General features: G+C 43.2%; 1 protein-coding gene across 1 annotated transcript; it reads left to right on the top strand.

Moving 5' to 3' along the window:
* The first annotated feature begins 35,468 nt into the window (after positions 1–35,468).
* On the top strand, positions 35,469–116,125 carry LOC124796028 (carboxypeptidase B-like). Its single transcript, XM_047260112.1, has 9 exons — positions 35,469–35,545; positions 65,460–65,669; positions 80,085–80,181; positions 86,306–86,611; positions 96,928–97,018; positions 106,567–106,712; positions 111,370–111,426; positions 111,550–111,634; positions 115,938–116,125. The coding sequence occupies exons 1-9, from the start codon at positions 35,469–35,471 to the stop codon at positions 116,123–116,125; spliced, it is 1,257 nt and encodes a 418-aa protein (XP_047116068.1).
* The last annotated feature ends 28,054 nt before the right edge of the window (positions 116,126–144,179 follow it).

Genomic DNA, 144,179 nt, shown 5'->3' with positions numbered 1-144,179 from the left:
GTATATTCCTATTGTATACAGTAGACTCAGCAATATTTGGCTTTTAATGCGGAAACTACGTATCCCAGCCCCTAGACAACGAAACCAGCCAAAACTTTTAATATTTCTACTTTCAGTCTGAGGGTACGTAGTTGAGGGCCAGCACATCCTTTCGTCATTTTATTTTGAAAGCCCGCAAAATCAACATTATGCCTTCGCACCTGTTCGAACTTTTCTGTCGACGTCTGGTACTTAATTCATTACACATGGAAATATTTCTATATGTCTTTCTTGATTTCACAGCGTCCGATATGCACTTGCCAAAACGGAAAATGATTTTTCCAGCGTAAATCCGTTCCACATTAAGGCATTAAAATATCTTCAAAGTTTCGCTGTCAGACGATAATTACATCCTACACTTCACCTCTGTGTGTAGTTGTACTTAAATTATAACCACCTTCTTTGAGTAGGCCTCCGCTTAGTGAGTCTCAAGACAGTTTATCTACCTCAGGTTTCATACATAAACTATTTGACACTAATGAATGTTGACTTGTTTTCGTAAAATCTATGTTAGCCAAGACCTCATATAGGAAATTTGATAATGGTTTCGACCCTTACCGATAATCTTCGAATCAAAGTATACACTGCAGTGTCTAAGATAAGAGGATACTTCGTCAATTGACTTTTAACAACGCAAGGGGATGTCAACTTCGAACTCTTATTTGTAACGTGAGTAAATCGTAACTATAGACAAGCAGTGTTGTTGTGCTTTTAAAGCGACGTATACTCTAGCCATACTTTCTGGTGAGAGTGACAGTAAATGTTTCCATGACGTGGTCGTACTCAAACTCGTTTACTCAGTGAAATAACAGATCTGGCCTCTACACTACAACATTTCATACTATTTAACTAATTGACAATATAATATAATTCCAATTAATTGTTCAGTTACTTAGCGACTCCGCAAAACAGCGATTCATAGCAATTCTTTGTTGTTTAACACTATCCTACAACTGGTTGCTGGTTACTTATGTTTTTATATTCAACTAAATTATCATTACGCGTGCTACTATACAACAGACACAGTGGAATTTATCTGCTGAAGGACCTGAAGAAAATAAGGCACAGGTACACAGTGAACTTAAGCTTTTTGAGATAAAATTAACACAACGTTCTCTGACAGTTGATGGTTTGTAACCAGTAATTAAACAAAAGGAAATCTTTTTGAAAATTAGCACTGAACAGTGATTTGGCAGAAGGGCCACACAGTCATAATAAACACAAAGAGTTCACAATTCACCAATAAAAGCGTTGGCAATCAGTGACTGTGCCATGATCGAAGTCTTGAAGGAACTTACCAAAGTCTTGGTCCAGAATCTAATTCGGTGAAGCCGTTAATGAAACGAAATGAAATATTACAAGTCTGAAGATCGGTCACTGCGTAAAGGTCACGTCTTATTCAAGGTGCGTGCGCTCTGGAAGATCCGTGGAGCGAATATTGAGGCTGACTGCGATGATGGCGTAGCGATGGCTCCGTAGTGATCAATAGCATCTGGCACCTGTCGCAGGAGGCCCATCCAGAGTAAATTGGAACTTCAGCGCCTCTGTGCCGGCCTAAATTCAGCCTTGGGCACCAGAATACAGGTGGTCCTGTTTGCAGGCACATGGTCTGATTAAGAAAAAGGTCTGTGGGGCCAAAGACCTCTGACGGCGCCAGGGTTGGCATCTGGCGGCCGTGCTAAATGTGGCTGACTTGCATCACCTGGAAGGAAGGCGGTTACCCTTGAGGGGGGCTGTAATGTGGGTTGCTGGCACAGTACGTATAGACCCAATACACTGCAGAATGCTTTACTGATCATTCATTTTTCCTACACTTGTTAACATATGAACATGCATTTACTCGTCACGGTCAGTATTACGTATGTTCCACCTCAAGATATTAAGTCCTTTACTGTCGGATAAGTTGAAGTCCACTGACACCTATCCTCCTCTCATTGGAATTTTACTTCTTACAGTTAACCTCTTACCACTGTTAATATCCCTCAAGCTACTCTAAACGTTTTCAATTCATTCCTATACATGTTTGTAACAATGTTCAGTAATTTAAGTGTATAAGTATTCATTGCACCTAGAGGGTGTTCGTGTCTGCTGTCTTCCACTTGGACAGAGCAGTGAGTAACATGAAGTGTAAAATATCCTGCTCCAGACATAGACGCAATGTCTTCCTTTATGCAAACAAGCTCATTTCCTGGCTCATGTTATGTAACGTATCTGTAGGATCCTGGATGACCCAGCGAACAGTACACTATTTGATTAAAAGTAGCCTGACGCATATTAATATACATTAACATCGAGTATGCCCACCTTTCACTTTTATGACAGTTTTAATTCTGCTGCGGACATTTTCAGTTAGGTGTCTGAATGTCTGTGGAGGAATGGCAGCCCATTCATACTCAAGAACTGTAAATAGAGGATGCAGTGACGTTGGATGCTGGCATCTGGAGTGAAGTCGATGATCTAGCTTATGCTAAAAGCGTTCCATTAGATTCAAGTCGAGAGTAGGAGCGCCAGTCCATTTCCAGAATGTTATTGTCCACAAACTGTTGCCTCATGGAGGGTGCTTTACGACAGGGTGCATTGTCATGCTGATATAGCCATCATCTTCTGACTGCTCGTCTACTGCACACACTATACAAAATTGTAAAATTGTCCATATCCTTCCGCGTTTAGCGTTTTCTTAAGGAGACCACACCCTAACCACGAAAAACATCACCATACCATAACACTACATCGACTGTACTCCAATGTTGGCATTACAAATCCTACAGACAGGTAAAACTCTCCAGGCATTCGCCAAATCCAAAACTCTCCATAGGATTTGCACAAAGTATAGCGTGATTCATCATTCGCAATCATTCACTTCCAGTCTTCTACTGTCCAGTGGCATCGCTCTTGACACAATCTCAAGCGTCGCTTAGCACTGACTACAGACTGGCTCATGAGGGCCCGCTCAGCCATTGTACCCCATGACTTACAGCTCACTATGCACAGTCATTGTGGTAACTGGATTGCTGGTAGCACGCGAGATCTCACGAGTGATTTCTTCTACTGATTTTATGCGATTTTTACAACCCCTCTCTGCAATGTTTGACAGTTTCTATCCGTCAATACATGAGGTCTGAATGGTCTCGATTTAGGTGTTGTTGTTCCTTCGCGCTTCCACTTCTAAATGACATCACCAACATACCACAAGAAGTCGACCAGGGCAGCTTTAGAAAGGTTGAAATGTCGCTGACGGATCTGTTACTGTGGCGACGCCCGGTGACTAGTCTGTGTTTGAAGGCACTGACATCTCCTGAACGACCCATTCTGCTATTACTACTTCTCTACCGACAACACAGTACTCTCCGCCTCATTTTACCCTATAGGGTCCACCACTAATGGCATAAATTCAGTATTACTTAGGGTGTTCGGATACTTTTGATCAGATGTTGTATATCTGTCGTCTCGGGTGTTAGACGCATGGGGCTGTTGAGACCCTGTATTCCACGAAAAGTCAAACTGAAATTTGGCAATGTGTGCTGAATGCCGAAGTAACCCGATAGACAACTGAGACAGCCAGCAAATGATGATATTCGTAGACCGCTTAACGCCTTACACTGCATAAAATTCTGGGAAGAAGCCTAACTTATAATGAGTCCCGTAGATCGTCTGTGCTGATTCCTTAGCAATGTGAAATTTCAGAGTGATGAAATCTGATTATAAAGTGCCAGCGCCAGATTTCCAGGCAAAACATGGAAATATTCATCTGGAGTGCTTTTAGTATTCCGTACTTCTGTTAGTAAAAACAGAAACCTTATAGGATCACTTCGTTGTCCATTCGTCTGTATGGTGTGTATCTGTCACGGCGACTGTTAAGACCCCTTTTTATCAGGGCCTTGTAGACGTATCAAGTTGAAATTTGCATCACATACTAAGGTCTACGGTCCCTTGGCGGTGCAAGAACTTCAAGCTTCTAAGTCAGTGCAATCAATGGCCTTTATGGCAATTTATGTCACATATTTTGATACTCGCAAACTCACTCATCAAAACCTACATGATACTTCCTGCTGATCTAGAACTATGAAATTTGGCAAGAAGCGAGGTTTCACAGTACAGGCAATGGTAAAATACCCGAAAATTGTTAATTTGTAATTAGATCACGTGAAAAATAGTTTTTGTTGTCTACTAAGGCCCCGTTTCTCAGGGACGGTTCGATGTATCAAACTGAAATTTATGCCACATACTAAGGTCTATAGTCCATTTGCAAGGGACATCATAGCAGAACCTATCCTTCCCATTCTGCACTGTTTGTTGAAACATGGGAATGTCGTAGCGACTCTTTTAATCTTATAGTTCTGATGAGGTGTACGGAGTAGATGGTCCGACAGCAGCTAATGCAGATCCAATCTTTGGATCTACTGCATATATTCTATCTAAGGGATGCTTTGACAGATGAATCACGTAAACGTATTGTTTAAATAACTGGGGCGTTGCAAACGGCCATTATGTGCGTGTGGCACGACGGGTTGGTCTCTCGCTATCATTTAAACTGTCAGTCCACCTGCCTGGTTAGGTTTTAGGCTTCTGCCCTTCCCTCTGCGATGGTAGATACTGGTTTAGCTGACAAAAGTAGCGTTGACGAGAATTCGACTCAATACCTACCACGCAAAGGCCACATAACTCCAATCAATGGGCAGAAGCTGAAAGTTAGTTCAAATATCGAGCGTTCGGGATTTTTTCATGAATCGTTTGAAAAAAGCCTAAAATATCCCTTAACTTCATGGGGGCATGAACCATGGACCTTGCCGTTGGTGGGGAGGCTTGCGTGCCTCAACGATACATATAGCCGTACCGTAGGTGCAACCACAACGGAGGGGTATCTGTTGAGAGGCCAGACAAACGTGTGGTTCCTGAAGAGGGGCAGCAGCCTTTTCAGTAGTTGCAGGGGCAACAGTCTGGATGATTGACTGATCTGGCCCTGTAACACTAACCAAAATGGCCTTGCTGTTTTGGTACTGCGAACGGCTGAACGCAAGGGGAAACTACAACCGTAATTTTTCCCGATGGCATGCAGCTTTACTGCATGATTAAATGATGATGGCGTCCTCTTGGGTAAAATATTCTGGAGGTAAAATAGTCGTCCATTCGGATCTCCGGGCGGGGACTACTCAAGAGAACATCGTTATCAGGAGAAAGAAAACTGGTATTCTACGGATCGGAGCGTGGAATGTCAGATCCCTTAATCGGGCAGGTAGGTTAGAAAATTTAAAAAGGGAAAATGAATAGGTTAAAGTTAGATGTAGTGGGAATTAGTGAAGTTCGGTGGCAGGAGGAACAAGACTTCTGGTCAGGTGAATACAGGGTTATAAATACAAAATCAAATAGGGGTAATGCAGGAGTAGGTTTAATAATGAATAAAAAAGTAGGCGTGCGGGTAAGCTACAACAAGCAGCATAGTGAACGCATTATTGTGGCCGAGATAGACACGAAGTCCACGCCTACTACAGTAGTACAAGTTTATATGCCAACTAGCTCTGCAGAAGATGAAGAAGTTGATGAAATGTATGATGAGATAAAAGAAATCATTCAGGTAGTAAAGGGAGATGAAAATTTAATAGTCATGGGTGACTGGAATTCGACAATAGGAAAAGGAAGAGAAGGAAACATAGCAGGTGCATATGGATTTGGGCTAAGAAACGAAAGAGGAAGCTGCCTGGTAGAATTTTGCACAGAGCATAACTTAATCATAGCTAACACTTGGTTCAAGAATCATGAAAGAAGGTTGTATACGTGGAAGAACCCTGCAGATACTAAAAGGTATTTAGGAACCAGGTTTTAAATTGTAAGACATTTCCAAGGGCAGATGTGGACTCTGACCACAATCTGTTGGTTATGAACTATAGATTAAAACTGAAGAAACTGCAAAAAGTTGGGAATTTAAGGAGATGGGACCTGGATAAACTGAAAGAACCAAAGTTTGTACAGAGTTTCAGGGAGAGCATAAGGGAACAATTGACAGGACTGGCGGAAATAAATACAGTAGAAGAGCCACTTGCGTGAATATCAAGAGCTCAGATGGAAACCCAGTTCTAAGCAAAGAAGGGAAAGCAGAAACGTGGAAGGAGTACATAGAGGGTCTACACAGCGGCGATGTTCTTGAGGACAATATTATGGAAATGGAAGAGGAGGTAGATGAAGATGAAATGGGAGATATGATACTGCGTGAAGAGTTTGACAAAGCACTGAAAGACCTAAGTCGAAACAATGCCCCGGGAGTAGACAACATTCCATTAGAACTACTGACAGCCTTGGGAAAGCCAATCCTGACAAAACTCTACCATCTGGTGAGCAAGATGTATGAGACAGGCGAGATTCCCTCAGACGTCAAGAAGAATATAATAATTTCAATCCCAAAGAAAGCAGGCGTTGACAGATGTGAAAATTACCGAACTATCAGTTTAATAAGTCACAGCTGCAAAATACTAACACGAATCTTTACAGACGAATGGAAAAACTGGTAGAATCCGACCTCGGGGAAGATCAGTTTGGATTCCGTAGAAATGTTGGAACACGTGAGGCAATACTGAGCCTACGACTTATCTTAGAAGAAAGATTAAGGAAAGGCAAACCTACGTTTCTAGCATTTGTAGACTTAGAGAAAGCTTTTGACAATGTTAACTGGAATACTCTCTTTGAAATTCTGAGGGTGGCAGGGGTAAAATACAGGGAGCGAAAGGCTATTTACAATTTGTACAGAAACCAGATAGCAGTTATAAGAGTCGAGGGACATGAAAGAGAAGCAGTGGTTGGGAAGGGAGTGAGACAGGATTGTAGCCTCTACCCGATGCTATTCAATCTTTATATTGAGCAAGCAGTAAAGGAAGCGAAAGAAAAGTTCGGAGTAGGTATTGAAATCCATGGAGAAGAAATAAAAACTTTGAGGTTTGCCGATGACATTGTAATTCCGTCAGAGACAGCAAAGGACTTGGAAGAGCAGTTGAACGGAATGGACAGGGTCTTGAAAGGAGGGTATAAGATGAACATCAACAAAAGCAAAACGAGGATAATGGAATGTAGTCGAATTAAGTCGGGTGATGCTGCAGGAATTAGATTAGGAAATGAGACACTTAAAGTAGTAAAGGAGTTTTGCTATTTGGGGAGCAAAATAACTGATGATGGTCGCAGTAGAGAGGATATAAAATGTAGACTGGCAATGGTAAGGAAAGCGTTTCTGAAGAAGAGAAATTTGTTAACATCGAGTATAGATGTCGTTTCTTAAAGTGTTTGTATGGAGTGTAGCCATGTATGGAAGTGAAACATGGACGATAAATAGTTTAGTCAAGAAGAGAATAGAAGCTTTCGAAATGTGGTGCTACAGAAGAATGATGAAGATTAGATGAGTAGATCACATAACTAATGAGGAGTTATTGAATAGAATTGGGGAGAAGTGAAGTTTGTGGCACAACTTGACTAGAAGAAGGGATTGGTTGGTAGGACATGTTCTGAGGCATCAAGGGATCACCAATTTAGTTCTGGAGGTCAGCATGGAGGGTAAAAATCGTAGAGGGAGACCAAGAGATGAATACACTAAGCAGATTCAGAAGGATGTAGGCTGCAGTAGGTACTGGGAGATGAAGAGGATTGCACAGGAATAGAGTAGCATGGAGAGCTTCATAAAACCAGTCTCAGGACTGAAGACAACAACAACAACAGTTTATTGTCTTTAAAACACGAAAATGGCTATCAATTCCGTAGTTACGGTAATATTCCGACGTCATATGTACAATGTCACTGACTGTCCCTGTTACAAATTCACACCGACCCCATGTGTTGAACGTCCTAAACAGTCAGTGACCCACGACTACTTGCGAGTTAACACACTCAGTCGTTCAGTAGACTTCTTGTAAAGAAGTAGTCACCATAATGTCCTATGCCAGCGGAGATGATGTGCATCATGAAATGATGATACGCGGATATCTCCTAAAATAAACCACTCACAAAGCTAAACATTCACAAAATACTCAATACTACAGTATCGTTTCGTCAACGACAAGAGGACCGATCAAACGTGCGAATTTCTTCATTTTCGTACAAATTTGATCAGCGTGATTTAACATAGGTTTTTACCAGAGGGCCGCTCTCGAGCGACTCTTTCCACTCATAAATCTCAGACGCAAAGCCCTACTCAACAGCATGGGATATGCTGAATTCCTATTGTTTAGTATGTTAAGCAGCGAATCAGATCATCCTCGTGTTATTTCTAATGTCAGCCGGTTAGATTCCTACAAGTAATGTAGACCGGAAATCTCTAAATAAAATTTAATGAAAACAAAACACGATTCCTTTCCACAAAATTAATTACTAATAAATTTAATATTCAACGCCTCTTTTGGCTGCCTTCACAAAATCAAGCACACTCGGACACACGTCGCAATTTCCCTTATTGCATAACAACTTTCTCACGCATACATTTACACAGTTTTAGTAAAATATCACATTCTCACTATACGTATGTCCTCTATTCACTCCCTCAGTCTCTGCAAAACACTCACGCAATCAAAACACAATGAAATAATGATTTTTCACGGTACTTTTAATTAGGTCCGAAGTCTATGGTAATGAACCTAAAGAAAATTTCAAAAAAATTAGATTATATGAACCTATCCTCTTCGTAGTAGTTTACGTTGATACAGTGAATGAATACATTACAGTCCGATCTCAGTTTGACAATGCCAGCACGGTTATTATGTGTTTTACGTAAAAATTTCTATCTCCGAGAGTACTGAAGTTATTGATTTGAAATTTTAACAGTATAGTTGAGTTATCCATGGAATTTGGTATACGTAACACGTAAAGATCGATTAATATTTAGTAGTACTTCTTCAGATTCGTAGAAAGAAGGTGTAACGCACCGGTATAGCACGCAGCAACAGTCAAGTACACTACTCGCTCGGCCCAGTAGCCATCGTCAGCTGTGCTTGCGTGAAAAGTAAAATCTGCTCTCCTTCCGGCCCCATCAATGTAAGATGACAACTCGCAATAACTTGCTGTGTTGCAGGCGTGTACGTTTTGAAATTTTCGAGGTCTGGTTGACTGCTGTTTGCAGGACGCCAAAACGTCTAACCAAATTTGTTTTACAGAACAGTGCATAGAGACTGCTTTATACGATAACAGCTTTATACCATAACAACGGTAACGATTATTTTTCTCGTCTTCTTGGTGTTGGAGATTTCAACATAGATTTTAAAACCAAACTCAGAGTTGTATTATAGTTGGAGCCGTTACTCTGAAGCTTGATCAGAGGGCATGCTGGAACGTAGGGATACCATTTGCCCATGCGCCTCAGCAGGCCCTATAACCTAAACTTCATACGACCGAGCCGCACAGCTGAGCTACTGTAGCTTTTTTCGTACAGTCACACCGGACGCTTCGCTTTCATTAACCACTATGAGCCCGACAGAAGTAATGCAATAAGTTTCAGTGAGCCACCGCTGTTTCTGCTAAGGCATCTCGATTCCCGTGTCTCTCATTTTCTGTTTCTGACGTTTAGCTCTCAGTTATCTCTTGCTTTCTCTCTAGGGACTGGTTTTTACTTTAGTTGTGTTTGTTGAACTTCTTAATGCGTTCGTTATGTCTAATACCTAGCCTACGGCAGAAAAACAGCTCGTGAAATCACTTGTAATTGTGAATGGTTAAATGTACTTGTGTGACAGGGCTACCTACATTAATGTTCCTTATAGTTTACAATACAATTTCATGTTTAACTTCATTTACTATCGCTTCCTCCCGTCCCTTTTATTAATTATCAGCTGGGAAACCCTACTTTACCCTGGTATTCATTTTGCCAATTTTCTATTAGAAACGAAAACAATAAAAAATTAACTGTGTTTGTAGTGCAATATCGAAAAAAATTCATTTCCATGTATTCGTGAGAACACTTTTGAAAAAAATCACGAAATAAACTTACAAAGAAATATGCATAACGTACAAATCAATAAGTCCAGTAATCCGGACTGTTTCTGCACACTGGGTGCAGGTCCAACACGATTTAGTAAATGTCTCTATCGCCACGACGCCTCTTCATAGCACTACAGGCAGCCATTGTTTTCACCTACAGATGTTTGCGCTTCTCAGCTGAAAGTTATAAAAGCCCTTTCAGGTATCGGGGATTTCCTTAAACTGATTAGTAGCTAAAACTTCATGCGTGATGCAGTATTTTTTCACTAATCTCATATTTATGACGTCATATCTCTTGAAATATGCGTCCTACAATGATATATTTGTGTAGGATCGCCTCCCACTGTTTGATAACCACTGATCTATTTACGCTTACATTCTTCCCGCATCGGTTTGAAATCATTAGACAAAGCTTTTTGTGCCTCTTGAACTTCTGCGGTCTGCATCGTCCTTCAACTTTCGCATACAATTGCATGGGCCATCTTACGAGTACCTCTGAGGGGGGTGCGCCGGGAAGTTTCACTTGTTAGCTGAGTAGCGAGAGAGTTGCATGCACAGCTTTGTTGGCCATGGACCGTGTGCGCGATTTCCTGCCACAACCATAGGTAGCATCGGGCAAGCCACGTGGTGTGACGCGCCATGTAACGGATTGCGCAGCCGCTCCCGCCGGAGGTTCGAGTGCTCGCTCGGGCAAGTGTGCGTGCGTGCGTGTGTGTGTGTGTGTGTGTGTGTGTGTGTGTGTGTGTGTGTGTGTGTGCGTGTGTCTGAGTGTGTTGTTCTTAGCATAGGTCAGTTTAAGTAGTGTGTAAGTCTAGGGACCGGTGACCTCAGGAGTTTGGGACCTTACAAATTCACACTTTTTTGAACAGCTTCAGGCAGCAAGAGACTTGCGTACCCAACTCTGTTGGCAATGGTCCGTGTGCGTGGTTTTCGGCTAAAGGCGATGCTAACATCGAACGAGCATAGAATACAGAGACAGAGTAACGGAATGGTTCAAATGGCTCTGAGCACTTTGGGACTTAACATCTGAGGTCATCAGTCCCCTAGAACTTAGAACTACCTAACCTAACTGACCTAAGTACATTACACACATCCATGCCCGAGGCAGGATTCGAACCTGCGACCATAGCGGTCGCTCGGTTCCAGACTGAAGCGCCTAGAACCGCTCCGTCACAACGGCCGGCAGTAACGGAATGAATCAATAATAGTTGAGTAATGTTTTGTTCAGTTTGCATGTTCGCCGAATCTGGATGAAAGGATGTCAAGATACCATGATCTACGTAGTATCTAGTAACAGAATATAGAACTACGTATACATGATTATAAAACAGCTTTTGTCTAAGCCGTTTCTTTTCTCAGAAAAGGAGGAAATAACTGAAACTGGACGGCAAACACCAGAACTAGCAACATGGATCAAAATACCAATAAAACAACTAAACATTTTCAGTGTTTATTTACGCCAAATGTAACTGGTTAACCGGCAGCGGTAATGTATGTTGTCTGGAAATGATGGCAATACTAGTTGGGTCAAATGGCTCTGAGCACTACGGGACTGAACATCCGAGGCCATCAGTACCCTAGACTTCGAACTAGTTAAACCTAACTAAGGACACCACACACATCCATGCCCGAGGCAGGATTCGAACCTGCGACCAGACTGAAGCGCCTAGAACCGCTCGGCCACAGCGCTAGTTGGATCAAAACTTGATTCACGCGTCTGGGAAATTTAGTGAGGTCGATAACCGAGCATGGGCTGTTAGTCACCTACTACCGTTTGACCCTACAGCAGTTTTAGGGGAAAATAGAATAGAAATTGCGTTTGAGAACAGCTTAAAAATGAAATATTGCGACACAATCATAAGGTAGGGCTGAACAGAGATACCCTTAAAACGATTATTTTCTGGTAAAACAAGAGTAGGCCTTTCGATGACACTACGAAACAACAGATTCTATTAATCAAGGAAATTATGTCGTATTGTTGAAGTACATTGCAGGATATGGTAATCTTTTAGCTGAGTACATAGAAATCTTTATTGAGTTTAAAGTAATTTCTAATCGAATTCAGAATGATCCAACACAAGCCGTAGTTTCGACCGTTTTATCCTCTTTAAAGCGGGAAATTGCGGATGTTTCTTTTGTAGCTCTTATGGTTGACTAAACCTGAAACGTGATAAATAAAACACAATTTTGTATTGTCCTCCATTATGTACATGTAAGAGAGATAAAGGAGAGATTCCTGGCGTTCTGTGATATAACTTGTGACAAACATGCCCAGGCAATTGCAGAACTTATCCGGCACTTCTTGTCAGATTTAGGATGTAATGAAAAACGTATTACACAAACTTTTGACCGTGCTGCAACAATGGTGAGAAACCTTAATGGTGTTCAAGTATTAATCAAAGTCACGCATCCTGAAGCCACATTTTTGACTGTTATGCCCAGGTGTTAAAACTCGTTTTATCTCAAATTTCCAGCCAAATACCGGAGTGTAAACTGAACTTGTAGCTTTTTTCCAAGATTTGCTGGACATGTTAAATTTTTGGATAAATTTTTCAAAGTTGTCTTCACACGTCTGTTCGACACTACGGAATTACGTATTAAGATTAGTAAACACTGTGCGCAGGAACAGAACTAAATTTTGTGATGTGTTTAGCGTCATTGTAGAACATCCTAAAAAAACTGATAGAGATATTTTAGCATCCGTTTATGGCATTTGGGCACTTATTAGAAGATTCCAAACTTGTTTTTCTCGTGAACGCTTTCGACAAAATATTTTATTCACTGTTACGTTATACAACAGCCTGAAGAACCAAGCAATTACTATTTTGTACCGAGAACAAAAAAAAAAAAAATTCTAAGAAACTCTCTGCTCCACAGCCGTGTTACGTGACGACTCTGAACAAATTTTCCAAGATACCGTGTGTCAAACAGAATTTCCGAAGAGGAAAAGTATTTACCTTAAACGCTTCTACTGATAAGTTTTTGATAACATTGACAGCCAAATGGAATTACGATTTCAAGAACATTCTAAATTTAAATTTTTAAATTTATTGTTACATGAAAACTACGGACAATACTCCAACCATTTCCCACAAAGCAGCTTCTAAAGTCTCTTGCATACGTACGGCCATTTCTTCGACGCCATGCGAATGAGAAAATGAGCTGATTAGTGTATAGTGCTAATGAGTTTAGAAGTAAAATCATGAGCAAACTTGCAAAACTACTAAACAGTAATTCAAAGCTAAACAAAAGTTTTCAGCAGTTTAATACGTTGGGTTATTACTGTATGTGATTCGTTTGAGTACGTCTTCAGTAGAATGGTCGTTTTCAGCGGTGGAGAGGATCAAAAGTTACTGTCGAAATTCCACTGGAGAAGAGAGACACTCTCATCTTGGAATTATTTCAGTTGAAGCTCACCTGCTAGGAGAACTCAGAACGAACGAATATTTCTTTCAAGGAGATAGTTACCAAATTCGCTTTCCATGGTAGAAGAATGGAACTTCAATTTAGATGATTTTGTAGAAAATAAAAAATTTGTGATAAAATCTTATGGGACCAAACTACTTAATCTAACTTAAACTAACTTACGCTATGGGCAACACACACCCCGATGCCCGAGGAAGGACTCGAACCTCCGACGGGGGAAGCCGCGCGGACCGGGACAAGACGCATCATACCGCGCGGCTACCCCGCGCAGCCTATAATAATATGATTAATGATATTATTCTACCATTATAATATTCGGTGCTTTGGCTATCTGAATGGTCACTACATGCCGCTGTACTAGACCGACTGTACACAGCGAGGCGGTCCTTGGAGATACGGAAGTTCGTCACATCTCGCGGTTGTCGATCTGAAATACCCTAACCTGCTTCTTTCAGATGATGTCCCTTTCGCTGCAGTGGAAGTGCTGGTCGGGGGGTTGTCGGATCTGGGTGCGGATGTATAGCTGCAATGGTGAACTGTGGAAGGATTCCTCAACTACTGATTTTGGCATTAAAGAGCGTATAACGATTTAAAAAATAGATTCCATATAATTATTCACTTATCTTCTAGCGTCGTCTAATACACTGTGCTTTACTCTTAATTCGTTACATATTAATATTCTAATCTCTCTCTGTGTTGGATATAACACCGAAGACACCTGTATTACGCACATACGCGATCTCACAATAACGGACCGACAATATATAAAAACAGGGTGTTTCAGAAGCGATAGTCAATAATTCATACGTGGAAACTACAGGCCAAAGTTAGCTAAAAAGCTCCAACAAACATGGCTCCGCAAATGAAAAGTATCCGACGTATCGCATTAATTCGAGTTGGACATCATACACATCCATGCTCGAGGTAGGATTCGAGCCTGCGACCGTAGTGGTCGCGTGGTCCCAGACTGTTGCGCCTAGAACCGCTCAGCCACACCGGCCGGTCGGAGCTCGATAGGCTTAAATTTAGCCGGTTACGTAACCCCCTTAGAGAAACTGTGAGTTTCGCACATCATGTACGAGAAGGTCGACACAGATCCATAACAACGTCCGAGTACTTCAACAAGGAGGATTGCTACCAAGTGCATGTCCTGAGTCATAGCAGTGTGAGGCGGATTTTACATCGGCAGTTACTCTATCCATAGTATCTCCAGCGAGTGCAAGCTCTCAAGAAGGGAGTCTTCCCTCTTAGAGAAAATTTCTGTTTATAAGCAGTATTCTGTTTACGAATGGGGCTGGATTTATACGCGACGGTATTTTTAACTACCACAACGGTCATATTTGGGTCGATATCAATCAAAATGCAACACACGTATCACGACATCAGCAGTGTTATTCGTTGAAAGTTTGGGCAGGACTGCTCGAAGACCGCATAATTCGACCACACTTCCTGCCACACAGACTAACAGGACAGCAGTACATGAGGCTTCTGAGGATTGTACTTCCAGATGTACGTGATGAGGTCCTACTGAACCAACACTTGAACATGTGGTTCGTGCATGGCGGCGCTCCAGCACATTTTCATTCACGAGCGAGCCGGCTTCTGACTTGGACGTATGGTTAATAATGGACAGGTAGAGAGGGCCTGTGCCATGGCCTCCAAGGCCTCCGGATTTAAATCCCATGGATTTTACTATGTAGTGTCTTGCCAAAAGCCTGGACTACGTAATTAGGGTCAACTCTCTTGAGAAATTAAGCTTGCGGATTGAAGCAGCCTTCCAGTTTTTGTAGAATTCCCCAGGACTGCCTGACGGGATTCGCAACTCATTTCAGAGACGGCTTCTGTGGTGTCACCGCCAGACACCACACTTGCTAGGTGGTAGATTAAATCGGCCGCGGTCCATTTAGTACATGTCGGACCCGCGTGTCGCCACTGTGTGATCGCAGACCTAGCGCCACCACAAGGCAGGTCTCGTGATACGATAGAGCACTCGCCCCAGTTGTACGGACGACCTAGCTGGCGACTAGATGTACGAAGCCTTTCTCTCTCATTAGCCGAGAGACAGAATAGCCTTCAGCTAAGTTAATGGCTACAAACTAGCAAGGCGCCATTAGCCTTACAGTGATTGTAATTAAAGTCTCCTGTGTATAGTCAAGAGCGATGTACCACAATGATTGATTAAAGATAAGTATTAATCCAGCTACGTACTTTTCTTCATAGCATTAATTACGTAGCCTGTTCCAGTACTTCACGCCCGTCTGCGTTAGTCTAGCGTGCCTTTTTCAGCCATCTCGATCTACAAGGTGTTGGCCCAGCCGCCGACACATCACATGTCGACGAGTCTACAAAGGATCTTGTGTTTTACTTTGCCCTAATTTATTTGTGTCATGGCTTCGCCAGTTGTACTGTCCGAATTTTATCGCTTGCAGAATCAGCAGACGCAGGCGTTATTGGATGCCCTTGGACAGCTCGTCCAGGGTCAACGTGCCATTGAAACCGATGCGGCCGCCGCCGCTTCACCGGTACCGCAGCCACAACCTGCCGTTGCACCACCATTTCGAAGTTTTGATGAAAACCACGAGACTTGGCGGGAATGGTCCCGCCAGTTCGCCTTCCATCTCGCCGCCTACAGAATTCAAGGTAATGAGCGGCAGCCGTTTTTGCTTTCTTGTGTCGGTGTGTCCACCTACCGTGTGATAGTGAAATTGTTTCCCCGACGCGACGTAGCAACTCTGTCCTACGAGGAAATTTTGTCTGCTTTAGATGCCTATTTCAAAGAAACAGTTAATGTGGTTGCAAAACGGTATACGTTTTTTCGTACAAAACGTACGGCCGGTCAAACTAATAGGGAGTGGGTAGCAACATTGCAAGGACTTACTAGGGACTGTGCCTTTGACTGTGACTGTGGTCTTTCTTATTCAGATACAATGGTAAGTGATGCAATTGCACAGAACGTTTCTGATGTTCGCATACGGGAGCAAATATTGAAACTAGTTAATCCCTCCCTTCAACAAGTGATAGACATATTGGATAGACAAGACACACTTGACTGTGCTCAGGAATCTTTTTAAACTTCGCCAGCAGTGTGTAACATTAACCGGCCTGCCGGGCGAGCTGCGCGGCCCGGTCAACTGCCATCGCACAAACAAACGCAGCTGCCGCCGCGCTCTAAGCCACGTGTGCCGCGCCAGCCCACAAATGCAGTGAAATCATGCCCGCGGTGTGCTACTAGACATTCGCGTGAACATTGCCCGTCACGCCAAGCTATTTGCTTTTTCTGTAATAGGAAAGGACATGTTCAAAGTGTTTGCCAGAAAAAGCTCCGATCAGACAATCACAATCATTCCAGGCCCTTTGCTTCGCGCCGGAATAGACCCAAGGACACTCAGGCTCGTGGACCTTCGCCCATGGACATTCATGTCGTTAATTCCACTTCGTCCAGTGACACTTTCTCTAACAGTGACTGTGTTCGTCCCACAAAAACTGTGCGTCGACGTCGCCGGAAATCACGTCCATTAGCAAGTGATTCTGTACCAGTGTCTATTCAAATTGCACAAACCAGTCGCTCTGGTCGTCAGCAGGACAATAAACTTTTTGTGGACTTAGACTTTGAAGGCAAAGTGATACCATTCCAGCTCGATACCGGAGCTGCAGTTTCATTGCTCAATCACGACACGTACAAACAACTGGGCGCACCTCCGTTGCGTGCCGCAAATGTTAAGCTAAAAAGTTATTCCGGACAGACAATTCCTGTGTTAGGACAGTGCACTCTTTTTGCAACATTTAAAGGACAAACAAAACTTGTGTCATTTTACGTTCTTCGTTCTTCTACTGCAGTGAACTTGTTTGGTTTAGAGTTATTTCAGTTGTTTAACATGTCTATTGTCAATCAGGTGCTATCAGTGAATCAAACTGTGCCTACAGACAGTGTTTCTAGTGTATGTGAAGAATTTGCAGACATTATTGCACCGGGCTTAGGTTGCGCTAAAAACTGTGAAGCACATTTGGAACTGAAGGTCAACGCGCAACCGCAATTTTTCAGAGCGCGCAATGTTCCTCACGCATTGCGTCAGGAGGTCGCAAGAACATTGAACAATGTAGAATCACAAGGTGTGAGTGAATGTGCGCAATGCCTCTTCTCTTTCAGCTCCGCTTCATCGCGTACGCCGTGCAGGTGTTCCGTTTCTCTGGACGACGGAATGCGAACGCGCTGTTCGCCAGTTGAAATCAGCGTTGCTTTCTCATACTTGCCTCACGCCTTTCGATCCCCAGAAACCCCTTTTGTTGATGGTAGATGCATCGGATTTCGGGATCGGTGCTGTGCTTGCGCACAAAGTTGGCTCGCATGATCGCCCTATTGCCTTTGCGTCCAAATTGCTCTCGTCTGCGCAAAGAAATTACTCACAAATAGAGAAAGAAGCTTTGGCTCTCGTGTTTGGTGTTACTAAGTTCCATGATTTCTTGTATGGTCGTCACTTTACCCTCATCACAGACCACAAACCTTTGACGTCACTTTTTCATCCGAACAAGCCTGTACCTCCGCGTACAGCGCAGAAATTCATTCGCTGGTCTATTTTCCTCTCGCAGTACCGCTACGATATCTTGTATCGGTCCACTGCTAAGCACGGCAACGCTGATGCGTTGTCCCGTTTGCCGGTTGCTGAGGATAAAGCATTCGATTCTTCCGAACTTGCTTGCATGTTCATTGATTCGGAAACGGATGAAGTGGTCGAATCGTTTCCGATTGATTTTCGTCGTGTAGCTACAGCCACAGCTGCTGACCCTGTCCTTGCTCCTGTTTTGCGTTTTGTTGCTACGCAATGGCCTTTGTCAAAGTCTCGGATTGCGGATCCGTTGGTTCGCCGATTTTTTGCTCACAAGGAGAGACTTTTTGTTCGACGTGGTGTTTTGTTGTTGCGTTCTGATAATGATCAGTCCAGAGTCGTGGTCCCACGTTCGTTACAGTCCTCTGTTTTACGGCTTCTTCACCAAGGATATTGGGGTATAGTGCGAACGAAACAACTTGCTCGTCAGCACTGTACTTGGTTCGGAATCGATGCTGCGATTACGAATATGTGTTCTTCTTGCATGGCGTGTGCCGAACAACAATCCGCACCGCCGCGGAAAGTCTTTGCATGGCCAAAAGCCACTTCCCCTTGGCAACGCTTGCACATTGATTTTGCTGGTCCATTCTGGAATGCTCGATGGTTGGTTCTGCTCGACGCCTTCAGTAATTTTCCTTATGTTGTCTGGATGTCTTCCACGACGTCCTCCGCCACCATCCAAGCGTTGTCTGCTATCTTTTGCATTGAAGGTCTTCCGCAGACTATTGTTTCCGACAATGGCACACCATTCATGTCCGCAGAATTTCAGTCATTCTGCCAGGCCAATGGTATTCAACATCTGACGTCCGCGCCGTTTTCGCCTCAGTCAAACGGTGCCGCTGAACGATTGGTCCGGACTTTCAAGTCACAGATGTTGAAATTGAAAGAGTCGCATTCTCGGGAGGACGCATTGTTGCTCTTTTTGTCTTCGTATCGCTCTCAGCCCCGTGATGGTCGCTCGCCGGCTGAGTTGCTCCACGGTCGTCCTCATCGCACCTTGATGTCTTTGCTGCATCCGCCGCATCAGGTTCCTGTGCAGCGGCAGACTCCTGCTTTTGCTCCTGGCGACGTTGTATTTTATCTCACCTATCGAGGTTCACGGCGTTGGCTCGCAGGGCGCATTCTTCGCTGCCTCGGCCGCGCGATGTATTTGGTTTTGGGGGCCTCTGGTGAGGTGCGTCGGCATCTCAATCAGCTGCGCCTCTGTCGTCGCACGGGTTCTGCCGCTCCCCGTCTGCTTTCAGCGACGGTGCCGTCCGGTCAGCGCCCTGGGGACCCATCTACTGGCTCGCCTCATCCCCAGGTGTTACCGACGATGCCTTCCATTTTGCCCCATGGCGACGCGCCGCCGCAGCAGCCGCCGCCGCCGCCGCCGCCGGTTCTCCCGCCGGCGCCGCCCGCATTCGACGCATCGCTGCAGCCGCCAAGCGCCTCCCAGGGTCACGCGCCGCCGATCGCTTCCAGTGACCAGCTGTCCTCCGCCATGGAACTCCCGCCCGCTCCGGACCACATGACGTCATCGCGCGTCGGCTACCCCGACGCAATGTAGGTCGACCCTTCGGCCCCTCCTGTTTCTTTACGGGCGCATACACCGCATGTTGACGTGCACCCTGGACTAGGTTTTCAGGCGTTTCCTAGCTCCCCTCGGACCGAATGGCCGGGTGCGGGTGGCACAGCCTCGCCTGTTGTTAGGCTCCCCACCTCATCGCATACGTCAACATGGGGTCCTCCCCACGGCGGGCGGAAGCCTTATCTCACGACCGTTCGCCGATTTGCGGGGGAGGAATGTGGTGTCACCGCCAGACACCACACTTGCTAGGTGGTAGATTAAATCGGCCGCGGTCTATTTAGTACATGTCGTACCCGCGTGTCGCCACTGTGTGATCGCAGACCTAGCGCCACCACAAGGCAGGTCTCATGATACGATAGAGCACTCGCCCCAGTTGTACGGACGACCTAGCTAGCGACTAGATGTACGAAGCCTTTCTCTCTCATTAGCCGAGAGACAGAATAGCCTTCAGCTAAGTTAATGGCTACGAACTAGCAAGGCGCCATTAGCCTTACAGTGATTGTAATTAAAGTCTCCAATTGTATAGTCAAGAGCGATGTACCACAATGATTGATTAAAGATAAGTATTAATCCAGCTACGTACTTTTCTTCATAGCATTAATTACGTAGCCTGTTCCAGTACTTCACGCCCGTCTGCGTTAGTCTAGCGTGCCTTTTTCAGCCATCTCGATCTACAAGGTGTTGGCCCAGCCGCCGACACATCAGCTTCAATGTTACACTGAGACGCATGGACAACATTCGAAAACCTACTTTAACGTGTAGAGATGCCATGTGTTCCTAGACACTGATGAACCTCAACAGAAAATGTGTTGTATATCGTCAACGTTTGATTTTTTTGTGGACCCATGTTTATTGGAGCTTTTTAGCTATTTTTGATCTGTACTTTCCCTGTGCGATTTTTTGCCCATCACTTCTGAAAGACCCTGTGTAAAAACTAAGAATGACTGTAATTAACGAGAGCCACTTCCGATATGTTAATCATTGAGGACACTGATACCGATTCTGCTTTTAATGCAACAGTTAATGTAAAGAGCTGGAGGTACAACCTACATGTGTTTGCTCCTAATGGCCTCCACTCCGTTAATAACTTGCCAGCTCTGTTCTTCAAGTTGCGAAACAAGGTAGGGATCTGCTGTCTTGTCTTTTGGCCAAGCAGCCCCCCGGAAATTTTGTTTGACTATATACAGTATGTCAGAAAAGATCTGAAAATCTTGTAATGGTGTTATATGCAGGGTTGTCAGAAACAGTCTGAAAATCTTGTAATGGTGTTGAAGGTTAGGTTGCACTGAGAAATAATTGTTAATTAGCGTTGAAGTGAGCCAACTGGGTGTTGTGTGATGTCCTTAGGTTAGTTAGGTTTAAGTAGTTCTAAGTTCTAGGGGACTGATGACCATAGATGTTAAGTCCTATAGTGCTCAGAGCCATTTGAACCATTTTTGAAGTGAGTCAATCAGGCTGTTGCGCTCGTAAATTCGAATGGACCTACAGATACAATAGTGTCAGTTATTTTCATAGTACAGATGGTAGTGCATGAGCCTGCTCAGCCTTTAGCTCGATCCAATGTCCAATTTTTGTATGACTGTGTTGATCAGTTTTAGGAAACTAAACGAAGAACACGCTTGGTTGCGCCGACTCCGGTGGGCTGCTTGAATTTACATGCGTAATGGCCTGGTTGGCTAGCTTCAACGCTAATTAACTCGAAAACGGCGCAGTGTATGGAATTTTTTCTTAACAATTGTTTCTCAGCACAATCTACCCTGGACTACCTTTACAAGCATTTCAGACTATTTCTGACCAACCTATTTACTGCTGTCTGGCTCAGCTAATACTGTTGTCTCCGTGGCTGACGACAAGCGACGTCACCCAAGTGCCACGCTGGAAGTGCCACGTCATACAATACCGTCTTCCAGTAGGGTGGAACCATATTGCACAAGATTATGAAATATTAGGTACCCATTATTTGACATAGATGTTACATTTTTATTCGTAAGAAAATAAAATAGTAATTTAGCCATTATCAGTTGCAAAATTCCCAGCGTCGTTACCAGAGCGTTTCGATCATTGTTGCATGAACTGGCAGGTATACTTAAACCTTCCTCTCACGTGAATTCAGTATGTACTTGGACGAGGAACTGGTGACGTCACTACGTGGAATTCCACATTCTAGTATATTGCGGAGCGCGAAATGAAGAAACTGGCATGTCAAAGTTTTTCCTCGTGAGAGGAACATGGGCAACAAGTCGAGATTTGTTTTTACCTCACAAGCAGAACTGAGGAACTGCCATATTGTCTTAGGTTATACTAAGTATTTTGTTGGATTTCTGTGTCTTAGAGTACGCCGTATGAATATAAGGTGTTTCAAAGCATAAGCAAATTGAGGATCTCTTGAAGACCCGTCATTTCAGCTACGGCTTACTATAATGAAGAGACTTATAACTACATATCCGTAGGTGGAAGCTTCTTGTAGTTGATGTTTTTATGTAACTAGTATACTATAAAAGTATACTGCTCCAATGCTACGTTACAACGATGATCTTTAAAAAGTGTGCTACTTTGATACAATTCGTCATAGTTAAACAGCAAATAATAACAGTTGAAGATACAGTTTTTGCAGCGAATAACGTACAGCTGGCCAGTAACTATGCCTCGCAGACAGGCACGTGAACAGCATATGTGACAGAGAGGGCGTGTAGTTGGGTCCAATGAAGCTGTTTGGAGCAATCGTCGAATCGCTCGACATTTGAATGGGAGCGATGCTACTATTTGACGACGTTGACAGGAATGAATGAACCTTGGCCAAACAAAGCGGCCAAAGCGGCAAGAAGAAAGCGGTCGACATACAGAGAGAGAGACGACAGAACCTGAGGGCAGAGCAATCGTCAGAGAAGCACTCAGACCACCGGATACATCATTATCATCGCTCCAACGTACAGATGGTACTTCAGTGACCAGAAGGACCATTAGCAGACGTCTAACGGAAATGGGCCGAGCTCGAGGCGCCTCTTGCGCTGACTGCCATTGACCTCTGTACACCAACAAGCCCTGTGCAGTGGTGAAAGGCACATCCGTCCTGGGATTTCATTGCCTGGAGTATAATTGTCTCAATTATGGGTGTCACTTCGAAGTGAGCCCCAATGACCAGCAAAGACGTGTGTGGAGACATCCTGCCTAGCGGTGCGATACCAACCAGAGACTATCGCCCACCATACGGTCTGACAACCAAGAGTAATGGTCCTGGACGCCATTTGTCATCATAGCGAAACTCTTTTATTTGTCATCTGCAGCATAGATCTACATCGACGGTATTCTGCAACCCGAATGGGCTTACATTTCAGCAAGATGATGCCCGCCCACGCACGGTGAGAGTTTCTACAGCTTGTCTTCGTTCTTGTCAACCCCACCTTGACCGGCACTGTTACTGAACCTCTCCCACATCGGTAAAGTTTAGAGCATTTGGGCAGGGTCCTCCACCATCTCGGAATTTTGACGATCTAACGCGCCAATTGTGCAGAATTTTGCACGATATCCGTCAGGAAGACATCCAATAATTCTGACAATCTATGGCAAGCTGAATAACTGCTCGAATAAGAGCCAGAGGTGGAACAAACGCGTAATTGACTTGTTCACTTTGTGACGCTCTTTCTTTTGAATTAATCATACTTTTTTTCTGAAATTCCAATCATTTGTTTGTCCGTGCATGTACTTCACATCTGCCGATTTCCGTCCCATTATGATAATTACTTCGTTGTGCATGTCTTTTTTTTTGCTTACAGTGTATTTATCGACAAGATACAAATATGAGGGAGATCATAAAAACGAAGGATAGGAATATAATTTTACACAACGCTTCATAATATCAAAAACTTTCAGTGTGTAGCTTGGGTTTACTTCTCACATAGACTGGCAGTTACATTAAGAGTTCTGGGTAATAGGAACACATTCCAGTCATTGGCCTTTGCAACAAGAATTGCAGGAAATACATTATATATAATAAATAGCATCGGTTACTGTAGGTAATGCTTATGTTAAATTAATAGGAAAGACCGAGAATCTTTAAGAAAACAAAAATTGTGGGAGAAAAAGTTTTCGCATGCCCCTATTAGTCAATAGTGCAACTAGGGTTACTACAACGACTGCATCAGTAATTGACAATGTGGCCACAAATATGGACAGGGAAAAATGTGATGTAGCAGTAAAAGATCTCGGACTATCAGACCATCTCCGTCAAACAACAACAAACAGTAAAATCAGGCATCGAATCATTCCCTAAACCTCAAGCCTACAAACGACATCTATCAGAAATCAGAATAAAAATTTTTTCAAAAGAACTAGAAAAACAATGCTGGGATGAAGTGCATAAGGAAACCAATGTGAATATGAAATTCTCTAAATTCTCCACATTGTTTATATTGAACTTTGAAAAGGCATTTCCAAAAGTATGCATGTCTGTATCAACATCTCACAAAAACAGATGGATGACAGCAGGTATTAAGAAGTCCTCCCAAACACTTAAACACCTCAGTTCCATGAAAAAGATTCGCAATGATCCAGAATTATTAAATTTCTATCATAGATACAAAAAGATCTATAGGAAGGTGCTGATTGCTGCAAAAAAGTCATTTAATGACAAAATAATATATAATGCAGAGAATATAAGGAAAGCTGTCTGGAATGTCATAAAAAAGGGAAACTGGGGGAGGCAAACAACGCAGAATAACATACTGCTAAGGTAGGGGGATAAGGTAATAAATGATCCATAACACTTAGCAAACTATGTAACCGAGCATTTTTCAAGTATTGCTGGGAAGTTACAGCAAAAATTCCCCAAAAGAAATATAACACCTGTAAATAATGTTGCACTAAATACAATGATGTTACTTCCAACCACAGAGACTGATCAAAAACTAAAAAATAAAAAGTCAGTAGACTTAGATGAAGTACCAGTGTGTGTACTGAACCAAAGCATAGGGATTGCATAGGGCCCCTTAACAAGTATAATAAATGAATCCTTCATGTCAGGGACATTTCCAGAGTAGTTAAAACAGGCAAGAGTTGTACCTTTTCTTAAGAAAGGTAATGAAGACATAGAAAATTACTGCCCCATTTCCGTGCTGTCACCATTCTCAAAAATAATAGATGCAATTGTGAAAGGCAGATTTATGAATTACCTGATAAATACAATCTTTTAAGCGAATCTCAGTTTGGTTTCCGAAGTGGCAAAAATATGGAGCCAGGCATAGCAAAATTCACAAAAGTTGTACTTGATGCTCTTGATAAAGATGTGTGTGTAACAGGCATATTTTTGGATCTTTCTAAGTCGTTTGATACAGTCGACCACAAGATTCTATTAAATAAATTAGAAGCATTAGGAACAAGAGGGGTAACTAACGACTGGTTTCGATCATACTTGTAGGGTACAAAGAGTAAAGACAGCACGTACTTCAAATAGATCCAAACACTTAGTCAAACACCAGAATCAAAATACTTTAATATAGGGGTTCCACAAGGTAGCATATTAGGACAAATAGTGTATCAATGACTTTCCCAGTAGTGTTAATCACGGTGAAAAAATTCTCTTCGCTGATGACAGCTATTTATAGTCACTGTGAAAACAAGAGAACTTCTTGCCGAGAAAGCAAATGAAACTCCCAAGGAAGTTTACGGTTGGTCAATAAGCAATAAAGTGACATTGAACATGAAGAAAACTAATGCCATGAATTTCAGTTTGAAGAGGAAAAATGACAACGTTAAATTAAATGTAGATGGCACCTCTATAGACAGTGTAACAAATGCAAAATTTCTAGGAATGAATATTGATTCTCAGTTGAAGTGATGTGAACACGCAAGGATACTTTCAGACAGAATTTCATCAGGATGTTATGCCCTTAGAATGCTATCATCAGTATGTAACATGCAGTGTCTTTTAGTTACATATTATTCATATGTACACCCAGCTCTTAGCTATGGCATTCTTTTTTGGGGAAGAAATGCACAAAATATGAACACAGTTTTCAAACTCCAGAAATGAGCCATAAGAATAATAACCAAAAATACTTGTCGAGCTCATTGTAAAGATCTTTTCAAAACACTAGGGATTTTAACTGCTCGATGTGAATACGTTTACCAGTCAGTTGTACACATCAAAAATAACATTGGTAATTACTGCACAAACAGCTCTGTCCATGACCATGCAACAAGAGATAGACTCAACTTACATTTACCAACAAAAAATAAACATAAAACTCAAGACAGCATTTTCAACCAAGGAATAAAACTGTACAATAAATTACCAAAAGAGATGAAAGAAATTGCAAAAATATACTTATTTAAAAAGGCAGCTAAAAAGTACCTGTTACGCGATACATTTTATACATGGAAGGATTACTTAGATAAGACAGAGCAGGGATTTGATAAAAAAATGTTATACAAATAAATAATAATAATTATTATTATAAAACATCCAACATTCCACATAACACCTTCACTTCATGTTTTTTCCCTTCTTTTTTCCTTTCTAGAAATACTTACCCCCCAAGTTAAGGATAGCACAATACTAACACCTCTTCCTCTTTCTGAGCTCAACATCTCACTCATTATGGAGGGATGCTGACTCAGTCTTTCAGGATAGAAAATGGGATGTTGCGGTATAGAAAATGGCCCAGAGATCATCAGTGTGTGTGTGTGTGTGTGTGTGTGTGTGTGTGTGTGTTTGTTTGTATGCGCAGTGAGTGAAGTATTATGAAACAATGTATGTATAGTGTGTGCAGTGACTGATAGTGAGGCATGACTGAACAGTGTGGCATTACATTATTTAATGAGCTGTTTGTAAAAAAAGTATTATATACCAGGAGTAAATCTAATGATTGTCTCTAACTAGAAGTCTGTAAATATATGTGTATACGAATTAGCTTATTTTAAATTGATCTAAAGTTGTAAATACTTTGACATGTCCTATATCCTAGTGAAAAGAGATCTACAGATGGATAAAGCTACTACTACAACTACTGCTACTACTACTAGAAGGTGAATGCAAACTTATTACCTTGTGTTTCACAGCTCACGACGCTAGCAACTGAACTACAGCTTCAACATGACATCCAGAGTACTCGGAATGAAATTCGCAAATACTTCTTGCCCTGGTATCGACATGTCTCCTGCCCAGTGAAACTCGGCTGCAGCGTCACTCATTCATCCATCAGCCGCCAAAGTTTAAAATTTTGCATTTTCCGTCGATACCTGTATGAATATGGAATTGTGACCAATGTGCATAACTCCTTCGTGGTGCGTCGCTCTATTTTTATTTTTATTTTTTTCTTAGAGTGTATCTGTTAGAAACGAGCACCTTTGTTGAAATAATGTCGTCACACCATATTCTACAAGCACTACCGGCTTCCAACCAAGGTACTCTATGTATAAGAAATACCATACAGATGTTGACTAACCGAGTCATCACTACATTACTAAATTGTGTGACGTCGTAGTGAAATTCTGATGCTTGCAGACAAAGAAACTTTAAGTTTAGCACAGCACTATATATAAAAAAAAAAAAAAAAAAAAAGCTAGAGAGTCAGCTGACCAGTATTTCTAAATCTGATTCTTGCGAGTTGATAGATGTATCGTAAAATCTTAATCTACCCACACACCTAGGTGAATTGTGTGCATCGAACATCTCGGTGAGGTTAGCCTGTTGGGAACACACAGCAGAAATACCACATATAAACTTATACAAAGTCATTCCTACAAAAATAGGGCTACGACGTGTTAAAACGAGCTAGTTCTGACGTTAGTGGGAATAACGACATGATAGTGAAATTCTGATGCGTGCAACCAAAGATACTGTGTGTGTTTGTGTGTGTAGCACGATGCTATAAAAATATACAGCTAGAGAAGTGAAGAATATCTCAAACAAGCCTCTAAGGAGGCGGCAGGGTAGCCCACTCCCTCGAAATCTGACGTGTTGTGTATAGCAGCGAACACCACTCCCCGCCCGTTTCCCACCCGTATGCGGTCAACAGCCGGGGAAGTTGCGTTAGAACTGGGGTAATCCTCTCGTATCTGGTTGCTACATAAAAGCCATTGCTGCTGTATCATTTCGGGCCGAGGGATCTACTGCCCACGGTAATAATGGCAAACAAATCCCAACATGTCGCGGAAATATGAGAGACTGCTCCAAAGACAGGCCTAGACTACGAGGAAGTCTCCCCCTTCATTCACAGGGTAACGCAGGGCGAGCGAACCAAGTGAGACACCCTCAGGGTATGGAACACTTCGTGCGGCTGCGACCTCTACCAAATCCTACACGAAAAGCGTGATAATTAAACGAACGCACTTCGTGTTCTAATTTCTAATAACACTTCCAACTGCAAATAATTAACAGTCCAAGAACCATCAGTCGACGTTGGTCCCTTTCTTGCAGGATCTTTTTCGGGCAGGGACAATGTTGGAGATTTGATGTACCGGATTACTGATATTCACGATACACTCGTGAAATGGTCGTACGAAAGAATTCCCATTTCATCGCTACCTCGCAGATGCTGTGTCCCATCGCTCGTGCACCGACTGTAACACCACGTTCGAACTCACTTATATCTTGATAACCTGCCATTATAGCAGCAGTAACCGATCTAACAACTGCGCCAGACACTTGCTGTCCCATATAGGCGTTGGCGACGGCAGCACCGTCTTCTGTCTCTTTACGTGTCTCTGTATTTGAACACCCATGTCTTTCCAGTTTCTTTGGCGCTTCAGTGTATTTGCGGGGATAGAGTTCCGCCGACGGTTTATTTACTTAATTAACTGTTTGTAGTTCGGCCACCACCGTGTTGCACAGTTGCCTTTTTTTTGAGTACTACTTCTAATTTGTTGTACAATGCAAATCTCCTAATACATTGTGAATTTAATCTAAAAATGCTAACTATTTATATGTATTTCGCAAGAATCTTGGTTGGCTCATGATTGAATTGATATTAAATAAAAATATTTGTTTGAGAAAGATAAATGACGCGTCAAGTTGAGTCATCCTTCAAAGGGTTTTCCTTACATTAATCACGAATCTTGTTCTTCGTCTCAGTATCTGTTTGTGGCAAAACGACTTAGAACTTGGAATAGCAAAGAAATCTCCCATTACAAGAACGAAGCAAAGAAATGAGTAACATTGTAGTAAATAAAAATAAAGTATTCTAAAAACATTTCTTTCCCGATTTCCTGCGATACTTTGCCTCAGAAACGTCGCATCGTAAGCAGCAGCAGTGGTCGGACAACACTGCCGTACTCCATTCTCCTCGATAACGTATGTAAAATTGCGAAATTTCCGGTCACAGTGTCAGCTAATCGCGGTTCTCGAGCCACCTGCGGCTGTTTGGTATCTCACGTGTGGGTCTGCTACTAAATACCACGTACGCGTGTGCACGTACACCGCAACTGAAATTTCGTTGCCCATGCGCGAATGTCCAGAGTTGTAATTCAAATTTTACACCCATGTGGTTGGCGATTCCACCTCCCACTCCCCTCCAAGGTTCCCTCACCACAGGCACTTTCCTCTCTACTCGCTGCCGTTCCACACATTTAAGGGAACTAAGTTTCACTAGAGGTAAGATAGATGCCGCCTACAGAAAAATCAAAGAAATCTTTGGAGAAGAGAGAACCACCTGTATGAATATCAAGAGCTGAGATGTTAAACCAGTCCTAAGCAAAAAATGGAAAGCCAAAAGTTGAAAGGAGTATATAGAGGATTTATACAAGCGCGATGTACTTGAAGACAGTATTATGGAAATGGAAGAGGAGGTAGATGAAGACGAGACGGGAGATATGATACATTGCGAAGAGTTTGGCAGAGCACTGAAAGCAGAAACAAGGCGCCGGGAGTAGACAACATCCCGTTAGAACTACTGATAGCCTTGGGAGAGCCAGGCCTGACAAAACTCTACCATCTGGTGAGCAAGATGTATGAGACAGGCGAAATACTCTCAGACTTCAAGAAGAATATAATAACTCCAAACTCAAAGAAAGCAAGTGTTGAAAGGTGTGAAAATTACCGAACTATCAGTTTAATAGATCACTGCTGCGAAATACTAACACGAATTCTTTACAGCTGAATGAAAAAATTGATACAAGCCTACATTGGGGAAGATCAATTTAGATTCCGTAGAAATGTAGGAACACGCTAGGCAATACTCACCCTACGCCATACCTTAGAAGCTAGGTAAAGAAAAGGCAATGTTTCTAGCATTTGTAGACTTAGAGAAAGCTTTTGACAATGTTGACTGCTTTGCAGATAGGAGAAGTCAGTGATAAGAGTCGAGGGGCACGAAAGGGAACAATGCTTGAGAAGAGAATGAGAAAGGGTTGTAGCCTATCCCCAATGTTATTCAACCTGTACATTGACAAGCAATAAAGGAAACCAAAGAAAAATTTGGAGTATGAATTAAAATCCAGGAATAAGAAAGAAAAACTATGAGGTTTGCCAGTGATTCTGTAATTCTCTCAGAGACAGCAAAGAGCCTGGAAGAACAGTTGAACGGAATGGACGGTGCTTTGAAAAGAGGATATAAGATGAACGACAATAAAAGCAAAACAAAGATGATGGAATGTAATCGAATTAAATCATGTGATGCTGAGTGAGTTAGGTTAGGAAATGAGGCAGTTGAAGTAGTAGACGGGGTTTGCTACTTGTGCAGCAAAATAACTGATGATGGTCGAAGTAGAGAGGATATAAAATGTAGACTCCTATGGCAAGAAAGACGTTTCTGAAGAAGAGAAATTTGTTAACATCCACTACAGATTTAAGTATCAGGAAATCTTTTATGAAAGTATTCATATAGATCGTAGTCATGTATGGATGTGAAACATGGACGATAAACAGTTTACACAGGAAAAGAATAGAAGTTTTTGAAATTTGGTGCTACAGAAGAATGCTGAAGATTAGATGGGTAGATCACGTAAGTAATGAGGAGGTACTGATTGGAATTGGGGAGAAGAGGAATTTGTGGCACAACTTGACTAGAAGAGGGGATCGGTTGGTAGGACACGTTCTGAGGCATCAAGGGTTCACCAAATCAGTACTGGAGGGAAGAGTGGAGGGTAAGAATCGTAGAGGGAGACCAAGAGATAAATACGTTAAGCACATTCAGAAGGAGGTAGGTTGCAGTAGTTACTCGCGGATGAAGAGGCTTGCACGGAATGGAGTAGTGTGGAAAGCTGCATCAAACCAGTGGTTAGACTGAAGCCCACAACAACAACAAGTTTCGCTCTGCGTGTAAACGCTGTGGAGGCGCGCGCGATTCATGCACGACTGTGTAAGTTGAGTGAGCCAGTCGGCAGTTTATTGTGCAGTGGTGTGTTAGCCGTGTCCGAATATTGAGCGCGTAGGACAGAAGTACGTAGTCGAAGGATATCGCTAACGATATTTTTTCAAGCACCTGCAAATCCTACAGGTATTTTTGTCATCAGTTTAAAAATTGTAATTATTTTGTATCCGGTAGGTTTATTATTATACACTCAGGTGACAAAATTCATGGGACAGCGATATAGACATATACAGATGGTGGCAGTGTCGCGTACACAACGTACGAGTATAAAAGGGCAGTGTATTGGCTGAGCTGTCATTTATATACACTCCTGGAAATTGAAATAAGAACACCGTGAATTCATTGTCCCAGGAAGGGGAAACTTTATTGACACATTCCTGGGGTCAGATACATCACATGATCACACTGACAGAACCACAGGCACATAGACACAGGCAACAGAGCATGCACAATGTCGGCACTAGTACAGTGTATATCCACCCTTCGCAGCAATGCAGGCTGCTATTCTCCCATGGAGACGATCGTAGAGATGCTGGATGTAGTCCTGTGGAACGGCTTGCATGCCATTTCCACCTGGCGCCTCAGTTGGACCAGCGTTCGTGCTGGACGTGCAGACCGCGTGAGACGATGCTTCATCCAGTCCCAAACATGCTCAATGGGGGACAGATCCGGAGATCTTGCTGGCCAGGGTAGTTGACTTACACCTTCTAGAGCACTTTGGGTGGCACGGGATACATGCGGACGTGCATTGTCCTGTTGGAACAGCAAGTTCCCTTGCCGGTCTAGGAATGGTAGAACGATGGGTTCGATGACGGTTTGGATGCACCGTGCACTATTCAGTGTCCCCTCGACGATCACCAGTGGTGTACGGCCGGTGTAGGAGATCGCTCCCCACACCATGATGCCGGGTGTTGGCCCTGTGTGCCTCGGTTGTATGCAGTCCTGATTGTGGCACTCACCTGCACGGCGCCAAACACGCATACGACCATCATTGGCACCAAGGCAGAAGCGACTCTCATCGCTGAAGACGACACGTCTCCATTCGTCCCTCCATTCACGCCTGTCGCGACACCACTGGAGGCGGGCTGCACGATGTTGGGGCGTGAGCGGAAAAGAGCCTAACGGTGTGTGGGACCGTAGCCCAGCTTCATGGAGACGGTTGCGAATGGTCCTCGCCGATACCGCAGGAGCAACAGTGTCCCTAATTTGCTGGGAAGTGGCGGTGCGGTCCCCTACGGCACTGCGTAGGATCCTACGGTCTTGGCGTGCATCCGTGCGTCGCTACGGTCCGGTCCCAGGTCGACGGGCACGTGCACCTTCCGCCGACCACTGGCGACAACATCGATGTACTGTGGAGACCTCACGCCCCACGTGTTGAGCAATTCGGCGGTACGTCCACCCGGCCTCCCGCATGCCCACTATACGCCCTCGCTCAAAGTCCGTCAACTGCACATACGGTTCACGTCCACGCTGTCGCGGCATGCTACCACTGTTAAAGACTGCGATGGAGCTCCGTATGCCACGGCAAACTGGCTGACACTGACGGCGGCGGTGCACAAATGCTGCGCAGCTAGCGCCATTCGACGGCCAACACCGCTGTTCCTGGTGTGTCCGCTGTGCCGTGCGTGTGATCATTGCTTGTACAGCCCTCTCGCAGTGCCCGGAGCAAGTATGGTGGGTCTGACACACCGGTGTCAATGTGTTCTTTTTTCCATTTCCAGGAGTGTACAAACTATTCATGTGAAAAGATTTCCGACGTGTTTATAGCCGCACGACGTAATTAACAGACTCTGAATGCGGATTTGTAGTTTGAACTAGATGGGTGGGACATTCCATTTCGGAAATCGCTAGAGAATTCAGATCCCGAGGTTCGCAGTGTCAAGAGTGCGCCGTGAATACCGAATTTCAGGCGTTACCTCTCACTACTTAACGACCGAAAGCAGCGGTGTTTGCGTAGAGTTGTTAGTGCTGACAGACAAGCAACACTGCCTGATATAACTGCAGAAATCAATGCATCCGTTAGGACAGTGCGGCGGAATGTGGCGTTCGTGGGCTATGACATCAGACGACCGACGCGAGTGTCTTTGCTAAGAGCACGACATCGTCTGTAGGGCCTTCCCTGGACTCGTGACCATATCGGTTGGACCGTAGGCGACTGGAAAACTGTGGCCAGCTCGGATGAGTCCTGATTCCACTTGGTAAGAACTGATGGTAAAATTCGAATGTCGCGCAGACCACACCAAGCCATGGACCCAAGTTGTCAACAAGGCACTCTGGAAGCTGATAGTGGCTCCATAATGGTGTGGACAGTGTTTACATGGAATGGACTCGGTTCTCTGGTCCAGCTGAACCAGTCATTGACTAGAAATGGTTACATTCGGCTACTTGTAGACCACTTACAGCCATTCGTGTTTCCAAACAACCATGCAATTTTTATGGATGGCAATGCACCATGTCACCGGACCACAACTGTTAGCGATTGGTTTGAAGTACATTCTGGACATTTCGAGTGAATGATTTTGCTAACCAGATCGCCCGACGTGAAGACTATCGAACATTTATTGGGCGTAATCGAGAGGTCAGTTTGTGTATAAAATCATGCATCGGCAACACTTTCGCATTTATGGACAGCTATAGAGGCAGTATTGCTCAGTATTTCTGTAGGGTACTTCCAACGACTTTTTGAGCCATGCCACGTTGAATTGCTGCACTACGCCAGGAAAACAGAGGTCCGACACGACGTTAAGAAATATCCCATGACTATTGTCACCTCAGCGTAAAAATAAAAATAAAATTAGGCACCCTGTTTGACAGATCTACAAAGAAGAAGCACAGAAAAAGGTAGACAACACTCTGAATTTAAAGCTGAATCGATCGAGACTTTCGCGTTTGTTCAAAACTTAAATAGCCTTCCAATCCTTGTTATTATTTAGGAAAAATTGGCTCATAACGGGAAATCAAATTTGGAGAGGTACTTTCCAACTGAACACGCATCATTTAGTACTCAGTATCCTGTCGGTGATACAAGGAAGAATGTAGTTGAGGAAATTGAGAAGAGTCAAGAAAAATGTTCTGTATTGATTAGTGGATGAAATCCTCCAACAATGGTCTATTGCAAGTATGGTGCTTAGTCAAGAGATTTGTAACAGAGGAAAGCCATATATTAATATGGCGAATATACAGAAATATGTTTGAGGATTTTAAGAACAAAGCAGATATTTAAAAAAATTGAGAGTTACCATTGTCTGCTAAAACAGTGCAAGGTTGAACAGTTAAAATGTGTTCAAATACAACTGACCAGCAAATCGAAGATATTCATTTGGTTTCAACACTCTCAATAGCAGTTGAAGAATCTTGTGACGTGAATGATACACTGCAGGTTGCACTTCTTGTGCAGTTTATTTCATCAACAGGTTCTAAAGATGAACTATTAGGACCTATAGCCATTTAATGGTAAAACATGTCGAGAGGTTGCAGGAAATGTAGTAACTGTGTGCACTGAGAAACGTCATAGTCCAATCGATAAAACTGTCTCATTTTCAACAGCAGCGTGAAAACCACGAATGGCTTTGTTGTTATTTTGAAATAAAAAAATCATGACTTACTTATTTACCGTTGAATCATTCATCACGAAGCACTTTGTATGCAGACGGTTCTAGAAGAAGTTTTAAAAGTCGCAGAATTTATGATTATTAACTGCGATGAGCGCATAATCATCACCAATTAAAAGAACCTTTAGCTGAAATGGTGACTGAGCGCATTCATTTTTTGCTGCATAACAAGGTACGCAGGTAATCAAGAGGACACGTTTTGAAACGTTTGGTTTCTTGGAAAAGTACAGGGGACTGAAAATACAACTCTTTAGATGTCAGAAGAAGTTATTTCATTAAAAAACAAATTACCTCATTCGAAAGATAAACTTTGATTCACTTTGCGGTGTCACAAGTAACCTGACTGCCACAGTCTCGTATCCCAGGCGACGTAAATGGAAACAGCATGCCCCAGCAGTGCAACTTATTTAAGAACTATAGTTACAACAAACTGTCACATGTTTCACAACGTGATGGGTTATACAATATAATATCGAAGTGTGCACTTGCTATTATCAACATATCCCTTGGCACTAATATTGTGAGCACCTGTTTGCAGACTGGTGTTATAGAAGCGTGTTCCTTTGCTTCCTTCCGTGTACGTGTGGGAATTTTTTTCATTGCCGTTATTGAGACCCATAGCTTTTTTGGTACTTTAGCCTACGATGTTGTCTGAAATACTTGGAAATAAATATAAACATAGGAGTGTTGTAAGTAAACACAGAAATCCTTAAATAAGTTAGAAAGGTTTTAACTATACTGTTATTTAGGAGGAGAATTGGGTGGGGGGGGGAGGGGGCGGAGATATGATCGTGACCCTAATGACCCCAGTATTGGATACGTATTTACGACAGGTTTTTGAAGAGCGCATGAGTTGTTAAATGATAGTGGACAATGAGAGGTGGTGTTGCAATGGCCATCGGCGGCCCACGCAAGACCGTGATAAGGGCGCTTATATATACGAAGACTGCGCTCCACAGATGCAAACGTCACGATGCGCTCCTCAGGATTGGGCCTGCTGCTGTTGGCAACACTGTTGGCGCCTGCGCTGGCAGCCGTCTCCTACAGGGGGTGAGTGAATCTTACAGGTGTCCTTCATTTGACGTTCATAGAAATGCACTTATAACTTCACACATTTCAACAATGTAATAAATGTTTCATATCGCTGATGACTGTCAATCTAACTTTCACAGAATCCTCACTCTTCCAGTTTGCTTTACGTTTCTATGAAACTAGCGAACCCGGCAATGCTTCGTAACTGCTAAATATGTAGGGGAATTAGAAATACGCCCTAACTTCCGTCTGCTCCCTCTCTCTGTCCATAATATCCTTCCTCCTATCTCTCTTCCCTTTCTCTCTGTCTATCTTCTTTCCAACTTCTCCCTGATCTTCAGCATTGTTTATTGATAATTCAAACGGAACCTTAATTGGGAATTGAAGTCGCTTAAAATGAATCGGGGAAATTGTTGCTATCTTGGGTGCACGGTGCTGGATCTGGATATACATGGTGTCCATAAAAGACCCAGTTTCAAAACGCTGTAGAAACGGAACCAATGCTCAGAATGACGTCAAATTTGAACCGCATATTGTTGACACAGGAGGAAACGTCATAGAACAGTCAAAAACTAATGAAAATTTGACCATTATATGGCACTGTAAGCGTCAGAATATGCACACAAACAAACGCGTGGCACACGGCTGTTCCTCGGTTTGGGTCCAAGACACCCAATATGAACTTTTCCCACGAAGGATTGCACACTGCTGATAAAACTCTTTTATAAGAATGATGATTGTGGGCCAGTAGCCTTGCAGACGTTCGGGACACTCAAGGGTATGAAAAAAGGCATTGGTCCGATGTCTGCTAACTGTCTGCAGAAAATGACTGCAAAATACGAAAAGAGAGGCTTTTTCAAATGGTTCAAGTGGCTCCAAGCACTGTGGGACTTAACATGTGAGGTCATCAGCCCCTAGATTTACAACTACTTAAACCTAACTAACCTAAGGACATCACACACATCCATGCCCGAGGCAGAATTCGAACTTGCAACCGTAGCAGCAGCGCAGTTCCGGACTGTAGCGCCTAGAACCGATCGGCCACAGCTGAGGTTTTTCGATGTGAGTTTTGGCGGAGGGAGGAAAGTAGTCGATGCGACGTCCGTCGGAGGTGTGGTCACAGAATTGCGGTAGGAGTTGAGCGGTGGTGTGCAAACACGCAGTGCACGGGGAATCGCCTGAATGTTGCACACACCTGCGAGCAAGGTGCATAAAATCCCACGAAAAACCCTGCATTGCTAACCGTTCAAGAGATGCTCCATGCTGACCTGCTAGCAAGACACTGGAATTTCTTGTTTACATGTAAGTGGGCAATGAATGGCCATGGGGAATTCTGTGGGCAGACGCAGCCCATGTCCATCTCCAGGGACAAAATGGTTCAAATGGCTCTGAGCACAATGGGACTTAGCATCTGAGGTCATCAGTCCCCTGGAACTTATCCATGCCCGAGGCAGGATTCGAACCTGGATCGTAGCGGTCGCGCGGTTCCAGACTGAAGCGCCTAGAACCGCTCGGCCACTACGGCCGGCTCCAGGAACATGTCAATACACATAACTACGGAATACGGGCAACGGAAAATCCGCACCATTTCATTCTATAAGGATGTGTGATGCAGATTGACGGCATCGTTTATCGTGGGGCCATATTTTTTCGAGATGAGTCCTGTGGGTCCTGTTACCTGTGCCGCAACTGGTAAACGCTACGTAAGTCTTTTGTGCACCAAAGTCATTCCAACGCTTCAACAGTGTGGATGCATGGGTAGGATAATTTCTATGCAAGATGGCACTCCTCCGCTAACTGCACAGCCAGTACTGCAGAGACATTTAGGAAATGCTGCAAGAACAATCAGCCGTCATTTCCCTACAGCCTGGCCTTCCAGATCACCTGATCTTAATCATTGCGACTTCTCGCTGTGGGTTTATCTGAAAGATGTTGTGTTCAGCGCTCCAATTACGAGCGTAGCTGAACTGACACACGCACTGTGCAATGTATTCTGAATGCGACCCCCAAAACATTGCGATATGTTGTGAGAGAAGCTGATTCTCGAATTCAACTTGTGGCAGGAAAAGGTGGACAGCATATTGAACATGTCTAGCACTAGTGTCGCGACACTTAGACACCGCTTTTTGGCCCTAGGACAATTGAAAAGCGATGTCTATTTTTAATGCGGATTTTGGGCTCAGGATCATTAAAAACCGATTTTCCCCTCCAGATGTGGTACCACCTTGTCGCGGTGGATGGGCTTACCTAACTAACAGTGCCACAACTGCTGACTACTGAATTTCTACAGTTGTGCACACTGAACAGTACGGAAGGTGTAACGGGCACCTCAAACTATAGCAGTCGTATTGCGATTTATCTGTCATTTGTAGCTGACCTCATTTACGTGAAGACGCCACCTGCTACGCTATAAATTGGTAGAATTCTCGTCAGTTTTTTTTTCTTCCATGACGTTTCCCCCTGTGTCAATAATATGCTGTTCAAATTTCATTCTGAGGAGTGGTTCTCTTCCTACAGCGTTTTGAAACTGCAACTTGAACTGTGGCTTATGTCTATCTGAGCGTTTATTTGAGTATCGTGTAAAAATTTGAAGTAAACCGGTGAAGAAATTCTCTGGATTTTTGCTAGCAATGTTTTCCCCTTACACATATAATACACTAGCAGAGAAAGGCGTGCCTTATTAGTGTGTGTCCACGCCAATACCACGCAGCGTATGGCGTTGTGCTTAACGTATGAATTCTGCTTCATACAATGGTATAATTTTGTAGGTACATTCAGCGGCATATGTAATACTGTCTGCAAAACTGTGTTGGCAATGGAGTTAGTAGCAACAAAGTAAAAAGTTTAACCTTCATACACAATGCGGCAGTTTTAAATGCATCTCACTGTTCACGACCCCATATCTCCTGAACTATATGTAGTACAATGAGACAATAGTCTAGGTAAATTCAGGGGCGTATGTGGATACTGTCTGTGAAATATACTGGGAATAGCATTCGTAACAAAGAAGTAATAAACTATGGACTATGTGTCGTACAGTGATGTAATTTGGTACTTATATTCAGTGGTACATGTGCATACTGTCTCTAAAATGTGTAACGAATACAGTTAGCAGTAAAGAAGTAATAAAATAAGTGATAAATCATAACGTCATGCCACATCCGGTAATTTCACTGCATGTACAGCAGAAAAGCTGTAAGCGATAAACACTTTTCTTTTGATCATTTTGTGGGAGTAGTCAGCGAGAAAACATTTCTTAAATGTTTGAAATTGTTGCAAAATTTGTTGTAAGTCGCTAATTGCTCTCATGGATGAATGAAGTCTGGGAATTCATGCCTCACGGGCTTCACTTCTTTTTCACCCCCGTTCCCATCCAGTTGACCTCTCACAGTGATTGTTGACTGATAGTACGGTATATGTATACTACGTTTCGTTGAAATCGTTCAAGTTGATTAGAAGAAGATGTGGAACAAGCACACACACACACACACACACACACACACACACACACATACATTTTTATAATATGTATGGATTTAGATTTAAAAAATATGCACCCTATACCCATCCAAACATTTATTACAGCATCGTGAAAAATTTGAAGTAAATCAGTTAAGAACATTTCGAGAATTTTGATAACAATATTAAACAACTACTTATATTTGTACAGTAGTATAGATATTTATATTTACATACTACATATATTAAAAATATGAATTCTGTCATTTAGAGATTTTTACTAACAACATTTCCTCTTTATATATATTTTAAAAAAATATGAAGCTTATGTCAGTTCGAACGTTTATTAGAGGGTCGTGTAAAAATGTGAAGTAATCAGATTAAGAACTATCCGAGATTTTTGGTAATAAAGTTATAAAACAACTTGTCTTTATATAGTATTACAACTATGTTCACTGTTACCAGTGAGATAGTGATAGTGAGAATTCGTTACAAAAATACACACATTGTAATAAAACACAGTAAGAAATCAGTTAGAAGAAGTAGTTACTAACGAAAATTTAAGACATGGGTTGGATGGGTTATTACCCACCCTTTTTACCACTTACTTTGAAATCATTGTTCATAAATGTAAACGTAAATGTTTATAGTAATAAAACGAAATCAATGGCCTTCTGAGGAAAATGTCCAGTCAGATCAAAAATTGTTTTAGATAATTCCATTTAGAACAAGTCTGCCTCAAATCTCTTATTTAGCTTGTGTTGTAAGTTTTGCTTTCGACTCTAGTATTGAAAATAAAATACACAAATTTCAAACTACCCATGGCAGCATTTTCAGAACACTGGACCATAAATTACAAGAGGAGGCCATCACCAAAGTCTCTAAAATGATGGTGGTTGCTGTGTTATTCTAAGGAAGTGAAAACCGGGTTTCCACAAAAGCAAGAAATTAAACTCAAACAGTGGAGCTGAGGTTTACAGGAACGACAAGAAGAGACATGATCAGAACTGAAGATATTAGAACAGAATGAAATATTTTCAACATGAGTAAAAAAAATCGAAAGCATAGTGAAAAAGGGATAACGTCAGGTCACGGAGTTCATCTGAAGATACCAAACTACAAGCCAAACGGAAAAAGAGATATTGGAAGACTGCAGAAAAGATTGGAATGATTTTGGTTGTGAGTCCAGAACAGGAAATAGAATAATCCTTGAAAGGAAGGTGATGAAGGTGATGATCATGATGACGAAACTGTGGTACGGGCGTGACTCAGACAGCCCCCCTCCCCTTAATATTTAACAGGATGTAAGTTAGGTAACTGTAGTAGCACACATACTTCTCAATGAAAACAAAAATTGTTGTTGTTATTTATTACTTATTTGTTTCGCGAAGCAGTTTTCCATTTACAAGGCTGTCGCCAGACAGTAACGATTATATCGCTGCCAGATATTACTTATGAACGGTTTGTTGCAAAACTCACAGGCCGAAAGTCATCTTTGTTGCACGGAGTGAATTCTCTTTAAATTATAAGTTCAACTAAATTAAAATTTGTAACAAGGAAATTACCTACAAGTCAAAGGTAATACATAAATTGGGGCATAATATTAATATAACTACCGAAATGATGTGCACCTGGTAAATCAGAAGAATATCAAAGAATTTAGAATAGCTTGAAAATATCAATAAAGTAAATTCAAAACAATGTGGGTAACCAAGACGAATTAAGCAATGTGGGTAACCTAGCGAAATGAGAGGATGAGGTGAATTTCAAGATCGGGTAAGTCATGACCTGAGGTCGATCGTTTAATGTTAAGTAGTGGCTGTCAGATGCTTACGGATATTACGTCACCTTTCGTCCTTTTCCCACCTGTTATCTACGCGCCTGGTATCTGTGACGTTTTCCCAGCACGTGTGGAGATTTCTGCAACCTTCAGTTACATTCTTGTTTATGCGGTACAGCTACCGCCACCTTGTTCTTTGGGGACTATTGTCAGCTATTGTTTGGAAACCAAAATCCTATTCACAAAATGAATCAATTTTTAGAGGTTCACAGTGTATGCTGTCATTCATAAATTCGTAATTTTTTCGAGGAGCAGTGACGACAGAACTTATCGACACACACAACTGCTCTAGATAGTTCGCTTCTTTATGGCAAATCAAAAGGGGGCTTCATTGGAGCCTTTAAAAAAAATTAAAGTATTGTATGTTAGCTATTTGTTAAAAACGTACGTCCTTTCTTTAACGCCTCCCCTTCCTTCAAATAGGCCTATCGTTTTTTCTTTGTATTATTCCCGCTACGTAATGTGGCAATGGCGAGTACTGTTTAATATAGTGCACTAGCCTTGGCAATATTCTTGGCCCTGTGTTATTTGAAAGAGGTAGTATCTGATACGTAGTCACGACTGATGCAATAGTAACTGATGAAAAATGATCGTTTCCTAAGAACCATCGAGTGATAGTTGCTGAATCATACTACCATAAATCATTCGGATTTTTTCTATCACTTCTTTAATGACATACGCCGGGTCCAATGCGTCCTTGTATTCATTAAAATCATTAAACTGTCATCAACTCTTAATTCTACATGGAAAGGTGAACAGCTTATAATTTTTAACTTCTGATATGTCTAATTAGAGGTGGGCTGGCAATAATTTTTAAAGTGCATATGCCTGCCCAAGCGTTGTCTTTCCTTTAGAGCTATCATAGCGTAGTCGACTGTACAAAAATGAATGCTTTAACTATTCCACGCAGAAAAACATACAAACTCTTTCAATTATGTTTCTAAACTTCTTTTGTATCTTCTGATGATGTTGACTGAATGTTTTTGTTTGACCTTCTCACGATTTAAACCTTTGCCGCATTCGAAGAAACATTTAGACATTAAAACTGCATTGGTGGTAAGAACTACAACGGGTTTCCGACTACAAAAATGACCTTTGGATGCTGGACCACGTTTTTTTTTGTTTTTTTTTTTTTTTAAATCTAACTCAGCACACTGGTTGGTTCGGCGCTGATTCCTAGGAAAACCTGATAAATGTACTAATTCTGTAGTATTAGAAACCAATATACACCCTCAAACGGACAAAGTAACAGTACTTGCATTAGTTGTAACACTAATAGCCTTCAAATTAAGCGGCCAGCTCGGCACTGACATCCGACAGCACCCATGGTCCGCATTCCTGTTTGTAGATGGCTCTGGCATCGCTACATCTCTCTCAGACGGCGTAATACACATGCAACCTAATATTATAATCACAGTGAATGTACATTACAAGGTAAATATTGTTCTTTAGTCAACTCTTCATTAAAAAAAATTAATTGGCAGCTCGAAAATATGGTACCTACTGAAATCAGTAGACCAAAGTGGTATCTCAAATCTCCTTCTCACACCAAGTCAATAAAAAAGAGACAAAACATTTAAATATTAAGACATTTAAATATTAAAAGTGAAATCGATAGCTATTGCGCCGCCTCAACGTAATTCTCATCTCCTCATTCCCCTGAGGGCATTCTGCCCTTGGCAGTGGTGAAGCACAGATGTCTTGCTTGTCTCTTATCATTGGAGCTGTGCAGTGGGAGTTGTTCACTTCCCAACTGTTGTGAGACATTAGAAACAAGTTCTAAATGTCAAGCACTACTATAGCGTGGCCATGATCATAATCACGTCAGATTCCTGCGAGACAGTCTTGACATTGTGGGCATCCACATTTCAATTCCAGCCAGCGTCATTTACATCAAGATGATAAATGCTGAAGCTTACAGAACTGTGGTGAACAAATTTGCTAAGTCGCTTAAGTTCAAACACTCCAGTAGTCACATTGGATTATTACAGTGGGCCACATGAGCCTGGGCCTGTGTACCATTATAGTCTAAGAACTTCCCTCTGAGGAGCCGGCAAATCTCGTAATTGTGGCCTTTCGACAGTAAGGAAATGTGATCAGCCACGTGGCTCAGAAATGGCAGATGTTTGGGCCTTATGAGGTGTATGATGGTGCATGAAAAATAAAAATTGTACTGATAAAACACATACTGCTATACTGTAACGCTACGCCGTAGTGATGTACAATGGCCAACCATGTATATGTTTTGGTTGTGGACAGGAAGGGCATGTCAGGTCGTCGTGTATTCAGTGCCAACTGATGCTAAAGCCGATCGGAGAATTGCAGCCAGCGGAGGTGAAGGTGATCCTCCCCTCGTCTATGTAAAAGTAGCAGTGACATCCCTCATGGACGGAGAAACCACTTATCAACTGCAGGTGCTGACATTCTGTGAATCGAGGACACGACCGAGGTCACGCCGCCTCCTCAGGCGACGACAACTTTGCAACATCCTCAACCACCATAACTGGGTGAACCACAAGAAAAGATGGACGTCAACAACAGGGTCGTGACGAAACCGGCCTTCCTTACTGAGGGAGCAATGGCGTCTGATCAGCTTCCACACTCTTACACAGAAACTTACGTCCGCAAGCAACGATTGCATCATAAACACAACGAATGGTGGCATGCACGTTCTGGAAAGTGAGCAGAAAACAAATGTGGCGCTCTAACAGACGACATGGAGAAAGTTAGGTGTGATACCCAGTGTAACATTACTGTTACGGCGCCCAAGTAAGTGGCAGTGAGTCAATGGCGTTTTGATGAGGATATTCTATCTATGGTCGTCCATGACAACACCAGCTGAGATGGAAACAAGGTAAAAAAACTTTTCAGCTGGTAGCGAACAACCTCCTCACTCACACAAGGTGCAAAAAATTCTCCATGCCGCAAGAAATGTTTAATGTTTTGCAAGAGGTCTACATAGCCGGCTATCCCGATCTCTTAGGTTACACAACTAATGTCGCCCATGCTTCGCTCACTGGCAGCGGCATCACCATATTACTTAAAGAGATCAAAAATGGATCAAATGGCTCTGAGCACTATGCGACTTAACTGCTGAGGTCATCAGTCGCCTAGAACTTAGAACTAATTAAACCTAACTAACCTAAGGACATCACACACATCCATGCCCGAGGCAGGATTCGAACCTGCGACCGTAGAGGTCGCTCGGTTCCAGACTGTAGCGCCTAGAACCGCACGGCCACTCTGGCCGGCACTTAAAGAGAGCTTGGTAGAAGATGACGTGCGATATCTCCTCAATGCATGGGTCGTGGCTGCCGCAGTGAACTGAGTCCGAATTATCAATACCTACGCCCCTTCTGCTACAGAGCGACAGCAGCAAGAACGTTTCGGTTTTTTGCCAAAGACATCGCGCTGCTACGTCAGTGGTTTGGAGAGACTTGAGTTGCACACAAGTACCTTCAGACCAGCTCTCGCGCCATTCCCTGTACAGTGAATTTGACATCCACGATCTTCAAGTGGTGGGCATCTGGCGCCACATCCATGGCGACAGACACAGCTATACTCACTTCACCAGACACTCCTCCAGCTGAATCGAATGGATTTATGTCATGTGCTCATTACAGACAGCGATATGCGAAGCGGAGGTATGGCCAACAACTTTTTCGTATCACTTGGCCTTCATCTGTGCCATAACCCTCACAGTTCACTGAGGAAATGGTGAAGCGGAAGCCCACAGATGCTAAATATTGCCCACTTGATCTCCCCGATCTGTCGAAGAGCTGGAGAAGGTACATGGAATAAGCGTGTTCGCTGCCATGGTCTGTACCACTCGGCCTTAAGATGGTGGATTGGTTGCACGAAACTGGTCCTCAGAAGAACCTTCATGGCATGCAGTAGAGAAGCATCTGCATGGCACAGACACAGAATGGAATTTTATTTTACATCCTCAGGGAGTGTTTCGATCAGCTGCATTCATCGAATATACAGATGTCAACTGGCCAGAGCAAAGATCGTTTTTATCAAGCGCCTCCATTTAGGAGGAGCTGTATAACACACACGTGCACAAGACAGCCTGCCCTTGGAACAACTTTCAATGTATCACATATTAGGGTAGTGAAAGAGGCAGCGATGGTCTCTGGTCTACATTGCCGACACAAAGGAATGTAGATGTCTCACCAAATAACACGATATAGCCAAGCTTTTCATAAACATTGTGCTCGACTGTATTCAGTGCAGCATGCGGATCTGGCAGTCATTGTGGACGTATCAGGGTTGACCCACGGCCCCATACCACAGAAATTAGAAGTGGACTTGTCAGGGGACGTGACTGAAGACGAGGTATCCGATATCATTGGGAGAGGAGCGTCTAACAAGACCCCAGGACAGGATCGAGTCCATTTTGGCGTTTTATCAGGTTCTTCAATCAGTTTTTGGTATCGTGCCAGACAGAGATATGCCATGAACTGATGTTTCCAGATGTTCCACTTCCCATTAACTTCTTTGAAGGATTGATAGTGCCTCTTCATAAACCAAATGGTGGCTACCGAATCCATGATTACCGACCTTGACACCACTGAATAGTGGCATACAGTCTTCACCAGATTGATGGCTATGTATTTCATGGGTATGATACAGTATGTACTTTTGCAGTATCAAGCATATGCATAGTTCCGAGCCGATACAAGGACACGATAACCTGGCGAAGCTGTGGAATTTACCTGATGAGCTGCCATCCATCGACTTTAGTTAAGCAGTTGATCAAGTTGACCACTCATTGTCGACTGCAGTTCTCTGGAGCATGTGATACCAACACTGTTTCAAGGGTGCTTGTTAATAACTGTTTAAAGACGCCCATCCAGGTCCACTGATCGGTGCGCCGAGGCTGCCCATCATCTATGATATACTTGCTGGCCTTAGAACCTTTGTTACGTGGCCTACTCTAGAGATCAACTGGGATGATGCATGGCACCACCACCTTAAGATGCACTGCTTGTGCGGATGGCTTGATGCCTACAGGGCAGTGACAATATGAGAATCACCACGGAATGTATCAAGGTCTGTGGGGCAGCCATGTGTATTGGGACGGGATTGCCACCTGATGGAGTCAGCGACAGTTCAGCTACCAGATGAGATGATTGGGTTTTCGCTTCACGACTGATATATGCTGTATGACGACCCATAAATATAGGCACCTCCTTCAGCAAACTAGAGCAAGCATAGCAGATCACCACCTGCAGACTTTGAACATCTTCCATAGGACACAGTATGCCAATGGTTATCCAGCGCCGCACAACCTGCAAATCGCACAGGCACTTCCATTATTAACCCAGTGGCCCACAACATTATGGAGACTCAGCTCAATATTCTTCAACGATAGATCAGTTGTCCTGTTTGTTAATTTGCATTTACAGTTATGGAATCGCGATCCCACCAGCCTCACGAGCTTGCTGCTGGAGGCACTAACAAAAGCCTCATTGGAGTCCACAGTGTTGTTGCAAAACATCCCAGAACCATTTTTCTACCTTGAGCACTTCTGATTGGAACTCACACATGTGATGCTTTTCTGGCTCCACCCTTGGCGATGGCGAAGGAGCTCTCCCGTCTGACCCACTTGGTATGTGACAGTCAGTAGTAAACACGTCACACAGGTATGTATATCTAAAATATGCAGTGTGGAGTCCCTCCACTGCATGCAATGTAATGTGACTGACATGGCCGAACACCTCGTTAGCTGCAGAGAGGCTTCAGTGGCCTTGTACTTCATCAAGGAAGTATTGGCTTTTCTACTGCAGATAACTCCGACACTAATCACTGCCTGAACTCTTCTTCTCTTTCTTCCTCTCCTTCTCCTTCAGGGATGGCCCAAAAGATGTACTTGATGTTTGGAACTTCATGCAGGAACAGCATTGCACAATAGGAAGGAACACCAAATATAGACAATATTCTCATAACTCTGGAATGCATTACACAACCCACCACATAGCTGGATCATCAATGCCGATGGATGATGGGCATGTTGCAATGCAGATGACTTTAGAATGAACAAAGCTGACCGAACAAAAGATACAAGGAGATACACTAGGACCCTAGGTGCAACTAATAGTGGAGCGAATATTTAGTTTTCTTTCAATCGGGAGGGCGCAGGACCTTTTTCTTTTCTTCACGGCACGACATGACGTTGTATACATTGACTGCTCAAAAAAAAGTCCTCCTTCTGGATAGCGTTCTGTTTCTTCTTTTTCTTCCCGATCGCTCCTTAACCACCTTCTTCCTTTTATTGTGGAGGTGACAACGTGCCCAGGAGTTGCCAGACGACCCCTGCCCCCTCTGCCTGCTCTGACCCAACTCATAAAATAAGGGGATGCTTTGTATGACAACAAATGAGATTTTCTTTGAATCATTACTAAAAGTAAGAAAACTGTTGTACATGGAGAGGTATCAATATATCAATATAGGTTCAGAAGCACTGTGAAACGTAAAAACGTTCACTCTCGAAAAAAAAAAAAAAATGCTACCGAGATAACTACAGAGCGTTTCTCGTATACTTCGACATACATCTACACAGATATTTGTTTTTGTCGCAGTTCTGATTCCTCTGAACATAAAAAAAACTACACACAAGAAGGAATGGGTTTCAGTAAATATGGAACTATTTTCAGTGATCAGAAATTCGCTCAACCTTATTGTGAGTGTAATGAACCAATAGAATTTCTTATGGAATTGATGTGCCTTATGACATTCGATGGACGTCATGTCGTTATACACAAAAATGTAAATCGATAAATGCTACACATATTTAAGTTAATGAAAACACGCTAGATTGATTTACGATATAAGGTGTTTGGTTTCCTTTAGGCAGTCTTGAACCCAGTTTATATATCTGAAAAAGTTTAGTGTTTTTACATGTCAAGACCAAAATCAGTTTGGAAAATAAAGTCTATTGTACTGTTCATGGGAGCAGGCATGTTGGTACCAGTTCTAAGCACACAGAACATACTGAACTGTTAGAAACATCTCTCACAGCTGGAAAAAACGAAACGCTTAAATAGATAATTGAACGGTCTGTTGCCAGACTTGTCTGCTCCAACATGTAGTTAAATATGGAAAAAAAAATTTTTCACAAACTGTTTTGGCAAAGAATGTTACATTATTAAATACTTGAAGTTGCATATGTCCACCAAGCATTACTGGGAACCACAAGATACAATCAATTGATATCTATTTCTTTACTTTTACCAACAATAAATTCATTTTTTTAATAGTAAGTCAGTGTTGCAAATGGACAAGGGGGAACGGAATCGTTGAAGCGTCTGAAATGTTTTGAAACTTTGAAATTTCGTCAGTGTATACATTGTAGTCTGCGCTGCTCGATACTTTAACACCACCATGAAACTAACAATAATTTGATCAAGAGTAAGAACTAGAGACAGGAGCTCATCATCATCAATATATATAACCATTGTTAAATCGTTTCTTAGCAACACGAACTGTAAATTTACCTCCTCCTTACATCTACAGGGTGCTCACCTTCATGCTTTCTAATGTTTCAGTATTCCAACATGTATCAACAATTGACACAGAGGATTTTAGTTTCGAATTTTCAGGCAATCAGTAAAGCTGAAATCAAGAAATTGTAACATACTGCATACATCTTAGCGATGTGGAGATCAAAATAAATAATTTAAAATGCCATTCTTTTATCAGAATTGGAATTCACAATCAGCTTTCTTCATATGAGGGATAACTGACACTGAGATTCTTACCATCTCAAAACCAGTGACTTCCCATAAGTAGCTGCGGATGACAGGTGCAATTTACCGCTTATTACAAATTCGACACTTAATACTTGATGTTATGAGACGTGCGAACACTGCCCCTCCCCCGCGTGACCCCTCCCCTCCACATCCCAAGAATTTTTTTTTTATATGTGATAGCTTGCCCTACCATCAGCTTCGCTCCTTTTATTCCCTATTGGCTGAAAGAATTTTTCAGAATTGCTGCTTAAAGCTCTGTTTCGTAATAAGATAAAGTGCTTCACGAGTGCTGATAATAGGTCCTCATGACATGTTGCCGATCAACTTTCTTGATGGAATGCTGATCACATCTGAAATGCAATGCGATTTTGAGACAGAAATGAGATAATGCCCTTAAAACGACAATTACGTATCCAGTCTTCTGAATGAAGACTGCAATAACAACATTACTAAGGAACTAATATTAAAAGCCAAATTGATTCCCTCACATTGTTTGATTTTGGAGACGAAATAAATCACTCCAAATCTCATTTCTTTTGCTATGTGTGATTTGACTCACGACACGTTTTCAGTAAATGTATCACAATAATCACTTAGATAGTAAACAGGTGACACCAACACTAAGTCAGCAGAAATCTTCGTTGATGTAATGTTACTTGCGGTAAACATGCACCAAAGTAATCAAAAATAAACTGTTAACTGACAAATGCATCACTGAAGCTGTAGTGAAAACTTTGAAAGAGAAAATAATTACTAATATGTTAAATTTTGAAAATGAAGGACGTTTCAAACGGAAATAAATGTGTTATAATCAAAGCTATAACCAATATTTTCTAATTGAAATACATTTCTACGCGTGAGATTAACTTTTACAATCCAATGACAGAATAGTTTGTGCCGCTAGGTACACGTAACATTACCAGTTAACATTGATTGGAGGAATAAACGTATGTAAGTATGTCGTACGTAGGCTAGGCCCTATTAACGACAGGTCTCCGCCAGTTTATTATATTTACTATGAAGGAGCAAAGCTCCCCCTTTAGGTGTCAGAAGAAACAACGAAAAAAATGTGTGCCTGAGCGCTCCTGAAACAAAGAAAACTATTTCTTTTTATGAAACTGAATTTAGAAATGCTGGTAAGTCGCTTAAGAAACACAGATCCAGATACTATTGAATCCATTAATGTGCCCATGCCGCGTTTTCTAGAGTAGCCCATCATCAGATGACCATTTCAGATCATTAAAAGCGTAGACAAGCACATTGGATAATGTCCGAGAAATCATTTTAAATGGTCATCTGATGATAGGTTAAGCCCGAAATGCGTCATGAGCACATTAACGGATTTAGTACCATCTGGATATGTATTACTTATGTGATTAACCAGCACTATTAAAATCACTTTCGTAGTTACTATTATTACAGTCGCACACTTCTACAACGACTTGAGGTCAGATTTACAATATTTCTTTTTATTGTGAAATGCTTCACTATTTCACAAATTTTTTATGTTTCTGAGACTCTTGAGAGTGTTGACAGCACATGACTGGAGTGATCTACATGTAAATAGCAACGAAGGCGCCAACCTGTTGGTCTTGGCAGGTGCTTGATGAGGAATCGAGGTGTCGGAAAGTCATCGGAGTTCATTGAGTTGCTTCCACGTTTGTCGATGACACTCCACACAAAATAACGTACTGCGTTCTCCTTACCAAGAAATCCTGAGTCCAGTCACAAATTTCGTTTGATTCCACATATGATTGTATACACGTTAATGGGCGTTGGTCTGATATTGTGTCAAAGGCTTTCTGGAAGTCAAGAAGTACTACATCTACCTGATTTCCCTGATCCTTAGCTTTCAAATGTCAAGTGAGCAAAGAAAGAATTGGTTTTCGTGTGACAGATGTGTACAGGATCTATACACTTTGGCATGTGCGCGGTACTATGCCTCGATAAGGCTCATTACGTTTGAGCTCAGAATACGCTCTCAAACGGCGTAAAATACGGATGTCGGCAACACTAAAAGGTAGTTTTGGAATCACTTCTATTGCGCTTCTACTACAAAAGTCAAAACTTTGCTTTCGTCCAATTATTGGAAACAATTCTTTGTGGAAAGGGTCTACGATGTGTTGTGGTTTGGAGGGGGGGAATTCAGCTACAAATTCTGTCTTGCAGGGATTCCAACACGCTACACGGTCTCGCTTACTCCTAATTATTTAAGCTGTTTCTTAGCGGAACTGACACTATTATCTAAAGGATGAAATGAGGCAATAATCCTGCATCTTTCTTCATAAAGGTGCATTTGAAAACATGGTTCAGCATACCTGCGTATGCATGCTTCCTTCACTTTCGGTGGCTATTTCTTCTACGAGTTTCTTACTTTGGCGCCAAGGACAGGCAGAACAAATGATTAGAATTTTTTTGGATTTGCTGAGACGTTTTCGATAAGATTTTGCTCTGGCAGTCGTTGAAGGCTTCACGTATTCTCATTTCGACAAACGATTTTCATGTAGCATTTACATATATTTGTAGGTTTGTTTTACTTCCATCGTCCTCGTATATCCTTATACTACGATGGTCCCTCCTAATGTAAACTAGATGTCCAGGTGGTATATTTGTGTCAAATTTCCAGTGCTAATAAATCTTACAACACAGTGTGCACTAAAGGTATGAAAACCGGAACACCTTGCGCAAATCTTTAGAATAAATACAATCTTGGATGATATGTAGAAAAGTTTTAAGCAGTAAATGATTCACATCAATGGCCAGCACACACAGCGTCAGTCCATACAGTTCTGGGACTAATTTTATTCCTGGAGTATAAGCGACGTCAGCGCAGTAATTACGATGGCAGCTTGAACTAACAACCGTAAACAACAGATGCGCATTCGACCAGCAAGTCGTGTGCAGACAGTAGACAGCGTTAAGTAGCCGAAGTGCGTTCGTAGTACGTCAACGTTGTTCATTGTCACAAAATGGAATGGAGCAATCTTTAATTTATCTTATACTTTTGAGCATGGCTGTCTTTCAGCAACCATATGCAGGCTGTTACCGTAAGAGCGTGCAAAAATTTAACAGGACATTGTAATCTCCCCACAAAACATGAAAGATAATAATTAAATATAAATGGAGCCAAGTGTAACCTCCCCGCAGAATTTTGAAAAGACAATAATTAAATGTTAATGGGCATAGACCCAAAGTGTGAGTTCCCAGCAAAAATAAAAGAAAACTCAATGATAATGAAAACGTGCCAAAAGTTAGTTCCCCATAAATTACTGAATAATAATGACCCAAATGTTGTTGAGCTCCCACAAAACATCGTTAAATTGAAATAAAAGCAACTGTACCTTCGCTACAAAAATATTGAAAAAACAATGTCCCAATGTAAACTCGACACAAAAATTAAGAAATCAAGATTAATCATTAAACCCACAATAATAGTGCAGCATCGCTGACCTTATGCCCTGTGCAATAATTAATCTGATAAATTGATTCAGGGAGGAAAAGCATAGGAAATATTGTTTCAATTGGAATGATTCCTTTTTTTAAAAAAAAACGATTGCTTTGAAAACAAAATTATTATTGCGGCATTTCTTGAACAAATTAATTACAATTAACATACATTACATTATCAGATGTGCACAATGCTGCTTCATTACCTTATTTAACAATATACCTCGTCCCGAACCTTGACCAGAGACCCATGTCGACGCCTGCCGACTCCTCACACACAACTTCCGACTGAGTACAACTCGCAACTGCTCCTCGCGACTCCCTACATGCAACTGAACTCTCGCGCAGTCAAGCGCAGACTAGCAACGATAAATAACTCTCTGGTCAGAGATTATGTCATGCCTCGCCATCGCTGCCAATGAACACATACGTGTTTCATAACCGTCCACTGGGGGGGGGGGGGGGGGGGCAAAAATTTGGCAGCAATGGTGAGTCATTTGGACTTGCCATGAGCAACATATTTTGTTATGATTAATTAACTTTACAATTACAGCATATATACAGATATAGAACATGAAGTATATATGGTGCACATGCACTGAGTACACAACATATCAGACAATGACAAAAAATATATATACAATGAGTACAGAACATATCAGCAAATCAGAAAAATATATATACAAATCATATTGATAAATGACAAAAGTGTACACTTACTGACATTCAGCACAAAACATGTTTACACATAAGTGCACATGCACTGAAAAATTCTTCAAAGTCTTCACAACAAATGGACATAATTAGTCCAAATCTCATTAACAAATGACATAAATTCACATGTACTGTAGTTCAGAACATATCAGCAAATGAAAAAAAAAACGTATTAGTCATGAATACAAATCATATTAGCAAAAAAGTAATTTTCACTATGTTACAAGAATTAGGATAGGAAAGGTAAGGATTGCATCATGGTTGTAGCACTTTAGGTTGCATGCAGCTGCACTGAAAGTCCATATCTTTCTATTGTAGCACAACACCAAGTGGAACAATCTGAAGTTCTTTTCCCAGAAGTATTTATCAGCGTAGCCAAGACACTGAAATGTCGTAGAAATATTCTATGTTATCATTTTGGCAGTACATGAGGTACACCAAACAGTGGGACCATAATAACGTCTCCATCGCTCACAATGGTGGACAGCATGTCGTGTCAACAGCACGCTCTTACAAGGCACACCAACGTAGAATTAGTGCAAAAACCAAATATAGTGCTCCATGATCAAGCGGATATACAAGACAAATGGATATTGCAGTAATTCAGGGTAGTTAGGTCAGAAGGTGAAGGTCATTAAGTCACATACTAGTCTTCATTGGGAATTACATTAATAGTTGCTGGCATTCAGTGCCCTGTTATTGAACATTTCTGTACCATGTATGTAGTATTACAGAAAAACGTTCATAAATTGCTTTATAGAGAACATTGACACTCATTGTCTAATTATAAATCATCAGAAGACAAAATATTCATATGGTGTCTTACATAGAACATTGGCACTCATTTCCTAATTACAAGTCATCAGAAGTCATAATATTCATGTGGCTTTTACAGAGAGCAAAGGTACTCATTTCCTAATTACAAATCATCAGAAGTCATTACATTCATGTGGTGCTTTACAGAGAACATTGGTACTCATTTCCTAATTACAAATCATCAGAAGTCATTACATTCATGTGGTGCTTTACAGAGAATATTGGTACTCATTTCCTAATTACAAATCATCAGAAGTCATTATATTCATGTGGTGCTTTACAGAGAACACTGCTACTCATTACCTAATTACAAATCATCAGAAGTCATTTACACAGAACATTCGCATTCATTGCCTGATTACAAATCGTCATAAGCCATTTACAGAGAACATTGGCATTCATAGTCTAATTACAAAGTATTATTATGAGAAGTAATTTACACAGAACATTCGCATTCATTGCCTAATTACAAATCGTCAGAAGTCATTTACAGAGAACATTGGCATTCATAGCCTAATTACAAAGTATTATTATATTTTTTTTGCTAGCAATGCATTGCGTTGAGATCGATAACTAATTGCTGGGGGATAATAATATTTGCATTTGAATTATTGCTGTAAATGAAGATGTGTAACGTCATTCGTCATGAGTCAGTTGTAGCAAGGCTATGAAACGAGTAGAGTATATGTGATCACATTCATAAATGACATAGACTTAATGAACAACTGCTTATAGCACATTAATTTCATAAATAATTTCTCCTGCAAAAAATATACAAAAAAATGGATTATTAATCTGAAGGAAGAAACGCATTTTATGCTGAAAAGTAGTGAACTTCGAATTAACAGGCAATGAAATGTGTATAAAAATGTGTTCCATAGCTGTCCCTTCCAAAACCTTCATTCATCCTACTATGCAATAAAACACATACTGTCAAAATGAACTGCAACAAATACTTAAATAACTACATAGCATAAATACATAACTTCAACATTATCCTCATCTGTAAAGAAAAAACTTCATTATCCATATTATCATAACTCCATTATTATCATCACCTGTAAAGAAAAACTTCATTATCCATAGTAGCATATTCTTCATCATTATTCATCAGCATTCATTATCATCTGCAAATAATCACTTCATTACTCATTACACAACTATTCCTTATTTCTATCATATTTCATCACTAAAACTAAGATGTGCAGTTCTGTCTGACAGCCTGCATCAATCACCTTGTGTTCTGAAAGAAAAAATTAGTTAAGACTGCTATTCTACGATGTGTATAGTATATTCTTGTTAATGCTTGTTAATCCTGATCCATTTACTTTTCCTCATAAGGTTTTTGTACCTTCTTTCGTCTATTCCGTAGGTGAAATTCCCATTTCTGTTTAATTTATTTCCTTTACACGTTATTTCTTTCTGAAAATGGTGAACAAAGATTAATGTCATGCATTTAAATCATATACCCATTAGAATTAGTGAAGTTCGGTGGCAGGAGGAACAAGACTTCTGGTCAGGTGACTACAGGGTTATAAACACAAAATGCATTTAAATCATATACCCATTAGAATTAGTGAAGTTCGGTGGCAGGAGGAACAAGACTTCTGGTCAGGTGACTACAGGGTTATAAACACAAAATCAAATAGGGGTAATGCAGGAGTAGGTTTAATAATGAATAGGAAAACAGGAATGCGGGTAAGCTACTACAAACAGCATAGTGAACGCATTATTGTGGCCAAGATAGATACGAAGCCCACGCCTACTACAGTAGTACAAGTTTATATGCCAACTAGCTCTGCAGATGACGAAGAAATTGAAGAAATGTATGATGACATAAAAGAAATTATTCAGATTGTGAAGGGAGACGAAAATTTAATAGTCATGGGTGACTGGAATTCGAGTGTAGGAAAAGGGAGAGAAGGAAACATAGTAGGTGAATATGGATTGGGGGACAGAAATGAAAGAGGAAGCCGCCTGGTCGAATTTTGCACAGAGCACAACATAATCATAACTAATACTTGGTTTAAGAATCATGAAAGAAGGTTGTATACATGGAAGAACCCTGGAGATACTAAAAGGTATCAGATAGATTATATAATGGTAAGACAGAGATTTAGGAACCAGGTTTTAAATTGTAAGACATTTCCAGGGGCAGATGTGGACTCTGACCACAATCTATTGGTTATGACCTGTAGATTAAAACTGAAGAAACTGCAAAAAGGTGGGAATTTAAGGAGATGGGACCTGGATAAACTAAAAGAAAGAGGTTGTACAGAGATTCAGGGAGAGCATAAGGGAGCAATTGACAGGAATGGGGGAAATAAATACAGTAGAAGAAGAATAGGTAGCTTTGAGGGATGAAGTAGTGAAGGCAGCAGAGGATCAACTAGGTAAAAAGACGAGGGCTAGTAGAAATCCTTGGGTAACAGAAGAAATATTGAATTTAATTGATGAAAGGAGAAAATATAAAAATGCAGTAAGTGAAACAGGCAAAAAGGAATACAAACGTCTCAAAAATGAGATCGACAGGAAGTGCAAAATGGCTAAGCAGGGATGGCTAAAGGACAAATGTAAGGATGTAGAGGCCTATCTCACTAGGGGTAAGATAGATACCGCCTACAGGAAAATTAAAGAGACCTTTGGAGATAAGAGAACGACTTGTATGAATATCAAGAGCTCAGATGGAAACCCAGTTCTAAGCAAAGAAGGGAAAGCAGAAAGGTGGAAGGAGTATATAGAGGGTCTATACAAGGGCGATGTACTTGAGGACAAAATTATGGAAATGGAAGAGGATGTAGATGAAGATGAAATGGGAGATATGATACTGCGTGAAGAGTTTGACAGAGCACTGAAAGACCTGAGTCGAAACAAGGCCCCCGGAGTAGACAATATTCCATTGGAACTACTGACGGCCGTGGGAGAGCCAGTCCTGACAAAATTCTACCATCTGGTGAGCAAGATGTATGAAACAGGCGAAATACCCTCAGACTTCAAGAAGAATATAATAATTCCAATCCCAAAGAAAGCAGGTGTTGACAGATGTGAAAATTACCGAACTATCAGCTTAATAAGTCACAGCTGCAAAATACTAACACGAATTCTTTACAGACGAATGGAAAAACTAGTAGAAGCCAACCTCGGGGAAGATCAGTTTGGATTCCGTAGAAACACTGGAACACGTGAGGCAATACTGACCTTACGACTTATCTTAGAAGAAAGATTAAGGAAAGGCAAACCTACGTTTCTAGCATTTGTGGACTTAGAGAAAGATTTTGACAATGTTGACTGGAATACTCTCTTTCAAATTCTAAAGGTGGCAGGGGTAAAATACAGGGAGCGAAAGGCTATTTACAATTTGTACAGAAACCAGATGGCAGTTATAAGAGTCGAGGGACATGAAAGGGAAGCAGTGGTTGGGAAGGGAGTAAGACAGGGTTGTAGCCTCTCCCCGATGTTGTTCAATCTGTATATTGAGCAAGCAGTAAAGGAAACGAAAGAAAAATTCGGAGTAGGTATTAAAATTCATGGAGAAGAAATAAAACCTTTGAGGTTCGCTGATGACATTGTAATTCTGTTAGAGACAGCAAAGGACTTGGAAGAGCAGTTGAATGGAATGGACAGTGTCTTGAAAGGAGGATATAAGATGAACATCAACAAAAGCAAAACAAGGATAATGGAATGTAGTCCAATTAAGTCGGGTGATGCTGAGGGAATTAGATTAGGAAATGAGGCACTTAAAATAGTAAAGGAGTTTTGCTATTTGGGGAGCAAAATAACTGATGATGGTCGAAGTAGAGAGGATATAATATGTAGGCTGGCAATGGCAAGGAAAGCGTTTCTGAAGAAGAGAAATTTGTTAACATCCAGTATTGATTTAAGTGTCAGGAAGTCATTTCTGAAAGTATTCGTATGGAGTGTAGCCATGTATGGAAGTGAAACATGGACGATAAATAGTTTGGACAAGAAGAGAATAGAAGCTTTCGAAATGTGGTGCTACAGAAGAATGCTGAAGATTAGATGGGTAGATCACATAACTAATGAGGAAGTATTGAATAGGATTGGGGAGAAGAGAAGTTTGTGGCACAGACTGACCAGAAGAAGGGATCGGTTGGTAGGACATGTTCTGAGGCATCAAGGGATCACCAATTTAGTATTGGAGGGCAGCGTGGAGGGTAAAAATCGTATAGGGAGACCAAGAGATGAATACACTAAGCAGATTCAGAAGGATGTAGGTTGTAGTAGGTACTGGGAGATGAAAAAGCTTGCACAGGATAGAGTAGCATGGAGAGCTGCATCAAACCAGTCTCAGGACTGAAGACCACAACAACAACAACCCATTAGATAAAAACTGGTTTATAGTGATATAATTAAGCATACAGCATAACATAGTGTTCAGAGGCAAAAATGTACCCAGTGTATAAACAAAGATTAATGTCTTGCATTTACATGATATACTCACTAAATAATGACTGGTTTATAGTAACATAATTGAGCACACAGCATAATATGACAGAAAACGTAATATGTCAAAGACATAGATGGTGTTCAGAGGCAAAAAATGTACACAGAATATCACAATGCAGCAGCAAAAAAAAAAAAAAAAAAAAAAAATATATATATATATATATATATATATATAAAATAGTCACGATGTTGAGATATCATAGGGCAAAATGTCAAAGTCAACTGGTGTTTGCTATATCTTAACTATTTCATAGTGCATACAAACAAAACATGAAAACAATCGTACATACAAAAAAAAAATGGAAAATGTGCACGGTCTGATATGTAACGACAAGAAGAGCGACCTGCTAACCTCACCTTGCCGGGCACTTGCCAAGAAAAAATACGATAATCATCAGTAATTAGTCTTGTGAATATAATTGCATAAATAGTCATAAAATGTGTAAATTCATCTGGAAAAATATGCACGGTCTGATGTGTAACGACAAGAAGAGCGACCTGCTAGACTTACCTTGCTGGGCACTTGCCAAGAAAAACTACGATAATCATCAGTAAGTGGTCATGTGAGTATAATTGTATAAGTGGTCATAAAAATTAGCAAATGGCATTACAGTATGATAAATCATAAAGTATCTTCATTCAATAAAGGGTTTAATGTTGGAGACGTGGTGGTTTCCTTTGGATTTTCTGGTTCTCACAGTTTCAACGTGTACAACATTGGGGTGAGGAATGCTGCGAATCCGATATGGACCTGCGTATAGAAGTTCAAATTTACTGCACCTACCTTTTATTTTGTTGGATAAATAGTGTGTACATACTAATATCTTCTGTCCAATGTGAAAGTCACGGCGTGTAAAACCTGTTTTTGCTGTCTTCTCCGGCGCTCTGCGGCACGTTTGATGTTGTTCAGCGCAATTTCAATTATTTCGTGGTGTCGCAATCGACGAGATGTAGGAAAGTTTACTAATTCGGTAATTTTGTTAGGTGGTTCAACATTTTTCAGTATAACAAACGGAGATAGCATAGTGGATTCATTTGGAATGGAATTAATTACATCTTGGAATATGAATATGTGTGTGTCCCAATCAATATGTCTTTTGTGGCAGTATATTCTACACAGTTTACCAATTTCTTTCATTAATCGCTCACAAGGGTTCGAAGAAGCATGATACTTGGATATATAGATCGGAGAAATGTTTCTAGCTCTTAACATGCGTGTCCATATAGCAGAACGAAATTGTGATCCATTATCGGAAATTACTTTCAACACATGCCCTACATGGAATAGAAAATGCTTTACAAATGCTTTCGATACAGTTTTAGCAGTAGCTTTGCGTAATGGAGTGAAGGTAACAAATTTTGAAGTGAGTTCAACAGCGACAAAGATGTAGCAAAAACCTCTCTTAGTTCTCGGAATTGGACCAAAAATGTCTACAGCGGCCATGTGTCTTAATTTAACAGGTACAATGGGATATAATGGAGGAATATGTGAAGTTGTGTCTGACTTAGTTTTCTGGCAGATTTTACATGACGCTAAAACTCGTCGTATACGTTTCTCCATGTTGGTAAAATAACAGTTCTGTCTCAGTATAATAAAACATTTTCTGGCTCCGTAATGTGCGTAACTTAAATGAGTATACCGGATTAATTTGTTAACAAGTTCATCAGGAATGCATAATAACCAATTGTTGCTGTCAGGGTGAGGGCGGCGAAACAGAATGTCATTGCGTACAGTGTAATGGTTTCTAATCGTAACATTATTCTTATCTTGCCAAAGGTGTTTAATTTCTTTCCACACGTTGTCTTTACTTTGCTCTTGTGCTGTGTCCTGTAATGACGATGAAATGAAATTTTCAAATGTAACTTGTTGGATGTACATCACGCTGAAATTTGCTTTACGGAAGTTGGTTGCGATGTCTTGCTGATTGTTGCTGAGAGAACGGGATAGTGCGTCTGCTATAATATTTTGCGTGCCGGGAATGTGAACTATTGTAAAATTAAATTCTTGTAAATAAAGCTTCCATCTACTTAACCTGTCGTGAGTAAATTTAGCTGAAAGTAGAAATTGTATCGCTCTGTGGTCTGTGTATGCGGTGGTATGTCTTCCATAAAGAAAATGTCGAAATCTCGTAAAAGCCCAAACAACACATAATGTTTCAAGTTCAGTAACAGAATAATTTCGTTCAGCAGCTGACAGAATGCGGCTTGCAAATGCGATGTTTTTAATTACTGTAGAGTCATCTTCTTCAATTTCCTGGAAAATATGTACGCCTAAAGCGGTGTTGGAACAGTCGGTGGCAATGGAATAACTTCTGGTAAGATCTGGATGCGATAAAAGTGGTGCATTCAACAAAGCATGTTTCAAATAACATTCTCGTGAACAAGATTCTGCGTGTGAAAATTATTGCTTACGTTACTGGAATATGCAACCTGTACTGTATCTGGTCAAATTCTATCGTACATACTGTTATTTACGGGAGGATGCTGTGGCATATCCACTATTTGAACTGTTCTGTTATTTCTTCCTGACGTATTACGCTATAGATGACACCTATTGTCTGGTTCATTCATGATAATATGTTGTTGCTGATGTTCTTGCTGCTGAAAAGATCGACTGTTATTAAATGTACGCTGAGAATTGTGCTCATTAATTTTACGTCTGTCATGATAGTCATTTCTATACGGCGCAGTGCAATAGGAATTGAAATAGTGTGTTTTCTGTACGTAGTTATTTCTTTGCTGGCGTGCGTTACTATTTGTTGTACCTGGGACTATACGTGCATGCGGCGAAACATTAAAGTTTGGTTGACCTTGTAGACTGCATTGTTGGTTAGGTATGCTAAGCGGCTGACTTTCATGCTGTTGCGGTGGAAAACATCTATTGTTACCAAAATGCATTCGCTGTTACTGCTAATTTTACACATACTGATGATTAAAATTTTATCTGTTATTAAAGTTCTCGTGGTTCTGGAGTGCCTAATGAAAATTGTCACTTTCGGTAAAAATTTGTTTTATCAGGTTTTCTTTAGTCATTTTTCTTAATTCTAGGTAGAGCAATAGTTGAAGAGTTTTTTTGATAGATATAAAGGATAGTAGAAGAGAAGGCAGCAGTGCAGAAAACTAAAGATGAAACAGCACTACTACAGCTCGGGGCCCTATGCACGCTACGGCACATATTCATTAAAGCGTAATGAATCCCCTGAGGTCATTTACGCGCTGCAAATAAATCTTAGCTTTTGCGTTGCAGGCAATGGCGGTAAAAATCTAAAAACAAATTGTTGTATCCATGCTAATTCCAGTTTCTGCATTATAAGCAATGCTGATGAAAATACAATAGCAAATTGTCGTATCCAGTTTAAAGCTAGTTTCTGCATTACAGATAATAGCGGTGAAAGTACAAAAATAAATTGTCGTATACTGTTCAAATCGTGTATCTGTGCTCTGTCATTATTAATTTCCTTAGATTTTTTTACAAATGCAAATTGCTTATAATCAACGTTCTCGTCACTGAATTTGAGAACACGTTCAGGTTTGTGTGAGAATCTGTTTGTCTGTGTCATTTCGGATTTCAAGTTGCGTAGCTTTTCAGATTTTAAGTCGCGTGGCTTTTCGGATTTTAAGTCGCGTAGTCTCTGTAAATTGCTCAAATTATACGCGCTGCGTGACTCTGACAAATACTCGCAACGTGGCGGATTCTGTGACGTATTGGTGACTGAAATAGTTTTCAATTCTGTTACTTCACTACTTTCGTCAATTTGGTTGATCTGTCGTGCAAATTTCTCATCGACTTCCGTATTCAGACTGTGTGAAATTTCTGGTAACTTTAAATTAAACTCGTAGCGAATCTGTACTGCGTTTTTAGGACATTATTCAGTGACTGCATTAATTTCGTCTTAATGTGATTCTGTTGTGCCTACACGTGTACTACTTAATTCTTCTGCAACAGTGCCAACTTCTTCATTACTGTTATTAGCACAAGCCTTAGTATCCTCACGTAATTGTCTTTTAATGTCCTGACACTGCACGGTAACAGCTGTAATCTGTTCACTAACTTGTTTGTTCTGTTCATTAAGGTTGTCGTGTTTTTCGTCGGCTGTTTAAGACTTTCAGAAAATTCTTTGTTCCATTCTCTAAATTGTTCGTGCTGTTCAGCAAGTTTTTTTGAGTAAGTCGTCTTGTTTTTTAATTATATGTTGCAATATTGCTATAATTTGAGCCTCAGTAACATTACCTAACTATTCTATGTGCTGTTTGATTGCGTACCTGCAATTGTCGCGTTTTGTGTGACCATTTGGTCATTCTGTAATTTACAACAAGGTTTGCCATTCGGATGTACACTGTTAGTCACTACACTGGAATTAAATAGTTCTGACGCCTTCTGATTACACTGTTCTTTTTCATTAGAAAAATTCGTCTGTTCGTTACGTGAATTTTGCAAACCGGTTGTGTTAAGCTGGGCAGCGCTCATTGCAACAGAACGCCCCGCGTCATCAATTGTCGTTAAATTAACAGACGACGCAATTGAATTTATCTGTTCATTAATAAGATCAAAATCAACATTGGTGGTCGGTACATACTGATTGTCACTAAATGGAGGATTGTCATCATTACATTGCGTGTCGCAAGTACTATCGGTGAAGTTATTTAAGTCTGTTATTTCATTCATTATACCTCGCGATGCACTATTAACAGTCTTTCGCAGCATTTTTACACTAGTCACAATTATTCACAAATGAAATAAGCACAATGCAAAAAGCAACAAACACAAATACAACAGAGAGCAACGAATTGCCGATGATCTGTGGAAGAAAGTCACAAAATTAGTAAAAGCGTTGCGCCAAATGCTAATTATATTAAGTAAAGAAGACCAGATATCTGACTACTTTTCAGAAGATTCTCAAAGAAATACGATCCTGGACTGGATGTCGCCAAGTGTAACCTCCCCACAAAAAATGAGAGATAATAATTAAATATGAATGGAGCCAAGTGTAACCTCCCCGCAGAACTTTGAAAAGACAATAATTAAATGTTAATGGGCATAGACCCAAAGTGTGAGTTCCCAGCAAAAATAAAAGAAAACTCAATGATAATGAAAACGTGCCAAAAGTTAGTTCCCCATAAATTACTGAATAATAATGACCCAAATGTTGTTGAGCTCCCACAAAACATCGTTAAATTGAAATAAAAGCAACTGTACCTTCGCTACAAAAATATTGAAAAAACAATGTCCCAATGTAAACTCGACACAAAAATTAAGAAATCAAACCCACAATAATAGGGCAGCATCGCTGACCTTAGGCCCTGTGCAATAATTAATCTGATAAATTGATTCAGGGTGGAAAAACATAGGAAATATTGTTTCAATTGGAATGATTCCTTTTTTTTAAAGAAAACGATTGCTTTGAAAACATAATTATTATTGCGGCATTTCTTGAACAAATTAATTACAATTAACATACATTACATTATCAGATGTGCGCAATGCTGCTTCATTACCTTATTTAACAATATACCTCGTCCCGAACCTTGACCAGAGACCCATGTCGACGCCCGCCGACTCCTCACACATAACTTCCGACTGAGTACAACTCGCAACTGCTCCTCGCGACTCCCTACATGCAACTGAACTCTCGCGCAGTCAAGCGCAGATTAGCAACGATAAATAACTCTCTGGTCAGAGATTCTGTCATGCCTCGCCATCGCTGCCAATGGACACATACGTGTTTCAACATACAGGATGCTTCACTGAACAATTTGAGGTAGGGAACCTGGTGTCGGCGAAACCATCTTAAGGAGAATTTAAGAATAAAATAACAGTACTGTGTACTTTTTTATTTACATTAGTTCACTGCAGATACCAACATTAACACAATGAACGTACCATTTGGACTGTATCTTAGAAAATGTGCTGAAATGGCGGTCATCAAGCTCAATGTAAGCATGAAATCGGCGAGCAAGATTCTGATGCACCCTGAAAAATATCACTGGTGTACTCCGAATCACATCACAGGCAGATTTAATTCTGGCAAATAATTCCATCTCCGTATCCACATGTGAGTTTAGATATCCGCATAGGGAATAATCAAAGGAATTCAGGTCAGGTGACCTCGCAGGCCATGAAATAGAACCTCCCCTTCTGCTCTACCGACCAGGAAGTATTGTACCGGTGCTGGCCCACCGTATTGTGCTGCTCGTCTCTGAACAGCATTGAGTAATGAGTGAGTCTGTCGTTGATCCATAACGCGTTCTTTCATGGGATAATGTAAATACGACACAACAGAGCCACCTCATGGACAAGTAAAGTAAACAGAACCTGCATCATGACTTCCTAGTAATCAGGCTCGTCCTCCATGGCTCCTTGCAGGAAGTGAAGAATGTACATGAAATAAACAGTACCGTTCGTGTAAGACTGTACGCATGTTAGTTGTAAATAAGCTGGAAAACAGTAATGCTAGACAAAGCGGTGGACGAGTTTACTTCCATATCTCCTTAAGCAGGCTTCTCCGATCCGAGATTCCCTATCTCAAACTGCTCAGTGGAGAATTCTCTGTGTCGTATCACATTTTTGCACGCTCTTACGGAGAAATAACACAGCCAACCGGCTGCAAATAATTGTTTAATAAATTTATCTAGGTTTCGACGCCTCTAAGAATTTCTTCATCGAAATGAAAATTTAAAAATCGTTAAGTTACATTGAGAGAAACCAATAGTCAATGCTTAGAGCAGACATGCTCAAATCAGCAATTAAAACTTAAAAACGTACCAAAGGCTGATTTATCTGTTTAGAGTTATATGGAGACCCTCTGCTAACAACCGGTTCGTAACAGTTTGTGTTAACACTCCTGGACTCAAAAGCCCTCTCATCTGAACCATGGTAGCTCTCCTTATATCATGATGATCCTGGCGGGCGGCTATTCCGCGTGGACGTCTAGAACCTTGTTTGCGGGCGTGAGAACGTTCACGTGACTACTGATACCAGCATCGCTGCACCACTGACGTAACACTTCCAACGTGTGTGGCAATTCTCCGAAAGGACAGTTCCGCCATTTGGAAGGCCACAATTTGACTCCTTTAAGACTCTTTCTGCGTGCCATAGTTGTCTGCTTGCTTCACACCTTTGCGCCACACTGAGGCTGGCAATGACCATTCTATGTGAAAGGGTAGACACAGATGTCGCTCTGGTAACTATACCACTATACCGTCTGTTGGCGGATGACGTTGAAACTATTATCAGTACACCTACTATCCCCAGATGGCATATGTCGTCATCAGGGCTACAAATTTTTTTTTTCCGGCAGTGTACAATTCGTCTGCGGTGATTCATTCTTCACAAAAGCTATTACATGGCAGTTCCTCCGCAGTCCTCGAGTAATGCATATGTTTAAATAGACACTTGGAAGAACATAACGAGGCAGTTGTCGTCTTTCTGTGGCAGACACAAAGTCTACCGTCTGGTGCCGACGGAGGAGCAGCTGCAGACGCTGTCTCAGCTGCGGGAGCACCCGGCGCTCGACTTCTGGTCGCGAGCTCACCGTGCCGGCCACCCCGTGGAAGTGAGGGTGCCGCCCCACGTGCAAGACCACTTCCGAGCATTCCTCGATCGCCATGGAGTGCTGCACAACGTCCTCATTGATGACCTCGAACAGTAAGTTTCAAATCTCTTTGATAGGCCTCTTCCATTTCACATCTCTCCTATACGTAGCGTATATGATGAGGGAATTAGGTAAGAGTGATACACTAAAAGTAATAGACGGGTTTCCTTATTTCGGCAGCAAAGTAGCTGGTGATGACCGAAATTGAGAGGGTATAAAATGTAGACTGATTATTGAAATTAAATCATTTCTGGAAAAGAGGAATTTGTTAACATCGATTATAAATTTAATGTTAAGAAGCATTTTCTGAAGAAATCTGTCTCGAAGGTAGGCCTGTATGGAAATGAAACGGCGACGGTTAACAGATCAGTTATTCTCGACGGCCAGTGCTCGGCAGAGACAGGTGCATCGTCTGGAATGCCCCAGGAAAGTGTGATGTGAACGCTGTTACTTTCTGTGTGCACTGGTGTCCAAAATTAAAGCAATAACGGAAGTTTTCCAAGGGTGTGTTTATTTTGCCACAAAACAGTGTAAAAAGGTGGTAGTAAAGTGGAAACAACGTAAAGTATAGAAAATGTAAACAACTGCAACATGCACAACAGTAGACGATAATATTGTTCGTTTTTTTTTTTCAACAGGTTATGCACACAAATTCCGACAACTGGCTAATGTGCTCACTATGGGGTGCGACCACCTCTGGTAAAAAATAGGCCTGGCAACGACGGCCCATGCTGCAATGTCATGTTATAACGCCCACTCATCCTGCGGAGCTGCTCCCAAGTCTTGGAGAGTGGTTGGTGGGTATTGACGTCTAGTGTATCCCAGACATTCTCTATGGGATTCAAATAGGGAGAGCGAGCAGGCCACACCGTGCATGCAATATCTTCTATTTCCAAGAAAACAACAAGCACTCGTGCTCTATTAGGTCGAGCATTACCGTTCATCAGTACGAAGTCTGTACGCACACTACATCGCAACAACCGTACATGAGGTTCCCAGATCTCGTCATGTTACCTGTTAGCTATTAAATCTTGCTGATTTACCCGTAAAATTTCATGAATGGTTGTTCCAGTGGTCAACGTAATCCCTGCTCACACCATTAGCAATCCGCCTCGATATCAGTCTCTTTTCACAATGTTCGGGTTTCGAAATCATGTTCCACTTTCCCTTCAGATGCGAATCCGCCGAGAATCACTCCCCACACCAAATCGGTACTCATCTGTGAACAGAACATTGGCCTACTGTTCGACAGTCCAGATGGCATGTAGACGGCTCCATTTGATGGTCTCTTCTGTGAAGATGCGTCAGAGGCACACAAATAGCAGGTCTACGACAATAAAGGTCACCCTGTTGAAACCTTCTCTACATCGTTTGCCACGATGTGGATGCTGCGAGGCCAGTTGCTGCGCAGTACTAAGGCAGTGACTCGTGCCCTCACAGCCAAGTAACCGTGCTCTCCTTCTGATGCAACACGTGTCGGCCCTGCTCTCGTCTTCGGGATAAAGTTTAGGTCTCTATAAACTGTCGCCACATCCGAGAAACATCACAGCGATTCCCGTTAAGCCATCGGCTACATGAATTTGCGACTGTCCTGTTTCCATTCTTGCTATGGCCCTCCACGCAGAGAATCTGGCAGGCGTCTTCTCTGTGCCATACTGCACCGTCTGTGACTATGTACACAGCGATTGTGGATGTGGGACTACCCGGTAAACACTAGTCCGTTTGATAGATGCCCTGACTTCATCGTTGGTCAGCGTGACGGATTGCCTTCCTACGGGCACGGGCTCGATTCCCGGCTGTGTAGGGGATTTTCTCCCCTCAGGGACTGGGTGTTGTGTTGTCTTTATCATCATTTCATCCCCTCCCGACGCGCGGGTCGCCCAATGTGGCGTCGAATGTAATAAGACCTGCGATATGGCGGCCGGACCTGCCCCGTAAGTGGCCTCCCGGCCAATGACGCCAAACGCTCATTCCCATCGTTGGTGCGGTTTACCGTTGACCGAAATGGCGTCTTCCGTGCACAACTCGAACACACGGACATCTGATGACAGTTTTTATGATTATATCGTGAATTACACACACGACGTGGAGATAGCGGTCTGTTGCATTAATTTTGGACACCAGTGTAGTTGGTGTGACGATGACAGCCTGGTCTAAATGTAAAAAACGTAAGTTAATGCAGATCAGTGGGAATATCGATTCTGTAAAGTTTGAATGCAACATTAATAGTGTGCTGCTTGACACACACACGTCGATTAAATCTCTAGAGGGTGCAAAACGGTGTCACATGGAAGGACCACGTAAGGACGTGCATGGGGGCTTAATTAAATACAATGCAAATATTTTTGGTAGCTGTTTGTCCGATTACGCTGTGTCTCGTAAACGGTTGGCCCTGACTAGTTTTTGTACGCAATCTGACTGCATAGAATAACAACAAACAATGAAAGAAAATTTTCGTTAACACAGTTAATTAATTAAGTCTCCAGCAACTATAAAACCTACTAAACCAAAGCACAAGTGTAATTGTTCTGTGTGTGGGAGTGTGACTCAACGTACACATCTGACACGGTTCTTCTCCAACAAGACAAGAATTTTTAAATACCAATTATATTGACGTGATAAAGGAAAATTAGAAATACTATAATTGCGTAAGGAAAGCAGAATTACACTCTAATACAAGAACACAACCCAGATGCTTTGTTGACTGAACCTGTAATGATGCATTATTCAGGACATTGAAATAATGAGAAAAAAAAGAAAAGGAGTTTGTTACCTCATTTATATTGATGAAAATCACTCTAATCCTTACAATATATCTCCACACCGATTCTCTACTACCACATCTCAACAAGACTCTCCAATATCACATCTCAGCAAGCACTGCCTACTAGCTCATCTCAACAAACACTCTTCACTACGACATCTCAGCACAGACTGCTACGAGTCCTCGACAGGCACTGACCACTACGAGCTCTCCCCAAGCACTGTGTAGGCGCAATCTCTGGCGCAGTGGCTCAGTGTAGCCACCTTTCAGACGGTAATAGGGAAAGCGATTGATAGACTTTAGTTCATTGGGGGAACTTTAGGAAAATGTAGCTCATCTATGAAGGAGCCGGTGTACTGAACGCCAATGCGATCCATTCTTGAGTATTGCTCGAGTGTTTGGGATCCAATTCGAATTAAAGGAAAACATCGAAGCAGTTCAGAAGCGTGCTGCTGTATATATTACTGGTAGGTACGACCAGCACGCAAGTGTTGCGGAGATGCTTCGGGAACTGAAATGGGATTCCCTGGAGGGAAGGCGACGTTCTTTTCGAAGAACAATATTGAGAAAATTTAGAGAACCGATATTTGAGGCTGACTGCAGAACGATTCTACTGCAGCCAATGTACATTTCGTGTAAGGTACACGAAGACAATATTAGAAAAATTACGGCATATAGATAGTCGTTTTTCACTCGCTCTATTTATGAGTGGAACAGGAAAGGATATGACTGGTAGTGGTACAAATGTATCCTCCGCCACGCACCACAGTGTGGCTTGCGGAGCGAAAATGTAGATACAAATGCAGAAACTGTTTTGTGTGGTGCTGTAGAAGAACACTGAATATGAGGTGGGTATCTCGAGTAACTAATAAAGATGTACTGAATGAAATTGAATTTATGGACAACTTTAACTAAAGGGAGGAATTCATTAAGAGGACACATCTTGATTTATCAGGAGTTATCCTGGTAATGCAGGGAAGTATGCGGGTGTGGTGGAGATATTCACAGAAACTACACTCCTGGAAATTGAAATAAGAACACCGTGAATTCATTGTCCCAGGAAGGGGAAACTTTATTGACACATTCCTAGGGTCAGATACATCACATGATCACATTGACAGAACCACAGGCACATAGACACAGGCAACAGAGCATGCACAATGTCGGCACTAGTACAGTGTATATCCACCTTTCGCAGCAATGCAGGCTGCTATTCTCCCGTGGACACGATCGTAGAGATGCTGGATGTAGTCCTGTGGAACGGCTTGCCATGCCATTTCCACCTGGCGCCTCAGTTGGACCAGCGTTCGTGCTGGACGTGCAGACCGCATGAGACGACGCTTCATCCAGTCCCAAACATGCTCAATGGGGGACAGATCCGGAGATCTTGCTGCCCAGGGTAGTTGACATAAACCTTCTAGAGCGCGTTGGGTGGCACGGGATACATGCGGACGTGCATTGTCCTGTTGGAACAGCAAGTTCCCTTGCCGGTCTAGGAATGGTAGAACGATGGGTTCGATGACGGTTTGGATGTACCGTGCACTATTCAGTGTTCCCTCGACGATCACCAGTGGTGTACGGCCAGTGTAGGAGATCGCTCCCCACACCATGATGCCGGGTGTTGGCCCTGTGTGCCTCGGTCGTATGCAGTCCTGACTGTGACGCTCACCTGCACGGCGCCAAACACGCATACGACCATCATTGGCACCAAGGCAGAAGCGACTCTCATCGCTGAAGACGACACGTCTCCATTCGTCCCTCCATTCACGCCTGTCGCGAAACCACTGGAGGCGGGCTGCACGATGTTGGGGCGTGAGCGGAAGACGGCCTAACGGTGTGCGGGACCGTAGCCCAGCTTCATGGAGACGGTTGCGAATGGTCCTCGCCGATACCCCAGGAGCAACAGTGTCCCTAATTTGCTGGGAAGTGGCGGTGCGGTCCCCTACGGCACTGCGTAGGATCCTACGGTCTTGGCGTGCATCCGTGCGTCGCTGCGGTCCGGTCCCAGGTCGACGGGCACGTGCACCTTCCGCCGACCACTGGCGACAACATCGATGTACTGTGGAGACCTCACGCCCCACGTGTTGAGCAATTCGGCGGTACGTCCACCCGGCCTCCCGCATGCCCACTATACGCCCTCGCTCAGAGTCCGTCAACTGCACATACGGTTCACGTCCACGCTGTCGCGGCATGCTACCAGTGTTAAAGACTGCGATGGAGCTCCGTATGCCACGGCAAACTGGCTGACACTGCCGGCGGCGGTGCACAAATGCTGCGCAGCTAGCGCCATTCGACGGCCAACACCGCGGTTCCTGGCGTGTCCGCTGTGCCGTGCATGTGATCATTGCTTGTACAGCCCTCTCGCAGTGTCCGGAGCAAGTATGGTGGGTCTGACACACCGGTGTCAATGTGTTCTTTTTTCCATTTCCAGGAGTGTATAAAATACTTTATCATTTTTTTAAAAAAAATGTTGATATGCATAATTAACACAATTATGTTGTATACAGATCATTTTCGAATGTCTACAACGTCACTGAGTCCAATCGTCGCGTTCATGCATCAAATGAAATAACTTGGTACCCATGATGATTTCTAAAGCAACAAAGGAAAACTGAGAAACAATATTAATTCATGGCGAATGAATTTTATGTACGAAAGAAGGCAAACAATGTGCAGTAGTGATATGTGGCCACTAATAGTAAAAATAGTTAAACGGTATTGTTAATGTTTATGACATAATTCGTTAACACGTTCTGAAACAAGCAGTTAGAACACTAAGCTACTTCAGGGAGTGGTGCTGACTTTGAATTTGATTTGTGTCTATATCACGAAACATATGTATAGATAAAGTTACTATACGTTACTTTTTGGGTTCATTCACGTCTGCTGTTTCACTCAGTAAGCTAAATACGATGCTTCGAATACAGGAATACTTTGGAGCGTAAAGTTCAGGTTGGAAACGGTAGGAGATAAAAAGTACAAAAATGGCTCTGAGCACTATGGGACATAACTCCTGAGGTCATCAGTCCCCTAGAACTTAGAACTACTGAAACCTAACTAACCTAGGGACATCATACACATCCATGCTCGAGACAGGATTCGAACCTGCGACCGAAGCGGGCGCCCGGTTCCTGACTGAAGCGCCTAGAACCGCTCGGCCACCTCGGACGGCATAAAAAGTACACTGGGCCGTAATTTCTCTAGCGATAAGCTTGATAAATAGTGTTCTAAAACACAGTACTTACGCTATAGCGTTCTCGTAGGCTTATTTTATTTCTCTGTTCAACTCTTTTTCTCTTTGTTCTTCGGCAGGAGAATTTTACGAAGCGTCTACGTTTGTTTTGTTTTCCTTTCCCCACAGACTACTGCAAAGAACTTGGTCCTGCTCGTACAGCGTAATGCACTGTTCGCTAGCTTGTGAGACAGGGAGGTGCACCACACCCGAACCGAATTCGTGCCGCCGGCCAACCTGAATGTGGTTTTTATTCAGTTTTCCACTCTTACGCTAATGCTGGGCTGTCCCCCAAATTCCGCTTCAGAGAATACGACAAACAAACAGTGAAAATACGATAATGCACAAAACAAAGTGTACACTGTTAACTGACGCATGCTCACACAAATTCCTTCCCTCGACGACTGTGGCTCTAGGAAGAGTGTCCGACCAGGAGGTTAAATAATACAATAAAACTTGCAGATTAGTGGCAGTCAACGTGGTCCCTCAGACCCACTATTGGGCGCCGGTCAGAGTGGCCGTGCTGTTCTGGGCGCTACAGTCTGGAGCCGAGCGACCGCTACGGTCGCACGTTCGAATCCTGCCTCGGGCATGGATGCGTGTGATGTCCTTAGGTTAGTTAGGTTTAATTAGTTCTAAGTTCTAGGCGACTGATGACCTCATAAGTTAAGTCGCATAGTGCTCAGAGCCATTTTTTGAACCACTAGTGGGCGTGCCAGCTTTCGTGGTGAGCGGTTGGCGGCACAGGTTCTGAAAATATTGTTTAGGTTTTCGTAAAATTTTGACATAGAGTATTTGGGAAGTAATTATTATGTCCTTTAACTTGTTACTTCACTACTTTAAAAGAGTGCGAAGGACATTCAATAAGCAATGCAACATATTTTTTGTTGTTTGTTGCGGAAAGCGGATTGGTTTTATTCAGGATTCTAGTACACCACATTATTCCTTATTCTATTGGCTACAAAACCCTAATTTTCAACGTAATGTTCGTTCGATGCGGCGGCCTGTATGTCCGCATGGTACCGCTCTACTTGTCGGCTTCGGAGACAACATCTTGCTGCATCAATAATCTCTCATTCATCCACGTACTGCTTACTGCGGAGTGCATCCCTCATCGGGCCAATCAGATGGAAATCGGAAGGTGCGAGATCCGGGCTGTAGGATGGGTGAGGAAGAACAGTCCAATGGGTTTTAGAGAGCACCCCTCGGGTGTGCAGACTTGTATGAGGCTTTGCGTTGTTATCGAGAAGTTTTGTGGTGATGAGTCCTCTGAAACTATTTCTTCAATTTCATGCGGGTAGCGCAGTACATTTCAGAGTTGATCGTTGCACTGTGAGGGAGGACATACGGCAGAACAACCGCTTCAGAGTCCCAGAAGACAGACGCTATGAACTTACTGGCCGAGGGTCGGGTTTTCACCTTTTTTACGTCGGGGGAGAGATGGTGTGGCGTCATTCCGTGTATTGCCGTTTTGTTTCCGGTTCGAAGTGATTAACCCACGCTTCATCGCCTGTGACGATGTTTGACAAAAAATTATCACGATCAGTCTTGTAACGCGCAAGCAATTTGTCACAGATGGTCCTTCATTGCCTCTTTATTGTCTTCTGTTATGTGGCGAGGAACCCAGCGGGTACACACTTTTGAACACCCTAACTGGTGGGCGAGTGTGTTAGCACTATCAACAGAGACGTCCACTTGAATAGCGAGGTCTTTGACTATGATCCATCGACCACCTCGAATGAGTGTTGCATTAAAATGTAATCGCAGTTGCGAATATGGATAACCATCAGTTGTATACTGGAATGACGAGAGTGAAAATTTGTGCCGAACCAGGACACGAACCTGGATTTTCCGCTCAGCGCGGGAGGTCGCCTTACCAACAAGCTATCCGAGCACGACCAGATCCGTAACTCCATATACCGTCAGCCATGTGGCTACAAACTGCATTATTACATCCATTGTGTACATTTCTGTACAGAGGAGGCATTTTAGCTGAAAGTCGCTTGCCCGGTTTCTTCGGATGAATACGACGTTGCAGTGCCGGGCACTACAGTATCGTATCGAATGAGAGTGTCCGCACGTTCCATATTCACAGCTGTGTGCGACCAGCCGGCACGCTGGAGATAGGACAGGTTTGCGCAACCTTGTTGCGATGATGACCGACGCCCCGCCTAACAGCTCACAGTGCTTTTGTTCGCAGTCAAGTCTGCACAGACATTATGGAAGCGCCTGTGAATATCTGCGATGCTCGTGTTTTCCGCCAAAAGAAGCTCAATGACAGCTCTCTGCTTGGAATACACCTCCGTTGGAGGCGCCATTATGAAGGCTGCTTTTAGCGCCGCCACCTATCGGAACTCGATGAAACTATGAGGACTGAAACAGGGATATTGCACGAAGTACCACAACAAATTCTGCACATTTTCAGTCGGAACTGGCGGAGAAAAGAAAAGTATTGCGTTACTTCGCAGATTACGATTAATGTAGAACCGATAGGTGGTTACGAAATTTACTACAACAGAGATACGAAAGAAGGCGGAATGAAAAAACAGTTGGCTACTCCTGCTGTCGACGGTGTATAAAGCGTATCTGGAGTTAATATGACCCTCTAGAGTTGAAGTAAGACATGGCAGTGTAGTGGTGTGCATATGACAGTAGATGGTACGGAATCAGCACATTAAGATGGGTCTATCTGGAGGTGTGATAGAATAGCAGAAAGAAACTGTCGTGCTTGGATCTGCCCACTACCTCACTTTGAATCTGGTTGCTCGATCTGTTGGTGCCGTCCGCGGTGGTCGAGCGGTTCTAGGCGCTTCAGTCCGGAACCGCGCGACAGCTACGGCCGCAGGTTCGAATCCTGCCTCGGGCATATATGTGTGTCATGTCTTTAGGTTAGTTAGCTTTGAGTAGTTCTAAGTTCTAGGAGACTGATAACCTCAGATGTTCCAAGTCCCATAGTGCTCAGAGCCATTTTTGATCTGTTGGTGTAACAAAACGAACAGTGCAAAGTGCCTACAGGCACTGGAGTTCCACTCGTAGGCATGTAACGTGACATATGAACATCGCACGTTGAAAAGATCCCATACTACAGGGACTGCAGACGATCGTCACATCAATAAGAAATGATTTCGAATCCGGCTTACAAAATATATCTATAACAAAAAATGACACAAAAATCGGACACAACAACGTAGTCATGAAATGACAGTGACTTCATGAGCCTGAAAGACGCATTTTAAACAGGAAGAGAAACACTGGAAGAGACCAGAAGAGATAACGAAATGTGATCTGGAAACTTTTAGTTTCAAATGATGAGCTCGTGCTGAAGAGTAACGCTTCCGAGCTATTTATACAGACACTATTAAAGCTTTTTAAATAACATAAACGTTACTAATATTCCACATCTTTCGTCTTCATGTCAACATATTTGCAGCATTTTACCCTCATCCTTCTTACGGTCCCGACATGGCCCCATGCAGTTTTGATCTGTGTCCAAAACATGAAAAACACCTTCGAGGGCCTAACTTAAATATTGATGAAACGGTGCAGGAATAGGTGTCATCGAGAAAGACAAATATTCTACAGTGACGGTGTCATCAAACGGGTTTTTCATTGAGAGAAATGCTGAGAAATAAATATGTGCACATGAGGAATGATGAGGCAGAATGTCAATAAATTTTGTTTTATTCGAACACGTAAGAGTATTGCCATAAAATATTCAAGGCATTACATTTCGGTCTGTCATCGTATACTGAAACGTGAATGTATAGACCAAGCTCAAACAAAGAACTTGAAGATTATACCAACATAAATTCAGATACGCGGAACCTCGTTCTAAAATTCTATGGAAAATTAAAAGAATGGATCCAAACAGATAAACAAGGAACGTTGTGCAATTCTACGAATTTCGCACCAATGCTAAACAGGAAACTGTGAAACGGATTGATGCATTAAAGGAGGCCCTGAAGGAAGCAAGGATAACACAACCTGATATATTAGACAGAAAAAAAAACTGGGTACAATAGTCACGACTGAACAGTTTTGTTTCCGAGTCATCAGTCTTCTGGCTGGTCTGATGCGGCCCGCCACGAATTCCTCTCCTGTGGCAACCTCTTCACCTCAGAGTAGCACTTGCAACCTACATCCTCAATTATTTGCTAGGTGTATTCCAGACTCTGTCTTCCTCTAAGGTTTCTGCCCTCTGCAGCTCCCTCATGTCTTAACGGATATCCTACAATCCTGTCCCTTCTCCTTGTCAGTGTTTCTGCATATTCCTTTCCTCTCCGATTCTGCGCAGAACCTCCTCATTCCTTATTTTATCAGCCCATCTAATTTTCAACATTCGTCTGTAGCACCACAACTGAAATGCTTATATTCTCTTCCGTTCCGGTTTTCCCAAGACCATGTTTCACTACCATACAATCCTGTGCTCCAAACGTACACACTCAGAAATTTCTTCCTCAAATTGAGGTCTATGTTTGATACCAGCAGACTTCTTTTGGCCAGCAATTCACTTTTTACCAGTGCTGGTATGAATCTAATGTCCTCCTTGCTCCATCAGTTATTGGTTATTTTGCTGCCCAACCGCAACGTCATAATTGCCTCTCTGTTGCCTTTACCTTTTCTGAAGTCAAACTGATCATCATCTAAAACATCCGCAATTTTCTTTTTCATTCTTCTGCATATTATTCTTGTCAGCAATTTGGATGCATGAGCCGTTATGCCGATTGTGCGATAATTATCACACTTGTCAGCTCTTGCAGTCTTCGGAATTATGTGGATGATATTGTTCCGAAAGTCAGATGGTATTTTGCCAGATTCATATATTCTACATACCAACGTGAATAGCCGTTTTGTTGCCATTTCCCCTAATGATTTCAGAAATTCTGATGGAATGTTATCGATTCCTTCTGCCTTATTTGATCTTAAGTTCTCCAAAGCTCTTTTAAATTCTGATTGTAATCTGAATACGCTCTATCTTCTAAATCGACTCCTGTTTCTTCTTCTAAACAAAACTTTTCCCTATAGAGTCCCCAGTGAACTCTTTCCACCTATCCACTCTCTCCTCTACATTTAACACTGGAACTCTCGTTGCACTCTTAAAGTTACCACCCTTGCGCTAAATTTCACTGAAGGTTGTTTTGACTTTCCTGTATGCTGTGTGAGTTCTTCTGACAATCATATCTTTTTCGATTTCTTCACATTTTTCATGCAGCTCTTTCGTCTTAGTTTCCCAGCACTTCCTACTTATTTCATTGCTCAGTGACTTGTATTTCTGTATTCCTGAATTTCTCTGAACATTTTTGTATTTGCTTGTTCTATCGGTCAACTGAAGTATTTCTTCTGTTACCCATGGTTTCTTTGTAGTTATATTCTTCGTACCTATGTTTTTGTTTCCAACTTTTGTGATTGCCCTTTTTAGAGATGTCCATTACTCTTCAACTGTACTGCCTACTATGCTATTCCCTATTGCTGTATCTATAGCCTTAGATAACTTAAAGTGTATCTCGTCTTTCCTTAGTACTTCTGTATGCCACTTTTTTTCGTATCGATTCTTCCTGACTAATGTCTTAAACTTCGGCCTACTGTTCATCACTGCTCATTGTGCTCTGAGCATATATCTGCTCCTGGGAATGCCTTACAATCCAGTGTCTGATTTTGGAATCTCTGTCTGACCACGATGTAATTCAACTGAAACTTTCCCGTATCACGCTGCCTCTTCCAGGTATACCTCCTCCTCTTGTGATTCTTGATTCGCTGTTACTACCTGAAATTTATTAGAGAACTCAGTTAGTCTTTCTGCTCCCTCATACTTGTCCCAAGCCCATATTCTCCTGTGACCATTTCTTCTACTCCTTCCCCTACATCTGCATTCCAGTCCCCCACGACTGTTTCATTTCATATCCCTTTACTCTTTGTATTACCCTTTCAGTATCCTCACATATTTTCTCTATCTCTTCTTCTTCACCTACTATATCTAGATTGAGCTGTGGCATTTCCCTTTTCAGATTTTCCAGCTTCCCCATCTCGTTCAAGCTTCTGACATTCCCCCCCCCCCCCGACTTGTAGAACATTATACTTTCGTTGGTTATTCAATCTTTTCCTTATGGTCAAGTTCCCGTCGGCAGTCCACTCCCGGAGATCTGAGTGGGGGACTATTCCGGAATCATTTGCAGGCCACATGGCCAGTGAATACTCGTTATTTATCTTTACTGCAGTGGTTTCCATTGCCTTCTGCTCCCTCATGCCTTTGATTATTCCACCTTTAGGGGTAGTTTCCCACACCAAGGGCAAGAGAGTGCCCTGAAACCCGGTCCGCTCCTCCGTTCTCTTTGGAAAGGCCGTTGGCAGAATGAGAGTGATTTCTTATGCCGGAAGTCTTCAGCCGCCAACGATGAGTATTAATCAAAATTTGAGCAAGGGCGCGTTTCGAACCCGGGACCGAGGGCGTTTTGATTACTATTTTAGACGCCACCCCTAGCCCTCAGGTGATTCGTATACTCCAGCTGCCATAAAAACCCAAGGAGATGGGAACGACTCGGTCTGACTGACGGAAAGGAGCCGACTCTGAGGCAATGAAAATGTAGTCGTATTGCATGTATTGTTGGGAGACCACAAAGCACAGGTTCAGCTTCCTAATTGGAGAGTTGTTTTCTATGCATCCAAGCCTACAGGCAGCTTTCCTCCGTGAAGTATGAGAGCTGTGTGTGGAAGTGTATGTGTTAAGTGTAGATGACACTAATAGGTATGCGTGTAGTGTAGCCTCGTGTTCGCGCAGAAACGATAAGAGAAGGAGGAGGGTGACATTCGGTGCCGTCACATAGCGTACTCCTGCCGAAGAGGACGAAGGGGGCCGCCCAAGCTTAACCTATCCATCCGACCAACGTATCACCATCAACACTTCACGAGACACTGCTGACAAATATGGATTTTAATTCCGGACATCGGCGCAAAGACAAGAGCTCCACGATTTTCACCACCACCCCTCCTGTCACCTCTGTCTTAAACTAACATTGGTACAACGAAAAGTTAAAATGTAACTCTCAAAATGTGCTTTGTTGTACATCGTGTGATTCAGTAGAAACATACGTGCAAATAATAATAACAATTATTAATATTATTATTATTTTCTTATCGTTAGTGGCATTCTTGTTCTTCCTTTCAGCACTCTTTCATCTGTTCACTAAGTTTTTTCTTCCTGTCTTTTGACGATTTCACACCAATGTTGTCACTCGCCTACCTTGGGATCCTTCCATTTACGATACTTTTCCCCTAAACGCTTCTCTGTCTGTCTCTTCTTCACCTTTTATATTATTATTTTTTTCTAAATGCTCTTTTACTTTATGAATACAAGTTGTAGACATCTTATCCCACAACTATTTGACGGTCTTCTTTTCGTTAATCTAGCGTCTTGTGTTTGATATAAATGTCCCAAAAGTACCAGTCTTTTTGCCTCATTAGTTCTGGTACGTTTTAGATGTTTCGATAAAGTTCATCATTACTGTGTAATTTCCAAACTGCCACAGTTTTTCGTGGCCAAATATTTTCCTAATGATTAGGTTTTTTGGAATTTCTAATTTATCTAGAATATATTTTAATGCTGCAAGCCGCGGCGCCTGTAAACACTCCTCTACTAGGATTAGGGCAGGCGTGCCGTCCCGGATCTAATTCGTCCAGCGGTTTAACGATGAAAAATTTGGAAATATGTGGTAAGGTTTTATGGAACCAAACTTCTGAGGTCACCGGTCCTTAAGACTACACACTACTTAACCTAACTTAAACTAATTTACGCTATGGACAACACACACACCCATGCCCGAGGGAGGACTCGAACCTCCAACGTGGGGAGCCGCACGGACCGTGACAAGGCGCCTCAGACCGCGCAACTACCACGCGCGGCATTAACGATGGGATCCAATATGTCGGCCAGCGTAGATGTGGTTTTAGGTGGTTTCCCGCATCCTACTAGGCGAGCACTGGGCTGGTACCCAAGTCCCCCCTCAATTACACGATTTGCATTCATTTAGGAAACGTTCCCACACTTTTACATGAAATGACGTTCCAACACTTCTACATGACATCACGTTCCCACACTTTTACATGATGCAGACAGTTGGGGTACACAGATTCCTTCCCAGGGGCGAAGGGAAGGTGACAGGAATAGCAGCTGGCCACCCTCTAACATTAACAATGCCAAATAAGATACTAACAATGCCGACCCTCCGTACGTACGGGATAAAGTCTAAAGAAAATGAAGGTAGTTTAATGCTAGACATTCGCTTGCATATAGACATTCCGGCTTCGTTATTGTATTGTGATGTCTAGTTTTTGCATTAATAATAATAATAAAATTTATTATTATTATTACTATTACTACTACTGTTATTATTATTCTTATTATTGAGAGAACGATGCGTTCTATTGTAAACAGAATCATTTCTATGGTGAACAAGTACTACGAATGTCGATTTTCAGGATCTTCGAAAAGGAGCGAAATCTGACGCTAGTGAGATCCATCCCCAAAAGCCCCGAGGAGCGCATATCATTCACCGAGTACCAACGCTACGATGATGTGAGTATTGCCAGAGCTAAGAGTGTATTGTCTGGCTCCCTATAACAGCAAAGAGATGGAATTTCAAAATTTACAACAATTTTATGTAACTAAGAACGATCAGTACTAACATATGAGCCGGACATAGATACCTATACATAATTTGTAAAATCCTTACTCATTCACTTGCGACTGTCTGCTAACTATGATGAACATTTCTCTTGAAACTGTTACAGTATCGTATACACCTTTTACCGAAAGGAAACTGTTTCTCAATTTATAGTATTTCGAACGGCTAGACGATAAGCTGAGAACATGGACCATGGTTGTTGTATGCCAAGCGTTTCATATTGGTTACAATGCTTGCTGTCAATCATCTGTTCATCGCTACAGCAAGGCGCAGATTCCTGTTCAGGAAATATCTCCTTGTATTTAATGTTGCCACGTCGTGACAGAGTGAATAAAGCTTTATTTACACCGTGACATTGATAATGGCGCTGAATATCTCGGAACTGGTCATGCGCATTAATAAACTGGAAAGTGCTAATGGGGTTGTAGTGTACTCATAATGAAGTGACATCTTTGTACGCTGTTAAATGACAACTCTTACAACACACGCGCTTATTTTGTCGTTCACTGAGATAAGCGTCACATCGAGGCACGTTGGGACTGTAGGGAGGACTCCAATAAATCCATTAGAACAACCGAAAAAGATTACGTATGGTCTTGCTCGAATATGGTGATCGTTACCATACCGAAATACTATTTAAAACTGTGGGGTGGACCATTTTCAGCCATTCCAGCACCTCTCTAAAAGAGAACGATTTAAGGTAGAGCGACCTCATAAAACTAATACAAGGTAAGGCATATGTCTGACTGAGATTCACTAGAAGAATCCTCACCAAGTGTACTCCACCCACAAAGGAGGCAGCCTGTAAAACCCTTGTTCGACCAATACTAGAATATTGCTTATCAGTTTGGGATCTGTGCCATAAAAGCTGCTAGAGGAAACGGAGAAGCTCTAAGGAAGAGTATCGTGTTCATTACAGGTTCATTTATTAGGAATGAGACCGTCGCGGAGAGTTTGTGGTCATATCTAGTTCTGAGAATTGTGAGTACATAAAAAAGCAAAAAAATATGTAAACTCACATGCATCCTGCTTCAGCGCAGACTTTATTAATCCTGCAGAGAAAAGAATGACGTGAACTACAACCCTCCACGTGCCATATGCCAACATTATATCAAAATCGACGTCGTCTTTGAGGTGAATTAATTTATTTCGGGCAGTGTAGTAGCCGCTTTGGACTTTCAGTTCTTTGGCCCGTCCATCCAGCTGGCTACGTGCCCCGTGCAGCTCCATTTCGTTTTCAGCGTGGCTGTAATGAAGGCCCCCACTGCAGTCTTCGTGCTGCTCTGCACGCTTGTTGTCTTGACTCCCTTAGCGGTTCTCATCATGCACCTGTCCATATCTCGCTGAGCAGCCCACAATGCTTCAAAGTTTCTCGCACAGAAAATCTATGTCTGACTGTTATAAACCTGAGCTGGTAATGCAGTGTGACTACCACTCCTATACACACTCCTATACACAGCTGAGGTCCGAAAACTCATCCCTTCTGCATACCTGCTACAGTATGCTCAGAACATGACCTTCCCTGCACTCAGTAGTATCCTACATTCATTCCTGAAACTCCATTTCAACAACTTTACCCCATGAAATAATCAGTGATATCTCTCCATCAATCCTGCAAAATCCCAGGCACTAATTGCAGGAAATATCACTCGAGTATTCTGCACCAAAACCCTTCACCTGACAATCTACAACAGTCAAGTCAACCTAATTAATCTTAAAAGCACACCATATCCTCTCCCAGTCTAATTTCTAACGCCATCCCCTTCCATATCACGAACTCAGCGCTGATATCTATTCCTCCCAACCCATTCCAAACGTAATCTCCAACCTACCCTTTCCTCGCCCAACTGACATCTACAATCCAACTATCACTTCCTTCCCTCAAAGCCATGCCACATATTTTTCCATCTAACGTCTTCTGCAGTACTTGCCACATCGCAATCCCTACCCACAATTACTAGGAGCCTTCATCAAGACGCTCTCATAAGGAATATAATCTACGTCACATCATTGTGTCACGAAAATAATTTACACTGCCTTACAGAAAACGTCAAGCTCCCAGAAAACACACTCGATTGTCAGCGTAACTTCGCACACATACTCACCATTGGCTGGTATGTTAATCGTGGGAGTTGCAATTCTCTGTGACAGTTAGAATGGCCACTAGAGTAGATTAATGTTGTTTGTGTTTAGTGCTGTTACCAAGTCTGATAGGACGTGGACAACGTTAGATGTTGAATGATCACTGTGAAAGCCACAGAGTTACCATATACGCATGTGAGACAGAATTGTCAGCGCCTGACAGAGTTCGAAAGGGACCTCATTGGGGTTTCCGTCTGACCAGCTGGTCGAATCGGGCAATATCAAAATTTGTGGGTTAGTCGAACCTGACAGTAGCCGGTTGTTAGGCTGCATGAGAAGGTGAGTGCAGACATACACGTTGTCAAGATTCTAGTCAACCACATCTGACCAACACAAAGATGGGTCAACGTACTGTGTACCAAACACATCGTAACCCCTTCACACCTGCATCTGCCATCCGAGATGAAGTAATGGACTGCCTGCAACATTCTGTGATATTACACACTATCGGTCGGAGAACTGCATCGGCCGGACTTGAGAATTACGGTCCCACGCTTAGGCTGCCATTAACACCATGACACAAACGGCTACGTTTGGAGTGGTAGCGCGATAGGGAAGCATGGACTGCTGATGAAGGGCATAGCGCTGTGTCCGGATGACCATCGTCGGTGAGTTTGCTGGCCGCCTGGGAAGAACTGCCATTTATCCAATGCTTTGGAGAGACACGGAGGTGTTACTCGTGTTGTGGGGTGTTATCAAGTATATCTTCAGCTCTCCGCTGGTAACGGTGAGGAAACTCTGACAGAATAACACAACGACAAGAACATCTTGTGTGATCACTTTTTATCTCTCATGAGACAGTACCGTTGTGCCATTTTTGGACGAGAGAGTGTTCATTCACATACGGCGAGTGTCCCTGTGACCCATCATCGGGATGTTGATGTACTCATATGATCAGGAAGATCCCCAGATCTGTCCACAGTAAAATATGTGGGAGACCAATTCGGACGTCAACTCCATTCCTGTGCCAGTATAAAGGATATCATGGATCAGATATAGTAGTTGTTAGCTATTTCGTCTCACAACAGGACACAACAGGTTTACAACACTTTTCCCAACAGAATTAGAGCCTGCATCCTTGCCAGAGGGAGTGCAACATCATGCAGATAAGTCCAAAGATAAGTAGACTTGTAGTGCCAAGTTCTTTGGTAATAAGTGAAATCAAATAACATATCCTCTCAACCCGTGAAGATTCATTTCCTCTTTTCCTCCGTTTCTCGGTACTTAACTTTTGTCTTAGGTATTGTATTTTGCCTACATAAATTATAAATTAAAGTACGCAATGGCTAAAGAATGTTAATTTGGTAGCTGTCAGCCTCTACCCAGTAGCAGAAATGTAAACAACCCTTACAGTTTTTGAAACTTCGTTTAGCTTTCCAAATGCCCTTTATGCTGTTATTATTCACTTATTAATTGAAATCTTGTGGCTTAAATTACAAATTATTGATTTGTACAGAGCTATAAATTTAATTTCTAAGAAAGCTGTACGGATAGAACTTCGCTTGAGAAGAATCTTGACAAGGGTCAGTTTATGAGGATGGAGCATATTTGTAACAGTGTTTGGAAATATACCATATCGATTCACGGCAGATACAAAAAGGAAATTAAAAACTTATGTAGTGGGCCAAACAACACTTAATAATGCTAGGCAGTTTTAATTGTTCTCTTTATTTACACTCCTGGAAATGGAAAAAAGAACACATTGACACCGGTGTGTCAGACCCACCATACTTGCTCCGGACACTGCGAGAGGGCTGTACAAGCAATGATCACACGCACGGCACAGCGGACACACCAGGAACCGCGGTGTTGGCCGTCGAATGGCGCTAGCTGCGCAGCATTTGTGCACCGCCGCCGTCAGTGTCAGCCAGTTTGCCGTGGCATACGGAGCTCCATCGCAGTCTTTAACACTGGTAGCATGCCGCGACAGCGTGGACGTGAACCGTATGTGCAGTTGACGGACTTTGAGCGAGGGCATATAGTGGGCATGCGGGAGGCCGGGTGGACGTACCGCCGAATTGCTCAACACGTGGGGCGTGAGGTCTCCACAGTACATCGATGTTGTCGCCAGTGGTCGGCGGAAGGTGCACGTGCCCGTCGACCTGGGACCGGACCGCAGCGACGCACGGATGCACGCCAAGATCGTAGGATCCTACGCAGTGCCGTAGGGGACCGCACCGCCACTTCCCAGCAAATTAGGGACACTGTTGCTCCTGGGGTATCGGCGAGGACCATTCGCAACCGTCTCCATGAAGCTGGGCTACGGTCCCGCACACCGTTAGGCCGTCTTCCGCTCACGCCCCAACATCGTGCAGCCCGCCTCCAGTGGTGTCGCGACAGGCGTGAATGGAGGGACGAATGGAGACGTGTCGTCTTCAGCGATGAGAGTCGCTTCTGCCTTGGTGCCAATGATGGTCGTATGCGTGTTTGGCGCCGTGCAGGTAAGCGCCACAATCAGGACTGCATACGACTGAGGCACACAGGGCCAACACCCGGCATCATGGTGTGGGGAGCGATCTCCTACACTGGCCGTACACCACTGGTGATCGTCGAGGGAACACTGAATAGTGCACGGTACATCCAAACCGTCATCGAACCCATCGTTCTACCATTCCTAGACCGGCAAGGGAACTTGCTGTTCCAACAGGACAATGCACGTCCGCATGTATCCCGTGCCACCCAACATGGTCTATAAGGTGTAAGTCAACTACCCTGGCCAGCAAGATCTCCGGATCTGTCCCCCATTGAGCATGTTTGGGACTGGATGAAGCGTCGTCTCACGCGGTCTGCACGTCCAGCACGAACACTGGTCCAACTGAGGCGCCAGGTGGAAATGGCATGGCAAGCCGTTCCACAGGACTACATCCAGCATCTCTACGATCGTCTCCATGGGAGAATAGCAGCCTGCATTGCTGCGAAAGGTGGATATACACTGTACTAGTGCCGACATTGTGCATGCTCTGTTGCCTGTGTCTATGTGCCTGTGGTTCTGTCAGTGTGATCATGTGATGTATCTGACCCCAGGAATTTGTCAATAAAGTTTCCCCTTCCTGGGACAATGAATTCACGGTGTTCTTATTTCAATTTCCAGGAGTGTATTTTGCTTTTCGACCTAAAGTTATCTTCAGCAAAACTGACTGCAATACCACGTTATATGGTTCTATGACATCATTATTAATTTGATCTTTTATTGAATGTGTTGATTGTGTATTATGTTTAGTTATAGTTGTTGTTTAGGCCTACTTTCAAACTTAATCGTCCATTTTCGAAATGACATTCAGTAAAACATTTAGCTGCGGCTATAGCTCGCAGTACTGAATATCCCAGCAATCCACAATCGTCATTTTAAATGTAAAGAATATGTTTATAGAAAAAAATGACGATTCTGCCCTTGTTGCTGAAATCATAATATCGCCACCATCCTTCGAGAGCCAACCAAGTAGAATCCAGAAGAAAGGGGGAATTTTCACCATCAACATTTAAGCCACTGGAGGAGGGTTGCCTAAAGTTCCAGATCAACAGACTTTTTACCAAAGTTGTCCTTAATCTTTCATCTTCTACGCGGCGGCAGATAGTACGAGTATCTGACACAGCTGACTGTGGTCTGTCCTTTCAGTCGGAGACACTTAGCTTGTCAGCCCAGTTAGTGGTACTCGAAACGGGTAGCCTTCTAGCGAGTGACGAGTTGTATACGTCTCGGCACCATGCTTCACCCCCTCCCTTTCATTCAATAAACAGAGTGCCATAACCACACAACGGTACACTGCACAAGGATCCATCATAGTCTGCCATACCGCTGGTTACGAATGCGGGATCCCTCGGTTGTCCCTAATTTCGAGGCGCCCAGTTAACATTCTGACTTTGGTTTCACAGATTCGGCAGTACCTGTCGCAGCTAGCATCAAGCTATCCCAGTACGGTGACTGTGCAGACCATCGGACAGACGTCCGAGGGTCGCCCTCTGGATATCATCCAGATATCCTCTGGAGGCGGCGGCTCCAGGCCGGTCATCCTGATCGACGCGGGCATTCACGCCAGGGAGTGGATCGCGCCAGCTGCCGCCCTCTACGTCATCAACCAGCTGGTCGAGAACGCAGCCGAGGGCGCGCTCACAGACGGCGTCGACTGGCACATCATCCCCGTGCTCAACCCCGATGGCTACGAGTACACCTTCACAGAGGTAATGACTGCTTGGCTGTCTTTGTCGTAGGGCTGCTATTTATAGAGAAACTGTATTCCAACAAAGCTACTCAGTTGGAATGACACTCTTTAATTACTGATTTATTAACGAATTACAGAGGGTCTGCATTCTTGCAAGAGCAGAATTATTGCTCTGTTCAATCCCCAGACATGTTTCAGTGCAGTTCTGGCATGTTCAGTGCGTTTTTTGTTTTATTGTATCTGAAAGACAAACACACAAATTTTACGCAGGTTAGGAAAATGTGGACATCAGTTTTTGACGTTGTTTAGATCACAAGTAATGTTTACCTTTTTTATATTGTGTGTGCCGTGTGGCTTTCAACAAAAAACAGCCACAATTTCCGAGCAACACCTGAGTTAAATTTTTGTCGAGAATATAACGCCTAAACAGTGAAATATTGGTAGATTCCCCTTTTTGAAGTTTATCATTGCTGCAGTTGAACTGTCTTGAGCTGTGCTTGGTTATTCTTTGCATGCTGAATGTGTTGTTGTTGTTTTTATGTTTAAAGTGACTCATGGGCATCAGTAAAATTTCGTCTAGGGTTTGATTTAAAAATCCGCTTGGTGCGGTTTAGTATATATAGATTGTGTTGGGGATTTACAACGGTAAAACACGGCAATCATCTCTATGATTTATAAAGAATAATAAAAGATTACCACAAAAGCTATCATGTGGGGCGACAAAGTCATAATTGATCCAGCAGTATTTTGCAACACTGTAAACTGACTAACAAACAACAAAGAATAAATTCGGGTGCAGCCGCGCAGTCTGTGGCGTATTGTCACGGTCCGCGCGGCTCCCCCCGTCGGAGGTTCGAGTCCTCCCTCGGGCATGGGTGTGTGTGTTGTCCATAGCGTAAGTTAGTTTAAGTTAGGTTAAGTCGTGTGTAAGGTTAGGGGACCGATGACCTCAGTAGTTTGGTTCCATAAGATTAAGTAATGTGTAAGCTTAGTGGCAGATGACCTAAGCAGTTTGGTCCCATAATATAATGACTGTCAGCAGCCTACCTGATAGGTAAATGTCAGTGAAAAGAGCATGAAAGCCACAGCAATGTGGTAACATTCTGGATTCGCCAATGAACACGAGAAAGCGTAAGTAAAAGCTATTGTAAATTCGAAGCACAAGCAATAAATAGGGAACACTGCCAAATATTTATTCAAACGAAAACATCACCAATTTTTACCGATGCCCACAGGTCACGTCAAGCATAAAACCAATAACAGCAACACAGTCAGCAGACTTATAATAATCAAGTACAGCTTAGGACATGGCAAGCACTGAAATGGTAAGCGCAAAAAGGGGTATAGGCCACCATTGTACCGGAATACATAGTTTAAAACATACATTCTGAACAAATATTGCGTATGAAATGATGCACACTGGTGGAAAAAAGACCGCAACACTAGGAAGGACTTGGGTGACATAAACGAAAGTCGGCAGGCGTGTTTCTACCAGTGGCTGGATGTTGCTTCTGCGATACTGCAGCCGGCCGCGGTGGTCTAGAGGTTCTAGGCGCGCAGTCCGGAACCGCGCGACTGCTACGGTCGCAGGTTCGAATCCTGCCTCGGGCATGGATGTGTGTGATGTCCTTAGGTTAGTTAGGTTTAAGTAGTTCTAAGTTCTAGGGGACTGATGACCACAGATGTTAAGTCCCATAGTGCTCAGAGCCATTTGAACCATTTTGCGATACTGCAGAAAGACTTGACAGAAATGTAGCCACTGCACGTGAATGCTGACAGTGGTGGTCAAGAGAATGTATGGTCGCAAGAAGACCGGGCTCCGGACGGACACATGGAACTACCGAAAGGGAAGACCATCGTATTCGGTGTGCGGCTCTTCCACATCGTACTGCATCTGCAGCAGCAATTTAAGCAGCAGTTGTCACCAGTGACACAACGAACTGTTGCAAATCGCTTACTTCAAGGACAGCTCCGAGCCAGATGCCCTGTAGCGTGCGTTTCACTGATCCGAAACCACCGACATTTGCGACTTCAGTGGTGTCAAGCGAGAACTCTTTGGAGGACTGGGTGGAGGTCTTGATGGAAGGTGGGGTGGTTCTCCCTCAGTGCCAGTTTGGCCGTGTCTTGGTTAGAAGGAGGCAAGTTGAAAGCCTGCACCCAACCTGTCTGCGTGTTAGACACACTGGACCATCTGGAGTCGTGGTCTGGGGTGCGATTTTGTATGACAGCAGGAGCACTCTCATGATTATCCCACACACCCTGACTGCAAATTTTTACGTCAGTCTGGGATTCGACCTGTTCTGCTGCCTTTCATGAACAGCATACCAGGTGCGTTTTCCAACACGATAGCGCTCACCCACGTACCGCTGTTTTAACCCAACATGCTGCACAAAGTATGGACATGTTCCCTTCACCTGTTCAATCACAATATCTGTCTCCTATCGAGCACATACGGTCACGCACGATAACTACAGCGTCATCCAGAAACAGCATTAACTGTCCCTATATTGACGGACCAAGTGCAACAGACATAGAACACCATGCTCCAAACTAACATTTGGCACCTGTAAAACCCAATGGATGTACGTGTGCACGCTTGCATTCAACATTATTGCGGTTACACCGGTTTTTTATGTACCAGCTTTTCACATTTGCAATGCTCATCTAGCGCTTACATTAACCTGTAATCTTGCGAGGTTAACCACTTACATATGTTGCCCAGGCAAATGTATTCCCGAAATTCCATTACTGTACGTTAATCATTTTTTGGTTGCATTTTTTTAAGTCGGTGTGTTAATATAGACTTATGGCTCATTTCTGTTGGCAGCCACAGCGTACACAGGATGTAAAAACTTGGAATCTAAACAACAAAATCTGATGTCAACGCATTCCTAATGTAAAGGGTTTCCATCATTAAAGTGCCAGCTTCAAACCAGGGTAGAAAGAGAGCTACTGCTCAGAATGACGCAAAATCTGAACTGAATATTATTGATGCAGAGAAAAACGTCATGGAAAAAAAGAAAACGAAAATTTGGCCAGTAGATGGCGCTGTAAGCACCAAAATACGCACACCAACAGACGCGTGGCTCATGACTTTTCCTTATTTTGCTTCCGAGACGCCCAACTGACTGTGTCCATGAAGGGCCGTGCGCTGCTGGAAAAGCTGCAGAAGTGTCGGACACTCAAGGGCGTGATAATAGACATTGGTCCGATTTATGCTAAGAGTCTGGAGAAAATGATTACAAAATTGGAAATGACAAGTTTTTTTGAAGTGCAAGTTGCCAGAGGGAGGAAACCAGTTGATCCGACGTCTGTCGAAGATGTGGTCGGAGCATTGCAGGAGGGGTAGAGCGGTGGTGTGCAAACAGGCAGTGTATAGGGAATTGCCCGAACGTAGGACATGCCTGCGAGCACAGTGCATAAATCCTATGAAACATCTGCATTGTTATCCATACAAAATCACCGAAGTTCAGGAGTTGCTTCCTGCTGAGTTGCCAGCAAGATAAACGTTCCCTCTGGAATTTCTTGCTCACATGGAAGTAGGCAATGAATGGCCATGGAACATTCCGACAGACGAAGCCCATTTCCATCTCCAAGGACATGTCAATACGCAGAATATGGGCAACCGAGAATCTGCGTGTACATCAGCTGGCACTGCTTTATTCTGCAAATATAACTGTGTGGTACGAGTTGACATCATCTTTTATCACAAGTCCGTATTTTTTCGAGGAGATGAGTGTTGCAGCTTCTGTTACCTGTATCATCACTGGTAAACGCTGTTAGAGTCTTCTGCACACCAACAACCTCCTCCTCTCCCTCCTGCCAACCCCCCCCCCTTCACCTCTCCCGCCTCTCACTGTCTTTTCTAAGTGTCGATATGTCGGTAGAATTATTTTTATCCAAGATGGCGCTCCTCCACATATTGCACAGCCACTGAAGCGGCTGCGGCAGGGGCATTTCGGAAGTGCTACAGTTATCAGTCGTCAGTTCCCTACAGCATTCGGGAGGACGACGGTTCAAACTCGCGTCCGGCCATTCTGATTTCGGCTTTCCATGATTTCCCTAAGTCATTTCAGGCAAACGCCAGGATGGCTCCTTTGAAAGGATACAGCCGATTCCCTTGCCCATACTTCCCTAATCCGACCTTGTGCTCCGTCTCTAATGACCTCGATGGCGACGGGACGTCAAACACTAATCTCCTCCTCCATTCCCCTAGAGCCTGGTCGTCCAGATCACCTGCTCTTAATCTGCGTGACTTCTCGCAGTGGGATTATCTTAAAGATGATGTGTTGAGAGTTCCAATTACGAACGTAGCTGTGCTATTATTTATTGGTCGATTTCAAAATGGTTCAAATGGCTCTGAGCACTATGGGACTTAACATCTGAGGTCATCAGTCCCATAGGACTTAGAACTACTTAAACCTAACTAACCTAAGGACATCACACACATCCATGCTCGAGACAGGATTCGATCCTGCGACCGTAGCGATCGCGCGGTTCCGGACTGAAGCGCCTAGAACCACTCGGTCACTCCGGCCGGCTATTTGTCGATTTATTCATCCTATCAACACTAAAGCCACGAGAAATACTTTTTCATCCAACCAGACATGCACCATAACCCTTATGTCCCTTACTCAGTTGACTGTACACACTGTGTATCTGTGATCATAAGACTACAGAGAAATAGGTCTCAGATCAAAACACACAAACGATCCTTCTCAAGAGGGTGGTATAAACCTTCCCTGGAGCAGTTTACGGTGAATGTCTGGTTAAACGATATAGAAGTTCTTGTGACACGATGAATAAATCACCAAAACCTGCGTTCTCAGTGTAGTTAAGTGGAGCGCGCTGTGGATCGAACTGTGAACGGACAATGTGTTTTGTAGTTACTATGCTCTCTGTTTAGTTGCCTTCAAGTTCAAACAGGGTGTGAATTTTCGTTTTAAGGCAAGTAGGGTTGTCGGCAAGCTAAGTTGCCCGCCTGATCGCAAACATCAGAGCGACGTCAGTCAAACATTCAGCCACTATCGTGATCACAGGACATTGAAAATCGGTCTCTTAATGGTCGCCAGCTGTTAACGTCAAGTCATGACCGCTACCGACGAACAATGAGTGAAGTTATCTCGAGGGGGATGAATGAGAAATGCCAGGCTGCCATTTTTAAGGCAACTGGGACGGCTGAGTCGATCCGGACAGTACGCAATCACTAATGCGGTCAATTTGGCCACTTTATGAATCTGGCCACTACGCATTCTTATGAATAACTGTAGACGCCCCTTACCACTCCAATTGTCGAGGAAAGTGGGCAAGACAACAATGCGAATGGAGCATGAGTCAGTGACATGGAGTTCGTTTCATTGACGATGTTGGATTTCTTTGACAACTAACGCTGCTTGAGTACATTCTGTCCACGTCGCAGACATCTATAATGTTCCTAATTGTTATTCTCTATAATATTTCTTTTTGTCTGATTTGTAATTCAGTGCTGTATACTGAATATAATTTATATTACATTAGCTTTTTGACCGCGGCTTCACCTGCACACGTGTACCTCACGTATATTTCACACATCTTATATATTACAGGTAGTGTGGATAATATATTTCAGACATATTTGTACACATATTCCACAAATGTGTCAGCACACATATTTCATCTGTTACCTTTGCCCATGCAGGTTCAGTTCAGTCCTAAACAAACGTACAATTCTGTATCTATAAGAAGTACGCAGCGTTCATTCTCGATCCCTGCTGACGCACTGAACAACAGAAATAAGGGATACAGAGTACTTCGTACATGTGGACAAAATATAGCGAGAAATACCAACAGGCTGTTTTCAAACATATTTACGCGTTACCCCCCCTCATATCTTTCACCTTTAGGCGTCATAGAGGCATCTTACACCCACCGTATTTTTAGACAAATAACGAGTCACATACACACGGTATCCAAGAAATGTTGCGACAAACTTCGAGGGCTTGTAGAGGGTGTTTTGAGGAACAAATGAAGGACAGGAACCCATGTACAGACACATCATCCAATGGTGCCATAGACCTTCGAATTTATAGGAGTCAACACTTGCAACTAGGCCACACCTTCTGCGGCAAACGTGACTTTGTACTCTGACGGACCGTAGGCGGAATGCCTCACAACGTTGTTTCTTATGCAGCGATCACGGCTGGTTGCCACGATTGCCAGTTTAGCAAAACGAGCTAGCTGCTGCGTAGAAAGGCCTTGTCACCTATGAACGCGATGCTCATTTGCCTTGGTGGATGATGGTTTCGGACATGATCTATCATCAGTAGTGTATTTTCTTCCTGTATACCGAGAAACACTGAAGATTTTAGAGGGTTTCAGGAGAAACATAAACAGCGGATGGAAACCTGTGTCCGAAACGGTCACCACCACGGCAACAGAGCATCGCATTCAAAGGAGACAAGGCCTTTTTAAGCACTCGTGGCAATCAGTCGCTATCAATGAATAACAATTCCTGCGAAATAGTATGGGTAGGGGCTATACTTGACAATACAGCCCCCCTCCCCCTCCCCTCCCCCTCCCCCCCTGACTCAGAAGATATAGTTGCTGAACAGTCAAAAGAAAACCTGAGTCTCATTTCAAATAGGTAGCCCACTCATGCAATTATAGTCGGTGGTGACTTCAATCTACCTTCGATATGCTGGAAAAATTATACGTTTAAGGCCGGCGGCAGGCATGAAACGTCATCCGGAATTGCACTGAATGCTTTCTCAGAAAATTATTTTAAACAGTTAGTCCATGAGCCCACTCGAAGGGTAAATTGTTGTGAAAGCATACTTGACCTCTTGGCAACAAATAATACTGAACAAATGGGAGTATCGTGGAGAATACAGGGATTAGCGACCACAAGGCAGTTGCTGTTAGGCTGAGAACCGTAACATCTACAACCATTAAAGAGAAGTGCGAAGTATATCTATTTAAAAAAGCTAATAAAAATGCTCTTAACGCCTATTTAAGAGACTGTGTACTCTTCTTCCGATCTGATCATGTAAGTGTAGAAATGTTGTGGAATGTTTTCAAAGAGATAGTATCGATGGCAATTGAGAGATATATACGACATAAATTAATAAGTGACGGTACTGATCCTCTATGGTACACAAAACGGGTCAGATCACTGTTGCAGAAGAAACGAAAAAAGTATGCCAAACTTAAAAGAACGCAAAATCCCCACGATTGGCAAAGTTTTGCAGAAGTTCGAGATATAGAGCGTACTTCAATGTGAGATGCTTTTAAAAATTTCGACAACGATACTCTACTTTGGAATCTGGCAGAAAGTCCAAAGAAATTCTGGTCATACATAAAGCACACAAGTGGCAAGACGCAATCAATACCGTTACTGCGCGATAACAACGGTGAAGTCACTGATGGAAGTGCCACTAAAGCAAAGTTATTAAAAACGGTTTTCCTAAACTCCTTCACCAAAAAAGACGAAGTAAATATTCCTGAGTTCATATCAATAACAACTGCCGTGGTGAGAAACATAGAAGTAGATATCCTCGGTGTAGCAAAGCAGTTTAAATCACTTAATGAAGGTAAGGCCTCCGGTCCAGATCGTATACCAGTCAGGCTCCTTTCAGAGTATGCTGATACAATAGCTCCGTATTTACGAATTATATACAACCACTCTCCCACAGAAAGATCCGTTCCTAAAGGCTGAAAAATTGCTCATGCCACACCAATACCCAAAAAGGGAAGTAGGAGTAATCCGCTGAATCACAGGCCCATATCATTAACGTCGATTTGCAGTAGGGTTTTGTAAAATATACTGTGTTCGAACATTATGAAGTACGTTGAAGAAAACGATTTATTGACACTTGGTCAGCACAGACTCAGAAAATATCGTTCTTGTGAAAGACAACTGTTTATATAATGAAGTAATGAGTGATATCGACAGAGGATGTCAAATTGATTCCATATTTTTAGATTCGCAGAAGGATTTCGATACCGTTCCTCACAAATGTCTTCTAACCAAACTACGTCCTATGGAATGTCGCCTCAGTTGTGCGACTGGATTCGTGATTTCCTGTCAGAAAGGTCACAGTTCGTAGTAATAGACGGAAAGTCACCGACTAAAACAGAAGTAGTATCCGGCGTTTTGCAAGGAAGTGTTATAGGCCCTCTGTTGTTCCTGATGTATAGTAACGACATAGAAGAAAATCTGATTAGCCGTCTTAGATTGTTTGTAGATGATGCTGTCATTTACCGTCTTGTAAAGTCATCCGATGATGAAAACGAATTACCAAATCATTTAGATAAGATATCTGTATGGTCGAAAAGTGGCAATTGACCCCGGATGAAGAAAAGTGTGAAGTTATTCACATGAGTACTGAAATAAATCCGCTAAATTTCTATAACGGGTCAAGTCGCACAAACCTGAAGGCTGTAAATTCAACTAAATACTTAGCGATTAAAATTACAAATAACCTAAATTGGAAATGTTGTGGATAGAGCAAACCAAAGATTGCGATTCATTGGCAAAACACTTGGTAGGTGCAACTGGCCTACTAAAGAGACTGCTTACACAACGCTTGTCCGTCCTATTCTGGAGTACTGCTGCGCGGTGTGGGATTTGCATCAGGTGGGACTGACTGATGACTTCGAAAAAGTATAGAGAAGGACGGCTCGTTTAGTATTATAGCGAAATAGGGGAGATAGTGCCGGAGACATGATACGTGATCTGGAGTGGCAATCATCAAAACAAAGGCTTTTTCGTTGCGACGGGGTCTTCTCATGAAATTTCAGTCATCTGCTTTCTCCTCCGATTGCGAAAACATTCTATTGGAACCCACCTACATAGGGAGAAATGATAATCACGATAAAATAAGAGAAATCAGGGCTCGCACTGAAAAATTTAAGTTCTCGTTTTTCAGGCGCGTAGTTCGAGAGTGGAACGCTAGAGAGACAGCTTGAAGGTGGTTCATTGAACCCTCTTCCAGGCACTTTGTTGTGAATAGCAGAGTAATCAAGTAGATGAATGTGCGAGACGTTCCGCATACTGTCCGTCAGTGTACGAAGTGACGTTTTCTGCCAAAGGGGTGGCGCAGTGGCAGGCGCCTGTAAGTTCGTCACTCTGTAGCGTCGTTGACACAGGCTCCTATTCCAGACCTGTTCCTCGAGACACCTTCTACAACACCTCGAAATTTGTCACTACCTTTGCGGGACATCCTGTTTACCAAATATGCTCCAGGCGTCTCTGAGTTACGTTTCTATGTGACACCTTTTCATCTACACCCTCAGTCGTAGGCATGATAGGATTGTCTTCCTATCAAATAATTATTTCCACGAAGCAAGTGTGGCAAAGACGTTGCTTCAGGTTTTACCGAGGTACGCTGATACGTTGCTATCTTTGGCCCTCTACCCCTCCACCATGAATAGGGGTCTGTCACCACTGAGCCCAGTGACCCCCATAAAACTATGGATTAGATACTAATATGAGGTCGTTGTCGAATTTATCTGCATGAGATGGCTTCTCATCCTCAAGTTCACCGCTGCGGGTATACTCCCATAGTATTTTTGCACAAATAATACAAATAATAAGTATTTTCTTTCAATAACTCAAGAAGTTCCTGACTTAATATTCTATGTCAGCTCCTTTTTATCCTCACCTGCACCTGTATGGGCAGTTGGTGTGTCTTACCTCACAGTATTTTTTTTTTCTTCAGATAATATGTTGTAAGTGAAGTTTCCATTTAATTTTGATAATAATCAGTCTTTAATAAAAAACTTTAAAAAAGGTGGTCTATAAAGCTTCTTCCTTAAATCTGTGGAGCAATTACAAGCCGCTATCACTAACCAACGCTTTAAAATTTGGTTGTAATGATGTTGTCGATATGTGGAAGCTCATAAAACCTAGTCGTCTCCACTTTTACTGCAGCCGCGCGGGATCAGCCAAGCGGAAAAAAAAAAAAAAAAAAAAAAAAAGGAGAGAGAGAGAGAGAGTTAATCGGTTAACAACAAACTTAAACGGGTGTCTAACGACGTCGCCCCGAGCAGATGCAACGAACAAAAGCGAACAAAATGAGATAAAAAGAGAAAACAAAAAAGGTGGCCTAAGGCGCTGCTCTCATGGACTGTGTGGTTGATCCCGGCGGGGGTTCGAGTCCTCCCTCGGGCATGTGTGTGTGTGTGTGTTTGTCCTTAGGATAATTTAGGTTAAGTAGTGTGTAAGCTTAGGAACTGATGACCTTAGCAGTTAAGTCCCATAAGATTTCACACACATTTGAACATTTTTACACTTTTACTCAGGCGAAGACGCCCACAGTAAATACCATTACTAATATACAGTTTTGTTTTTCGCAGGACCGTATGTGGAGGAAGACCCGATCAACAACAACATCTCCTAATTGCCCTGGAGTGGACGGCAACAGGAACTTTGACTTCCACTGGAATGGTAAGGAAGCAGTTGTGTTTTATATACTAAACGTCGATTGCATTGTATTAGATTCGTACATACTGAACACTGACTTTACAGCGAACAGCTAAACAGTTTGGTCATACTGATCACAAAATTGCGCTACGTTTTCCTTCTTCATTGTACGATCCAGAAAATATGCCTTGCCAGTATTCACATCATGTGTTGTGTCGCTCCACATAGCCACTCTCAGATGTTTGAGGCCTGTGAATGCAGTCAGCTTCAAATGGCTGTGAGCACTATGGGACTTAACATCTAAGATCATCAGTCCACTAGAAATTAGAACTATTTAAACCTAACTATCCTAAGGACATCACACACATCCATGCCCGAGGCAGGATTCGAGTCTGCGACGGTAGCGGTCACACGGTTCCAGACTGAAGCGCCTAGAACCGTTCGGCCACTCCGGCCGGCTCCAGTCATCTATCGCCTATTGTGTATCCAAGCGATATAGCTTTTTTTCGCCTATTCACGCATACTGTATTCGATTAATTAGGTAGAAAGTGGAAGCCATTCGAAAGCAAATCGCTGATCGACTGCTAACTTCTCTTAACTTCGTAACAATTTTCTAATGGCATGCCTCAGTCTACACAAATATATGCTGGACAAAAAAGTCTCCGAAACATTACGAAAGTACTTCGCACAGGAGTTTCGAAAATGCATCTTGACAATAAATACAACTGTAAATTATTCGTTCCTGATTGTTTTGTTTAAAGTCTACTTTCAAACTGCAATTATTTTGCAATCACTATTGAAGAAATTAAATTGGCAGGAACAGCTTTTCTTAATCTTGAAAGCTCTAAACATCCCTCCAGTAAAGAATTCTGACTCCAAGTCTACCTTTAGGAAAACAGCATTACCAAGCTGAAAAAGCCAGCGGTGGTACTTCGATAACTGAAAAATTAAATTCAATATCTCGTCCAGCGACAAGGAGAATACTTCAATAATAACAGCTAGAGATCCGCCCCGCCTTCGCAAGGGTAGCATTAAATATCTACGCCCCGACGGCGTGCCTTCACGTACAGACATAGAAACGTGTCGGGGGACTTGAATCCATATATACGTCCCACGTAAGCCCGGTACTCCTCACGCCCGAGATTCAAGTAATAACGAACTAACTAAAAAAGGGTAGATAATAATAATCTTAAAAAAACCTGTAGTTACTTGCACTTAATTTTCTGATGAAGTGCAGTTTAGCCAAATTTCGAGACATTGTTGCCACTTCACCAACAATTTAATTAGAAACGGTTAGCCAGTACACGAAGCGTACTGGTTTCATGTGGGAAACACTGTACAATAAAAAAGTATTTATGTGTGTATGTATATGTGTTCCACATGTCCTCCTAAAACACTGGACCGATTTCAACCAAACTAGGTACACATATCCCTTACCGTCAAGCAACAATCGTTATGGGGGTAATAACCGCCTACCTATTACAGTTCAGGAGATACGGTGACGTAAGCATTGAGATGCGTGTAAAACTGCCGAATCATGCATGACGTTTAAATTTATTACTTCCATGCTACTGACTCTACTCGCAGTTAATCTTACAGGCAGTGTCCACATATGGCGCTAAATGCACGTGCAGAGATATGACATGGTAGCACACATAGTAGAGATGTGACGTTATAAAATCTAAGATGCGTGAAAAAACATTGCATTGTACATGAAGTTTAAATTTATTACCTCTTTGACTTAACCTTAATCCGCAACTTACTTCTCAGACGGTACCCACATATACTGCTGAATGTATCTACAGAATTATATCAATGTACAAGTCGTTGTACAAGAGATATGACGTTATAAACGTGAAAATATGCCGTATTATGCATGAAATTTTGATATATTTACCCCTTATTAGTAATGCACATCTATAATCAGCAAGGAAATCCCTGACACCTGACAGCGTTTTTGACAGCAAATGGCTGTAGGTAACAATAGCCGCCTATAGAGATATGAAAAGACGTTACCATTGAGACGTTTACAAAATCACATTGTAGTCAGTCAAACCAGCTGCGCTCAGCGTACAGAAAGTCTCCGGGACCACGTTTATTTATTTGGATACTGCACTTATAGATTTGTACGTTATGCATATTTTCTTGTACGACTCTTTCATAATTTCATTTTTTTTTCTTTATTGTGATTTTTATCACCTTACACAAGGCGGGCTGTCAGCAGCTGAGTACGCCGCTCTTCAGCCTTGGGATTTACAATAAGTGATAAATAGAGGTGGCACAGAGAATACAAGCAAAACGGCGGGCAAAACAATGTAGACACTAAAAAACAAAAAACACGGAGCCGTTCACGCCTGACGAGAAAACATCACTGACACTAGTTGACACTTCGCACAAAACATGGACGATGGCGATGGTACACGTGAACAGTGGCGACGTCACGGCGAACAAACACTAAACACAAACGAAGGCACACACACGAGACACTGACGGCGATGACCTCCGGCGCGCGAATGTTCACTGTACGTGTGCGAGTCCGGGGGCCTGCCAAGAGAGGAGGAGGAGGAAGGGGCGTGGGAGAGCGAGAGGGGATAGCAGAGAAGCCATGGGCAGGGGAGATAGGGGGAGGGAGGAAGGGGAAAGGAAACCCGGGGGAAGAGGGGTGGAGGGAGGGGATGGGGGAAAAGGAAAGAGAAGGGAAGGGAAGAGAAGGGAGGGAGGGTGCCTAAAGGAAGGGACACCAGAAGTGGGGGGGGAGCAGGGTCAAAGTTGATAGGAGGGGTAGATGGAGGGGAGGAGGACATCATCAGGGAGGGGGAGCTGGTGGAAGCCACCTTGGGAGAGGGTATGGAGGGTTGAGAGATGGAGACCGGGTGGGACGTGGGAATACAGGCGTGGCAGCGGGCGGGGGTGGGAGAGGATCGGGGAGATGAGTGGGTGAGGAGGATCGAGTTTATGGGAGGTGTACAGGATCCATATCCTTTCAAGGAAAAGGAGGAAGTGGGGGAAGGGGATGAGATCGTACAGGATCCGTGTGGGGGAGGGGAGACAGATGCGATAGGCGAGTGGAGAGCATGGCGTTCAAGGATTTGCAGGGATTTATAAAAGGTAGGGGGGGGGCGGAGATCCAAGCCGGATGGGCATAACAAAGGATAGGGCGGATGAGGGATTTACAGGTGTGGAGGATGGTGGAGGGGTCCAGACCCCACGTACGGCCGGAGAGGAGCTTAAGGAGACTGAGTCGGGAGCGTGCCTTGGCTTGGATTGTCCGGAGGTGGGGAGTCCAGGAGAGGCGACGGTCGAGGGTGACGCCAAGGTACTGAAGGGTGGGAGTGAGGGCGATAGGACAGCCATATATGGTGAGATAGAAATCAAGGAGGTGGAAGGAAGGGGTGGTTTTGCCTACAATGATCGCCTGGGTTTTGGAGGGATTGACCTTTAGCAACCACTGGTTGCACCAAGCGGTGAACCAGTCAAGATGGGACTGGAGAAGGTGTTGGGAGCGCTGCAGGGTGGGGGCAAGGGCAAGGAAGGCGGTGTCATCGGCAAACTGGAGAAGGCAGATGGGGGGGTGACGGCGGCGGCATGTCCGCCGTGTACAAAAGGTACAGAAGGGGGGAGAAGACGGAGCCTTGGGGCACACCGGCGGAGGGGAAAAAGGTGTAGGAATCTGTGTTATGGATGGTGACATAGGAAGGACGGCGGGAGAGAAAGGAGCCGGTCAGACGGACGTAGTTGATGGGAAAGGCGAAGGTTTGGAGCTTGAAGAGGAGACCGGAATGCCATATGCGGTCATAAGCACGTTCGAGGTCCAGGGAGAGGAAGATTGCGGAGCGACGGGAACTAAGCTGTTCTGAAAGGAGATGAGTGAGGTGAAGGAGTAGGTCGTCGGAAGAGAAGGACGGCCGAAAGCCACACTGGGTAACGGAGAGGAGGCGGTGCGTGCGGAGATGCTGGTGGATGCGCCGGGTGAGGATCGATTCCAGGACGTTGCTGAAGACCGAGGTAAGGCTGATGGGATGGTAGGAGGAGACGGCGGATGGTGGTTTGCCAGGTTTACGGAACATGAGGATACGGGAGGTTTTCCACAGGTTGGGGTAGTAACCATTGGACAGGACTACATTGTAGAGCCTGGCCAGGGTGGAGAGGAAAGAGACAAGAGACAGGAGCTTCATGAAGGTGACGGTAGGTGACACGATCGTGACCAGGAGCGGTGTTGTGTTTTGTGCGGAGTGTAGCAATGAGATCCTGTGTAGTGATAGGGGCATTGAGTTCCGTGTGTGCAATGTTGTCCAAGTACTGGAAACCAGGAGCGAGGGGAGGGACAGAGGTGTCAGTTCGATCGAGGATATCCGGGAAGAGGGAGTAGTCGAACTGGGGATCATCAGGGATGGAAAATACATCGGAGAGGTAGGAGGCAAAGTGATTGGCCTTACTAAGGGTGTCAGGGAAAGGGTGATCATCATGGAGCAGAGGATAGTAGGGGGAGGGTTTAGTTCCGGTAAGGCGACGGAAGGCTGACCAGAACTTGGACGAGTTGATAGGAAGGGTAGCAGTTAAACGGGTGCATGTCTGTCGCCAGTCCCGGCGTTTCTTAGCCGCGAGCAAATTACGAATGTGTCGCTGGAGTTGCCGGTGGCGTCGTAGTGTGTCCGGGTCACGTGTGCGGAGGAAGGCACGGTAGAGACAGCGGGATTCACGGAGGAGGAGGACGGCCTGTGGGGGTAAGGTAGGACGGTGGGGGTGGATGGCGACAGTAGGGACGTGGGCCTCCACAGTCTCAGACAAGGTCTGCTGGAGAAAGGAGGCGGCATGGGTGACATCATTGGGGCGGTGGTAGGTGAGGGGGTGGCTATCGACCTGGGTGGAGAGGATATCACGGTAGGCATTCCAGTTGGCACGGGAATAGTCATGGACGTACTTAGGGGGAGGGTCATGACGAGGGTCAGGGCGGGGGCGACGACCGTCTGAAATGGTGAGGAGGACAGGGAGATGGTCGCTACCAATAGGCTCCAGGACATCCACCGTTATGCAGCCAAGGAGGTTGGGGGAGGAGAGGATAACATCAGGAGTGGAGTTGGATTCAGGACGGGTGTGCTGGGGGATGGGAATGAGGTCGCCTTGAAGGGAGGAGAGGAACCGATGCCACCGCCGTAACTGGGCAGCGGAACGACTATGGATGTTGAGGTCGGTGGCGATCACGTAGGAGGAGAAGGTACGGTCGACGTGGGAGAGGAAGTCGAAGGGAATAGGGGCGTTGGGGCGGACATAGATGGTGGCGCAGGTAACGGTAAGGCCGGGGAAGAAGAGACTAAGGATCAGGTGTTCATTGGGGTCGGGAAGGAGAGGTTGGAGCCGAACGGGGATCTGGCGGTGGTGTCCAATGGCAACTCCGCCACGCGCAATCGGGAGAGGATTATTGGAGCGGTGGAGGAGGTAGGGCGAAGTGTGGATGGTGTGGTGGGGTTGCAGGAAGGTTTCATTGAGGAGGAAGGCATCCACGCGGTGGGTGGCAAGGGTGTGTAGGAAGAGGTTCTTGTTGGCGGGAAGGGAGAAGATGTTGTTGAAAAGGATATGGTGCTGCCGCGCCATGGCAGGGATTTAAACGAGGGTGTCAAGACGGGATAAGGTGAAATGGGCCTGGTTGTTGGAGTAGGTGGCGTACATTTTGAGTTGGAAAACGGAACGGGCGGCGAGGGAGATCTGTTGGAGGGTGTGCGGGCACTGAAAAGGATGAACATTCTGAAGGACAATGGTGAGGAATCTGATGATGTCCTCAGCGGTAGGGGGTGGCCGGTTCCCCTCTCGTGACATCTAGCGGTCAATTCCATATGGGTGTCTGGATACTTTTGATCGGGTAGTGTACCCTGAGGAGAATGTAACACAACTGCATACTAGCTCTTTTTTGCAGGGTTCTGGCAGGATTGTGTTGGCACTCCAATTTGTCCCATATGAGTCCATAACGAACAACAGTACAAACTTGTCAATATGAATGAAGTTCTCCGACAGCCATGTAACTGTTGATAGCAGGTCTTCGAATGAAGCACTAGTGAAGCAGTTGAATTCACGACATCCAGGGATATATGGCACTATATGACATTTTCATTTATTTGGAGAGATTGCCGAAACAGGTAGCCTTAAAAATAAAATAAATTAACATCTTAGATACATGGCAGTTGGAGAATTTAATTGATATTGACAATTACTTAACCACCCGATGTCCCCTGTCCATGATGAAACAACATAGAACAGTACAAACCTCTCAGTATAATGGAGCGCCAAGTAAAAGTTTGGAAAGGAAACACGTGGCACTGAATCTGGATCAGTGACGTGTATTCTCTTTACCAGCGAGTGTAGTATTTGTCTGCTGCATGACTATCGTGGTAGACGAGTGTGGAGACTGCAAGGTGCGAAGGTACGTCTCAAGCATGGAATCTGCATCTACATCTACAAACACCTCCGCAGCCCACTGTATGGTGTATGGTGGATTGTACCAGTGCTAATCATTTCCTTTCCTGTTCCACTCGCATATGGCCCGAGGGAGAAAAGACTGTCTATACGCCTCTGTGTAAGCCGTAATTCTCTTATACGTACGTTGGAGGTAGCAGCATCATTCTGCAGCTAGTTACAAATGCCGATTCTCTAAATTTTCTCAACAGTGTTTCGTGAAAAGAACGCCATCTTCCCTCCGGGTATTCAACGAGTGAGGTGGTGCATTGGTTGGTGCTCTGCACTGCCATTCTGGAGAACTAGGGGTCAGTTACCCATCCGGCAATCTAAATTTCCATAAATTGCTTAAGGCAAGTACCGGCATGGTTCCCCTGACAGGTCACGGCCAATTTTCTCCTGTTGTTGTTGTCGTGGTCTTCAGTCCTGAGACTGCTTTGATGCAGCTCTCCATGCTACTCTGTCCTGTGCAGGGTTCTTCATCTCCCAGTATCTACTGCAACCTACATTCTTCTGAATCTGTTTAGTATATTCATCTCTTGGTCTCCCTCTACGATTTTTACCCTCCACGCTACCCTCCACTACTAAATTGGTGATCCTTTGATGCCTCATAATATGCCCTACCAACCGATCTGTTCTTCTAGTCAAGTTGTGCCACAAATTTCTCTTCTCCCCAATTTTATTCAATACCTCCTCATTAGTTATGTGATCTTCCCATCTAACCCTCAGCGTTCTTCTGAAGCACCACATTTCGAAAGCATCTATTCTCTTCTTGTCTGAACTGTTTATCGTCCACGTTTCACTTCCATACATGGCTACGCTATTTGTATATAGTTTCAGCAACGACTCCCTGACGCTTAAATCTATACTCAATGTTAATAAATTTCTCTTCTTCACAAACGCTTTCCTTGCCATTGTCAGTCTACATTTTATGTCCTCTCTATTTCGACCATCATCAGTTATTTTGCTCCCCAAATAGCAAAACTCATTTACTACTTTAAGCGTCTCATTTCATAATCTAATTCCCGCAGCATCACCCGACTTAATTCTACTACATTCCATTATCCTCGTTTTGCTTTTGTTGATGTTCATCTTATATCCTCCTTACAAGACACTGTACATTCCGTTCAGCTGCTCTTCCAGGTCCTTTGCTGTCTCTGACACAATGTCATCTACGAACCTCAAAGTTTATATTTCTTCTCCATGGATTTTAATTCCTACTCCGAATTTTTCTTTTGTTTGCTTTACTGCTTCCTCAATAGACAGATTGAATAACATCGGGGAGAGGCTACAACCCTGTCTCACTCCCTTCCCAACCACTGCTTCCCTTTCATGTCCCTCGACTCTTATAACTGCCATTTGGTTTCAGTACAAATTGTAAATAGCCTTTCTCTACCTATATTTTACCCCTGCCACCTTCAGAATTTGAAAGAGAATATTCCACTCAACATTGTCAAAATCTTTATCTAAGTCTACAAGTGCTAGAAACGTAGGTTTGCCTTTCCTTAACCCATTTTTTAAGATAAGTCGTAGGGTCAGTATTGCTTCACGTGTTCCAACATTTCCACGGAATCCAAATCGATCTTCTCCGAGGTCGGCTTCAACCAGTTTTTCCATTCTTCTGTAAAGAATTCGTGTTAGTATTTTGTAGCCGTGGCTTATTAAACTCATAGTTCGGCAATTTTCACACCTGTCAACACCTGCTTTCTTTGGGATCGGAATTATTATATTCTTCTTGAAGTCTGAGAGTTTTCTCCTATCCATCACTAATCCAAGCTTTTGCTCCGTCTTTCATGACCGCGATGTCGACTGGACGCTAAACGCTAATTTTCAAGCTTTTTTACAGAAATTCTCATTTGAGTTCACAGATGATTTCCCCAGTATTCACATGATGATCAAAACTACCGGTAACAAAGCTAGCAGTATTCCTCTGAATTACTTCGATATATCGCTTTAATCCGACCTGGTGGGGATCCCAAACACTCGAGCGGTAATCATAAATGGCTCGCACTAGTATTCAACACGCGGTCTCCCTTGTAAATGAGATACACTTTCCTAAAACTGTCCCAATAAACCGAAGTCCACCATTCGGCTTCCCTACTACCGTAATTACGTACTTGTTCAATGTCATATCGCTTTACTACATTACGCACAGATATTTAATAGACGTGACTGTGTCAAGAGGCACACCACTGATACTGCATTCTAACATAACGGTATTGGTTTTCGTACTCATTCGGATTAACTGACATTTTTCTGCATTCAGAGCAAGCTGCTATTCATCACACCAAATAGAAAGTCTGTCTAAGCCATCCTGTATCCTCCTACAGTCACTCAGCGACGACATTTTCGCGTCACTCCTGATTTTGCTCTTTGGTGAAAAACTCGCCGTCCAGTGGAAGGTGCAAAATTCTACTACATAAGAAGTCTCCGAGCCAGTGACGTATCTGGGAACATATTCCGCGTGCGCTCTCATCAGGGAAGTGGGCTAGTCACGCTTTTCATCGGTGTCGTGTTTGGCTATCAGACACAAGTCTTCGCTGACGAAAGTAATGTGAGGTCTGGCTGTACATACTGGTACAGCATTCTGCAACATAGTGTCCAGCCATACATCAACATTTGGCGATGACTTCGCCTCTCACGGTGATCGTACCCCAGCATACTTTCCCCACCTCGGGAACACCTTCCTGCAGAAGGTAGCTATCAACCGAATGGAACAGCGTGCAGTATGTCTGACGTAACTGACTTTGTATGGGGCCAGATGAGACTTGCAGTTCGTCACGACAGGAATCCTTATTCTTCAGTTTCATAAGATTTCCCTTTTCCTTTTTAGAGTAAGGACGCGTTCGTTCGCAACTATGCAGGTGGTGCAAACAATGTTCTTAATCAATTTCTGTCGATTGACCCGCCTCCTGATAGACTCTAAAGACGCACTGGGGCTGATCAAAGAACTGGCGCACATCACGGTGCTCAAAAATGGTATGCAGAAACATATGCTTACTTTTCGGGCACTTATCCTCGTCAACAAGTGGAATGGACACGGCTGCAATTTTCGTCTTTACCAACGCACAAGACAACATGGAAGGCCTCGATCTCTCACCAGGTGTTGGGTGCCTTTTTTTCAGAGGTCGGCGCCGACAGCTATCCCTGTTCTGATGTTTACGCTGGTCCTCAGGCGTTCTCGGAGCCTGAGACGCAAGCTCTCAGAGACTACATCTTGGCCAACGCCGACCGCATCAAGCTTTACCTAACGTTCCATAGCTTCGGAGCCGTAAGTAACTAATACAGTATTATTTAGGTGTTGTTGTATTGGGTTGATGCCTAGGTTCGTAGCTTTGTTTCTAGCTTTTTCCCATAATTTTAATACACACAACAGATACACATAACAGAGACTTTAGTCATCAGTAATATAGTCTCCTTCACTATTTACAACAGTCTGCCAACGCTGGGGAACTTTTCGATTCCGCGATTGTGGAAACCACATGGTTTTGAGGTGAAGAACTCGTTGAGCCATGTTCGAAAGCATTTTCATACGGAAAGGAATTTCGTTGAAGGTTGTTCGATAGAGAATGGAAAAGATGAAAATGTGAGAACGTAAGACCAGATGAATAAGGTGGGTGCGAAATGACTTCCCAAAATTGTTAGAACGTGGGTGTGCGTTATCATGAAGTAGCAACACTTCAGGCAGTCTTCCTGGTCGTTGTTGCAGTGATGGTTACACGTCAGGGTAATTCGTAGTATATCACGCCGTCGCTGGTCCACCGGATGCGCAACGTTACCATTCGTGGATGCACTCAAGTCTTTGTGCGTGCAGATGCTGCTTCATTTGGGCTCGCCCATTCTTTTTTTCTCGTCACCAGTAACGACAGTGGATAGAAATAGTCTGTGTTGTTCACGAGTTAACTGATGACGGGCAAGCAGAGACGCACGTATGTTTACCCGTTTTTTTGTTATTTTGGCTTAGAAAAAAAAATGTTCAAATGTGTGTGAAACCTTAAGGGACTTAACTGCAGGTCATCAGTCCCTAAGCTTACACACTACTTAACCTAAAATACCCTAAGCACAAACAGACACACCCATTCCCGAGGGAGGACTCGAACCTCCGCCGCGACCAGTCGCACAGTCCATGACTGCAGCGCCCTGAGACCGCTCGGCTAATCCCGCGCGGCTTTTGACTTAGACCATGCGGTACCCATACACCCGATTTTTAAATCTGCCCCACTGCATGCAAATGTCACACGGAGGTGGAATGATCACAGTCCATTACCTCTGCCAGTTCTCGAGCACACTGATCTGGATCATTGTGGATTAATCATGCAATGAAGGCTTTCACGACCGGATGTTTCAGCTGCCGAGAACTCTTCCGGCTTGTATGGCCGTGGTCCATGGAACTCTTCTATCCCTGACGTTTCGTCCAAAGCTGCGTTGGACATCTTCGGAGGTGCTTCTGGTTGTGCTGAGTCTTTCCGACTGACGAGCCGGACGTCGAAGAACGGCCAAAATACAGTGGAAAGTGGGCGTGGTCTGAATTTCACGTGATAACAGAGATAAACCTTGTCAAGATAAAATATAACTATCGATCATAGTACGTCAAAGATAAAAACTTCTCATCGATACTGTAGCGTCACTGTCCATATATCGCTGAGTTTCATGGCTTCTTCTTTTCTGTTAAAATTATCCCCATGTTTTTATATTTCGATGGCTTCTCTATATAGCTGTGGATAATAGTTCGTCATAGTACATAAAACTTCAGTTTCCGAAAATTTCACTACATGATCACCCGACTGAAGACCACTTTCCGCCATGGCTGACTTGTCTCTTTTCCCTAGTCGGCATTCCACTGCTGAACCTTTCTTTTACTTTCACCTTTGCGTCTTCCAAGTACAGATTGAACAGAATGAGCGAAAGACTATATACTTATCTTACACCCTTTTCAATCGGAACCCTTCGATCTTAGTCTTCCACACTTATTATTCCCTCATGGCTCTTGTACACGTTATATTTTACCCGTCTCTCCCTATAGCTTAACCCCTATTTTCCTGAAAATTTGAAACATCTTGCACCATTTTTCGCTTTTTCCAGGCTGACAAGTCCTACGAATGTGTCTTGATTTTTCTTTAGCCTTGCTTCCATTATCAACCGCAACGTTGGAATTGCCTCTCCAGTGCTTTTACCTTTCCTAAAGTAAAACTGATCGTCATCTAACACATACTCAATTTTCTTTCCCATTCTTCTGTATATCATTCTTACTAGCAACTTGGATGCATGAGCTGTTCAGCTGACTGTACGATAACTCTCGTACTTGTCAGATCTTGCACTCTTCGGAATTGTATGGATGATATTTTTCCGAAAATCAGGTGGCATATCGCCAGACTAAGACATTCTACACACCGACGTGAATAGTGGTTTTGTTGCCTCTTTCCTCAATGATTGCAGAAATTCTGATGGAATGTTATCTATCCCTTCTGCCTTATTTGATCGTAAGTCCTCCAAAGCTCTTTTAAATTCTGATCCTGATACTGGATCCCCTATGTCTTCTAAATCGACTCCTGTTTCTTCTTGTGTCACATCAGACAAATCCTCCACTTCATGGAGGCGCTCAATGAACCTATCCGCTCTCTCCTGTGCATTTAACAGTGGAACTCCTGTTGTACTCTTAGTGGTACCACCCTTGCTTTTCATTCCACCGAAGATTGTTTTGGCTTTCATATATGCTGAGTCAGTTCTTACGACAATCATTTCTCATTCGTTTTCTTCACATTTCTGATGCAGCCATTCCGTCTTAGCTTCCCTGCACTTTCTGCTTATTTCATTCCTCAGCGACTTGTATTTCTGTATGCCTGAATTTTCCAGAACTTTTTTGTACTTCCTTCTTTCATCGATCTGCTGAAGTATTTCTTCTGTTGCCCATGGTTTCTTCGCAGATACCTTCGTTGTACTTAAGTTTTCCTTTCCAACTTCTGTGATTGTCCTTTGTAGAGAGATCCACTCCTCTTCAGCTGTCCTGCCTACTGAGCTATTCCTTATTGCAGTATCTGTAGTCTTAGAGAACTTCAAGCATATTTCTTCACTCCTTAGTATTTCTGTATCCCACTTCTTTGCGTATTGATTCTTCCTGAGTAATCTCTTAAACTTCAGGTTGCTCTTCACCACTACTGCATTGTAGTCTGAGTTTGTATTTGCTCGTGGGTACGCCATACAAGCGATAATCTGATTTATGACTCTCTGAGTGACCATGATGCAATGTAACTGAAATCTTCCCGTATCTCCCGGCCTTTTAAATGTGTACCTTCTCCTCTTGTGATTCTTGAACAGAGTATTCGCTGTTGCTAGCTGAAATTTATTACAGAACTCAATTAGTCTTTCTCCTTTCTCGCCGGCCCCGGTGACCGAGCGGTTCTAGGCGCTTCAGTCTGGAACCGTGCGACCACTACGGTCGCAGGTTCGAATCCTGCCTCGGGCATGGATGTGTGTGATGTCCTTAGCTTAGTTAGGTTTAAGTAGTTCTAAGTTGTTCTGATGACCTCAGATGTTAAGTCCCATAGTGCTCAGAACCATTTGAACCATTCCTCCTTTCTCATTCATATTACTGAGCCCACATTCTCCCGTAACCCTTTGTTCTACTTATTCCCTTACAACCGCATTCCAGTTCCCCATGTCTATTAGATTTTCCTCTCCCTTTACTTACTGCACTACCCGTTCATTATCGTCATACACTTCTGTCTTCTACTTCTGCTTTAACAATCGCATTCCAGTCCCCCACGTCTATTAGATTTTCTTCTCCCTTTACTTACTAAATTACCCGTTCATTATCCTCATACACTTACTTTATCTCTCATCTTCAGCTTGCGACTTCGGCATATATACCTGAATTATCGTTGTCGGTGTTGGTTTGCTGTCGATTGTGATGAGAGCAAACCTATCAATGAATTATTCACAGTAACACACTTTCTACCCTACCTTCCTATACACAACGAATTGTACTCACGTTGTACCATTTACTGCTGCTGCTGATATTAACCTATACTCATCTGACCAGAAATCCTTATCTTCTTTCCTTTTCACACCACTGACCCCCACTATACCTAGTTTGAGGCTATTCATTTCCCTTTTCAGATTTTGTATCTTCCCTGTCACGTTCAAACTTCTGACGTTCAACACCCCAACTGACAGAACGTTATCCTTTCGTTGGTTACTTAATCTTTTTGTCATGGTCACTTTCTCCGTGGCAGTTCCCTCCCAGAGATCCGAATGGGGGACTATTCCAGATTCTTTCACGAATGGAGAGGTCATCCTGACACTTTTTCAATTACAGGTCATATGTTCTTGGACACACATGACATGTTCTTAATGCAATGGTTTCCATTTCCTTCTGCATCCTAATGTTGTGAACATTCTTCCGCCTTTAGGGTCAGTTTCCCACCCCAAGGGCGAGAGAGTGCCCTGAACCCCTGTCCCCTCCTCCGTCTTCTTTGACAAGACCGTTGGCAGAAAGAGAGTGACTTCTTACAGCGGAAGCCTTCGCTCGCCAGTGCTGATTGTTATTCAAAATTTAAGCGGTGACGGGTTTCGAACCGGATCAAAGCACGTTTTATTACTGACCAAAGACGCTATTCGTAGACCGCGGGTGCACACTTGCATTTTCATATTAACCCCCCAAAAAACTAAAAACTTGAACGGAAGTGATATGTACCTTTATTCGTGAAGTGATTTTTTTTCTCACTGTCGGCTATTTTTTCTTTTTTTTAGTAATTTCAGATCACAATTCACTTTACTTTTATCAATGTCATTTTAGATGTGATTGTCGATAATGTGTGCTGAGTACAAATATATTGCTGAACGATTTTCATTTCAAAGCCGTGTCATGTTATAGTACCAGTTCATAAATTCAGTATGATGTGAATAACACGTCTGTAATCTCTTTCCAGTGCATACTCTACCCGTGGGGTTACACTAGCGAACTGCCTGACGACTGGGAAACTTTGGTAAGCCCTCTTTTGTACTTGCCGTTCTCTTTAAATCATCGACTATCTTCATTGTGTAGTACTATGAGTCTGAGCGGGAAAGCGTTCAATGTTGCTAATGACTCTGTTTCCGTGCCGCCACAGGACGCCTTGGCACAACAAGCAAACGCCGCCCAGGAAGCAGCGGGGGGTCCTAGTTACGAGATCGGCAGCTCTACAAACGTCTTGTGTAAGTACTCCTCTCGTGTCCACTTGCTCTCATGAAACGGGAGGTGTAAGTGGATAAATGATCTTTCGTTGGAAGTCCCCTGCAGAAATATCAAGCGATGCTGCCTTTATAGGCGTCCATAATTACAGAAGTGTTGCCGGTGCTGGATTTTGTGCATGAACTGACCTGTCCATTATGTCCCATAGATGTTAGATGTGATTCACGTCGAGCGATTTAGGTGGCCAGATTATTCGCTCGAACTGTCCAGAATGTCATGTTATAGTACCAGTTCATAAATTCAGTAGAGCTTCTGTTAAGTTTGGAAGGTAGGAGACGAGGTACTGGCAGAATTAAGGCTGTGAGTCCGGGGCGTGAGTCGTGCTTGGGTAGCTCAGTTGGTGGAGCATTTGCCCGCGAAAGGCAAAGGTCCCGAGTTCGAGTCTCAGTCCGGCACACAGATTTAATCTGCCAGAAAGTTTCATATCAGCGCACACTCCGCTGCAGAGTGAAAATCTCATTCTGTCCAGAATGTTCTTCAAATCAATCGTAAACAACTGTGACACGGTGAGATGGTGCATTGTCATCCATAAAAATTCCATCGTGGTTTGGGAACAATCCATGTAAGCACAGCCCACTCCATTATGGAGCCACCACCAGCTTGCACAGTGTCTTGGTGGCAACTTGGGTCCATGGTTTCGTGGGTTCTGCCCCACTCAGGAAAACTACCATCACCTCTTACCACTTCAAATCGAGACTCATTTGACCAGGCCACGGTGTTCCGTCGTCTAGGGTCCAACCGATATGGTCACGAGCCCAGTACAGGCGTTCATGAGATGTCGTGCTGTTAGCAAAGGCACTCAAGTTGGTTGTCTGCTGCCATAGCTCATTAACGCCACATTCCTAACTGATACGCTCGTCGTACATCGACATTGAGTTTTGCGGCTATTTCACGCTGTGTTGCTTGTTTCTCGGCACTGAAGACACTACGAAAACGCCGCTGCTTTTGGTCGTTAACTGGGGGCCGTCGACAACTGCTCTGTTGGTAATGAGAAGTAGTGTCTGAATTATGTTATCCTCGACTCTGTAAATCTTGACACTGTGAATGTCATAATATTGAATTCCTTAATAATTTCCGCAATGGAATGTTCCTTGCGTCTAGCTCCAACTAGCGTTCCGCGTTCGAAGTCTGTTAACTCCCGTCGTGCGGCCATAATCCCGTCGCAACAGTATCACGTGACTCAGCTGAGTACAAGTGACAGCTCGACCAAAGCACTGCCCTTTTACACGTTGTGTACCCGATACCACCTCCATGTGTATACCTGCATATCGCTGCCCCATAGCTTCTGCCGCCTCAATGTATTGTCTATATAGTGGGACATTGGTTGGAGTTGGGTGGATAGTTTTGGCATTCCCCGCTCAAGATGACGAAATCTAGCTTGATTCCCTGACCGTTATTTCAAATCGTCGTTGAAGCTATGCGGTGATGAATACATACAAAGTCTTCTGCGATCTGGAAATCCCCGCCATTTCGGGCTACCCAACTTGAAGGCAAGGGCTCAGTCGCCCCAGTCGGCAAGAACACCGGGAACGGTTACATCTCCAACTTCTGTTAGGTTGCCATTGTAGTTCGTCGACCGAGTCTTTAAGTAGGACTTAGAGCAGATCTCCACACCATTCCGTTGCAGTTACTAAAGGCGTCGACATCGCGAGTTTCGTCGTACAGCAGTTACCGCCATTATATGGCAAGTGTTGTCTTCCATATACTCGGAAGTAGCATTGTGCTAAGCATCCGCGAGTTGCTCGTAATATTTATAGCTACGAAGCACGATGCAACTTTGCTGTCGCTACATTTCCATCGCGAGATACCGGCACTGCAAATCGATATTTAGCGTGGTAAGCTCTATAGTCTGATCCCTGTTATTGTGACTGTTCTTGATTCATGGCTAGCTTCTTTGTTGTAGTGGTTTAGACTGGTCTTCATACAGATGACGTTATTGTTTCTGTGAACTTTTGTTATTTTGACTGGTCCTACGTCAAGTCTACTGCTCGACTCGCGGCTGCTTTGATATTTAGGAAACTTGTGAAAGGGCTGTCTCTTATTTATGTGTCCATTTCAGAATAGATACACGGCCAGACAATAGCTAACTTCCCTGCTATCCCTGTAAACAATTCTTTACGAGGTGACGAAACACTGTATTAAGGAACGAAGTCCGATGATGCGACAGAAGATAGCCAGGGGAGCGATCTTATATGGAACAATGGTAGTTGGTACAATTACTTCAGTCTCTTAAGAGGGTATATGACGGAGACTGCAGCCATAACTACAGCTATCCGCCCAACCAACCCATTCGCTGCAACTGACACCAGCTGTCTGGGAAGGCGCCACAGCAGCCAGCCTTGGAATTCTGTTCATCGGATTGCCTGTTTACAGGTGCGAAGTAACAGTACGGACCGGATGATTAGTCTACGTGTACTGACATACCTACTCCCTAACGCAAATACCCCACGATGTGTATTACGAATCGAATCTGAGAGAGATGTTCTATTCACTGATGCGAGTTATTTTTCTATGTGCCTTGTAGTTTTCGTGCAGTAGCCTTCTAAAACCTTGGAGGTAATTACGAATAACTCTGTATGTTATAGAGACAAGCAAAGAGCAGAGGAAGAATGGATGAAGAAACATTTGTCAGCTTAGAATTACTTTGATTTATACTACTTGTATTTTCACAAAAATGATACGAAAGTTGCGTTTGTGCAACTCACTCCTTCTAGATAGTTACGAAAAAACAGTCGGGCCAATCGAAAGTACACAGACTGAAGAAAAGGTGGCAACAGCAAGAAGGAGTTGTGCGACATAAACGAAAGTTTGTAGACGTGTTTCTACATCCGAAAGGTGATGTCTGTTCAAATTTCGCGCCAGTCGCGTAAGAGTAGCGCTAGTAACGCCACTATGAGGATGCAAAACAGCTTTGCTTTCTATTCACGCTGTAATGGTCGTGAATGTCAGTTAGCTTTGAGACTAGACGCGATGAGCTGATGCTAGTCAGGAATGCCGTTAAGGCGAAAAGACGCCATTATGAACAACTCAATGTGTTTGAACGAGGTCGTCTAATAGGGCTACAGGAAGCCGGATGTTCCTTCTGCGACATTGCAGAAAGACTTGGCAGGAATGTAGCCACCATACCTGATTTCTGACAACGGTGGTCACGAGAGTGGTCGGTAGCAAGAAGACCGGGCCTTGAACCGCCATGTGGCACTATTGAGGGGAAGACCATTGCGTTAGGTGTATTGCTATGGCGCACCATACGGTGTCTGCAGCAGCAGCAGTGTGAGTAGCAGTCGGCTCCACAGTGACGCAACAAGCTATTACAAATCGGTTACTTCAAGGACTGCTTCGAGCCAGACGCCCTGTTGCGTGCTTTCCACTGACCCCAAACCAGCGCCATTTGCGTCTTCGGTGATGTCAGACAAGAGCTCACTTGAGAGCAGGGTGGGGGTTTGTTGTGTTTTCTGATGGGAGTCGATCCTGCCTCCGTGCCAGTATGGCCGTGTGTTGGTTAGAAAGAGGCCAGTTGAGGGCATGTAGCCAACCTGTCTGCGTGCGAGACACACTGGACCTACACCTGGTGTTATGGTCTGGGGTGCGATTTCGTACGACAGTAGGAGTATTCTTGTGGTTATCCCATGCACCCTCAGTGCAAATTTGTACGTCAGGCTGATGGTTCGACCTGTTGCGCTGGCATTCGTGAGCATTATTCTAGGGGGTGTTTTCCAACAGGATAACTGTCGCCCTCATACCGCTGTTGTAACTGATCATGTTCTACAGAGTGTCGACGTGTTAACTTGTCCTGCTCGATCACCAGATCTGTTTCCAACCGAGCATGTATGAGACATCGTCGGACGACAACTCCACAACCAGCATTAATCGCCTCCATATTGACCGACGACGTGCAGCAGGCATGGAACTGCGTCTCGGAAACTGACATCCGGCACCTGTACAACACACTGCATGCACGCTTGCATTCAGCGTTCTGATGGTCACACCGGTTATTAATGTACCAGCATTTCACATTTGCAGTGGCTTATCTTGCAATGTTAATCACATAAATATGTTACCTAGACAAATTAGTGTACATTAATTATCTTTTGGAGTTGGGACTTGTTTCCCCGTCAGTGTATTACTTTCTACTGAAATGCGTCGGTCGCCAGGTTGTTATACTCTGTTGTATTCAGATTGTAAAATTTCGTCGGTTCTTTCGTGGATGCACATTGGTCCATATATGTTTCCATACTGAATGACACTAACGTCAGGATGTTTTTACAGACGCAGCTGCCGGCGGCAGTGATGACTGGACCAAGGGCGTTGGTGGAGTAGCCCTCTCCTACACCATTGAACTTCCCGATGGCGGCTCGTACGGTTTCGATCCTCCAGCGTCAGACATCCTCAAATTGGTGACGCCATTCTTCGAAGCTGTGCGCGTCTATGGGCAATATATTGCTGATAACTACTGATAAAAAGAATCACTACTGAGTGATCATTTGTGTATGATACATGTATTACTGGAATAAACAAAGATTGCTTTATAAATTTGTGATTATCAGTGCAATACTGAGTAGTAAAACGTTTGTAAACTTCATCTTCTCTCCTCACATGTAATATACATTACCAGAAATGATGACGATGATGATGATGATGATGTTTGGTTTGTGGGGCGCTCAACTGCGCGGTTATCAGCGCCCGTACAAATCCCCAATCTTTGCTCAGTCCAAACTCGCCACTTTCAAGAATGATGACGAAATGATGAGGACAACACAAACATCCAGTCATCTCGAGGCAGGTGAAAATCCCGGACCCGCCGGGAATCGAACCCGGGACCCCGTGCTAGGGAAGCGAGAACACCGACCGCGAGACCGCGAGCTGCGGACATCAGCAATGAATTATTATTGCAGGGTTATATTAGGCCGAGCGACGATCGTTAGCTTCAATGGGTCGTAGCATTGTCACAAATTTTGAGAGTGTCTGGTGTTCCCTCATTTTCTTAGAGTAACCAGAAAAAACAGAATGTACCAGGCAAGTATTGAACACTATTGCAGAATTCATGTTCGACCTTGGTTTGGAGATAATCATTATCAACAGAACTTCAATGAAAATTTTTTGGGTTCCGCACCTCAGTCGGAAAAAACGGAGCTCTTGCAGGGTTACTTTGTCGTCCATTTGTCTGTCTGGTGGTTCGACTGGCAAACACACTCATTAAATACATACATAAACAATCTGAACACATGTTGGACGTGGTGGTGATCAAATTTCGACCGGACTATGGCCCTTTCAATCTTCGTTTCAACCTGCCTCCACTTCTCAACGACATGAGGAGTCGCCAGAAACAATACGAGGTTCGGTTTCCGCGTTAAACTGTAGGTCCCCCATCCCCGGCTGGATAACTGGCACAGGTGAGGAACAGGCAAGCCGCCGAAGTGGCGTCCAATAGAAAGACTAGCACTAGCACCAGGCCGTTGAGCGACGCGAAACTATCATCTGTATGCACAATTAAGCTTGTACGTAGCCCTCAGAGGGCGAGTCCTATTCATACTTGCCTGACTTTATTTTTACTTTGTTCATTATTTTCGAAGGAGAATTATATTTGCTGGTTCGTAGCTTATGAAGTTCTTCTTCTTAGAAACAGAAATTGCACAGTTACATTTCGCAAAAAGTGTAGGTGTGGAACTTCTGTTTCCGGCACTACAAAGTCGACAACAAGCCTACTAGTAAAATTTTTCCTCAAAAATAACGGAAAAGATTATGGAAAATGCGTCATGTGAATAGGAATATGGGAAGAGATTAATAATTGTTTGAATAATTGGAATATTTGATAGGAAAGAACTGTTGAGAAAGTTTTGAAGGTAATTTATGAATCTGTGCACAGTCTTGGGTGAACTTTGACTGGTACCAATATCAACAGACCTTTAGTATCATTACATTCAAGGCCAATAAACACAATTTGTATTACTGCTTTCAGTAGTGTGCGGTATCAAATAATCACCGCAACCATTGAAACTGTTGATCTGTCTATAAGTTCTTAAACACATGAAGCACAATATTTTTAGTATGAGTAAACCAAGTTCAATAGGTGCCTATCAAGTCTGAGTCACTACCTTAACATTAATTACATTATGTTTAGTCTTGAGTGTGACAATGTCGATGCAGGAACGCTCCCCCAGATATGACGTTAATTATTCTTGTCTGCACCGAACTTCTCGATGCAGGATCTCGGCGGCGAGTGAATGATGAACAGATGGCAGTTGAACTTACAACCGTGCGAACAAATATTCTTTTTCTAATAACTTTTTATAACACTTTTAATGAAGGGTTAAAATACATATTCTTAACAATGCTGATACGACGGATCCAAGCATACATCCGTACGCTACCACTTCCCAAAACAAAAGGGTGAAGATACATGAATTATCAAATTGAAGAGCGTATTTCTTACTTTGTTTCGTACAGATATTAAACGATGTATGAAAACATTATCCTTGCCACAAAACAATTCGTTAATTTACTTTTTAGCGGCGTCTTTGGTTTATAGCTCATTTAATTTACATATAACTTATATACAAGAAAAGAAAAGAAAGAAAAAATAATATGATTCAATACAAATACCAGGATCGATTAAGATTGGGGCTGTGACTGCGAAACTAGTCGTCGGGGCGGCGAAATATATGAGTAAAATAGAACAGAAGTAATAAGATGTAGATGTGGAACTTCTATTTCAAAAACATTCATTGTGACAGAGAAATGATCTCTACCGAAAGAAATTACGTGACGGTAAATATTGTCTTTGAAGAAATTGGCTGACGCAGTTTTCCATTTTACCTATTACTTTCGTTGTTGATTAATTTTGTTTTCATGAAGTAAAATGACATGAGGCGAAATTGCCTTGCACAGAAAATATAGCACTCTAGAGTGATTAATTTAGGTATTATCTGTGTCGAACATCACACGGCAGCTAGCGGTCGCAGACATAAGATTAACAATGATCCACCTGAAAGTTACGTAGGTAGTTAAACCAACCAATTCGAGTTACAGACTGTAAGCCAAATGGTATTTTGGGGGTGAAATGTTATCTTTCTAAAATGAAGCGATGAGCATTGGATGTACTGTCGCCTGCTACTTTTCCTCAATTTTCGTCAGTATTTTTAAAAATAACTAGGAATGTCCAGCATGTCTCGTTTCTGAAGTGCCACACGCAAATTTTCCTCAATTTTGGTCAGTATTATTAAAAATACCTAGGAATGTCCAGCATGTTTCGTTTCTGAAATGCCACACGCAACTTTTACGTTCCTTAGTTTACAAGCTGCAACTAGATGCAATAAAATATATTTACACGATGGTTCGGCTAAGCTATTCGCCGATTCATATGTTTCTTGAACCGTTTAAGGTACCGCAGTGCAGTTTCCAACTAAATGAATTGTGAAAAAAAATTATCACTAAACGTCGTGTAGCGTCTTGTCACAACTATATGAATTGCAGACATGCATGAAAAGGATTCTGCTGTCCACATTTCATCTGAAACTGATTCCACACATTAACATGAGACCAATATGACATCTGCCGCACTTAGTATGATCTCAAAATTGAAACTTAAAAAGAGTGACCCATCGTGTGCACCAATGTACCTATTCATGGAAAGCCTTCACATAACACATACACCAAAACATGTAGAAAACCGTCCAACCCTCATTCTACTAACTGCACAGAAAAGTCTTGTGATTCTTAAGAGACAAAAAGGGAAAAAAATATTTTTACTCTTTTACAATTCAAATACAAAGTACTATAAACTGTAAGTCCTCCTACCTGCTTTAATGCTATTGTCATAATGTGGCTGCTCGTATTCTGTTAACAATTCTCATTAGTCTCCTACCATCACAGGACTACAAACTGTCAAACTCTCACCGTAGCAAACATGGGAAAAGGCTAACAGCACTCTCCTTGCTTCCTCCCTAAAACACTTGGCAACATACATCCCTCTATCAGCAAAACGAAACCGCTCGTGAAACCTCATCATTAATTCGTAGATTCCTAATCTCACATACACCACTTATTAAATCATCGGAACGTTCCCTGGAAGTTTAACTACAGCGTATACCTTCCAGCTGGTGCCCTACACTATCCAAACAACAACAACAAAAGAAATTACCTTCTAACAGCCTGCACCTGTGGGGAACCAATACTAAAACTCACTTCTCGTCTGTTCATAAAGCAGTACTAGTTAAGTCCGGTACCAAAAGATAAACATTTTTATTTCCTCTACCTGGAGGGAATCAGCAACCATGTAACAATTACAGGAAATTTGTCCAGGATGAGTCATAATGTTGTATTCGTGAGTTAAGGCAAGACTGTTCGCTTAGAGACAATGTCGCCACTTTTCGTAGGCTGGTCGTAACATGGCCTTATATGGTAGCTTTTCTTTTCTTGGCCGCTGATTGGTCTAAAGCTATGAGACAGACACTATGACTGACAGAGACTTTAATGATGTCTGCTGCTGTGAGTGGTCGCGAGTGCAGGGTAGTGGGTCACTATAGATAGTATTTTTCTCAGAAGTACATTCCCTGCTTATATGGTTATTATTTATTGTTATATTATTGATTCAGTAATATTCAGCAGTGACCTACATTAAAGATGATGATCTTTTGGTTGGTGACTGACAAAGTAGTCACTGATGTAGAATGTTATGTGATATACTAGGACTGTGTTTTGAGCAGTATTGTGACAAGAATTGCAAGGCTAAACAAATTAATGGCATCCCTTAGAATTTCAGTGCCTTATTGGAAAGCAGAGCTGAATTTTTCCCGTAACAGATTCAAAACCAAATAATAAATGGAACCACGACCATGCATGGTCTTCTGTGAGAGGGACATCATACATGGAAGAGGCCGGATAAACAAATAGAAATATGTGATAAATGCCTAACATTGTGAAAAGAAACAACTGCATCCCTGACAAGAAGAATCCAGGTATTACCACAGCCACATTATCACATCTTATAGAGTAGAAGTGTCGCTACAAATATGTTATTTGTGAACAACTTACAATCAATAATAAATTCAGGACCAGCACAGTTTAGAAAGACTCACAATTCTTACACTAAGGACTTAACTGAAACGCTTATCACAAGATCTTTCCTTTTCTTATCTCACATTTTAGACAATCTCTACATCCTTACTGTTCACTGACCATATAATTACCACATTTCAACGGATGACCTGAACTTTGCATAGGTAGATGAAACCTTATCATAATCTGCTACACTAGAAAGATGATAGTAAAGAGATCTATACTGAAATATAGATAGAAGAAGAATGGATAGCAATACAGAAAAACACAAGTGAAGAAATACTGCTAACATCTGCAGTTGTCCATGCATGGCACACATGTACCCACAAAAGGGCTGTGAGACCCAAGGCCAGTCTTTGAACTGTCAGATTCAATACAGAATTTTTTATTTAGATCAGGATGTGACAGGATACAAGAAGTAAGATGAGACTCTTTAACACCTTCAAATAATGTATGTTTGGGCATCATAATCCCACTGAACATCTCTATCCATTAGTACACATAGATGTGGAGTACCTAAATGTTGAGCTGCATGAAATGTTTATAATGATTTAAAAGGCCTAGAACTGAACACAGCTCCATCTTCATCGAAGGAACAGAAATTTTTGAATTACGTCAGTTTTATCTGGATCGAGAAGAATACATGACGAAGTCACAATATGTTCAACAAACTTTACTTGGCTTCTCCTGAATCCTGATTTTGTTAAACTGGCAGTAACCCCAAAATCTTCGAAGAGACTCAACAGTTTATTCATTACAGCTTTCCCCTATACTTTCTGTTGTGACACATCGACATAAATTGTAATCCTTTTTCACAAATCAGCAAGCAAAATACTATTTAAATCTTTATTCAAGGTAGCTGGGCTCATACTTAGCCAAAAAGGCAGCTCATGAAATTGACAACAAGAACTGTGACGCAAAAATGTAATATACTTTCAGTATGAGGAATATAGTTCAGTCTGCCAGTAACTTTCTCTGAAATCAATGGTCATCAGAACACTGGCTTCATAAATCTTTTTATAGTTCATTTAATGTTAAGTGCCTATCAGTTTCTGGTAGTATAATAGTAGACATGTGTTCCCGTTGGCTACTGGAAGTTTGTGATGGAAGTTTCGAGATCTTTCGAGAGAGTCGGTCCGTTAAAAAGGGAGAATAAGAAATCCACAGGGGATACTTTCGATGCGAGCCAACTGGGCCGTTGTGTGGCGCCTGGAAGCTAGAGCTGTGATTGGGCAGAGGGTGCACCGAAAAGTATGCCCTGTCGCGGGTCTAGTGGAGCGAACAGGGCAGTTACAGACGGGACGAGCTACATGCTGAATGCGTTGGAGACGCTGTTGTCTAATTGGGACATGCTGCGCAGCTGTAACACGAGGCAATGATGGTGAGTCACGATGCAGCTGCCTGCTGGCGTACCGCTAGTTATTTCGTGATCAGAGATGTTTAGTAGTACTAATTCTTTCTTTCAAACTCTTTCTGAATTGCTGAGCTTCTTGCCACATGTGTCGCAAGCTAAAAGCTTTGCACTGCCTGTTTGGAGTTGAACGATATGTTTACTCTTTTGTTTCATTGATTGTAATCAGCATCCATTATTTCTCTCGCCCTGCTCTTGTCTTGTGCAAATCGGTTAACGTAGTTTTAAGTTTGTCAGCAGCGCGAATTTCTGTGAATGAGTAATAATAACTTTCTCTCTTGTTCTTTGCCCTCAGCAATGGTTATCTGTGTTGCGGCTTGTTGAATTACGGGAAACCTTATAAAATCTTTTCCCTTGTTCCTAAAGATGCCAACCCCCCCCGCCCCCCCCCCCCGACTTGCTAATTACTTCGTCTGTTAAGTTATCGTCAAGTCTGCATTTCGTAAAGGACAGTGGCATTTAAGAGCATCGTTTTTTGCGCAGTTAAACTTCCTCTATGTAAAAAGTAGCTGTAATCATTCCAAAGTTTTAAGTTCAGTCTTTTACTTCGAGCTTGCCAGGTCATTTTCAGATGCATCAGGCTACATATAATCGGGTTCATCTCCACTGTGCTTCTTGTTTCCGTTGACTCATGGTAAAGACATTGTTCTACTGGTTTTCAGAACAGAAATCCCTTCTACTTTAATTAACCACAGTGTGGCTGTTTCGCTTATGAATACGACGCCTCCATCTGTGGATGTGATGAAAAGACAATGGGCATTAGCAGTTAATGATTCAAGTTCCATTTTTGTCTATTTTTAAGATAAATACAGATTAAGATATCTACACAGTTAAAACAATTAGAGGATCAGTTGAGATATCTAGGTGCTGAAGTATTGTCATCGGCAGAATGAACTAAAATGGTTCGACGTCTTTCTGTCGGTTCTACGGAGTGGAGACAACAACATTACGGTCACTGAGATATTGGTAATAACGGAAAGTGGCTGCAGAGGGGGTTCGTGTTAACTTGTGTTTACCAAACGAATTACACAAGCAATTGGGTTCAGATAGTGTAGTGACACTACAACAACAACGTGACTTGCCCGAAGCTATGGCATGGAGAGCCATAGGATGGTTTGAAGCAGTACGGACACAGAGGGAGGTGGCTGCAGCTATTGGAAGGTACCAAAGTGTAATTTCCAGGACCTGTACGTGATTTCAGACAACAGGAACCTTTAAATGAAGGCAAGACCAAGGCCTTCCACTGGTAACATCAGCAAGAGATGAACGTTATCTCCGGTTAACAGCACATCGAGACAAGAGGCTGAATGAAACTCAACTGCAACTCACCCTCCATGCAGCAACATGACGCGCAACATCAGCACAAGCAGTCCCAAATCGCCCTCGGGAATATGGTCTTTACACACGGAGGCCTATGGTGTTCGTCCCATTAAAATCACGACATCGTTTAGAAAGTGGGCGGAGGAACATCGGGATTAGAGTCGTAATGAATGGTGCCGGGTGCTGTTCACAGATGAGTCAAGATTTTGTGCTCAGCCGGTCAATCGTCGTTCCCTCATCTGGAGAGAACGTGGAACACGGAACAATCCTGCTTATGTACACGAAACATCACCGTATAATGGTGGTGGACGAATGGTGTGGGCAGGAGTCGGTAATGGCGGACGTACGGACCTCTACGCCGTTCAGAAAGGCGCTTTGACTGCTCAACGGTATAGAGACGAGATCCTTCGACCTTTCGTTGTGCCCTGCGCTGGTGCCATAGGAGATAGGTTCCTTCTGGTGGACTATAACGCTCGTCCCCAAGGAGCTGCACTGGCGGAAAACATGCTTGAAGATGAGGGAATTGGACGAATGGAGTGGTCAACTTGTTCATCGGCCTTAGACCCGATTGAGCATGTCTGGGATGCAGTTGGCAGACGCATTGCAGCAAGACCAGCATCTCCCACAACGGTTGCAGAGCTGGAAATTGCACTAATTGAAGAATGGCTAAATATCCATAAAGAGCTGATTTATAATCTCACACTGTCCATGCCAGGAAGGTGTGCAATTGTACTGGCCGCCCGAGGTGATCACGCACCATCTTAGAGGGCAACGAGAATGACTGTTTCCCTATTATGATAGCCCCATGGCGCGTCGTTCTACATAAACGCCATACAAACCTCAAGTAAAGAGTAGAGACAACAAAATGTTGTACTGTATCACACACAATTAACAATTGTAACCGATATCTGAATAAAGTACATCATGTGATCAAAAGCATCCGGAGTGTCTGATAGACCACCAGAGACAAGGCACCTCGTGTTACTGCCGCTAATAAGGCGAGTACACCATTCATTTGTTATATATTTTTACGAGTCTCCAACAGGAGCGATTTATTTACAGATATCTGTGTAGTTACTAGATTATTTTTGTAATTTCTTACATGTTCAAGTGCTTACTAGGCCCAAGCTTTTATTTTAATAACAGTGTAATGTACAGTACCGCCGCTGCTATCGACCATTACATCGACCCTCGTATCGTACAGGCTGTTGTTTGTTTTGGTTAGTATAGTTCAGTGTCGGATAGACCACCAGAGACAGAGAACCTCTTGTTCCTGCTGCTAATAGCGCGAGTACACCGTTCGTTTGGTATATATTTTTACAAGCTTCCACAAGGAGCGACTGCAGTAATGGATAGGAACTGTGATTGCTGTGTACAGATGCGAGCTGAGTTGGCGACCCTTAGCTCAACCAGGCTGCATTGGCTTCCATCACACAGCTTGAGGCTGCTGCCAAGGGGCATCACTATGGGGGCCTGATGCGGGGATGCGAGAGACGTCGAGCACGTCCCACGTGTTCCCCGATCAGTTCACTGCTGGGCCTCTCCAGATACTGCCTGCACTGAGGTTGACCCCTCGCTTGTGGTCGAGTGCGATATTATTTCAAAGTCTGGTAGGCAGCGTAAAACTTTCCGAGGGGCCGATCGAAGGGTTTCCCTGGTTCGTTTGACGAACAGGTTTCGGGCGTTATCTGTCGCTGACGATGTCTCTGAGCCGAGTGCAGTCGTCCACCCTGTTCCAGAGGGAGCTTCTTGGCTGGCAAGCTCTGGGCATTCACAGAGGATGGGATTGCTTGTAGTTGGGAGCTCCAACGTTAGGCGCGTAATGGGGACCTTTAGGAACATAGCTGCCAAGGAGGGGAAGGAAGCCAGTGTGCACTCAGTGTGCATACTGCGGAGAGGCATTCCGGATATGGAAAGGGTGCATCCAGATGCCGTGAAGAGTGCAGGGTGCAGCCAAATGCAGGTGGTGGCTCATGTCGGAATCAATGACGTGTGTCGCTTTGGATCGGAGGAGATTCTCTCTGGTTTCAGGCGGCTAGCGGAAATGGTAAAGACTGCCAGTCTGCTTGCGAGATTAAGGCAGAGCTCACCATTTGCAGCTGTGTCCTTTGGTGCAAAGCCGAGTGGAGGGTCTGAATCAGAGGCTCAGGCAGTTCTGTGACCATGTAGGCTACAGATTCCTTGACTTGCGCCATCGGGTGGTGGGTTTCTGTATTCCGCTTAATAGGTCAGGAGTCTATTACACACAGGAAGCACCTACACGGGTAGCGGGGGCTGTGTGGAAGGCACTGGACGTTTTTTTTTTTTTTTTTTTTTTTTAGGTTAGAGGGTCTCAGAGAACCACAGAAGGGCGTCTGTCTGAAAGGGGACAGGTAAAACATAGTGTTAGTTGTAAAATCCGATCGATATTGTGGTTGTAAATTGTCGTTGCTGTGTTGGGAAGGAACCAGAGCTCCAAGCTCTAATAGAAATCACAGAAGCTCAAATAGTTATAGTTACAGAAAGTTGGCTGATGCCGGAAATCAGTTCAGCCGAAATTTTTTCAAACAATCTAACAGTGTTCAGAAAGGATAGATTCAATACTGTTGGTGGTGGAATATTTATTGGTGCCAGAAGTAGTTTGGCTTGTAGTGAAATTGGAGTAGATAGTTCCTGCGAAATAGTATCGGTAGAGGTTATACCTGACAATCGGACTAAACTATTAATTGGATCGTTTTACCGGCCCTCCGATTCAGAAGATGTAGCTGCTGAACAGTTAAAAGATAACATCAGTCCCATTTCAAACAGGTACCCCACTCATACAGTTGTAGTCGGTTGTGACTTCATCCTACCCTTCGTACGCTGGAGAAATGTCATCCGAAATTGTACTGAATGCTTTCTGAGAAAATTATTTTCAACAATTAGTTCATGAGCCCACTCGAGGCATAAAAGGTTGTGAAAGCATACTTGACCTCTTAGCAAACAAATAATCATGGGCAAATAGTGAGTATCGTGACTGGCAAAGTTTTATACAAGATCGAAATACAGAGCGTACTTCAATGCGAGATCTTTTTAATAATTTCCATAAGGAAACTTTGTCTGGAAATCTGGAAGAAAACCCACAAAGATTTTGGTCATACGTTAAGGACACATGTGCCAAGACGCAGTCAACACCTTTACTGCGCGATAACATCGGTGAAGTCACTGATGGCAGTGCTACTGAAGCAGGGTTATTAAACACGGTTTTCTGAAACTCCTTCGCCAAAGAAGACGAAGTAAATATTCCTGAATTCCAATCAAAAACAACTGCCAAGATAAGAAACATAAGAGTAGATATTCTCGGTGTCGCAAAGCAGCTTATATCACTTAATAAAGGCAAGGCTTCTGGTCCAGATCGTATACCAGTCAAGTTCCTCTCAGAGTACGCTGATACAATAGCACCATATTTAGCAATTATATACAACCGCTCGCTCACAGAAAGATCCGTACCTAAAGACTGGAAAATGCTCAAGTCACACCAATAACCAAAAAGGGAAGTAGGAGAAATCCTTTGAATTAGAAGCTCATATCACTAACATCGATTTGCAGTAGAGTTTTGGAACATACGCTGTATTCGAACATTATGAAGTACCTCGAGGAAAACGATTTATTAACACATAGTCAGCACGGATTCAGAAAATAGGGTTCTTGTGAAACACAACTATCTCTTGATACTCATGAAGTAAAGAGTACTATCGCCGGGGATGTCAAATTGATTCCATATTTTTAGTTTTCCAGAAGCCTTTCGACACAGTTCCTCACAAGTGCCTTCTAACCAAACTCCAAGCGTATGGAATATCGCCTCAGTTGTGCGACTGGATTCGTGATTTCCTGTCAGTAAGGTCACAGTTCGTAGTAATAGACGGAAAGCCATCGAGTAAAACAGAAATAATATCCGGCGTTCCCCAAGGAAGTGTTATAGGCCCACTATTGTTCCTAATTTATATTACCGATGTAGGAGGCAATCTGAGTAGCCGCCTTAGATTGTTTGCAGATGATGCTGTCACTTACCGTCTTGTAAAGTCATCAGATGACGAAAACGAATTGCAAAATGATTTAGATAAGATATCTGTATGGTGCGAAAAGTAGCAAATGATCCTGAATAAAGAAAAGTGTGAAGTTATTTACGTGAGTACTAAAAGAAATCCGCTAAATTTCGATTAAGCAATAAGTCACAGAAATCTGAAGGCTGTAAATTCAACTAAATACTTAGGGATTACAATGACAAATAATCTAAATTGGAATGATCACATAGATAATGTTGTGGGTAGAGCAAATCAAAGACTGCGGTTCATTGGCATTAGAAGGTGCAACAGGACTACTAAAGAGACTGCTTACACGACGCTTGTCCGCCCTATTCTGGAGTATTGCTGCGCGGTGTGGGATCCGCATCAGGTGGGACTGACGGATGACTTCGAAAAAGTACACAGAAGGACGGTTCGTTTAGTATTACCGCGAAATAGGGGAGATAGTGCCGGAAACATGGTACGTGAATTGGAGTGGCAATCATCAAAACAAAGGCGTTTCACGTTGCGACGGGGTCTTCCCATGAAATTTCAATCACCTGTTTTCTCCTCCAATAGAAAAAAGATTCTGTTGGCACCCACCTGCATAGGGAGAAATGACATCACGATAAAATAAGAGAAATCAGGGATCGCACAGAAAATTTAAGTTCTCGTTTTTCCCGTGCGTCGTTCGAGAGTGGAAAAGGTAGAGAGACATCCTGAAGGTGGTTCATTGAACCCTCTGCCAGCACTATTATTTGCGTTGTGCTGCCACCAACTGCCAGGTACTCCGTATCACGGACATCAGAAGTCATTAGATATCATGAGAGAGCAGAATGGGGCGCTCTGAGGAACTCACGGACTTCGAACGTGATCAGGTGATTGGGTGTCACTGGTGTCATACGTCTGTACGCGAGATTTCCACACTCCTAAACATCCCTAAGTCGACTGTTTCCGATATGATAGTGAATTGGAAACATGAAGGGACACGTACAGCACAAAAGCGTACAGGCCGACCTCGTCTGTTATTTGACAGAGGCCGCCGACATTTGAAGAGGGTCGTAATGTGTAACAGGCGGACATCTATCCAGACCATCACACAGGAATTCCAAACTGCATCAGGATCCACTGCAAGTACTATGACAGTTAGGCGGGAGGTGAGAAAACTTGGATTTCATGGAAGAGCCGCTGCTCATAAGCCACACATCACCACGGTAAATGCCAAACGACGCCTCTACTGGTGTAAGGAGCGTAAACATTGGACCATTGAACAGTGGATAACCGTTTTGTGGAGTGGCATATCACGGTATACAATGTGGCGATCCGATGGCAGGGTGTGGGTATGGCGAAAGTCCGGTGAATGTCATCTGCCAGCGTGTGTAGTGCCAACAGTAAAATTCGGAGGCGGTGGTGTGATGGTGTGGTCGTGTTTTTCACGAAGGGGGCTTGCACCCCTTGTTGTTTTGCGTGGCACTATCACAGCACAAGCCCACATTGTTGTTTTAAGCACCTTCTTGCTTCCCACTGTTGAAGAGCAATTCTGGGATGGCAATTGCATCTTTCAACAGGATCGAGCACCTGTTTATAATGCACGGCCTGTGGCGTAGTGGTTACACCACAATTACATCCCTGCAATGGACTGGCCATGAAAGTCCTGACCTGAATCCTATTAAACACTTTGGGATGTTTTGGAACGCCGACTTCGTGCCAGGCCTCACCGACCGACATCGATAGCTCTCCTCAGTGCAGCACTCCGTGAAGAATGGGCTGCCATTCCCCAAGAAACCCTCCAGCATCTGATTGAACGTATGCCTGGGAGAGTGGAAGCTGTCATCAAGGCTAAGGGTGGGCCAACACCATATTCAATTCCAGCATTACCGATGGAGGGCGTCACGAGCTTGTAAGTCATTTTCAGCCAGGTATCCGGATACATTTGATCACATAATGTATCATAAGTAAACAGCATTGAAATTTTAATTCAGAATATTGTGCTTGCTTGTGAAATAACCGTATTAGTTATCGATTGTGAAATTCGAAAGCCCTTAAAGTTCATATCTCAAGTATTAGTGTGCACGAAGTTACTTCACAATGGTTTACTCGTAGTTAAAGTTCCTGTTTACGTCGGACTTCTTACTTTCCTGGACGATAAGAATCTAGTTTAATTGTTTCTTGCTATCTGGATGTTGAACTCTTGCCCTGTTGGCGTCGTCTCACTTGCTTCGAAAACGATAAGTCATTCTGATTTTACAAAATTAATCTGGGTTTTAGACCGCGTCATGCTGTAAAATCATTAACCAACATTACGGCCACTATTGTAAAAGACCTTGCAATACTACTGGGGAAAAGCTACATGACTCTTTTGTGCTATATTCATAACTGCTGAATAATTCACTGAAAGGAGCGTGAGTAAAATTCGTCTGATCTGACTGACTGATTGTCAGGCGTGAAAAGAAAAGGAGCTGTTGTTCGTCATTAGGCTACTAGTAATTTAAGACTGAAATTTTTACAGTACGTCGCCGTGCACAGGACAGAAAAATTTAATGGTATCTGATGCTGGTTGACGTATTATACCACTCACCGACCCATGGTAAGTCTTGGGTTACTCTAAGACTGGTGCTGCGACAGTCAGTTGTTCGGAGAAACACAGTATTAGGTGAACATGTCTGAAAGAACAGATACCCCGCAGACTCCACAGCTATCTTACATAGTATGTAAAGTGAAGGGGGACGGGGTTAAAGAGAAGGAAAGGAACTATCGATATCAGCTGCGTGGGAACTATGTGTAGAATCAGCGGCCATGAGTGATCATGTGTGCCGGGCCGGGACTCGATACCAGGATCTCCTGCTTATTAGACAGTCGCGTCAACCACTGACCCACAGGGACACAGTCTATTGTAAATGTACGGCTTATCGTTCTGCGCTCGACGGCCGTTTAACATTCCCACATAGCGCCACCTATCTGCCGTTCCTGTCCATGTCCTCCATGCTCGCTAATTATAGATTCCCCGCTCTTGAAATCGAATGTAAACATGCATCCGCACTGAACGTTATGGACTCATTGCCCATCGAGACTAATCAGTTATATGAAAGCGTGGTATCTGTTCTTTTGGACACGTCCGAAAGAACAAATACCACATGGGATCCGTAGTTGTGATACATATTACGTAAATTGAAGTGAGAGGAGGAGAAAGGAAAGGGGAAGGAAGGGACTGCTGAGATCACCTGCATCAGTTTGTGCCGGGTACGGACTCTAACCCTGGATCTCCTTCTTACTAGGTAGTTGCGTTAACCACTGCGCCACCCGGATGCAGTGTTTATCGCGAATGCACAGGTTATCTCGGTACGCTCCCCGGCCGCCTCAAATTCCCACCTAACCCCACCTATCCGCAGCCAACGTCCATGACCTCCATGCTCGCTCATTTTAGATTCCTGCTAAAGGTCGAACGTAATGTACAACTGTACTGAAGGTTGTACATTGAAGCGCCAAAGAAACTGGTATAGGCATGACTATTGAAATACAGAGACATGTAGACAAGCAGAATGCGACAACGCCTATATAAGACAACAAATGCCTGCTGCAGTTTTTAGCTCGGTTACTGCTGCTTAAGTGGCAGGTTATCAAGATTTAAGTCAGTTTGAACGTGGCGTTATACTCGGCGCACGAGCGATGGGACACAGTACCTCCGAGGTAGTGATGAAGTGGGGATTTTCCCGTACGACCTCTTCACGAGTGTACCGTGAATACCAGGGATCCGGTAAAACATCAGATCTCCAACATCGCAGCGGCCGGAAACAGTTCCTGCAAGAACGGGACTAACGACAACTGAAGAGCATCGTTCAACGTGGCAGAAGTGCTACCCTTCCGAAAATTACTGCAGATTTCAGTGCTGGGCCATCGACAAGTGTCAGCGTGTGAAGCATTCAACGAAACAGCATCGATATGGGCTTTCGGAGCCAAAGGCTCACTCGTTTACCCTTGATAACTGCACGACACAAATCTTTAAGCCTCGCCTGCGTCCGTCAACACCGACACTGGACTGTTGATAACTGGAAACATGTTGCCTGGTCTGACGAGTCTCGTTTCAAATTCTATCGAGCGGATGGACGTGTACCGTTATGGAGACAACGCCATGAATCCATGGGCCCTGTATTTCAGCAAAGGACTGTTCAAGCTGGTGGAGGCTCTGGAATGGTGTGGGGCGTGTGTAGTTTGAGTGATATGAGAACCCTGATACGTCTAGATACGACTCTGATGGTGACTCGTACATAAGCATCCTGTCTGATCACCTGCGTCCATTTATGTCCATTGTGCATTCCGACAGACTTGGGCAATTTCAGCAGGACAATGCAATACCCCACATGTTCCGAATTTCTAAAGAGTGACTCCAGGAACACTCTTCTGAGTTTAAACACTTCCTCTGGCCACCAAACTCCCTAGACATGAACATTGGTGAGCGTATCTGGAATGCCTTGCAACGTGCTATTCAGAATAGACCTGTGCCCCGTCGTACTCTTACGGATTTATGGACAGCGCTAACAGGACTCATGATGGTGTCCATTCCTTCCAGCACTACTTCATACATTAGTCAAGTCCACGTCACGACATGTTGCGGCACTTCTGCGTGTTCGCGGGGCCCCTACACGATATTAGGCAGCTGTACCAGTTTCTTTGGCTCTTCAGTGTAGATTCATTGCACACTGAGGTGACTCAGTTACATGAATTCATTGTGTCTGTTTTTCGGACATGTCCGAAAGAACAGACACCGTGCAGATTCAGCAGCCTTGATGCATATTACGTAAATTGAAGGGGAAGGAGGGAGAATGGAAAGGATAGAGATGGGACTAACAATATCAGCAGCAACGGGACAAGCGAAAATATGTCTGTGACTGAGACTCGAATCCCGGAATTTAAAATTAGGGTGCATGGAGGATAGGCGGCGCTATGTCGGAATGTGAGTCGTCCGGGGTGCGTACCGAGATAGTCCACAAATTTACAATAAACACACCGTCCGTGTGGCACAGGCGTTAACACAACTGCCTAGGAAGCAGGAGACTCCGGATTTGAGTACTGGTCCGGCACACATTTTCACTCGTCGCCGCTGATTCTCCACAAAGTCCCGATGCAGCTGATATCATTAGTCCCTTCTTTCCTTTCACCCCATTCTCCTTCAGTTTACAGTATTAGCTGTACTGCAGATCGACACTGCTCCCAGTACCCCCTTAGACTCTTCTGGATTTTCCAGACAACAGAGGAAGATCGTAGTGGTGGTCGCATCACCTAATACTTAATAGTAACCAAAGGAGATAAGTGAAAAAGGGGAAAAATATTGTAGAAGCTAATCTATCAGGTCGACATTCATTTACCTAATATCATTAAATAAATATTCCTTCAACCCAAAGTTGCACACCTATTGTGTGCACCTAAATAGTATGTGCATACACTGAGGAGACAAAAGTCATGCGACAGCGGTTTGCACATATACAGATGGCGGTATTATTGCGTACACAAGGTATAAAAGGGCATACAGTGCCGGAACTCTCATATGGACTCAAGCGCTTCGTACGAAAACTTTTCCGACGTTATTATGGTCGCACAAAGGAGATAACAGACCTCGAATGCGGATTGGTAGTTGGAGGTAGTCGCATGGGACATTCCTTTTCGGAAGTCGTTTGTGAACACAATATTCAGAGATCAGCAGTCTCAAGAATGAGCCGAGAATACCAAATTTCAGGCATTACCTCTCACAACGGACAACACCCGGGCCGGCGGCCTTCACTTGCCACCAAGGGTTGCAGCGTTTTGTGTAAAGTTGTTAGTATTAACAAACAAGCAGCACTGCGTGAAATAACCACAGAAATCAATGTGGGATGCTCGACGATCGTATCCGTTAGGACAGTGTGGCGAAATTTGGCGTTAATGGGCTATGGCAGCAGACGACCGACACGAGTACCCTTATTAACAGCATGGTATCGCCTACAGCGCCTCTCCTGGGATCGGGATCGTATCGGTTGGACCCTAGACGACTGGAAAACCGTAACCTTGTCAGACGAGTCCCGTTGGTAAGAGCTGATAATAGGGCTCGAGTGTGGTGCCGACCCCACGAAGCCATGGACCCAACTGTCAACAAGGCACTATACAAGCTGGTGCTGGCTCTATATAGGTGTGAGCTGTGTTAACTTGGAATGGACTGGGTCCTCGGTTATGTTCGCTACTTGGAGACCATTTGCAGCCACTCACGGACTTAATGTTCCCAGACAACGATGGATGTTTTCTGGATGACAATGTGACATGCCCCTGGGCCACAGTCGTTCGCGGTTGGATTGAAGAACATTCTGCACAATTCGAGAGAATGATTTGGCCACACATATCGCCCGACATGATCACATCGACCTAATGGAGAGGTCAGTTAGTCCAAAACGTCCTGCATTGGCAAGACTTTCGCATGGACGGACATAGAGGCAGCATGGCTCAATATTTCTGTGAGGGACTTCCAACTACTTGTTGAGTCCAAACCACGTCGAGTTGCTGCATTATACAGGACAAAAGGAGGGCCGACACTAAATTTGGAAGGTATCCAATGACTTTTGTCGCCTCAGTGTACATAATGTAGCTAAAATATGTATTCCTGATTTGTGATATTCAGCCCGAAGACCGGTTTGACGCAGCTTTCCGTGCTACTCAATACTGTGCCTCTTCATGGCCTGTGAAGTACTGGAACCTACATCCTTTTCAACATGCTTTCTGTATTCATCTGTTGGGCTCCAACAACTGTTTTTACCACTCCGCATTTCCCTCCAGTACTGAGTTAGTGATCCCTTGATGTTCCAGAACGTGTCCTCTCAACCCATCCCTTATTTTAGTCAGACCGGATCACAAATTTCTTTTCTCCCCAATTATATTCAGTCCCTCATCATTGGTTTCATGACCTACCCATCCAATCCTCAGCATTCTTCTGTAACACCACATTTCATAAGCCTTGTCTCATTTTATATGAACTTTTTATCGTCCACGTATCACTAGTCTACAAGGCTGCATTTCAGACAAATACCGTCATAAAAATTGCTAGTAGTTAAATATACATCGAATATTAACAAATTTTTCTTCTTGAGACACGCTCTTGTTGCAGTTGCCAGTCTATATATTGTACCCTCTCTGCTTAGATCGTCATCAGTTATTTTACTGCAGAAATAGCATATCTCATCTATTGCTTTTATTGTCTCGTTTCCTAATCTAGTTCCGTTAGCATAACTATATTTAATACAAGTCTACTCCATTACCTTTCACTTGCTCTAGTTAATTTTCCCCTTATATCCTCCTTTCAGCACTCTGCCGATTCCATTCAGTTGCTCTTCCAAGACCTTTGCTGTCTCTATGAGGCAGGATTCCAATGTAATTGGCAAACCTCAATCTTTTTATTTATTCTCCCTGAACTTTAATTCCTTCTCCAAATTTTTCCTTGGTTTCCTTGATTGCTCGCTCAGTCTACAGATTGTGCAACATTGGGAACAGGCTACAACCCTGTCTCACTCCCTTCTCAACCAGGGCTTCTCATTCATGCCTCTCGATTCTTGTAAGTGCCGCCTGGTTTTTGTACAAATTGTATACAATCTTTGGCTCCCTCTATTTTACCACCGTTATCTTCAGAATTTCAAAGTGTGTGTTCCAGTCGGCATTATCAAAAGCTTTCTCCAAATCTACAAAAGCTATAAACATATGTCTACCTTCCATAACCTATCTTCTAAGAGAAGTTACAAGATTATTATTGCCTCGTGTGTTCCAAACTCATACCCCGAGGTCGGCTTCTACCAGTTTTTCCACTCTTCTGAAAAAAATTCGTGTTAGTATATCGCAACCATGACTTATTAAACTGATATTTCGGTAATTAGCACTTGATTTCATTGGAACTGGAATCATTACGTTGTTACTGAAGTCTGAGGGTATATCGCCTTGTCTGATACATACTGCATACCTACCTGGCTCTCCCATGTGTATCAGTAGTTAGTGTCGCCTCCTCCGGGGTTATTGTTTTGATTTCTTCTCCTCCAGGGTCCTTGTTTTGACTTACATCTGGCAGTGCTCTGGCAAATTGTTGTCGAAGTATAATATCTCCTTATCTTATCTTCATATAGCCTTCTTGTGTTTCTATAACATTGCCTTCACGTACACTTCCTTTTACAGCCTTTCCGTATACTCCCTCCATCTTTAATCTTGCCCTCCTTTGCTCAGTAATGGTTTGTCATTTGAGCTCTGGACGTTTATACAGCTGCTTTTCTTTCCCCCCCAGCCTCCCTTTAATTTTCCTATAGGCGGTATCTATCTTTTTTCCCTAGTTACAAATGCTTCCATACCCTTACAGTTGTCCTCTAGCCATTCCTTCTCAGCCATTTTGCATTTTTTATCAGTCTAATTATTTAAACTTATTTATTCTCCTTCGCCAGCTTCATTTGCTGCATTTTTATATTTTCTCCTTTCATCTATTAAATTCAGTATCTTCTGTGATATCCAAGGATTACTACTGTACCCTGTCTTTTTACCTATTTGATAATCTGCTGCCTTCACTATTTCATCGCTCAAAGCTACCCATCTGTCTTCTACTGTATTCCTTTCTCTGTTTAAGTCAGCTTGCCGTTGGGACTTACGTAGGCTATCACATCCAAGAACGGGCTCGCATCTTTTCTTTTTTGGTCTGGAGTGAACTGGCCGTTCTTATGCAGGTTACTAATATACTAATGGCACTTATGCAGCTCTGCCTCTCAATACAGGCAGATGAGAACTGTGTCTTATATGTTTCTCAGCCAAGGGCGTGGCCGAAATTGCACATAACTTAAGGCAGTTTGCTCAAAAATTTACATAAGGAGTTCACTGCCATCGGAACGGTATTGCCACTGCATCCGTTTGTCGATAGTATTTGAGACATCGAGTGAAGTACATTGACTATAAACATACTGGCACCAGGTCAAGAATTTTAGGTGATATTCGTTCCTGAATAACGCTAGTAGTCTCTTCTATCAGTACTTCGGTCAAGAGAGACCTGATGTCAAAACTGAACAATATATCAGTTCACTGCGTGTGCTTCTCCTTTGTACGTTGAACGGAGTGAGTGGAGTCCTTCACATACGATTGTGTGTGCCCCACAAGGGGACGTCCTTAAGGACATAAAGTACTCCACAAATTTTTGGTGTTGCCGCAACTTTGGTGATGAGTCTCCTTACATTAAAGTGATCAACTGTGGAGTCTTGTATTAGGGCTCGTGTCTCTTTTAATAATCTTTGACTGTGGATCACTCCTAAGTTCCTTGTAGATAGATGAACAAATTGATCATTTTCGATTCATATTGCATTGTTATTTTTTGCTTGTGTCACTTTGTAGAATTCTCTTCCTTGTCTTATGTTTTAGACTTCAACTTGTGGGACGTATTGGGGCGGCGCTTCGACAGACTGAATGATTTCTTCCGTGGAGATGCTTAAAGGCGAGGTTTAGCCCCTTGGGCAGTACCAACGTTGCTATCTCACTGATGATCTGCGACGGTATGTCTTACAACGGCTGCGCGGGGTAGCCACGCGGTCAGATGCCTCTTGTCACGGTCCGCTCGGCTCCCCACGTCGGAAGTTCGAGTCCTCCCTCGGGCATGGGTGTGTGTGTTGTTCATAGCGTAAGTTACTTTAAGTTAGATTAAGCAGTGTGTAAGCTTAGGGACCGATGACCTAAGCAGTTTGGTCCCATAAGATCTTACTACAAATTTACAAAATCTTACAACGGTTCGACGTGCATCCAGTCCTCCCCACGAGCCATGGATCATCCTTGTTGGATCCTCGAATTTCTTCTTCTGGCGATTGCAAAGGAAGCGATATGCACAGCATTCCCGTTGAGACGATTAAAAACTGGACCAGTGAATTGTACATTCTTGTCAAACATTATGAAATGATCAGAATTTGTTTGAAATGATTCGTAATTCACTGCAGATACGGGTGTAGTGTAGTATCCAAATGTGATGATGAAATGTGAGAGACCTCATGTTAACAGGGTCCACTGTACAGTACCACATAATGCGCTGAAGTAGTACTTTATTTCTTTCGATCAGAGTGCCCATGTGTGAAATTTGAGCCCAGTTAGGTGCTATTTAACCAAATAGTTTATATTTTACTTGCATTTGGCTTAATAAGGGCACTATTTCATAGTGAAGACATTGGTGGCTTGTAAATGTACATTGCTAATTATCTCGCTAATCGTTCGTTCGTGGACTAATGTTTACAGATACTTTTTGCTTCTACGATTGGCATTCAGTAGGTAATACAACACGTTTTATTCCTCTGCTAATTTCGATTGAAAACATTCGTAATTGGTTGTGGAACATGGAGGAATAGTCCCGCTTCAGCCGCTATAGTTTCATGACGTACCGACAGGCGGCAGCTCTATACGTAGCCTTTAAAACGGCGTCTGCAATGGAAGAGCGTTTAGACCAGAGAGCTGTCATTAAGTTTCTTTTGGCGGAAAACCGGAGCATAACAGATATTCATGGCCGCTTGCAGAATGTCCACGGAGACCTAGCAGTGACCAAAAGCACGATGAGTCGTTGGGCGAGGCGTCTGTCATTGTCGCAACCAGCAAACTTGTCCGACCTTACGCGTGCCTATCCGCCACACAGCTGTGACCGCTGCCATGTTGGACCGTGCTGACATTCTCATTCGAGGTGATCGACTGATCAGAATCACGGATCACTGCTCAGCTGGACATCTCTGTTGGTAGCGCTGACACATTCGTCCACCAGTTGGGGTACCCAAACGTGTGTGCCCGCTGGGTGGCAGGGCCTCACACTTGAGAGGAGCTCACAAAACTTCACTGAACTGTTCTTCCTCATCCACCCTGTAGGCTGGATCTCGCACCTTCCAAGTGCCATTTGGTTGGCCCAATGAAGGATGCACTCCGTTGGTAGCGGTACGTGCATGATGCGGAATTTATTGATGGACCAAGGCATTGGTTCCGACGTCGACCAATGGAGTAGAACCATGCGAGCATACAGCCCCACCAAGTAAGGTGGCATTGAACGGGGATTATGTTGAAGTATACGGTTTTGTAGCCAGTAAGCGGGCAATAAATGGTGTATTGGAATCCTGAATAAAACCAACTTGGTATCAGAAAGAAGTTGCATTACTTACTGAGCGCCCCTGGTACTCTTCTGTACTTTCGCTATTCACTTTTCACTCTTACTTATGATTACACATGTCGTTCCACGAGAAGACCATCGCGCGACAAGAGTGGCACCTTTTTATAATGGGGTATGCGTTCTTCATTTCCTGCAGAGGCAGTTGTGCTGTAGTATGGATAACAGGTACCGCTCAGTGTGTGAGTGAAATGGTGCACAACTGGAAACGCACTCCAGAGTTGAAGTACGCAGGAGAGTACGATTCGTGTGGGCGAAATGTTTAAATTGCACACGGTACAGCGTGCCTATGCAATAAACGAATAGAATATATACAGGGTGAGTCACTATTACCACCAAGAATAAATCCGAAAGTATGACAGGAGCTGAAACGTTTGTTGGACAAAAGTTGCATGGGACAAAGGCGGCCATAATATGACGTTGGTGTTTTGTTACTAGGTGTGGTCGCTTCAGAGATATGAAGGTCAACTTTGTTTCTTTAAATAAGATGCTATAGTTTGTTACTTATTTTCTGAGAACGGCTATCGAGACGAATCCAATGATGTGTAACAATTAGGTCTTTGAAGGTCAACAAAGGTCACAAAGATGGCATGAACGTCCATTTACAGAAAGTGTTCGAAGTGATGACCATTGGTATCAATGCAGTGCTGCAATCTTCTTATCATGGATTGAGTGGTATTCCTTAAGACATCGGTATTTATTGAAGCACATGCTCTGACAATTCTCTCTCGTATATCTTAAGGTGGAGTTGGAACGTCTTTATGTCTTTTATGAATCCCCACAAGAAAAAATCTAGAGGCGTGAAGTATGGCGAACAAGCCGGTCACGACCCATCTCCTCCGCGTCCAATCCAACGATGTGGGGATTATCTCTGGAACTCATTTCTGGCCATCAGCGAAAAATGTGCCTGACTCCCATCGTGTTGATACCACATTCTCTTCCTTGTTCCTAAAGGTATTTTTTCCACAGACCTAATATTCCTGTCATTAAGATTTCCTTCGATGAAGTAGGGTCCTATAATTCTCTCCTTCAGAATCCAACACCATACATTCACCGATAACGGTTTTTGGTGTGCAACTTGCCGCAGCCAACATGGATTTTTAGTTGCCCAATAATGTATGTTATGCAAATTAACATTTCCATGGTTCGTGGATGTAGCCTCGTTAGTAAATAAAATCAAATTAATAAATGTGTCGTCCCTCTGAATCTGAAGTTGAGCCCATCGGCAACATTCAGTGCGATGCATACAACCCGTACCTGTCAATTCTTGGTGGAGACTGATATGGTAAGGATGATGTTTATGGCGATGCAGAACATGAACAACACTACTCTGGCACATTCCAGATTCTTTTGCGATTTGACGCGTAGTAAGACTAGGATCTCGAACCGCAGAGCAAGAGTACCAATTTCCGTTTCCTAGTTAGTAACTTTCCTTTGCCGGATATGTTTCCGATACGTTAAAGATCCAGTTGCGAATTTTGCGTTGTCAATGCGCATTTCGATTAACGGATGACACCCAGTATTGTCAGCTATTATAGTAACTCCTAAATACCGATTATTGTGATTTTTTCAGTAATCGGTTATTTACTCCAATGCAGTTATTTTTTCCACATCTAGTAAACACACTGGTGATTCACCCAGATTACGTGCGAGTGAGGAATACGTTATTCTTTATTTTTTATTTATTTTTTATTTACTTCATCTACATCTACATCTACATCTACATGGTTACTCTGCAATTCACACTCAAGTGCCTGGCATTTTCATACTACTTCTCTACCATTCCATTCTCGAATGGCGCGTGGGAAAAAGGAACACCAAATCTTTCCGTTCGAGCTATGATTTCTCTTATTTTATTATGACGATCATTTCTCCATACGTAGGTGGGTGTCAACAAAATGTTTACGCATTCGGAAGAGAAAGTTGGTGTATGAAATTTCGTTTTGTGACCGCCACCAAAACTCGCGTATCATATCAGTGACACTTTCACCCCTGTTTCGCGATAACACGAAACGAGTTGCCTTCTTTGCACTTTTTCGGTGTCCTCCGTCAATCCTACCTGGTAAGGACCCCACACCGCGCAGCAATATTCCAGTAGAGGACGGACAAGTGTAATGTAGGCTGTCTCTTTAGTGGGTTTGTCCCATCTTTTAAGTGTTCTGCCAACAAAGTGCAGTCTTTGTTTCGCCTTCCCCACAATATTATCTATGTGGTCTTTTCAATTGAAGTTGCTCGTAACTGTAATTCCTAGGTATTTGGTCAAATTGGCAGCCCTTAGATTTGTGCGATTTTTCGTATACCCAAAACCTATCGGATTTCTTTTAGTACCCATGTGGATGACCTCGCACTTTTCTTTGTTTAGTGCTAATTGCCATTTTTCGCACCGTACAGAAATTCTTTCTAGATCATTTTGTAATTGGAATTGATTGTCTGATGATTTTACTAGACGTTAAATTACAGCGTCATCTGCAAACAATCTAAGGGGGCTGCTCAGATATCACCTAGATCATTTATATGAATCAGGAACAGCAGAGGGCCAATGACACTACCTTGCGGAACAACAGATATCACCCCCACCACCCTATGGCGCAAGTCGAGGAATCTGCAGCCTAAAAGTTCGCAGAAATGTCTGAGCCTCTGATTCAGACCCTCCACTCGGCTCTGTACCAAAGGTCCGCAATCGGTCCTGTCGACGATGCTGCAGATGGTGAGCTCTAACTTCATCTCGCTGGCAGTCTTCACCAGCTCAGATAGCCGCCGGAAACCAGAGAGAATCTCTTCCGATCCATAGCGACACACATCATTAGTGTCGACATGAGCCACCACCTGCAGTTGGCTGCACGCTGTACCCTTCATGGCATCCGGAAGGACCCTTTCCACATCTTGGATGACTCTCCGCAGGTATGCAGACGGAGTGCTCATTGGCTTTCTTCCTGTCCTTAGCTGCCGTATCTCTAAGGGGCTCCATCACCCACCTAACATAGGAGCTCCCAATGACTAGTAATCCCACCCTCTCTGCTTGTCCGGACCTCTCAGGAAGACCGGCCACTGCCGCAACAGGCGCCCTTTCTGGCTCAGAAGTACTTTCAACAGTGGGCAGTACCTCAAACCTTTTAGCACAGAAGATAGGCAATTTTAGTCCGCCAAATAAGATGATAGGATGCTGCCTTTGAAGACCTGTATTTACTGCAACATGGTTTTCTAGTTTTCAGCCAGTATATTCTATCAAACGTTCTCTCTCATGCTGCGATAGACATTGGCAGATAATATGGAGAATCGAGCCAATTGTCTCCGCAGCTAGGTATTCAGAAGAGGTGGTCAGCGGGTCGGATGTATACACTACTGGCCATTAAAACTGCTACACCAAGAAGAAATGCAGAAGGTAAACGAGTATTCATTGGACAAATATATTATACTAAAACTGACATGTGATTACATTTACACGCAATTTGGGTGCATAGATCCTGAGGAATCAGTAACCAGAACAACCACCTCAGGCCGTAGTAACGGCCTTGATACGCCTGGGCATTGAGTCAAACAGAGCTTGGATGGCGTGTACAGGTACAGCTGCCCATGCAGCTTCAACACGATACCACAGTTCATCAAGAGTAGTGACTGGCGTATTGTGACGAGCCAGTTGCTCGGCCACCATTGACCAGACTTTTCAGTTGGTGAGAGATCTGGAGAATGTGCTGGCCAGGGCAGCATTCGAACATTTTCTGTATCCAGAAAGACCCGTAAAGGACCTGTAACATGCGGTCATGCATTATTCTGCTGAAATGTAGGGTTTCGCAGGGATCGAATGAAGGGTAGAGGCACGGGTCGTAACACATCTGAGATGTAACGTCCACTGTACAAAGTACCGTCAATGCGAACAAGAGGTGACCGAGACGTGTAACCAATGGCACCCCATACCATCACACCGGGTGATACGCCAGTATGGCGATGACGAATACACGCTTCCAATGTGCGTTCACCGCGATGTCCTGGATTCATCCGAAAAAATGACGTTTTGCACTCGTGCAGGAGGTTCGTCGTTGAGTACACCATCACAGGCGCTCCTGTCTGTGATGCAGCGTCACGGGTAACCGCAGCCATGGTCTCCGAGCTGATAGTCCATGCTGCTGCAAACGTCGTCGAACTGTTCGTGCAGATGGTGGTTGTCTTGCACACGTCCCCATCTGTTGACTCAGGGATCGAGACGTGGCTGCACGATCCGTTACAGCCATGCGGATAAGATGCCTGTCACCTCGACTGCTAGTGATACTAGGCCGTTGGGATCCAGCACGGCGTTCCGTATTAACCTTCTGAACCCACCGATTCCATATTCTTTGGATCTCGACCAACGCGAGCAGCAATATCGCGATACGATAAACCGCAATCGCGATAGGCTACAATCCGACATTTATCAAAGTCGGAAACGTGATGGTACGCACTTCTCCTTACACGAGGCATCACAACAACGTTTCACCAGGCAACGCCGGTCAACTGCTGTTTGTGTATGAGAAATCGGTTGGAAACTTTCCTCATGTCAGCACGTTGCAGGTGTCGCCACCGGCGCCAACCTTGTGTGAAAAGCTAATCATTTGCGTATCACAGCATCTTCTTCCTGTCGGTTAAATTTCGCGTCTTTAGCACGTCATCTCCGTGGTGTAGCAATTTTAATGGCCAGTAGTGTATATCTTTGGTCGTGACTGAATCCCACAATCATGTCATGTACTGAGAATTTAGAAGCAATTTGTATGTAACCTTCGTAACCACATACCGTTAGTACATACTACATCATCTGTGCTTGTCCAAAAGTAATTTGCTGGTAACACGAACAGGGCCAGCAATTCCTTTCGCGATCCACTTTCTACCCATAACTACCCATAACGCAGTGAACGCGCTGTGAACTTTCTCAGTAATTCATAGGAGGTTCAAGATGAAGAAACAAGTTGCCACAAGTGATTTAGGAAAAACAAGGAAAATGTATAGTATTGTGACCAGATGGGGGCTTGAATGTCGCTCCTCTCAAATGCAAGTCTTTCTTGGTATATACAAAAACTTTTAACTTTTATATCTGGCGATATTTAGAAACGACTCGAAATTGCCTTCTTATTCTCCTCCACAATGTAATGTATTTCTTGTTCTGTAACAGAATTCGAGAGCCGTTGAAAGCAGGAAAATAGTCAAGACGTAGAACTTTTTGAATGAAATTTCTGCCATTTTACTGAATATTAAAATATTAATTTATAACACAGTTTCGTGGTTTGAGCTTTACAGCCATTTTATGGTGCAAAGCTGAAAAAGACAACAATATGTCCGTTATGTTTAAACGAATTTTCATCGTCAAGACGGAGAACTTTTTGAATGAAATTTCTGCCATTTTACTGTATGTTAAAACATTAATTTATAACACAGTTTCGTGGTTTGAGCTTTACAGCCATTTTATGGTGCAAAGCTGAAAAAGACAACAATATGTCCGTTATGTTTAAACGAATTTTCATCGTCGAAGTATAACAACATACATCCGGTCTTATACATCAATCGTCGCGTTA

The sequence above is a fragment of the Schistocerca piceifrons genome, chromosome 4, assembly GCF_021461385.2.
Source record: "Schistocerca piceifrons isolate TAMUIC-IGC-003096 chromosome 4, iqSchPice1.1, whole genome shotgun sequence".
Lineage (NCBI taxonomy): Eukaryota > Metazoa > Arthropoda > Insecta > Orthoptera > Acrididae > Schistocerca > Schistocerca piceifrons.
This window is presented reverse-complemented; position numbering and strand designations above follow the sequence as displayed.

What these genes read in the sequence shown, in the direction of transcription:
- LOC124796028 (XM_047260112.1), top strand. Translation starts at nt 35,469, where the DNA reads ATGCGCTCCTCAGGATTGGGCCTGCTGCTGTTGGCAACACTGTTGGCG. An exon ending in AGTACCAACGCTACGATGAT is followed by an intron (nt 80,182 to 86,305) that starts GTGAGTATTGCC and finishes TTGGTTTCACAG; the next exon opens with ATTCGGCAGTACCTGTCGCA. An exon ending in CAGCTCTACAAACGTCTTGT is followed by an intron (nt 111,635 to 115,937) that starts GTAAGTACTCCT and finishes ATGTTTTTACAG; the next exon opens with ACGCAGCTGCCGGCGGCAGT.